General features: G+C 44.1%; 8 protein-coding genes across 15 annotated transcripts; 5 read left to right on the forward strand and 3 right to left on the reverse strand.

The window, feature by feature from the left end:
- The first annotated feature begins 5,563 nt into the window (after positions 1-5,563).
- Positions 5,564-9,828, forward strand: LOC115402816 (Golgi reassembly-stacking protein 2-like). Its single transcript, XM_030111383.1, has 10 exons — positions 5,564-5,710; positions 7,166-7,246; positions 7,325-7,528; positions 7,613-7,699; positions 7,805-7,935; positions 8,027-8,159; positions 8,233-8,362; positions 8,432-8,497; positions 8,598-8,711; positions 9,241-9,828. The coding sequence occupies exons 1-10, from the start codon at positions 5,648-5,650 to the stop codon at positions 9,453-9,455; spliced, it is 1,224 nt and encodes a 407-aa protein (XP_029967243.1). The 5' UTR covers positions 5,564-5,647; the 3' UTR covers positions 9,456-9,828.
- Positions 9,829-9,969: 141 nt separating this feature from the next.
- On the reverse strand, positions 9,970-22,595 carry tlk1a (tousled-like kinase 1a). 4 transcript variants are annotated; one of them, XM_030111380.1, is made up of 22 exons: positions 22,474-22,595; positions 18,058-18,179; positions 17,854-17,925; positions 17,202-17,240; positions 16,790-16,865; positions 16,648-16,691; positions 16,223-16,318; positions 16,039-16,125; positions 15,823-15,915; positions 15,530-15,640; positions 15,314-15,450; positions 14,222-14,410; positions 13,444-13,510; positions 12,882-12,979; positions 12,587-12,668; positions 12,411-12,502; positions 12,141-12,230; positions 11,865-12,034; positions 11,645-11,780; positions 11,432-11,543; positions 11,250-11,357; positions 9,970-11,082 (listed from the first exon to the last, which is right to left on the reverse strand). In XM_030111380.1, the coding sequence occupies exons 2-22, from the start codon at positions 18,172-18,174 to the stop codon at positions 10,912-10,914; spliced, it is 2,187 nt and encodes a 728-aa protein (XP_029967240.1). In that variant the 5' UTR covers positions 18,175-18,179; positions 22,474-22,595; the 3' UTR covers positions 9,970-10,911. The 4 variants fall into 4 exon arrangements, with proteins under 4 accessions (XP_029967240.1, XP_029967238.1, XP_029967239.1 ...); XM_030111378.1 differs by having other exon boundaries at positions 22,464-22,594; XM_030111379.1 differs by lacking the exon at positions 22,474-22,595 and adding an exon at positions 22,193-22,452.
- Positions 22,596-25,068: 2,473 nt separating this feature from the next.
- mettl8 (methyltransferase 8, methylcytidine) lies at positions 25,069-36,746 on the reverse strand. The gene is made up of 10 exons (XM_030112679.1): positions 36,652-36,746; positions 28,705-28,861; positions 28,470-28,561; positions 28,054-28,379; positions 27,888-27,937; positions 27,067-27,127; positions 26,176-26,315; positions 25,768-25,874; positions 25,623-25,688; positions 25,069-25,337 (listed from the first exon to the last, which is right to left on the reverse strand). The coding sequence occupies exons 2-10, from the start codon at positions 28,854-28,856 to the stop codon at positions 25,189-25,191; spliced, it is 1,143 nt and encodes a 380-aa protein (XP_029968539.1). The 5' UTR covers positions 28,857-28,861; positions 36,652-36,746; the 3' UTR covers positions 25,069-25,188.
- Positions 36,354-41,432, forward strand: dcaf17 (ddb1 and cul4 associated factor 17). The gene is made up of 14 exons (XM_030112678.1): positions 36,354-36,858; positions 36,945-37,048; positions 37,307-37,397; positions 37,534-37,670; positions 37,778-37,856; positions 38,006-38,095; positions 38,175-38,282; positions 38,410-38,512; positions 38,609-38,751; positions 39,166-39,275; positions 39,386-39,470; positions 40,025-40,108; positions 40,958-41,113; positions 41,197-41,432. Exons 1-14 carry the CDS (start codon positions 36,685-36,687, stop codon positions 41,302-41,304), a joined length of 1,572 nt encoding a protein of 523 aa, XP_029968538.1. The 5' UTR covers positions 36,354-36,684; the 3' UTR covers positions 41,305-41,432.
- Positions 41,433-42,592: 1,160 nt separating this feature from the next.
- Positions 42,593-44,736, forward strand: cybrd1 (cytochrome b reductase 1). The gene is made up of 4 exons (XM_030111355.1): positions 42,593-42,882; positions 43,423-43,631; positions 43,865-44,019; positions 44,112-44,736. Exons 1-4 carry the CDS (start codon positions 42,690-42,692, stop codon positions 44,389-44,391), a joined length of 837 nt encoding a protein of 278 aa, XP_029967215.1. The 5' UTR covers positions 42,593-42,689; the 3' UTR covers positions 44,392-44,736.
- Positions 44,737-45,021: 285 nt separating this feature from the next.
- On the forward strand, positions 45,022-62,491 carry dync1i2a (dynein, cytoplasmic 1, intermediate chain 2a). Of its 5 annotated transcripts, none has more exons than XM_030111350.1 (17): positions 45,022-45,101; positions 46,560-46,674; positions 47,915-48,029; positions 49,205-49,292; positions 50,431-50,520; positions 50,785-50,900; positions 55,337-55,423; positions 55,641-55,803; positions 55,912-56,011; positions 56,730-56,855; positions 58,202-58,348; positions 58,434-58,547; positions 59,055-59,188; positions 60,108-60,252; positions 61,110-61,250; positions 61,385-61,510; positions 61,606-62,491. In XM_030111350.1, exons 2-17 carry the CDS (start codon positions 46,570-46,572, stop codon positions 61,720-61,722), a joined length of 1,914 nt encoding a protein of 637 aa, XP_029967210.1. In that variant the 5' UTR covers positions 45,022-45,101; positions 46,560-46,569; the 3' UTR covers positions 61,723-62,491. The 5 variants fall into 5 exon arrangements, with proteins under 5 accessions (XP_029967210.1, XP_029967212.1, XP_029967211.1 ...); XM_030111352.1 differs by having other exon boundaries at positions 50,431-50,490; XM_030111351.1 differs by having other exon boundaries at positions 47,915-48,028; positions 49,195-49,292; positions 50,431-50,490.
- On the reverse strand, positions 62,457-84,526 carry LOC115402794 (calcium-binding mitochondrial carrier protein Aralar1-like). Its single transcript, XM_030111349.1, is given in 19 exon segments — positions 62,457-63,031; positions 63,120-63,210; positions 63,537-63,669; positions 63,671-63,696; positions 63,927-64,065; positions 65,101-65,241; positions 67,290-67,370; positions 67,594-67,646; positions 68,659-68,817; positions 70,187-70,262; positions 71,565-71,649; positions 72,593-72,686; positions 73,590-73,728; positions 77,465-77,611; positions 79,241-79,380; positions 80,149-80,264; positions 81,711-81,853; positions 83,744-83,797; positions 84,304-84,526. Coding segments are annotated over 19 exon segments (2,037 nt in total). The 5' UTR covers positions 84,316-84,526; the 3' UTR covers positions 62,457-62,823.
- Positions 84,527-88,390: 3,864 nt separating this feature from the next.
- hat1 (histone acetyltransferase 1) lies at positions 88,391-102,764 on the forward strand. Its single transcript, XM_030112642.1, has 11 exons — positions 88,391-88,459; positions 89,840-89,911; positions 90,017-90,092; positions 93,825-93,945; positions 97,831-98,007; positions 98,091-98,212; positions 98,839-98,943; positions 99,323-99,429; positions 99,900-100,051; positions 100,445-100,561; positions 102,132-102,764. Exons 1-11 carry the CDS (start codon positions 88,453-88,455, stop codon positions 102,300-102,302), a joined length of 1,227 nt encoding a protein of 408 aa, XP_029968502.1. The 5' UTR covers positions 88,391-88,452; the 3' UTR covers positions 102,303-102,764.
- The last annotated feature ends 20,986 nt before the right edge of the window (positions 102,765-123,750 follow it).

Genomic DNA, 123,750 nt, shown 5'->3' on the forward strand with positions numbered 1-123,750 from the left:
TACTGCATCCATTCACAATGCTTTATAAAACAGGTTATTAATTAAAAAAACATGAGTCAGTTGCTCCCTTATACACCACCACGAATAACCGCTTCTTATTCTGAAGACTTAGCAACATTACTGGGATTTGAAACTGACAAGGTCAAGACTCAACCTGATGCGCCACCAGAATCCAGGTTCTAACGTTCATATAACAACCTAGAAAATGGATCATAAAAGATCATTGATGATTGATGTAACGTGTTATACATTTATTGCAAACTGACAACAGCTTTATGGAGGAATTGTATATTATGTTAGAGCAATGTTTGAGGCAAATCGTGCAAATTATGCTACAAGCATGAAATTTGGCATGATGGTTCTTAAGAGGTTACTGATCAAATCTGTCCGATTGGCCATTTCAAAATCCAATATGGCAGCTGTTTTTCAAGATGGCTGCCGAATTGGCCTAACGAACTGATTTATTCATTGTAACGTATGTATGTGATCGAGTTCAATGAAATAGGCATGTATTTCAAGTCTGCTGAACCGGATTTTGCTATATGTGTGATATTTTGGTTAGTTTCCTGGTATTGATGTTTAGAAGAACTCTAACCCTAGCATTTGTACTGCCAACTACAAGTCCTTGGTCTTGAGAATATGTGGATTATCTTTGGACAGGAACCAATGTACGATGGATTCCAGTGCATGAGCTAGTTTTAGCTATAGGGCCTCAGAAAACCAGTGGAATACCATTTTTCCCTGCATTCACAGGGGGCGACATTGTATCTGTCTTTTGAGGAAAAAGGAAGAAGACAGCCTGACAGAGTTGGGCTATGTATGATGAAAAGTATTGGTCAAAAGTAACTAATAAGTGCAACTCTCGCCACTAAATTTAAAAAAAAAAAATGTGTTAATGAATTAATTACTACTGTGGTCTTTAAGTTGGAAGACTGTTTTTTTTACATGTAATCACCAATAATGATAATGACTGGTAAGCAGGAAGAGTCAAATGGATAAAAAAAAAATGAATGAGACATCAAGATAACACTACTTCCAAACCGCAACACCCCAAAAAATGATGCTTTAAAATGTCTCTCATAACTCATTGAATTTATTGTTTTCTGCTCCATAAATCACATCATTTGCACCACAGTAGATCATTTGTGAAATGTGAAGAAGATAATTAAAGCAATCTCACTTTTAAAACATTGAACTTATTTTTTAAGAATTTAAGCCTTCTCAGTCTGTTGACTGCAGTCGGATTCCTTCACCTTGCACATGTCGGTGTAGGTCTTGAAAACTTCTCTGAGAGATCATTTGAACCTGAGCCTTTGTGCTTTCCACTGGCACCAGTTTGTGTTGGGATTAAACTCGATCCAGTTTCCTGTGCGATGAACTTTTTAAATGAAGAAATAGGACAAGCACTGAAAGATGTAATCCACTCTAAAGTGCAAGGGGGAAATTAAATGGATCGGTCTGGTAGTACGTAGACTCGACCCAGTGACTTTCAGAACATTTGTACACTGTGTCCATTGCCTTTTTTCCAGAGGTAAAGAAAATGACCTTGCAGCTAAATTTAGATTGTGCTTTCAGTGGTGGAAGTTGTATATATTTGTTGGTCTGTGTTTGACTCGAAAGTTTTTTTTAGCTGCTACTTGTTGAAGTGCCTGCAGCACTGTGAATATTATTTTGCTTAAGGCATCACATAAATTGAAATGTTAGACAACGATAATAACCAAAGTAAATTCAAAATACAGGTTTTAAACAATGATTTAATGTTTTTAAGGAAAAAAGGCTATCCAAACCTACTTGACCCCTATGTGTAAAAGTAATTGCCCCTTAAATCATGAGTTAACTGTGGCTAATTGCTGCAACAAAATGATGCAATCCAATAAAATCCAGGAATTGATTAGAAATAAAGTAATGAACATCAGTGTGGAAAGGTTCCAAAGCCATTTGTGAGGCTTTAGGAGTCCAGACAACCACTGTGAGAGCCATTCTCCACAAATGGAGAAAACATGGAACAGAGGTGAACATTCCCAGGAGAGATCAGAGCATTTAATTTACTTCAGCGGTGACAGTGTTGGCCTTTCAACAATGTAAAAGCGTAGAGTCCCATTTTTTTTTTTTCATGAAGTTTCACTGGACTCGGGTATAATACAGCAGTCTGCAATCTATGCCTAGAGAAATAAATATCTCTTCCGTTCGTTACTGGATGCTGGATGCCAATAATCCTGCAGCGTGTTCATACCACATCATCGTCCACCACATGTCAGTGCCTGCTCAGGTGCTGCTTAATGGAACAGTAGAAAATGACTTTGCAATTACTTATTATTGGGCTTGCGTCTGTATTTAATCATGGCATAGCCATCCTTTTTTTTTCACAACAAATGGATTAAATGTAGTGTGAAACACCAGTGTTGACCATTTAAATCAATAAATAGTGCTCCAGACTTTTTTTTGACATTGATAAAAAGAAAAATAATAAAAAAAATTGAATACCAAATATATTTAAATCTAACCAAAATTGCCACAAGTCACGATTCCCTACAAAATATATGGAAATTTGGATTTAAAGTAATGTAATTTCCATAACAGATTGGCCACACATAGTTCAATATCAGTTATCCATAATATACAATATTAATAATACTAATAATACATAATATATTATTTATTATTCTGGCAATAAGTAACAATAAACATGACTTTCCAGTAGCATTTAGACTGTGTATGAACTTTCCAAGCAAGTACTCTTGTTTTTCCTTTATATTTTTCAGCAGGAAGGTTTCCCTCAGCTGCATTGGTTTGGAGAAAGTCGTGTTTCACAATACAGACAAAACACAGCAGCTGACTCTTACCTCAGTGTTTAACACAATAATTTCATCATGTTTTTTATGGTTTTCGTGATACAATTATTGATTTTTTAAATTCTACAAATTTGGTGCAGTTTAAGGTTCTTATACTGTGATTGCTGGTTCAATTCATGACTTTATGGAACTCATTTCTAGAGCACAGTTATATCTAAAGAGGGTAATTTCACTTCCTGCTACAGAAAACTAATATTTTTCTATGAAATAAAGATGATAGGATAAACTGAACATTGATTGAATTCTGCTGGATTTTAAAAACTGCTGCTATCCCTTCAGGATAAAAACTCAATTAGATTGAATGTCAGATAATTGTAGCTCACAGCAGCGAAAATCATTTATACTTATTTTCACTTCCATTGAATACATGCAAACAAGTGCACAAGGGCATTTATTTGTGGGGGAAAAATTTATTTTCCTGTTAAATGCCATTTCCATAATTCTTGCAGCATTGATGTTCACAAAACAAGGAAGTTGTCCTGTGCCTTATCTGTGACCTTTTTCATAACTATCTCACTGCTTTACCACAACACAGGAAACACTAAGATCTCTGCAGAGGAAGCAACCATGTCTACAAATACAACTTTGAAAGTGAACAGTCAGGAGGTGATCCAGAGACATTTTACTGCAAGACAAAGTCATTATATCTCCAACTAAAGAGAGCCATCAGAATCATACATAAAAACAGGTTATAGAGAGCACACAGACCATATTTCTTAACTCTAAACCTTCGAAATGTAATGAACTTGTTGAATTGCAGACACTAGTGGTTAAGTTCAAGGCCAGAAGTAACAAATCTACAAAAACTGTTTACCTTTGTAGAAACTGAAGGAAGAAGAAAAGAGCACATCAGGTGTCAAATTGCAAGAACAACATTAAACTAATGTGTACTTCAGTAGTGGGAGTAAAACTCTGGAATAGGGATGGAAATTGTTAAGAATTAAGCAATTCTGATTCCATTATCTATACTGCTTATCGATGTGATTCCTTATCAATTCTCTTATCGATTCTCATTGAGTGAGAAATGAAACAATACAAATTGGGTGATTGCATCAACTTTTTAATATCGTCATCCTGAACAGAAGAAACAAAATATCCAGGTCATGAAAACTTTGCAAGCTGCAAGTAGCCCCAGTTTAATCTTTTGGTGTGAAATACAGCGGAACTCTGGAGCTTGTTCCTGACGCCAGGTTGGAAAGCTCAAAACCAAATTACACCGGCCTCACACCGGATGCCCTTGCGTGTCTGGTCCAATATATCCACCATCAACATATCTGCAGCGTGGACATGGCCCTTTGATTACATGTTCCCATCAATTCTTCTTCGGTTTAGCAGAAAGCAGGGTGCGTGTCAGGACAGCCACAGAGAAACAGACAGTTTATCAGACTCATGTTCCCACAGCAGACAGTTTAGAGTCAACTGACCTCAGTTTTTGGACTTTGGGAGTATAAAATGAAGGAAAACATCTAGACATAACTTGTAAACGCCATGCCTGCACATCCAACCAACAAGTGTACTAATCATTATGAAACATGAGTTACATTCTTTCTCTTCTAGGGCATCAGCCAACAGTCAGGCTGAAATAAAATAGTACTTTTTCTCAATATCTCAGTACTTATTGGCAGTGACGGCTTCCTCCACAGGCTCATCTCCTATACGCAGACGGACAACTGACAGACATATCAGCAATGACACCGGGAGAGACATCTTCCTCTCCTTAACCACTGTCAAACTTCCCAAAAGCTGCAGTTTCTTGATGAGAGATTGGCTGAAGACAGCTGGAGTGTCCACAAGAAGGGAGAGACAATAAAGGTAGTTAAAAAAAAAAATAATATAGATTAACAGATGCAAATTTAAGTAAGAGGGAATAAAGCAAATTCTTATAATATTGTTTCATTGTGCTGTAAAACATTATAACACATTATACATATCTACCACCAATAATTGTTCATGAACCTCTGTGAGTGATCAGATGTAATTATAACAGTTCAAATCCAAAATTAACAGAACATGTCCAACAGGAAATGGCAGAAACTGGGAGTTCGGTCTGACTCTCCCAGGTTGGAACTGAATGCTGCTCAGAATCGTACGGGTCTTGGTTCTGACATGCACCGCCTTCAGATCATCGTTGTTATTTTCATTAGATGTTAATATTGATCAGGTTAATAAGGCTACATTTCCTTGTGTCACCATTGATCAAACAACATGCACACAGACAAAATATCTTACATACATATCATATCTAAGATCAAAAAAGTGTATTTATACAAGCACTCCACTTCTGCCTCACACAGTTCTGTACTGAGCCACTGGAGGAGGCTACCACCACAGGTAACACTGTGAGAGAGGAGCTCTCAAAAGGAAATTAAAAGCTTGTTAATGAGGAAATCACATTGCTTTTAATGTAAGGCGAAAGGGTGTCTTGGTGTTTTAGACACCTAAATAAACCTGTTTTGTGAAGCAAAGAGTTTCAGTTGATTCTGTTGTGAATGTCTCACGGTTATATTATTATTATTATTATTATTATTATTATTATTATTATTATTATTATTACTATCATTATTTGGCATCTCATCGTCCAGATCGATTTAGTTTAGTTTAGTTTTTTTTTTTTTTTTTATTAAGAAAAGGGAAAGGAAAGAGGCAGATGCGGCTCCCGGAGCGGAGGTGTGCGGTCATCTCCCTCCGATGCGTCTGGATTGCGCCACAGCGGAAGTGCGGAGCAGCAGGAACCAGGCGACATGCTCCGGCTCTGATCGCACTGCGGTCCCACCCGGACTCACATCCAGGGAGACATGGGGGGGTCCCAGAGCGTCCAGATCCCCGGCGGAGGGTCCGAGGGCTACCACGTCCTCAGGGTAAGAGCGCGAGGGCTGCTGGTGGCAGAGATGGAGGAAGAGGAGGAGGAGGAGAAGGAGGAAGAGGAGGAGGAGGAAGAGGAGGAGATGTTTTCTGCGTTTAGATGCAGAGAAGCAGGATCTGGCTCTGCTCTGATCTCCACAAAGGGATCCTGCTGCATTGTTGCTACACACACTGGTGTGTGTTAGAGGAGGATACACACACGCAGCAGATATCAGACAGCTAGACATGGCTGCTAGTTAGCAGCTAACAGTGTGTGTGTGTGTGTGTGTGTGTGTGTGTGTGTGTGTGTGTGTGTGTGTGTGTGTGTGTGTGTGTGTGTGTGTGTGTGTGTGTGTGTGTGTGTGTGTGTGGGGTGTGTGTGTGGGTGTGTTGTATGAATGAGAGCTCATAACACTGATCTGTGAGCCTGCATGCAGTCCGATCGTGTGTGTGTGTCTGAAGTGTGTGTGCAGTCGTGATCGTTCGGTTTTAACCAGCAGGCTGATCAGTGTGTGAAGCTGCACACACACACACCTGCCAGAAAAACCGGTGTGACTGCTGGTGTGTGTGTGAAGGGTGTGGACGGTGTTATTCTGCAGCCTTTTCTGCGTTATTAAACACACTCTTATTTTTCTGATCACCTCATAGAAATGTGTTAAGAGATTTATCGGTTTTGCAGGAAATCAATCAGTCAATCAAATAATAAATCTTAAGGAGATTTGATTGAATCATCGTTAGTTATGATGAAAACTGAAAGTAACTTACCTCTGCTTTAATGTACAGCCGCGAACATCCGAAAAAAGAAGCATAAAATGACAGAAAGGCTCTCGTATAAGAAGGGACAGTTTATTTATCGTGTCATAAATCAATAGGAAAACTTAAAAATCAGTCCTGATTGATCCTGTGATGTCTGCTACAGTCTGCTGTGAGTTGTGCACTTGGTCTTTTGCTACTCGGGTTTAATGTGAATTTATTTAACTTCAAATGATGAATAGAATAAACAACAATGAACAACAGTCATCTTGTCATTTCAAAGTTAACAGTGTGTAGTGCTGTTATTGTACTGATCGTAGTGAGTAATCCAGCCTGTTTAGTCTTGCAGTACAGGTTTCTGCCACTGGGTGGTGTGTTGAGGGTGAATACAGCTGGTTACTACACTGGATATGGACTGAACCAGTCTGGACCACTGTAATTACCAAACTGAAACAGGAGCTGAACTAAAGCGTGATGGCACTGAAGTGGCTCAGCACTGCCTCCTAATGTACAACAAAGGCATGTTTGTTTGTAATTAAAGCAAAAGGCATGAATCTCTCGAACACACTTAATATTTCCATTATGTGACTCTCAGATTTTAATTGATGGATCCATGTTGTGTATTACATACAGTATGTTGGTCTTCTCTCCTTTGTGTGTGTGTTTTCTGTGTGCGCTGGCAGCCCTTTGCCCACCTGATCATCTGATGGTTTCTGCAGGTGCAGGAGAATTCCCCCGGTCACCGCGCGGGTCTGGAGCCATTCTTCGATTTCATCATCTCGGTTTGTGAAACCAGACTGGTGAGCTTCCCTCACACCGGCTCGACAGACCACACACCCTCACGTCACAAATGCGTTAATTTATGCTTTCCTCGACAGAATAAGGACAACGACACCTTGAAGGAGCTGCTGAAGGTGAACGTGGAGCGGCCCGTCCAGATGCTGCTGTACAGCAGCAAGACGCTGGCAGTGAGGGAGACCACGGTGGTCCCCAGCTCGCTGTGGGGCGGGCAGGGCCTTCTGGGAGTCAGCATCCGCTTCTGCAGCTTCGAAGGAGCCAATGAGAATGTCTGGCATGTCCTGGTGAGCCTCCAGGAGGTCCGAGCGAAGCTCTGCATGAAGAAAATGTAGATTTTTTAATGAGATGTTGATCATTTTTGACTGCAGGAAGTTGAGCCAAACTCCCCTGCAGCCCTGGCTGGTCTGAGGCCTCATGCTGACTACATCATAGGAGCAGACACCGTCATGACCGAGGTACCCCCCCCACTCCCGTGGTCTAAACTAGTGGTTTAGAAACATCAGTTACCATCATGTAGATGAAGTTGACCCAGTCTGTGTGTGTTTGTACCCTTTGGACAGAGTGAAGATCTGTTTTCTCTTGTTGAAACCCATGAAGGAAAGGAGCTGAAGCTGTACGTCTACAACACCGACACGGACAACTGCCGCGAGGTGGTCATCACCCCCAACTGCGACTGGGGTGGAGAGGGCAGGTAGAGAATTCTTCTCATTCTCCTCCAGCATGTACATTTGTCATGTCGTCACGTAAACATCCAGTGGAGAGTTCTTCCCTTGTCTCTGCAGTCTGGGCTGTGGGATCGGTTATGGATACCTGCACAGGATTCCCACGCTGCCGTTCACCGAGGGCAAGAAGATGGGCTTCTCCTCACGGCTCTCCAGTGAGCCGACCCCGTCGCCCACTGACGGCTTCACAGAGGTAACGGCAGCGTCTTAAACTCAGGCCTCGCGGCTTCCAGGTTGTCCCTGACGGCAGTAACTCCGGCCTCCAGGTCCACCTCTCCGCCGTGGTTCCAACCCTTCCCGTTGTCGTATCGTCGGGATCGAGCGGTTTAGAGCAGTCGCTGGCCGGTTTGTCGGTCGACACAAACCCGACAGACGTCTTGAGCGACCGACAGACAGGTACACTGAATCTGAGCTAAAAATAAAATCTACAAACAGCTATAAATACAGATTTTGCTTTTATCCCAGAGTCTCCCAGCCATGTGAGCCCGTCCCCGAGCGCTCCGCTGTCCGCCAGTCCTGCTCCAACACAAGGTTGGTAAACTCATTTGCTCGTCTTTGAAATCTCCATTTTCTTGCCGTCAGTCTGCTTCTCCTCACCTCAGCTTGTTGCCCCCCCCCCCACCACCCCCAGGCTTGAGGCCCATGCCTGCAGGTCTCCCACTCTTTCCTAACTTACCCAACCTGAATGTGGCCTTACCAGACGTCAGTCACATATTGCCCCCTGGAGTTGGTTTACAGCATGCAGGTAACGCTTCCTTTTCAGTGTTTGAAGTTAATTACACTCTGTACATCTCAATGAAAATTGATTGTAGGCTGCAGAAATGCTGTTTACCCAAAAACACTGTGCTGCAGAGTGCCACGTTGATCTCTGAAGAAAAAAATCTCTAATATTTATGTAGGAATTGTGGATTCTTTTTGTTTTTCACCCAGCAGAGAGCTTACTGGGAGTTTAAAAATCTATTCTAGAGAGAACACCAGCAGAGACTAATCCATTGAGCACACTGAAATCAAAGATCTCTTGGAAAATGATGGATCTTCCACATGAAAAATAACTTGTTTTACAGTTGAAGTTAAAATGTCAGCAAACACATTTCATAAGTGAACAGTTTTTTTTTAATCTGGACATTGAACAGTACCTTTTGGCAACGATGAGCAGGTGATAAAAGTCAAATGTATTTAAAGTTGTTTATAATGAGACATTAAACATTGCAGTTTTTTGGAACGGATGCTTAATAAAGGTGATGAATGCCACGGCAATGTGTTTAAACCCGCAGGTCTTCCACCTCTCCCTCCTCTCAACGCGCCGGGCGTCGTCCCTGGAGTACCTCTGCCTCCACCCGAGTTCGTTTCCCCTCCCGTCACCACATACACTTCTCCATCTTCCACCATCCAAATGAACAGTTCCCCGACCGACTCCCCCGAGCCCCCGCCAGCCGCCGCCGCCGCCTCTGGATCAGTGAAGATCACCATGTCTGCAGACTTGTCTTAGCAGAGGGCGTCGCTTCAGTAGAACTCCTCCGCTCGGCTGGTACCGAACAGCCTTCTGGTCCTCCACTGGTTTGTCACAATAAAGCAGCAGTTTGAGAAAAGACGTTACAATGACAAGAGTTTTGCTGTAAAAAAAAGTGTGTATGACCTCTTAACTGACCAAAGTTGTATAATGTGTGTGAAAAGAAAGTTATTTTAAACCTGCAAAAGTATTATCTCTGTAGTTTTTATGGGTCAGGTTACTGAGGGTGACGGTAACCCTCTGCTGGGGATTTTCCTGTTAAATGCTTGCTGCACCGTTACAGACCGTATCCAACCGTTCTGGTTTTGTACAAAAAGAAAACAAAAAAAAAAAAAACCCACTTTGATTAAACTGCAGTATTTTCTCTATGTACACCTCTGCTCTTCTCCTTTGTTCCGAGTTCTCCGCCTGCAGTACCAAGCACAGCCAGGAGGTGTCAGTACGATCTGAAAGACTGCTCCCTTGTTATCAGCGGATTCACGGCGACATTCACTGGGAGAAAAATGCTTCCTTGCGTTTATTATTCACTCTTAGCAGAACTGTACAATTTGTACCCGAAGTGGAACATACAGCCCTTGAAAAAGTAAGAGCAACAAAGCAGCGAAATGAAACCACTCCAGGAAACTAGTTTTTAACACTGGGAAATCTTTTTTTTCTTCTTCTTTTTTTTTTTAACTCTTTGTACATATTACTTCCGCAGCACAAAATTTGAAAATTCACCTGTACAGCATATACAGCTTCCAATTAATCTGTTAATTAATATTCCTGCATAGGGTTTTATACATTGTCATTTTTCTACATTTGGTTACTTTGTGCATTAAACATAAGTATGCTGCCCCAAACCTACATGACACTAGATGCCACTTGTATGCTACAAATTACATTCTCATGGCTAAGTAACACAAAGTAAAGCCTAACATTGGTGGAAAAAAAAACAGAAATGAAACATTTATCCAAATTAATAGTGAAATCTCTGTAGTTCTACTTTAACGATGACTCCTCTCCTCACAGTAAGTTTTAACTTCTAGCAGCTGAATCGTTTGCACCCTGGCAGGACCGTGTTATTTCATCTCAGTGGCGGGCTGCCAAGTCTCCCTTCGGCCCCTTTAAGGCTTAATCCATCTGCAATGCCTGAACAGAGTCGTCCAGTCACATTTTCTTCAAGGTACGCAGTCAGTTTCAGTGCTTTTTTTTGTCGGGCCTTCAGAAAGATCCATTTACTTGTGTCCTTTGAAACATCCTTCCATTGTCCTTCCATTGATCAAGCCCTGGTAAACAAGTGGAGGCCTGGCTCAGGTCGGAGGAGGCCGGGTGAGATCTCCTCGCCCGAGTCCCGCTCCTCCCGCCGCCGGCCGCTCCTCCGGTGTCGAGGCCGAGCCTCCGAGGAACTCCGCATCTTCTCATCAGTTCACCTGTCAGCCGAGAGTCAGCACTGTCAGTACGAGATGATGCTGGAGGAGGCGGGGCCGGAGCCGGCGGCGCTCATCTGCAGGTTCCCAGAGGAGCTGGACCGCCGCATGTGGGGGAGCAGGTAGGGGTCGCTGCCCATCTGATGGACGTCGACCCGGTCCTCCTTCCTGTACGCCAGGCACCTCCTGATGAAGGCCTGAGGATGGAGGTACAGCGGTTAAACCTGGCACGCCAGCTTTCACAACTCTATTAACAGTTAAAATTACCAAATCAATTCCTCTCTAAGATCTCTAAGTTACAAGTAGATTATGCAAATATATATATGTTAAAAAAAAAAAAAAAAAAAAAAGTAAGTTGTCACACCTTGGCTTCGTTACTGGAAACGGGCTTCACGGGGAACTGAACGTCGGTGGCTTTGAGTATCGTGTTCTCCTGCAGGATGTCCTGCTGTGACTGGTTGTGGCCAAAAGGCTGCAAAGAAATTTCAGCGTTTTACTATCAAGTACAAACGAATACCAAGCGCAAACGTGTAGTGCCCGCCTTACCTTCCTTCCATACAGACACTGGAAAAAGATGACGCCCACAGACCACACATCCACCTTGTTGGAGATCTTTGGAGGCTCTTTACCAACCACGAAACACTCAGGAGGCAAGTACCTGACATCAGAACAAGAAACGTTTGGCATGTTTAAGAAAAAACAGTATTTGGGATTCAATGATCTGCCTTTCTATGGAAAAACCAGACACTGTCTTCTCACCAGTAGGTCCCAGCACCCTGCGAGGTCAAGTCCATCCCATCTACGCCATAGTTGTCGTCGTCCATGATTTTAGACAAACCGAAGTCGGTGATTTTAATTTCTCCGCAGGCCGTGCCGTCCACCAGCAAGATATTCCCTGAAAACAAAGAGAACATGCAGTCAGCGCTGCACTGACGCCGATATATTGACGGTAATCAGCTGTCCGGGAGGGAAGGCTCACCTGGTTTAAGGTCATAATGGATGATGGGGGGTTTGATTTCATTCAGGTACTTTAGTGCATTCACAATCTGCATGACGATGGAGCGGGCCTCCTTCTCGGACATTAGCTTATGCTGCTTCAAGTAGAAATCCAAGTCGTTGCCCTCGCAGTACTCCATAACGGTGCAAAACCTGGTGAACGGAGAGAAGCCCGGTTAAAAGTTACGACCCGCGTTAAGCACAGGCCCGCTTAAAGGGGCTGCAACAGGAACAGGAAATATCACATCAAGAGACTCACGTGTCTGTGTCCAGTGAGAAGTAGTCATAAAGTTTCACAATCCTGGGATGGTCGAGCTCCTTGTGTATTCTGTATTCCCGACATGCATGCCTGCAGAAAGGACAGCAGACACACACAGACAGACGCACACACACACAAGCAGCCAAAAGAAAGGTGAGCAATGAGCCATGAAAAGAAACCGCATTACACCGAAACATTTTCAAATTAGTCACAGCCAACATGACCGTCTATATCGTTTCAGCCGAGGTCACCGAGTTCAGTCCAACATACTTGTGGTAGTTCTCTTTTTTCTCTTCTCTCCAGTTCTTGTTAAGTTGGTGGATTTTCACAGCAGCATATCGTTGTTCGATCAAGTCAAAAGCCTGGAGAACACATGCAGGGGGAAGTTATCTAAAACCAGCGCAGAAACACCAACAGAGACACAACTCCAGCATTGACAGACTTACCTTGTAAACTTCACTAAAGCCCCCTCGGCCCAGAAGGTGTAGGAGGAGATATCGTTCATTCAGCGTTGGGTGATCTTTGAATCTTGCGAAGAAAAAAAAAAAATAGAAGAAATAAATCAGTGACAAATTCTGCAAAATTAGCTCTGCAGTATCATTACATGAACAATATCAAAAAAGACAAAGGAAAGGCAACCGTGTTAGCTAATATCATGGCCACAGATGACAGCACTGGTCTCGTGTGCATTTTGTTCAAATGTCAATGCAGCATCGGTCAAAGAAATCGATTTGGACTCACTGGGAGCTGTCCTCATTATTTATTCTCTTCAGCTCCCGAATGTGAAGGTTGCGCACTCTCTCCAGACGTTCCAGCTCCGCCTGGATCTCAGCTTCTTCCTATAAATGATTCAGGCGCACAAACATACAAACGCACAGAAGGAGCTTCAGAGTGCCGACTACAAGGAGAGGAGTTCATCAAAACCCACTTGTACACAGATGACTGGTTCTGAATTAAATATTAACGGCTGACTTGGTACAGAGTCTGTCAGGGGGCTCCTGTGATGCTTATTCATCGAGAAAACAATGAATAAATCGACAAACTACAGGCTCACTCCGTCTTTTGGGAGATTCATGCACAGAAGGAACTGTTGTTTCACTGGGGAAACGGAGGAGTCAGACTGAATGTGGTCAATCATTCTCACGCTAAAGACCTGCAGCATTTACTGAGGTGCTGACTCAGATTGAGTTTCTAATTCTGAACTGTGCAAAAGGCTGTTTTTGTTTTGTTGTCGACTATGAATACTTTCCATATAATCGTATAAATGTGTGTGCATTAAGTCTCTGTTCAATATGAGACAAACCTTCTTGAGATGTCCAAGTCGCAGTTTGAAGATCTCTTCCTGTTCGTGATACTCTGCTAGTGTCAGCCTGTGCAGCAGAGAAACGAGAAAAACAAAAAATACTTCAATTAACAGAGCAACTCTTAAGTTTACTATTTTCAGGTGCATCTTATGTTAGTAGAAACAAAATTTTCCATTCTGAAGAATTGTGGCACTCAATATACAGTTAGGTCAAAATATGCTTGGAAATGATTCATTTTGGGCCGAACGGTGACATAATGGCTAAGCCCGAGTCCGATCGGGGGTCTTCCTGTGGAGTTTGGATGTTCTCTCTGAGAGAGCTCTGGTCTGAGTGCAGACTACAGAAACATGTGCTTCAGGTTAATCTGTAACTAAATGGTTGTGAATGTGACTGTATAGATTTAAAATGAAGTGATGCACTTCAACATGCAACTCAGGCGATCTGCGAGACTTACAACAAATCCTACGTGTGCCCTCCATCTTTTAATGGAAGAAGGAAAAACTAATATAATCATAAATCAAGCTGTCACTTTCAATATTTAGCCTTCACAGCCTGGGAGCTGATCGTCCTTCATTTCAGATTCACTGTGATGGACTCTGACAAATGTGTTGAGTTCGTCAAATTTTTATTTGTAAGTGCTTGAAGACAGAACTAGAACTAAGAACTCTGCATTAAAGCTTCTTGGAAGACACGTTTAAATGTTGTAATATGACAATCAAATTAACTAAAAACTGTGTAAACATTTGGATCTCTTTTTAAGCGGGCGGCTGTCCTTACAGCTGAGGTAGGCTGGGTTTTAGAAAGGGATCGCTCTCTGCTCCATTCACTGCCTTGGTTTTGCGTTGCTTTGGCTCAGAGTTGGTGGTTGGTGCTTGGGAGTTGCTGGATGACGGCGGTTTCCTCTTGGCCAGGAGCTTCCTCTGCCTCTCGATGTCCTCCCTCTGTTGGTTTATCCACTCTTGCTGCCTGTTGGCAAACGCAGGATTGTTACATTTGAACCCTGCTGCTGGAGGGTCACGGTGCGCCATGTCGCCTCCATGCTCTCACACACTATTCAGACTTTCTGGAGAAGTTCTGATGACAAGTTACACATAGCAAGAATCCAGGACTTTGGCCATTCAGGAACCAAGACTGAATAACTCCTCTACAGCATCAACAATTATTAACAGTTTCAGCTCAGGTCATCTTGACATACGGCGGTCCTGTGGAGCGTTGTGACAATATGTTGAGCGGATCTTCATGTGAGAATGGCGAGTTACTTAAAATGAAGAGGTGAGAGGAACCGTTTCAGGGGGAAAAGAATTGTAACAACAACTCATGTTTAAAAAAAAACAGAAAAAAAATGGCATGAATACTTTCCACACATTACTGTATACTCTTGAAGTGTATCCAACCCATTTCTAAATAGCTGAAGATATTTTTGTCCCCTTTAAAACCTCCCCTCCAGAGTCAGTCTGTTTTTCAGTGTTTCTGACATGTTAAAGATTACACCTTCACTGTGTCGGGATTCCTTATTGCAATACTTGAACCAGTTTTTGAAAGATGCTTCAGAAGTCATTATATTCACATTACAACATCTATTCGTTTTGCTCTGCAGTCAGTGATAAACAAGCCAACTGTGTTGGTGGGAACAGAAAATGCAGGGCCACTTCCACAACACACAAGGTTGAAATGGATAATTGGCATGTCTCTCTCTCTCTCTCTCTCTCCACATCTGGACTGGCACCCTAAACGAGTAAAAGAGTAGACCCTCCTTTAACCTGGAACACCTCCAATGCCTCACGACCCAGACTTGAATAAGACAGCACTGACCACGGACGGCTGATACCAGTAGCAAATGGAACCCGAATCAAATGCAGAAATTCTTACTTGACAAGGTTTTGGAAGGCATAACCGTCTGTCCATTGCTCTGTGAAGGATGCCCCGTGTCTCACTGTGGTGAAATGTCCTAAACGTAGTCTATCTTGCATGCTCTTCTCCCGACAGGCCTGCTTCTCCTGGTTGCTCTGAAGAAATACGGAGAGTCCGTGTTAGCTTCGGAGGTTTATCAAAACATCCAAACGGTACAGAAAAGAGCATATTTACCTTTTCTATCAGCAACTTCTTGCTCATGGTGATGCATTTATTCAAGCGTTCCTTGTATTTTTCAAGTAATTTTTGTTGTTCGTCAATCTGTCTCCTGAGATCACAGTTTGCCTGCAAAGTGGGAAAAAGACGATTACGCCAGCAGTCATCAATTACCCTTCGCAAAATACTGAGGAAACCGTCACGTTGCGAGGCGACACAAATTAACAGCTCATTTATTTCTAAACAGCGGCGTGGCGAGCGTTATCCACTCCGCTGCAGTGCAGTGATGTTCCAGCCCAGTCAGGCCGTACCCGAAGCAGATCATCTATTCTCCCTTCTTTCTTCTCAAGGTCGAGATTCTTGGTGCTTTCAAGGGCAGCCAGCTTCAACACTGTAAGGTCAGTCTGGAGTGGAAAAAAAAACGACAATATAGGTTGTTGACGCTTCCTCTGGAATTTCAAACATGCTAAAAGGGTGATTACAAGCAGCTTTTGGTATCAGATGATCAAAATGTCCTGCCTCCGCACCTGAACAAATTTGACTGCTAGTTGCTTTGGATGCGTCATGTGGTCCCCGAAAGACAGACTAGTTGGAGAGGAGCTATTTTGTCTAACCTGCAACACAGAAAGAAAAGATTTGAATCGGCAGATGGGCATGAGACGGAAATACGCGGGTGGCTTTCACTGTTTGAGGCGTTTTGGTGGAACTCACAGCAGTGCCCTGAGCCGAGTGGGAATGTGAGTTCTGGGGCGAGCGAATCATTGGTGGGAGACCTCTCACTGGACTAGACCCATTTCCTCCCTGGAACTGCAAGACAGGGAACACAAACATATTCCTGATCTTAGAGCAACCTTTACGTTTCTCTGTGATATCCATTGTAATATATTCAGTCATCATGAATTATGGCTGAGGAAGATGCATTCTGAGTCCCACAAGTTTTCTCTGCATCACACTGAGCTTTTACATCAAACATTCATCAATAGGACCTTCTGTACATGTAAAATGTATAATAAACCGCCCACGCCAGTGGCTTTATACCATTCAAAGTATTACTGTTAAGATGGTAAATGTACCGCGTCTTGAACATTCAGAGCAGGGCAGATTATTTTCCTGTGACGCACAAACATGAAACTTACATCAAAATAATCACTTATTTTGGGTCCTCGCACAATTGATTTTCCTGTAAAAAGAAAAACAGAACAGAGATGTAACTAATTACTGTGTTTAACAGATAAAATGTTAAATAAAAGACTTTTTAAAATAAACTGATCTCCAAACCTTGGCTGCTTTCTGACTGGATTTCCGGTTTCCTTTTTCTGCCTCGGGTTGTTTCAGACTGTTTCTTCTCTGGTGTCTGAAAGAGTAATTTAAACCGTTCAATAAATTATTGCACAAAACTAAGAATACAATGCAGCAGCAGTCTTTGCCAAAGCTATTTAGTGGTTACTTTTTCACACAACTGGGCAGTGCCAATTAATGTAAGAAAAAGATTCAGCCATGCTAATTACCAGTTTAGTATGTTTTTGTAACTATGCTCCTACAGTAAGTCCAAGTATTCATACTGTAAAAAAAAGCAACAGTTTAACCCATGGGAGCAAAGGAAGCAGCAAAGTTGTGCAACATTAGCTAGTTAAGCAGCTACAGTTGCTACTGGATAGTTTCTCATGTTCGGATCTGATCAGATGCTCACCGAATAAGCAGGAGAGCTGCCTCTTTTCACATCTGACCCCTAATAAATGACAAATGAAAATGAATAAAAATATTTTAGACCCCAACAATGAGAGAATGTATCTGGTTCTAACAACCATACTGCTGAATGAAAGGCTGCAGCATACATCACTGCTGCATTATCAATTCAGTCTCAATAGAGAAGAAAAAAAAAAAAAAAAACGGTGTTTCAAGGATGTGCGGGAAATTATCAACGGAATGCAAGTCCGTCATGTCTCATACTTGAGTTTAGAGAGTATTTTATGTCCATCCACATAACGCTGTGCAGTCAAGACATTTACCCAGGAGCACACTTTACTGAACAAAATTGGCAGAAGATCTATCCTTTGGTAAATTTTGAGGGTGAGAGTTACATGTTTAAATCAAACTTGATGTTGCACGGTGTAAATTACACAGAAAAGAGCTAAAAAAAAGGCATAACAATACTGAATTGTGGTTGTTTTAATGCGATGATGCTTGTGTTCAGTGTCAAGCCTTTAACACTCTGGGTTCTTAATAGAGGAAAACTCTAACCTGACAGATGTCATCCATTTTATTCAATTTGGAGAAGATTGATAAAATCAATGCATTATGTAAACAAGCTTTGAGGTAAGACAGCAGATTTGAACCTTTACCTCTGACTCCTTGTCACTCAAAGATCCCAGACTTCCAAAACTGTGATTTGAACATTCATTATTGGTCAATCCCTGAAAGGAAAGAAATGGTTAATATTTCTGGGTTAATATTGCTGTACAAAACTAAAAAAAAAAAAACTAAAAAAAAAAAAAGGCAATACAATTAACTCTGACTAATTGGCATGCTGTTAGACATCGACTCACTTTGGCTCCCTGGCTTGTGCTGCCTGTGCTGCCCCCTGTGTTGCCGCTGACCCCGCCCATGAAACGCGCCTCGAGCAGCTCCTGTCTCCGGGGGTCCAGGCTGTGCAGCTCCTCCATGGTGCCTGCAAGGATTAGCAACAACACACACACACATTGTGTCTCATTGTTCAAATATCAGCCTAATTGAAGCCTTACAATTGGCCACTCAAGAGCAAAATTACACTGTAGCAGCGATCCTAAAGCACTGGGCCGCGATCAATGTGACACAAGCCTTAACAGGTTATGGTATTTTAGTCTCAACCAGAATGTGGGTCAAGACCAAATCTAATCCATGTCCTCAGGCAGACATGGTCACTATACAGCACACAGGTCACATACTGGCCTATGGCGGTACACGACTGGCCTGCCAAGGGGTCAAATGAAAACAAGCGTGTATAATGCAAGAAATGCTGGAGTTTGATTTTTATTCTGAAGACAGCAGCTTTATTTTTATATAATGTCTGTGATCTATGCTTGTGGGCTGCCTTTACACATCCTTGTTGTCCTGGAAGATTATTATTTCAATCACCATTATTAGACGAAACACACAAAAATGACAAGAATTAGAAGGATGTGGACCTGGAATAATAACTTATCAGTAACAGCAACATACTGGTTTAAAAAAAAAAAAGAAATGTAAAAAGCAGAATTCAGTAGAGGTTGAGCTTGACCCTACCCTGTAGTTCAATTTGGTCTCCTCAGGAAAATTACCTGCCCACCATTGTCCTTAGAAAATTCAGAATATACATTTATTGAACAATTAGGACCCAACTCAATATACTGACTCCTTGTATAACCACTGTCATTTATTTCCCAGTTATTGGCTTAATTACAACAACTAATAATAGAGAACTGTGAAAGAATTGGTAGAATTCAACCTTGGCAGTAACAGGCTACTACACCACAGGCATTACCATGAGAGTCCTAGAGCAATGTTTCAACTGCTAGGCAATCCTGAGTCCTGAGCTCCTGCGGGAATGATACAGGAGCTCCATGGGATTCGGCGTTGCAGCACACTCAGACGTGTCTGTCTGCTCGCTAAACCTGCGCTTTAATGAGCCGACCATTTTGAATCTCGAAAAGGCTGTGGAGCTTTGGCACTGTAACCAAACTTACTGTAGGTGGGGGTTTTCATAATCCATTTAACAGCAGGAAAACATCACACTGAGAAGCCCCTCCTAATGTCTGTAAAAATGTGGTAGGTGAGAATAAATCCTGCACGGAGTCGAGGGTAGGAGAAAATGATAAATAAGCCCTGAACTACTCTGGATGGCCGCTTAAAGCCATATATGCATCGGCTCCGACAGCTGCTTGAGTCACTGCAGCCTACCAGCTGCGAGAATAGTAAGAAAGGCAGACAATGAAAAACGCCTCACTTGCTGGAGAATGAATGATATGAAAACCATCCCCAGAAAAATGTGACTCCAGCTAATTGTGAGTCAAGAGAGACATCAGCTGGGCGACAGGAAAGCATCATGTAAATGCTTGCGATGACACAAAGACAGACTTCTCAATTAAACCTGAAGGAAACAGCTGTAGTTAGAGCGAGGATGTCTTTACAACCTATTTATTTAAATAGATGCAACGCCGCGCTTTCACGTTGACAAATGCAAATATGTCAAATGGTTTCACATCCAAAAGCCATCTTCAATAATTTTAGAAGTGAAAGTGGCCTTAAACGGGCACAGCAGATTGCCAATAACATACAAAAAACAGCATTCACACAAAAATCCCAACAAGGTCATTTATAGTATCCTCTGCAAGAAAAAAACAAACATAGTGACTATTAAGTTGTGCCTTGCTGTGCATTTGCATGAATGCAGGGCTCGTTTTAACATGCAACACACAGCCACAGCCCAAATGTGTTGTAGCTGGCAGAGTGAGGCCGAGTTCCCAGAAAATGATGATTTGCAACCATTTTTAGGACACAAAATGTGTGTAAAATAAGTATGTTGTATCATGAAACAAAGCCCCATCCAATAAATCTATGTTGTCCAAAGACAAAGATAATGTTATGGGCAGATGTCAAAGAATGAATTTTTTAGCAATATATGTCTGTAATGTGCGACTTTCTACTGTATTAAGCAATAACCTTAGCAAGCTACATGGGAGGAAGGCGACTGGCAGACAGAAACCAGGCTACGGATGAATATGTCTTTCTGAAACCACATTCAGTAAGCCTGCTTTGATTACCAACATCACTTTTCTATTTAATGCATAATGAAATAGCTAGTCTAGTATTACTTGGGCAAATGACCTAAAACCAGTCAATGACGTCTTTGTAATTATTTTTCACAATGCAAAGTTACCATACGGATCCTATTGATAATCTGGCCAGACAGATTTACTCCATGTGATGCTTGTTTGACCCTGCTGGACAAACAAAAGTCCCATGCAGAGACATCCTAAGAAGCAACATTGTGCCTGTGACTTTCAGCCAAATTTGCAATCTCTCTGCCAGAAATGGTCATATCAGCACATAAATAAGACAATGGCAGATTGCTGTATGTGCCATCAGCAAAAAAAAGTAATTTCCTGTCAGACTATGAAGGATATCTTGTAATGACCATATACAGTAGCACTGTATGTGTCAGGTTGTAAATGGTGAGTCTTCCAGCCTTTTCAAGGAAATTAAACTACAGTAACCTTTCACCTAACCACAGCTTAACCAACAAATGCAACTGTAGTGTGGTTTTCACGTCAACGTGCGCACTGCAAAAATCCAATTTAAACAGATGTTGTAGCTGTTCAACCAAACCTACACAATGTCTGTGGTTGTGCCAATAAAGCATAACTATTAGGGTTTTAAACCCGAAATTGTTCATGCCAAATCTCTGTCAAAAATATAAACGGACTGCTTTTCAAGGATTTCCTTTTGTTGCGAACAAGAAGGCCTCAGTGTATGACCGTTATCTGTGTTCAAGCCCCTGCAGGAGCAAGTGGTTGAACCCTTGCAGCTCTGGCTGTGGATGTCATTTTAACTCCATGCTGCTCAGTGGAGTGACCACCTGTTTATGGCACACACTGGGAAAGTCTTCAACAAATCTCTGACAATAACTGAGTGGACTACTTCCTCCTGAGTTCATCCAGAGCAAACTAAAAAAAGAAACAGCACAGACACCAGCGCCCTCGGTTTCAATAATTACAGAAATACCACACTGACACAGGCAGCCATCACTCAATATTGTCAGTCAGTGAACGTAACACTGACAATACAAAGAGAGGGAGAGGCTTCCTCCAAGGCTTAGCCAAGTCCTCCATCATTACCCTGTGTGTTGAAAACTACTGCCATGCAAGGAAGCGTGATTAACACCAAATGACAACTTTACACGTTCATTTGTTTGCATGCAGCACAGTACGAACAACCTGCATCCCAAGTGTGTCTCTGTAGGTTCAGGAAGCATCTACACACTTCAAACACTCAACCTAAAATGCTAAGGTCAAACAAGGCTATCACACATACACTGCATTAGCCTCTACTAACAATTAAGGGCGTTTTGAAGACTAAAGATGCCCCTAATGTCACAGGTTAATGTCCGTCCTGCTCTGATGATGTGACAAAAAAACAAAACGTCAGTTACATGCAGACACTAACGCTGGCGGAAGGCAAATCCCAAAATCTACAAACAACAAAGGCTCACGATGCAATGCAATCCTATGCATTGCTCGCTGCATCTCCCGTGATACCACGTTAACCCTGACCACATATTGCTTAATTTCCCCTCTTGCATCTACTGATTCACTGTTACATCCATCGCTAATCTGGCTAGTCCCACGTCGGCTGCGTGTTTAAAGGAGGATGCGCCGACCGCAACCGGAGCATTTGTGCTCTCACAAAGGTTTATCGCCATTATTAGTGTTAAGGTTAGTGCACTGGCCTGAGCACAGGGAGACGGTCCTGTGTCTTCGGCTAGTAGCTAGCCAAAAAGGCTCAATGGACTTTGGAGCTGACGCGTTACTGTAACGTTAGCTAGCAAGCAGGTTTCGCCACTAAGATTTGCTCGGTCATTTTAACACGATTCCCCCTCATCGTTCGCAAAATAAGCCAAACGAGCGAGTAGAAAAGACATAGCCGTCTTTAATCGTTTCACGATACCTTACTGGGCCTTCACCCCTGCCGCGGTATGCTGCTGAAAACAGTCCGTGTTGGGGACGTGGAGAGCTGGGACCAAAGATGGCGTCCCCTCCAAACTTCCACTACTTTGGATACTCATCAAGCTACTTTTCGTGTGTAGGTGCTGCGGCGCACACGGCCGGCTCGTTCACACACACCGACGCGTCCGCGTGCCACGGCGGCTCTATCCACGGACACGGCGGCCGGCACGGAGCGAACGCGGCCCGGTAAAGATGCGTTTTAGGGCACAAACCTCTTCACACCTCGGCAGTGCTCCGGACTCCGGGGCCACCTCTCCGTCTTCAAGTGCTCGTCTATGAAACGTCACGCATCGTGTGCAAAATGCTTATCGCGAGGGTGATCCACGTTTCCCCTCGAGCCGCAGACAGCGCGAGCACAGCGCATCACCACAGGTCCCGCAGAGAACAACACCGTCGCAGGTCTGTCAGACCACAAGTGCACTTTAACCTGTCAAATCACATGTCGGAGCAGGAAAAATTCACACCTAATGATAGTGGAACAAAGTGCAACACACCACTTTTATATTACTTTATTTGCAAATGTAACTACTGCTATAATTACTCAAGTAAAAGAACAAAGTATTTGTTACTTTATGAAATCCACATTTGTACATGAGAGTGGTAGTGAAGGTTATTTTAACACTTAGTTCCCCCTTATGTTTGGTTTTCCAAATCAGTTTCAATAAACACAATTCCATGGTGTTTAAAATGTGAAATGTGGTGTATTTATAGTATAAATCAGACAAAAATTCTACATTTAGGCTTAAATATTCTATGAATGTAAATGTTGTCACTGATCCATCCTGCTGTCACAGTGTAAACACTGAAATCTAACTGTCTCAAATAATGATGTTCATTTGCAAAATACTGTATACAAGCACAGGTACTGCACAGGTGGAGAAGTGGTTCGCACTTCCTCCTCACAGGAAGACTGTCATGTGCTCAAATAAATAATAAAATTGAATAGTTATAACCAGGTAAATAAGCACATGGTCTAAAAGAGCAACAAGGCAGATGGATTGAATGAAATCCACCTTTCTTCTTTAGCTCTCTGTTGCAGATCCCTGGAGAAAACCCAACAAACCCCATAATGACCCATGACCCAGCCCAGCTTCAAACCCACAGTACACTTGCTCTGAGGAGAGAGAACTGACCACTACACCACAGTACGTGTTTTAAAACATATGATACAGAATGAAACATACATATTCAAAGATAGTTCACATGTTATAGGAGAGTAGGTTACGAAACATTTGCACGCAAATGCACCCACTCTGACATTGCTCCAGTACTGAATCATGACTGAAACATTCAAGCTGAAGTAGTTAAATTCGTTACTTTTTAACCATGTTCAACCCTTCAGGGCACTCAAATAGACACTTCCTGTGTCTTGGCATTTTATTTAGTTTCTTCCTTTATTCAGTGTTTTTTCAATCAATCTTAATCAAAAAGAAAACAGTTATATGACATATGTATTTACATAAACCTGATGAATTTACTGTTAAACATACCAAAGTCAGACACGTTGTATCAATAATAGCTTTATGTGCTCTGCCATTTGGATCAGTTGTTTTTGGTTCAGTTTTTTCCAGTTAAAGGATTCACCCAAGTGCAACTGAATTTTCAAAGGGACAGAAGGAAATGTGAAATTACCCTATAGTCACTTTCCTGGAAAGGACAGGAATTCATAGTTCATCAAGGACACCAAACTGATTCATATTATTCACATAAAATATCCATGTTCGTAATGATTGAAACCACAGCTAAAAAACAAATAATTACAGTATAAGACTTTAATATACCTACAATTTATTCAAAGAATTTGGATTGTCCATGTATGTCAGATCTATTGTTCATCTATTTTTTTTTAAAAAGTACTTTATCCTGTTCAGGGTCTTGGTATAGGAGAAGGAAGGGCTGCCAGTTCATCACAGGGCAAACAGAGTGATACTCTCTCACACACACTCACATTCATAAGAACATGTATTTAGGATTACCAATTAATCGCCTATGGGAAGAGACAGGATTACCAAGCGAAAATGTGAAAATCCACACCTATCAGAGGCACAGGGAGAACATGCAAACTCCGCAGAAAAGCCTGAGTCAGATTAAAACTCATCATATTTTCAAGATAAAACTAGAAACTAAACACAAAATTATTGGCAGCAATAATCCATAAAAATACATTTTTTTTCCAAAATACTGTTTGATTACAGAATCGTATAATTAGGGCATGGTTTTAAGTTTTAAAATACAAGGGCAAAAAGTAATAGATCACAAATGATAGTTGTATTTTTGTATCCATGTAATTTGTGTCTTCAAGTATAACATTTTCTTATGTTTCTGTAACCTACTGCTCATTGTTGCCTGCACCAACAATTTGAATTAATGTTCAACCCTATAATTTATATTTTGCAGCCTTCTTATCTGCTTCAAATATGCTTTTAACAGTGATTTTTTTTTTTTGCTGTTCAGATAAACCAATTTTGTGCATTTAATATTTTTTCGATGAATTTTTCAGTTTTACTTGCAGTAGAACAAAATGTTAGTATTTTATCATTGGTTACATCAGTCAGCAAAACTTGAGAATTATATGTACTCTTTGCTCCTCAGTCTGTGCGTAATAATACTTAAAAATACAGTATTATAATGTTGGGGTTGTCTCACCATAATGAGTTTTATCAGCACTGATGTTCTCATGAAGCCTCCAGTGATTCTAGGAATCATTATATTCTATTGAAATCACTGAATTTTTCTTAGTGAAGTCAATATTCTCCTCTCTGAACATTCAGTGATGTACATAAACAAAGGAAACAACACAATTTGTTTTTATTTCTTTTCACAGTTCTTTGCACATGTTTATTGCTGTGTCGATGTATACTTTATACCCACCATCAGGATTGTAACAAAATATAAAAAAGACATACAGTTTCATAAACAGAGAAGCAGTGCTAGCTGTCAGGATGGTGGAGATGATTTCCTGTATTTGCTCTGCATCCACACCCGCCGCATCACAACCTTCTTCCTTCGGTTCACTTGTAGCCGTTTGTCTTCCAGATTCTGAACTTCCTCCAGTCCAGCTTTGGAAAATAAATCATGAACCTCTTCTGGGAAATAAATAGATAGAGAATAGACAGTCAGCAGCGAGTTTGATAATGGATTTTTTAAATTATAGGCTGTTGTAGATGCAAGTTAATCTTCTATGTTTTCTTAACCACATTTACTACAAATGTTTCAATTTTTTTTTTTTTTTTTTTTGGATTTGGGGGTGATTGGCCTGATATGGAGATCAACGTGTTTTCTGTGCTCAAATAAAAGCCAAATATATGCATTAAAACGTTTTGAAAACAATTTGATTATTCTTTTGAAGGTAAAAATATTATTATCAGTACCTTTAGAAAAGAAATAAGCACAGGTTCCATCGCCACGCGTGTAGAAATTCTCTGACAAACACTGTCCTGAAAGTAAAAGATCATGTTTAGATTTTTAGAAAGTAAAGAGAGAAGCAGACTATTAAACAGACGATTGGAGACTCACCCTTCTTAAACCTGAGCTGTGAGAGGTCATATCTGCCATAATCACGGAAGAGGAACACCCCGCCATCTTTCAGGTACGCAGACAGTCGGTTTACAACACCTTGTATTCTGTTTAACAAAACAAATATTCAACAACAACCGCAAAATGAACAAAGCATTAAGACATATCTAGAATGGATGATCCTAAAACATTATTTTCCTTGTGTTAAACAAATGGATCACTCATGATTACAGAGCAAAATGTGTGCATTTTGATTTACATTGCTGGTTTTCAATGGCATCCAGACAAAGCCTGGGGACGGTGAAGGTGGGACCGGTGGGTCACAGAGGTGATGAATGAGGGGGAGGGGGCTGGCAGGTGATAAATGACTCTGGGCTCTCCCATCATTGTGCTCCATTCTTCACCTACCGCTCTGGGTGAATAGAGGAGAGCACAAAGACTGCCAGAATAACATCCAGGCTCCGAGGAGGGAAGGGAAAGGAGGCCGCCTCTTCACAAAGGTCATGGACAAAAACATGACACACGGAGTCGTCATAATCCGGATGGTCCTGTAGCAGGAAAGAAATGGTCTTTTAGGCACAGCAGTGTCATTGTCACAAAAGGTGAATTGCCAGATTGACTTCTTGCTTCAGTTCATTTATGGGTTTCAATTAAGTCCACTTGGAACTAAGTTTATATAGAAAATGTTTACAACAATACCCTATGATCCATTATTTCAAAGTAACTGAAGTCATACTCAACCTTGTTCTTAAATAACTACATCTTCATCATGTCTTCACTCAATTCATCCTACAATATGCTCCAAAGCATTCATGTCTGTTTCATGATTTTCCATGCGTGGACAGAGCTTTGAAGGTGTTTTTGGTATTATTGTTTCATGAATGCAGCATGTGTGACTGAACTGTAGCTTCTACTGGATTCAGATTACCACTCTAAAAATATTCAAGATTAATAACGGCAAATTCAAAGCTGATACATAAATGTACCACATGATTACAATAGCAGGCAATGGGAGACATGAAACAGTTTAAATCTGACAACGACCATGGTTGACCATGGTCACTTTCTTTGGGTATTGTACTGTAAGTAATCACAACAGTGTCCTGCACATCCTTTCTCATCCTTTTCTCAACTGTATCTGTCAGTAAGCTGAAGAAAATGGCCTAAAGAACAAGGGTGAGAACCTTTCTGTTTGAAGGGGAATTTCTGGTGAAGTAGGATAAAAAATGAAGTTACCTCATTGTGCATGAACATTTATAAATTGTGGATTGTAGGTGTTTATACCAACCAAAAGCTTACCATAATCAGCTGAATGGCACGTTGAGAAAAATCACAACCGTATAAAAAGGAGTCGGTTCCTCTGTGGAGGAGAGCAAACAATTAAACAAGGCGAACATCCCCACAGAGCAACAGCAAACACTGATGAAGCAGCTTTGTGGCTTAACTCAACTGCCTCTAAGGAGATTGACTGTGCTTATATTCCACAGTTTATTTCCTGTTCTTAGAGCTCATTAGAAATACGCACTGAGGCGGTGAGACAAGTGAAGTGTAACCCCACTTCTAGTTTAATCTAATTTGGGATGATCATAAAAAGCTCACAGAGCATGTCCTCCTCGGTGTATTGGTGTGAATTTGGTTGGAAGAGTTGTGTGGGTTTTTTTTTTTTGACACCCCAAAAATGAAAAAGTATTGAATTACAGCAAACCATACAAGCTGGAGATGTAGTGATAGGGAGCTGTAAAAAGAACTACTGGAAAAAAATTCAACTGAAATCAAAAATCACAATACTACAAATGTGTATTTCTCTTTCTCTTGCTGGATTTAACTGTTTTTTAATGTATTATTTTTCTTTTTTTTGTTCAAATCTCTTGTGAATGTAGTGCCCTGCTGATTCAGGATATGAGTGGTGATTCAAGCGTCTGCTCTTATGTTCATATGCTTCTACCTTCCTTGCATTCTTTTGGGGAAAATATTCCAATAAAAATATATATGAAAAGAAATTACTCACAGAGAAGTTTTCAAAGCACTCTCAGTGCTTTTTCAACAGTATTCACAGCACTAATGACACTTCAAATGTTCCTTAAAACTAATATTCTGTATATTTCAGTGGATTTACTCACTTGATGTTCTTCAGAATGGGAAATACACTGTTACCAACCCCACATCCAACCTGGGAACACATGAGAACACAATACAAAGTTTTAAGTGTAGTCACCCACCACTGTGTACAAGTAGAATGGGATTTTTTTCCCATTAAATTAACAATTAAGAAAAGAAAAAAAAAACCTCCAAGATCCTGAAAGACGCTTGCTGTCCAGGAAAAGTAGCAGCTCCATTTTGTCCTGCTGTTGCGATTTCACAGGATGCGTCTGAATAAATGTCTGTATCTCTGTGATTTTCAGCTGGTTTGCTGCCCTGATGGCGGCCGGCCTCTGGGTCTGAGCTGGATGCTGGTGCTGGATTGTAACAGGTGCTGGTGGTCTGCCTCACTGCACCAGTGGGAAGCAGTTCTGGGAACTCCAGAAACAGCCACCTGCGATCTTTGAAGAATTTATCCTGGTGGGCCTCATAAAACTTGTCCCAGTAATGACAAGCTTCTGTGTCAAATTTACCTGCAAAAAAAGATTTCATTTACCCTTTCAGTTCTAAATAGTGTAATTGAACTTCACAAGTCCAAGCACTTTGTGGAGATGCATCCTTGCCTTGTTCCTTTAAAGAAACTTGTACACGGGAATTTTCTTCTATCATCTGCTTGGCATTTTCTTTGTCTTCTTCTGTCCACTGAACATGGTCCCTGACACACAAAAAACACCAGAACAGCAAATTTTAAATGTTTATACATTGAAGAACTACACACATAAAAATTTTATGAAACATTTTATCAGTGAATTTATTTTTTTTCACACTGGTGCCACTACATAACATTGGATCACTAACCACATGTTGTGCTTGAAGACGTCGTCGGGATCGGTCAGAAGACGTGAACCTAGAGGAGCTGAGGGTCTTTGAGCTGCGCTCTTTGACCTCAAGGTCACTCTGATGACAGTCACAGCCAGTTTTGATACAGTGAAGCGCCGCAGTTTATTCATCGTCTCTGTGAAAATGCAAAAAGAGTTGGTCATTTGCATTTTGGCTTTTAAGTGGATCATCCAGTGAAATGGCGGTTAGCACTTCCCCTCACAGTGAGAACATTTTCAGTTTGAGTCAAAGAGAGAGAGTCCTTCTGTGTGCAGTTTGCATGTTCTCTCTGTGCATGTGGGGGTTTTCTCGTTGGAACTGTGAATGGATGGGATGGAGGGATGGACTGCGATTGCAAATAGGAAATTTGTAAAAATAGTTTTCTGGTTTAATGCATAATAGTAACCCGATGGAAAAAAAAATAGTGGAAAAGAGCAAAGTTTTTTTTCTACTCTTTTCCACTTGCCCCCTTTTTAATAAAAATCTTAATGAACACTCAATAATTATTATGGAATCATAAGCAACCACCATTACTTTGTTGTTACCAAGAGTGAATTCAAATTCCACAGCCTTCGATTCAGATATTTTGCATTACAATAGATGAAAGCAACGTGTTTTATTTTTTGTTTCCTGAAGATATTCTATCAAAAAAAAACATGATATTTTGGCAAATTAATACAAGGATAAAATTCTCGTCATGCTTTCTTTTCAAATGTTACAGGGCTAGAATGTTTTCAAATTGAATTTGTGAAACTTTATTTAGTAGTTACTGGATGTAACTCCAGTTCTACGAGTAAGTGCGTGCCCGCCTACGGGCTTCGCTAGTGGCACACCTCCAATCTCTGTCCAATCCACTGAGACTATACAAAGCTTGACGCACCAATCCCCCGCACGCGATGGCGCAGCGCCACGCCCCACACCGAGGGTACATAACCTCGGATGGTGCTAAGCAAACCCTTCTTCTGACGTAGCAAAAACAAGGGAAGCAGACAGCTGGGCCAGCAGGTAGGCGGGCACGCACTTACTCGTAGAACTGGAGTTACATCCAGTAACTACTAATTCTACTTCGTAAGTGCTTAGCCCGCCTACGGGCTTCGCTAGTGGTACTCACCAAGGCGAAGGCCGTAGGTCGATGAATGTACTCCCAGCTGGCCTGCTGACGGGATTGGTGCGTAAGACGGAAGTAAACAAACCGTACGTCCAGAACGGCCGTAGAACTCCCGAAGGACGAGGCGGGCACCTAGCGACGTAGTGCGGCCCACGACGTACAAAGCATCGCCACAGCGACACACTCACACGCCGGCCGGGAAACCACAGCGGCAGGCGGTGAAGGGGGGGACCCCTGGCCCGCGTTCCACGCACGGGGAGCGGCAGTGAACCCAAAAACGGCAAGCGGCAGAACTCCTGCCCCTGCAACACCGTAAACAACATCCGCAGACCGCGGCAGAGCCGAGCGGCAGGCGGGGAACCCCTGGTCCGCGAGCCCACCCGGGACGCGGCAGCCAGGCCAGAAGGACCGAAACGGTTAGACGACCGAACTCCTGTTCTCGCCGAAAACCGACATGGCCACAGAGTCAGTGCACATATCCAACAGATACGAACGCACGAAGGTGGACGCAGAGGTCCAGGAGGCAGCCTGGCAGATGTCACTCACCGTGACCCCTCTGCACAGGGCCGCAGAGGCAGCCACACGTCGTGTGGAATGAGCACGAATCACTGCTGGTGGCGAGAGATTCTGTGCCTCGTAGGCAGCTGCAATAGCGCCCCCCACCCAGTGGGCGAGACGCTGAGAGGTCAGCGGGGAACCACGCCCCCGGGCTCCAAACCTCACAAACAGCTGGTCCGTGGTGCGAAAGCCAGCTGTGCGCTGGACATAAAGACGCAGAGCCCTGACCGGGCACAGTGACCGCAGGCGTGGGTCGTCCCCAGACGAACCAGGCATGGAGTCAAGCGTCCTGATCCGGATCACTCGCGACCGGAAGTCCGAAGTGATCACCTTGGGATGAAAGGCCGGGTTAGGCCAGAGGTGCACGAGTCCCCCATCCTGGCTGAACACCATGCAGGATGGGTGAACTGACAATGCGCAGAGATCCCCAACTCTCTTGGCGGATGCTAGCGCCAACAAGATGGCGGCCTTAAAGGAGAGAAAGCGGTCCTCCGCCTGCTCCAAAGGCTCGAAAGGAGGTCCCTTAAGGCCCTCCAACACCACATGGAGGTCCCATGGAGAGACCACATGCCTGGGGGGCGGTCGCAACCGACACGCCCCGCGCAGAAACCGCTTCACAAGCGGGTGCTGCGTGCAGAAAAGCGGCTGAAACCGCCGTGGCCCGCTGTGATGGCCGATGCAAACACCGCCAGGGTGGATGCAGCGCGACCGCTGTCCAGCAGGGCCTGGAGGAACTCCAAAAACTCCACCAATGGTGCAGGAGACCGGGTCCAAGCCCCTCTCCGAGCACCACGACGTGAAGAGCTTCCACCAAGACCTGTAGGCCTTGACAGTAGAGGGGGCCCTGGCACTCTGGATGGTGGACACCACCGCTGGGGGGAGGTCTAGTTCCACCAGCCTCACCCGCTCAGCCTCCAAGCCAGGAGCCTCCCGCCCAGGAAGGGGCGGGACCGAAGGGCGCCTCCTGCCTGCTGCAGTGCGTCGGGCCCATCGGGAATCGGCCACGGGTCCCCGACTGCCAACTGAACCAGGTCCGGGAACCACCGCGCACTCGGGGTGTCCGGAGCCACCACGATCACGTGAAGATTGTGCAACCTCACCCTGCGCAGCAGCGGGGTCAAGAGGTGGACTGGAGGGAACGCGTACAGGATGCCCGACGGCCAGCTCCTGTGTGCGAAGGCGTCTACCCCTAGAGGGGGGGCGTCTGACGACCTGAGCGAGAACCAGAGTGGGCACTGTGCGTTCTCTGCACTGGCGAAAAGGTCTGCCACTGGGCATCCGAACCTGCGCCAGAGTCGGGCTGCGACCCACGGGGACAGGCCCCACTCGTCGTGGAGTGGGCCTCCCCGGGACATTCTGTCTGCACCGACGTTGAGGACTCCGGGCACGTGACGCGCTCTGAGAGACGCGAGGTGCCGGTCCGCCCACCGGAGGATCTCCGCCGCTATGCGATGAAGAGGGGGAGACCGGGTCCCCCCCTGCCTGTTCAGGTACGCGACCACCGTAGTGTTGTCCGTCCTGATGAGCACATGGCTGTCCTTCAGCCTGGCTTGGAAATGGAGCAGGACCCTCTGCACCGCCGTCATTTCCAGCACATTGATGTGAGTGGGAGTCAAATCCCAAGCACCGCCCACCGCGTGGTGGTCTAGGGTGCCTCCCCATCCCGCGAGAGACGCATCGGTGAACACTTCGACGTGATGCGACACGCAGCCCAGGGGAACTCCTTGCATTAGGAGAGCAGGATCCATCCAATAAAGGAGATCCTGGCGTGCTTGGGGCGGGATCGGGAACCGTTTGCATCCGTCCCACTTCCCCACGCAGCGGAGGCGTGCAAACCACCGTTGCAGCCTGCGCATGTGTAGAAGGCCCAGCCGGACCACTGGGTGGGCCGCGGCCATTAAACCCAGGACGGTCCTGATCAGACGAACCCCGACCAGGGGTGTGGTCACTGCAGACCTCAGGGTCGAGAGAAGGGAGGTCCGTCTCTCCTCGGAGAGGCGGGCAGTCATAGAGAGCGAGTCCAGCTCCAACCCCAGATAAGCCATGCTCTGAGCTGGGGTGAGCGCGCTCTTGTGTCGGTTCACCATGAACCCCAGGAGCTCGATGTGGTGCAGGACCTGGGTCGTGTGCAGCACAGCCTCCTGATGAGAGGACGCCAGTATGAGCCAGTCGTCGATGTAAGTGAGGATCCTCAGACCACGACGACGGAGGGGCTCCAACGCTGCTTCGACACACTTGGTAAAGGTGCGAGGGGCGAGAGAGTAGCCGAAGGGGAGCCGGTTGTATTGAAAATACCTGGTCCCCACGGCAAAGCGGAGGAAGGCTCTGTGCCTTCTGAGAATGGGGATGTGGAAGTAGGCGTCCGTCAGGTCGATCGAAGTCATCCAGTCCCCAGGTCGAATGCTCTCCAGGAGGTGTTTGACCGTCAGCATGCGGAACCTCCTGGTGGCTATGTGAGTGTTGAGGACCCTCAGGTCCAGAATGGGTCTTACACCCCCGCTTTTCTTGGGGACCAAGAAGTAGGGGGAATAAAAACCCGAGTGCGCCTCTGTCGCGCTCAGCTCCATGACCGCACCCCGGCGGAGGAGTGAGGCTACTTCTGCTTCGAGAGCGGCCGTCCCCGCAGGGCATGCGAGCCGCGTACGAAGGATGCCGTTGAAGAGAGGCGGACGACAGGCGAACTGCAGGGCATAACCGTTTCTCAGTGTCCTGGACAGCCAGGGAGAAAGCGGTGCCAACATAACATGCCACGTGTGAAACCGGAGCGTGAGTGGCTGTACCACGGCCAGCGGGGACGGCCCACCCCTCCTCCCGGCCTCGGGAGACGGGGGCCCCCGGCGAAAGGGCTGTGGAGCAGGCGTCCCTTGAATGAGAGCGGGCGGCCGCCAGGCGGCCGCGGACCGGCGCTTTGCTGGGGACAACCCGAGCAGAGGCAGCGCGATCCCGGAGTTTTCCGGGTCGCTGTCCTCGGTGCTGATGTCGGAGCCTTCCTGATCGCTGGCCGTGATGCTGAAGCCGGAGCCGGGACGCTCAATAGTGGGAGCCCGGGACGGCAGAGCTCCGCTGCTCCGAGGCTCCGCTGTGACAACACACGGGGAAGCCGAGGGAGCGCTGCCGGGAGCAACACCAATAAGGCCGGGATCGGGGCGCTTTACGGCGGACACCCGGGCCGGCGTGAGTCCGCCGCTCGGCGGAGAAACTCCGCTGGGAGCGGCATGAGTGGCGCCGGGGCTGGGGCGCTGCATGTCGGCAGCCCGGGGCGTCACGGCACCGCCGCTCTGACGCCTCGTCATGCTAACACGAGCGGAGGTCCGCGGACATACGCTGCTGAGAACGCTATGGGTGCGGCCGGGGCCGGGACACCCCACGGCGGGGATCCGGGCCGGGCCGGAGCCGTCGCTCTGACGCTTCGAAATGCTCACTCGAGCCGAAGCCGGTGGAGAGTGCAGCCTGGAGCGTTTGCGGGGCGCTGAAAAGACATCAGCAGCGCACCGCTTGCGTGACGCACACAGCGGGAAAGCTAGCGGCTCCAGCGCGCTGCTATGCCCCATGTCCGCAGCCGCATTGCGGCCAGAGCGCGAAGAAAGCGCCGGTGAAGAGGCGGTTCCGTGCGCATTCCGCTCACCATCCTCAGCCGCCTTATCGCGGAGCGGGAGGAGGGAGGGAGAAGGGCCCAGCCGGGTTTTGCACTTTTCGATCATGCTAACACGGGGGAGAGGAGGGACTGCTGCTCTTTGGAAGATGTAACGGGCCTGACGGCCTTTATTTGCATGTTTGCTGGCAGGTGCGGGTCGAGCGGACGGGGCGCTCCGTGTCTCGGGAGCGCGGGACCGTCTGGGCTGATCGGCGCCCCGGGAGGATCGGCGGAAAGACGGTCCGGTCTGTCCAGGTGCCGAGGTGCTCCAAGGAGCGGGACGCCGCTGGTCCGCGGAGCGGCGGCGCTGCGGCGGCGGCTCACGGCGGGGCTGGAGGTGCGGGGCGAGCTGCTGCAAGCCTCGTGCTGCTGCCTCCAGGCGCTCGATGATCACCTGTATATCGGGCCCAAAAAGAGAAGAGGTGGACAGGGGGAGTCCCAGGACGCCCCGCTGGTCCCGCTCAGATAAAGAAGACAGACCAAGCCACAGGTGCCTCATGGCGAGCTGTGCGTTGGCCATGACGCGGCCTCCACTGACGGCGATGGCTCTGCACATGCGCATCAGGACTTCGGCCGTATTTTGGACTTCCACGATGTCTTCGGGGGAAAGCTGGGACTTCTCGTGGCAGATCTTGTCCACAGAGCCCAGGAGGAAGGTCATGTTATTGGCTAGGGCGAACGTCAGGTTGCCGCTAGCGTAGCCACGATCCAGGAAGCTCGCCATGCGCCTGTCCCTCTCCGACGGCAGCACGGGCTTTCCGCCGGGCCAGGCGGAGGATCGGGGGAGGAGGCACAGCCGAACGGAGTCCTCAATGGCAGGCACTCCGGAGACCGGCGGCCAGCCCTCCACACAAGAATACTCTCGGTAGCCCTTCACCGTACCCTTGGCGGCAAGTGGCGTACCCCAGTCCCGCTGCACGTGAGCTTGAAACGACGGCACGGCGGGACATAGGACCGCAGTCCGGGACCGAGCCCGTGACCGGGTTGCCAGCCCGAGTACAAAAACACGCTGCACCGGCTCCGGAGGCTGCAGCGGCAGCGCGAGGCCGGTGCGCTCGGCGGCTGAAGTGAAGAGCCCCGCGAGGTGCTCCACAGGCTCACGGGGGAGACGGGATGCGGTGGAGGCGGAGTCGAACCGAGTCGAACTCCGTGACACAGACACACTGCTGCTGCTGCCGCTGACGCTGCCGCGGATCTCGGCCCAGTCGTAGGCGGCGGCGGCGGCGGTCTCCTCGGCGTCGTCCTCACCGGCAGGAGCCGGGGAGGTTGCGCCCATAAAGGCTGCTCGCCGCTGGCTCTCTTCGAGCAGCAGCGCGAGGCAGGCCGGGCAAGAGGTCCGCTGGCGGTGATGCTGCCAGCCAAGGCAGAGGAAGCAGAGCTCGTGACAGTCCTGCGTGATGAGCGGAATGCCGCAAAAGCGGCAGAAGAACGGCCCGACGCCCGATGGCGACTGGTCCCGGGCGGCGAATCCATCCTAGTCGAATCTTGATCCGGAGAATAGAGGCTTCTAAGTCTCATGGAGATGCTGAGAAAGAAGAAGGGTTTGCTTAGCACCATCCGAGGTTATGTACCCTCGGTGTGGGGCGTGGCGCTGCGCCATCGCGTGCGGGGGATTGGTGCGTCAAGCTTTGTATAGTCTCAGTGGATTGGACAGAGATTGGAGGTGTGCCACTAGCGAAGCCCGTAGGCGGGCTAAGCACTTACGAAGTAGAATGAACTATTACAATCCATCCCTGTATTTATCCTGATATTTTTACCTACAGTTATTTGAATGTAATCTTATCGGTATAGCATAAATGTAAGATAATTGTGATCAAAGGACACACAGCCACAGAAAGCACAAAGGTAAATGCAGATAACTACATTTTAAGAAAGAAAATATAGATGTTACCATTAGGTTAGATTCGGGTAAGATTTAAAGCAATAGAATTGTCATTATTATAATGATCAAGCGGAGATTACTATGCTTTTCGAAAGCTAGTCCATTGGTAATAATTCCATACATCATGCAAGATGATCCACACGCATTGTACAGTGAATATATTATGAGCTCCCCCCTCACTGACACAGAGTAAAATATAAGATCTAGTTGGGTTTTCATCTGATTCAATGAGTTTAAAAGGACAAATGATAAATCCACACTTGCGCTCAATAAAAATTAATAAAGACTATTTTGTTTCAGTCTATCATATATTTTCAAAGTGAGGGTCAGGTGTTACCGTGGCGCTCCATAAATGATGCTGAATTGAAATGAATTAAATGAATCGTAGGGGGGCGCTGCAGTCCCAACCTGACTGCAGCTAATAACTCAGTAGAAGAAGAAGCGGTACAAACAGAGAGGGACACACGTTAGCATTTAGCGGCTAAGTGACCAAAACATTGACATTAATATTGATTTATGCCAACTAAACGCTGCAAGTACTGACTATATTTAACTTTTTATTGCATCTACACAACCTCATAAGACCACACGCCTGGACAGACGTGAATTCCGGTAGAAGTTGACGGAGTGTGGAGGTTGTTTAGCTCGACATCTCTGCGCTCAAACTAGCTGAAAGCTTTGTGATTGAGCTGGAGGAAGACCGATATGAAATCCGCTGAGAAATACTGAAAAATCAGTTCTCACCTGACTCGGGATGTGGTGTCGGGGTCGCTGCCCATGCTCTCGGACGATCCTCTTCCTGTAGCACAGTGTCCCCTGCTGATGGCGTTGTACCGGGGGAAGAGGAGGAGGAACGCCGCCGAGCTGCTGGTCCGGAGGAGCATGGACAGCAGGGAGGCTGGGACTCTGCTCAGACACAACATGAACATCCTCAGAGGAATCCTCCTCCAGGTAAAGGAAAACAAAACACCTTCTAATCTTTCCTCGACCCATTTCCCCATTCGGGCTTAAACGCGTCAGTCTTTGTCTCACTGTAGGACAACAGGAAGTTTGTCAAAGTATGGACCAAGACCTCCAAATCCCCAATAATGTACGAGAATGGTAATATATACTTTGAAAACTACCTGAACTGCTACAGCTGGTGAGCATACTTTCAATAATTTATGTTCCTCGTCATGGAAATTGTACTATATTTAGTCTTTATTGGTATTAGCATTAGAAGATAGAGAAAAAAATGGAGTTAGAGAGAAGTACATGGGTATGTTAGGTGCCTGCAGCTGAAGTGGATCTGTGATGGATTTTGTACCCTTGCTATGGAATACACTGTTTTTGAAATTGGCAATATATAACACAGTGTTTGTACTCAGACACAGAAATAATTGGATTTTCTTTTTTTCAGTCTTCACACAGAGCCACGTAATTTGTACAAACTACCAAAGAGGTCCAAACAGGAGAAAATTGAAGATGTCTTGCTGTGTCAAAGCCCACTTGTGAGTTAAATTATCCATTCTATTTCTGTTCAATTAGCATTTTCAATTAGACATGCACATTTTCTACAGTTGCACCACATGAAACATATTTTGACATCAAAATTGCTGTTAACAGTCATCCTGTCTTTTGTCATAGGAGAAAACCTTATCATCCCCATCTGACCATAAGCCCAGCATCCTGGCTTTGACGGCCAGTAACTGGCTTTATCGCCTTTCAGCCGACACAGGAGAAGAGCTACAGAAAGTTTACCTCTCTCCCAAGTGTAAATTCAAGTATGTTGCAGTGTTTCAGTTTGTTGTTCTTTAGATGGGCATTTTCATTTGATGCCCAGTTTCTGTTTGCTTATATTTAAATGTTCGAGTATGTTGCTATCTTATAGGTATCTTTTCTGGAATGATTCTCAGGAGACATTTTTCATAAAGTCTATTCAGACCAAAGAAACACCTCTAGAAAGACAGGTAAAGCAAATACATTTTATTTACTGGTATACGAATTTATAAAAGTGACGTTAAAATCAATTTTACTTGTTTTATGGATGATCTGAGCTCAGATCATTTGTTCACTGTAGGATCTCGATTTGTGAAGCAATCTGTCTTTTGTTCCACAGGCAGGTATCTCTCACAACTTCATGATGCACCTGGCCATTTTTCATGTCTCCCCCTTGCAACCTGTGGGCATTTTGGAGATCAGTAAAAAGGTTGGCACGTCACCTTTTCTCCATGTATTTGCACCTCTCCATACCGTGTGTCACTCAAACTTCAATCTTTCTCTTTCAGGCATTTGGAAATGGCGTTGTAGATGTTGTTCTGTCTCAAAGTCTCCTCGCAGTTACCTACAGGAACAAGTCAGTGAAGATGTATAGCTGGGAGCACATTCAGCAAATGGTATATATTATTTATTTTAATGCTTGTGGCTCTCTTTTTACATATTCAGTGGGTCATTATCCTCCTGGATCACCTTGTTTTTGTTTTTCCATCTTTTTGTGTGAATGAATGTTGTGCTTGTTTTTAGTATTTGACAGAGAAGTTGTCACTTGGAAAGCCCAGTGCGCTGCTTGGAAACCACACAGTGGGAGACATGCCGTTTGGTATTCCAGTAAATATTCAGATTACAGGTGGGCCAGTTTTTTTTAAGTAGGGACAGAAAATTAATTTGAATAACATAGTTGTTCATCACAAATTTGTGCATTTCTGTTTTTTTGACTGCACAGGTTCCCTTCCGGTCCTGTTTGAGGTGTCGTGTTTTGACAGCGGTGTTCACGTCGGAGGCCACCCGTGGCACTACATCTACACACCTCCACAGAAAACCCACCGAGGGACTCACCACATCCGTTCACTCAGGGACGGCACCATGGTACATTCAGAGAATCCTCGTCGGTTTTACAGGTTCAAGCGAGAGTCTGTCATCCCCAGCAATGCCGATCTTTAAATGTAGCGTCACGTTTCAATAACACATGCTTGACAACAAAAGAGAAGTGCGCATGCTGCTGTGCAGTAAGATTTAACAAGCACCAAATCGGTCAGAGCCTGTTGAAAGCGTCGCGGCAAGAAGGACCACAAATGTTTTTGACAGCCTTTATTCACCTGCTGGGTGAAGCAGAGCAGCACCAAACTGCTTGTCACGATGTAAAATCCTCCAAACTAACATCTTTGTATAATTTGCTTTTTATTTTGTTTGAGAGACTTACTTTTAACTGTGGACAATAATGAAACAATTATGAGATCCAAATTCATAATATGGGATTAATTTTTATTTCTGTCACTTCAGGCCATAAATGGAATCCAGAACATGGACTGCTGCTCTTTGGAGAGCGACAGCATCCTCTTCCATCCCGATGACTCAGGAAGAATCATCCATTTTGGACCGACCACAATAAAGTGAGTCTTCCTGTCTGCAGCTACACAGCATTTAGATTAATACTTGAACAACGACCAAATTGTATTTCCTACAGATGTGACTATATTGTGAGGTTTGTCTTTCATTCAAGTGTCCTCAGAATCCGCGGTGAGCTGGACAGTTCTTCGCCATCAGAGGTAGTGGAGGACTTCTCAATGCAAATCAAGCGCAAAAGTGTAAGTTCGTCTTCTAATTGCGTAAATGTGTATTACTGATTTTGCAGCTGCTCAATGACATCTTTGAATTTATTTATTCTGGTTTTCACAACATGTAACTGAGATTTCCTTAATTGGGCTTTGAATTATTTTAAAAAAGAAAACAAACAAAATCTCATGAAATTCACATTATTTGCTTTGTATAATAATTTCTTCAGCTGAACATTTTTTTCAGCTAAGTAACTAACATTGGAATAACAGTGAACTGAACTACAGTAGCAAGAGTTCAGTCTCATCCCCTCGAATCAAACCTATAGCTGTAGCACTTGAACATTTCCCTTTTTACTGCAACAACAACAACAAAAAAAAAACAAATCTGTAGTGACGTTAACTAGCCTCTGTAGTCTCATTTAGCACCTTTTAATGACGCTCAAAGTGAGTGAAATATCTCTGTAGTCACTTCAAGGTACTTCTTTCTGAATTGGAGGACTCTTTATAAGAGCAGAAACTCAGAGATGCTCCTGTAGTTTCACTATATGAGGAAATTTAAAGTTACTGCTCTCTGTCCACTCCAGCCCACTCCAGACGTCACAGTCACCTCATCAGGCCGGACAGTGAAGAAAAGATTTAATCAGCTGGATGATGACCCATGTCAAGAGGTACACAAACGATTACGTCTAAACATGGACAAGCACGCAACAAAATTTAAAAAAAAATTATATATAGTCGAAACTGTGTCTGCTGTTGAATAAGTGCTTTTATGAGCCAGAATGGAAGGCCAGTCAGGGGTTCATTATTTCAAAGATAAGTCTGAATATATGCTGAAACATTTATTATCTTCACATTTTATTAAATAACTGCACCGTAGCATGATGTCATCTTCACATTTAGTCCATTCAAAGAATGCTGGAGAATATTTTTTATTGGAAGTTTTTAAAAAACTTTACATGTTTCGCCCAGAAATAAATATGACAATGATGACATACACTTCCTCTACATAAACTCTGAATAGAATAAGAACTTCTGCAGCTTTCCAGTTTTCCTCTGAATATGCATGGAGATAATACATGTTTACATAGTTTTCCTCTTGTTTTTTTTCCCCAACACAAATTCCTCAGTTACTCCCTTCTTAGCAATGAAAAACACTCTGATACAGACTCAAAATGAATGAAGGTGATACAAAATGATACCTCATCTTAAGTTACACTTCAGGGGGTTGAACTTTTTTCTTCCTGGTGACGGATTTGAGAAATCTCTTCTGCGCCTGTAACTTTTTCATTCATGCATAAGTAGAGACATTCTAAGTAGATGGTATCGGGAAAAGTATAAATACTGCAACTTTATGGAAATAAAGTTGAACTTCATGAGAAAGCCTTCAAGTACTGGAATAAAATCGGATAAATTGTTTTTTGTTTTGTTTTCCAACTTCCCCAGATTCGTATATGGGGATTTCTTTACAGTGTTTACGATTGATGAAGAAAAAAATGTCCGAACGTTTGACTTTGCAGACGTTCCGAATGGTGGTGTACGAGAACGAGATTGACCTCCTGGCGGTTGTGATCACCAACGGCGTGGACGGAGAGGGCAGAGCTCAGGTTCAGCTCCGTGACAACCACAGCGGGCAGATATGGCGGGCCGTCGATCTGGAGGAGCTGTGGGACGAGGTGAGCGATCCAGCCGGCCGACAACCAGCGTCACACCCAGCGGCTTCTGGACTCACCGGCGCTGTTCTCCTTGTCTGTTGCAGACTTTTCAACACGAGTTATTCTTCGACAGAGACACCATCGTTCACGTGGAACAGAAGAACGCGAACTTCTGCTGCCATGTGTACAAACTCGTCACCATTAAAAAATAGCTGCAGATGTTGAGTCTATTACTTTTGATTGTTGCAATTTTATTCATATCTTTTACATTGTAATTACACTTCTGTGGCATTTTTTTGTACTTGAATTTCTTAGAATAAAATGTTACTTTTTTCAAGTTTCTCCCTTTTTTGTCTTATTGTATCTGTTCTTCATTCATGTACATGAAGTTGAGTTTTGTTTCTGTCGAGCCAATCGCAGTACGATTATCGAAAGGCACATTACAATTCAGTGAAATGTAGAAAATTTGAACACGTTCCACATAGCTTTGGAGTAAAACTTTTTAAGTGTTGCATTTATGGATGTGAAACTGTTCTGTTAATTTCCTGCATTCCAAACTGTTTCCCCACAGTCCCAGATTCAGTCATGCTACCTGTTTATCACCTGAAGAGAAAGACTTTTGCTTCTTGGTATCCTTGGCCCTGAAATTCAGTTTCCCAGATGACTTCTTACGTGACAGGCATGTGTAGACATAATATTGTGCCAAGGATTTTTTTTTATTTTTATCCTAAAATATGAGTCTGTTCTGTTTTCTCAAAGCTGTGCTCAGAGATCAGCTGCCAAAAGGCAGTTCAGACTTTTTTTTTGTTTTGTTTTTTGGAGAGTTGTGATTGTTTTTTATTAAAATCAGATCTGATCAACAACTCCTAAATGATTTTCAATTGTGTTGCACCATAAAGTGTTTTTCATGAGTCTGTGAGACAGATGGCCAGATGATCCAGTTTGTCGTGGCTTCTTTGACATCATATAGCAGTGAACCGCAGGGGGGGATCATGGGCTTTGGCTGCACTGAGATCATCAAAACTGTCAGACATGTAAAGAAAGCCTGGAGAGCTGGTGACGTCTGTTTTGAAGTCTGCTTTTCTATGTTTGAGAGTAGTATCCTAATCCAGACTTAATTTTTCATCACACTCCAAATCAAGAACAAACAAATTAAAATTGCACCACAGTGGTGGAGATGATGGAACCATAGAAAACCAAACCATCCGCACATCTTTTGTGTTTGTTTCTTTTCTCTCAATATATTCTTGTGAAGACATTTTTTTTCTAATTTCCGCAAAGTTTAACCTCTAATTCTTTAATATGGGATTTATTCATGACTTTCAGTTTGCAGGAACTGAAGAACAAAAGTATGTTACGTCTTAAACAGGAACCAGGAGATGGCACGACCCAAAAATAACAAAAAACTTTTCCTTTCCCCCCCCCCCCCCCTCCTTTAACTCGACTCTTCCATAACCAAAAGTTGCAAAACGCCTTTTCCTCCCAGTGTGTGTCTGGCAGCAGCCGGAGGTCATGTGACCGAGGAGCGTCCTCTCCAGCCTTCACAAGGAGTTTGTTTGGAACGACAGCTGCTGCTGCTCCAGTCCGCACGCGCTTAATGATGGAGGCTCGGCGCGCGCTCTTCCTCGTCGTGCTGGCCGCCGCCGCCGCCGCGGGACTCGTGGCCGTGGTCTTCGTGCTGAAATGGGTGCTCCACTTTCGGGAAGGCCTGGCCTGGGATGGGGGACCCGGGGAGTTCAACTGGCATCCGGTGCTAATGGTGATCGGGTTTGTCGTCCTGCAGGGGACCGGTGAGAGCTGGAGTCGTGTTGTGTTTTGGGGGAGAGTAGCAGCAATGTGCGCAGTTTGGGACGTTTTTGTAGATGAGTGTAAACACAGGGAGGGAAACACGCACTTGAGGTTACACAAGAGAGGCTTCAGCTGGCAGGAAAACTTTTCCTGGTTGTGTAAAAATCTCTCACTCGTAAGGGGAATTAAGTTTTTGCTGGAAAGAAAGCAGATTATTGCACTATAGAAACTTTTAACTCTTTACTGGGGACTTGCTGGGATATTTTTGGTAGTTTGGAAGTATTTCAGAACTTTCGATTTCGAAACAGTCTCTAATTGAGATGCATATCTCACAGGATGTCTTCATGCTTTCTCATCTCTAAAGTGCATGATAGCCTGCAAAATGTGTTATTTTCAGATTTTTTTCCAGTTATAAAGAAAAGATATTTTACAGATAATGATCAGCAGCCTAAAAAAAATTTTTTTTGCCAAACACTGTGAGGTCTAATCATGTGCATGCATTAGGACTTGGTTGACTAACTTTGCATAACCCTGTCTTGCAGCCATAATTGTCTACAGGCTCCCATGGACGTGGCATAGCAGCAAACAGTTGATGAAGTTCATCCATGCAGGCTTGAATTTACTGGCCTTCTCTCTTGCCGTCATATCAGTGGTGGCAGTGTTTGATTTCCACAACTATGCCAAGATTCCTAACATGTACAGTCTGCACAGCTGGGTGGGCCTGGCTGTGGTTGTCCTGTATGCTCTGCAGGTAAATCCACCGCGTGTTTCTGTCTGTTGATGACAATGCAAAAGTGTGTTTAATGCAAGGACATGTTTGCGTGCAGCTCAAGCCCTTTAAATGTTTCTTTTTTACAGTAACATCTTCTTTAACATCCCCTTTCTTAGTTCTAAAAAAATGCAAGGTCATCACACACAATGTTTTTAATTACTACACAAAGGTCAGTGTTAATTTTCTACCCTCTTTTTTTCTTGAATGAGCAGCTTGTGCTGGGAGTCTTCATGTACTTGATCCCAGTTACACCTGTGTCCTTGAGAGCCGCGTTCATGCCTCTCCATGTCTACACTGGCCTTTTACTCTTTACCAGTGTCATAGGCGTGGCACTAATGGGCATTACAGAGAAGCTCATTTTTGGCCTGTAAGTACTAAAGAGTGTTTTGTTGTAAAAAAAAAAGAACATACAAAATAAATGCCATGCATTGAATCTAAACACTTTTCTGCATGATGAAGGAAGGACCCGAAGTACAAGGACTCTCCACCGGAGGCGGTTTTTGTCAATGTTTTGGGAGTCCTCCTGGTGGTTTTTGGAGGTCTAATCCTTTGGATTGCCACTCGAACATCTTGGAAACGACCCAGTGACCAGATCTTGCATAACCTGCATACCAACGTGGGAGGGGAGGACAGCACCAAAGTTGGACCAGCCTTATCTCAGCTCTCTGAAGGAAATGACGCCGAATCCAGCTCAGATGTCAGGAAAAGGAGCAGTAAGATGGATTATGAGGCTAACTAATATTCAGGACGCCTTTGTCATCATCTTCAACACTGACATATTTGCAACAATTAGTCCTCGCTGGATTTAGAAAGCTAAAGTGATTACAAGATCATTTATCTTACATTAATGACTTCCTCTCTTGCACTATTCAGCATTTCATTTGAAGCTTATTTTCTTCATGTATTGCTATAAGCATATGTACATAATGGTAAGGTACTTTATAACAAGTTTCAGATGGTTATTGTGGAAATGATGGAGGAATGCTTTACAAATTTGTATAGTAATTTCTTTGTCTTGAAATACATTTTGTATGGGGAAAGATCAGTGTCAAGTGTCATAATAAACTTTTCCTACATCTTTCCATCACTGGAAGTGAGGTCAGTCATTATGTTGTCTGTGGTGGAGGAAGGTCATGCACTACAACCGCAGTGGCGGTGTGAGTTTTGTTTCTCTGATTGTCTCATGTTGCTCAGCTCCAGATAACAGACTGACACTGACATCCACACAATATGACTCACTGACTTTAAGATGAGACTAGTTCCCAAAACACTGGCCTCTGCATAGTCAGTGCAGCCTGTGAAGTTTAATCCAAACGGCATGCTTGGCCTCATATGACCACAAGGCCGCCACGTCAAAGCGAGGTTGTTGGTTTGGCTCCTGTCGGCTCCCGTACTCGGCTTGATTGTTTTGGCAGTGTTCGCTAAAGACAGCTGGTGGGAAAACCCGTTGTAAGTTTTCTTGTTAATAAATTGTGAGCATACGTGTGGGACTGACATACATATGTGATGCTTTATCTGTATTTGTACGCTGAATTATGTATTTATCTATTTGTTCCGAACCAAAAAAAAAATCAGATGACAGCTGCAAACCGGGGTCCGAGTAGCCGCTAATGCTAACTATTAGCCTGCTTAAGGTCTGCATCTACTATGTATGTGGAATATTTTGAATTATTGTGGTTTCCTATAACTTCATATGCTTATATTGTACCAGAAATCTTACATCAAATCAGCACCCGTCCTCTTGGCGTTAGTTAAACGCTGTAAAAAGAGGATGCGGAAATTAGCCGTGTAGCTATGGCGCTAACGTTAGCATCAGGCCGGTAGGATGCTAGTGGTTTACATCAGACAGGTGGTGTGAAAGGTGTATTAAAAGAAAGTGTTTCACGACTCCAGGACGTGAGCTCAGTGGGTTAGTTGAAACTGCAAACGACCGTCTACAATGGGTGAAGTGATCACGATGGAAGGCTAACCGGGGTGGAAGCAGCGCACCGGCTGCAGGGTGGGGCTCTGTTAGCTCAGTGAATGAGGAGGATACCTGGCGGTCAGCTGGACGGATCGAGATCCCGTCTGTCACCCAGCATCTGGCGTTTTTACTTTAACCAGAGAAACACAGCAACACGCCGGGGCTGCTGACTGTCAGGACATGTTTAGCGTCGTGAGTCGCTGATCTGACCACAGACAGTTTTGATACAAAAGAAGGAGGCAAGGACAGTCATGTTTTACTCGAGACTCTGACGAGACGAGATGCTTGTTTTACATATAGTAAATAACAAAAGAATGTTATGATCAACCTGGACTAACTGTGGCATGTTTCTGTATACAGACAAATGTTAAATATATGCATATAAGAACAAGGAAAAGTTGGGGAGTTTCTAGTTTGGAGAATGGAAATGTTTTATTGACTCTACTTCAGTAAAGACCCCTTTTTCCTAAAAGTTACCAAGTATTTAATCTTGATCTTATCAGGCATGATTGTGCACTTGTATTCACCAGACTTTTAAGTTTTTTTTCTACCACCACTTCTAGATTGACATTATTTTTCTTTCCAGAAAGAATAAGTGTTATGTGTCGGTTGCCAGTGACTTATAATTTCTATGCTGCTAAAGATGAACCAAAATATTCTGTGTCATCAAATGCAGAATAAACTTAAACTAGATATACTCCCCAAATGTCTCCAGGGTAAATCAGCAGACCTTTGAAAAATTAAATACAACATTTGACAAAACCATCATTGTAATCTAAGTCATTAAATTGGGTATTTCCATAATTTAATTTTTTAAGTTATATTGTTTGCCATACTCCTGGTATTAGCTGTTTCCTAGCATGCTTAAGTCATTACTTAGTTTTACCATAAATGAACAAAAACATTTTTCTGAAATCTGAAACCAGATTGTTGTTTGTGTTCAGGTGTGGCATCATGTCGGACAAAAGCGAGCTGAAGGCTGAGCTGGAAAGGAAGAAGCAACGTTTGGCACAAATCAGAGAGGAGAAAAGAAGAAAGGAGGAGGAGCGCAAGAAAACAGTATGTTCAGGTTTTCTATCTGTCTGAGATGTTTTTTTTTTTTTGACACAAACTCATTAAAACCCGAGTCTCATTGTGCATGTTTCAGATGAGGCATATTGTGTTTTATTTTCGAGTTCTGATACGCTCATAGTTTCCAGTTAGGGTGGATGACTGCTAAGACCAAGATATAAACGAAATGTTTCTACCTGAGTCAATGAACATCGGGTGTCTTGTGTAGAGGAGCTAACTGGAAGAAGTTGAATCAAAACTTATTTCTGTACCAAAGGAGACAGCAGTGATACGGTGCTCAAAAAAACATACTTTAAAACAGAGAATAACAGTAAAACTACATGCACGTTTCACATATTTTTATTTTAATGATGTCTTTGTTTCAAACTATCTCACAACTCTACAGCTGCCTTTGAAGTTTTCATTGATGATTCAGAAGAATTTTACATTTTTCTCTTGCTAAATGTGTGAAAGAAGTATCAGTAAGCTGGTCGGTGGCGTTTATATCAGCCTCCATACAAGATAACTTTTACTTTGACCTGACTTCATTTGCATAGAAATGCCTCCTACCTGAAATTATATTATGCTTTTTACTTGAATATTTCACTTTCTACGGTAAAAGAAACCACTCATTTGCTCCATTTTTGTAAAGGTTGCCACAACAATTCATCGCAACTTGAACTTTAAGCATCACAAATTTTTGCACTGGCTGGCTTTTTGGGATTTGAACACCGACCCCTCAAAACTGAGGTCAGAGTTTAACCCAAGGTGCCGCTAGGGGGACGAGAGTGTTTCATTTTCCGTGGTCAGGGTGTCATTGCTTAATGTGAACTTCCTGAGACAATAATGATGGGCTAAATGTTTTTAAGCTTTCCACAACTTTTTCTTGTTTTGAAATATTTTCGTGTGTTGTGGCTTTTCCAAACCTTCCTCCAGAAGTTCTAATCACCTGCATTTGATGATTTAATCTTCCCATTAGATATGTTTTGCCCTATTCCCACAGTCTGTTATCCTCGATGGAAGGGAAATGTTTTGATCAAGGCACCATGTTTGTTTATGTGAGGCGTGTAAAACAGGACTTATTGTGTGAAAGACTCCCATGTTCGACTGCAGCTTCACAGCACAAGAGTGTGGTATATTAATGCTCGGAGCCAGGAACCAGACATGTTTGACTCCCTTCTCTGAGCTCAAATCAAAGCAGAACTGTTGAAACACTGAATGAATTTGTGATGCATCGCCGTGTTTCCAGGCAGACCAGCAGAAAGATGCCGTGGTTCACCAGGAGGACTCCGACCTGGAGAAAAAACGGCGTGAGACTGAGGCTTTCCTACAGAGTGTGGGTTTAGCCACAGATGCTCCTGTTGGTATGTCTCGGCTTGAAGATACTGTGACAGCTGCTTCTATATTGCATTCATACTGAAAAACATACAAATCCATAGTAAGCACCTCAAATTTGACTTTCTGTCTCCTGTATATTTGAATCACACCATAAAAAAACAGATTTTCCTTTGCTCCGACTGTATTCACGTGCATACAGGTGTTAAAATCCATCCATCCTTCATGCATTTGTGTTTTTGCTGTTGGGATCTAAAGATGTTAACAATATCAAAGATGTATATTAGCTATTTAAATTAAAGTAACGCACTGACTGCTACATTTGCTTAGTAAACCGTCTTGAAGACATTGTTAAATTGAAAAATCTGAGATCTTTCATAGAAAACTCTCAGCGGTTCCACAACATGATCCAACTCCTTCAGTGACAGACTGCTGCAGCCTCCATCCAGCACCACACCTTTTATCCTATGTAAATATTCTGAATATGTGGTTTTTCCCGGATGAGAGGTCAACAGATAATTTATTTATTATGATGTATTTACTGATGTGTGTATTTTTTTAATTGCAAATTCTGATTGTCTCCGTTTTGTAATGCCATTATTTATATTTTAATACTGAGTCCTATTATTTTATCATTGTGCAGTCGAGAGAGCTGCTGTGATGACTGAATTCCTCCACCTGGGATCAACAGGAGATGGCTTTTTGGAAGGATTTACATAATTCCTTATTAATGTCAAATCCCACCCAAGATAATATATTCCCCAAAAGGGTCAAAGATAAAGTTTGACTTCAGTTGATTTTCAGAGCACTTTTGCACTCCGACCAGCAGGTGGCAGAAGAGATCCATGTTAGAATCTGTGAAAGACCTCCAGCACAAATAAAAAATGAATTTCATTGCAGTTTATCCTAATTTTTAACACATGATGATTATCAGTATTGCATAAATTCCACTATGTGATTATGAGAGCAACATTGACATAGTTTTGTAGACTTGTGTGTATTTTGCTTTTTGTATTTTAAGTTTAGTGCAGGTTACAATATGCACTGTAATATTGTGGCCTCCAGGAAATCTACTTCCAAAATCTTCCTGGTTTTTTTTCTTCCAATATTTATCAGAGGAAAGCAGAGTGTTTTTATTCTGTAGTGTTTTGCACAGCCCGGTGTCTTTACTTACAGGTGAATATTGTCCGTCTCTCTGTTGTAGTCCCTCCTCCCACGTCTCCCACTGCCAAATCGGCGGGTACGCCAAGTGAGGCAGGGAGCCAGGACTCTGATGGAGCCGTGGGACCCAGGTATACACGCACACACACACACAGACACACACACACCACAAATGTTTGAATCTCAGCCATTTTTAAATGGTGAAAAGTAAACATGCAGTCCCTATTAAGTAGGAATGGAAGCTTTACTCCGTTTAAATGTTTGATGCTTCATTGTTTAAACTGTGTCTTTGAGGAAAATTCTTTCTGCGCTTTTTGTTTCGCACTTGTGCCACCGTGCCGCACATCCAGGGTTTCTGCTGCAGCTGTGCTGCACTGCAAATTCAATGTGATTCATTCTGAAACATGACTTCAAGAATCATGGCTGTTTATGCTTTAGTCTGCTTTGCATTATTTCCAAACAGTTGCCAAAGGTTATGAACACCTATAAAGCTCGGCTGCATTAAGACTCAGCTTTTTTTTTTTCTTCTTCTTCCTCCTTTTACAGAGTCTCATATTGTTACAGTGAATGATGACGAATTTGTGCCAACTGAGGGCATGTTTATTTCATTTACGTGCCGTTGAATTAGAACGGCCCTAAATTAACAATAAAACAGCGGGTTGCTGTGACGCCTGGGGGACTTCTTAACCCCTAATTAGAGCCCCTTCCCTGGGCTGAAATTCAAGCTCCCCCAGTGTCCCATCAGGCCCAGTGAGCTGTTCCACCTACGTGTTGACTCATTTCCCTCACCAGCATGGCCATTTCCTACACACATGGAGGTCATGTTTTCTCCCTGAGGGTTCTCTCTCTCTCTCTCTCTCTCTCTCGCTCGCCCGCTCCTTTCTTTCTACCCATCTCTCAGAGCCTCTGGTGCCCCTGTGCCCAGTCAGAGTGTGTGTGTGTGTTCACATCCACAGCGTTCTCTGAGTTTTGCGTAGACAGATTGAAGCTCCGTTTGAAATGGGAAAGAATCAATGTTTTGAGTGCGCTTCTTTTATAACATGCAAATGCAATTGATTTGTGACTTACAAACCAGTCAGCATGGTGTGTGCCACATTGCTAACTGTATTTCCTCTCCTCATTTGTCTCTCTCTCTCTGTCTCTCTCTCTCTCTCTCTGTCTCTCTCTCTCTTCTCTCTCTCTCTCTCTCTCTCTCTCTCTCTCTCTCTCTCTCTCTCTCTCTCTCTCTCTCTCGCACTAATGCCGCCTTGTTGCTGTGACACTAATCAGGACTCTGCACTGGGACTCTGACCCATCCACTCTTCAGCTTCACTCTGATTCTGAGCTGGGGTACTGGACAATCTCTTCTCTCCTTTCCTGGTCATTTTCCCTTCTCTCAATCTACAGCATGAATTGCTTTATCTTTCAGAGTCATTAATCCTTTAATAAAGTCAAGAGAACAGTGGACTCATGCATGCCAGAATGGTCAGATGAAACCTTGTAATTATTTCATTTTGATAGTTAAATCCTGTGAAAGACTAATTTACTGACTTTGGTCAGCTTGTGTGAGTGGATTCAGTATTAGATGGTTCATTTTGTTCAGGATGGTCACTGCGCAGAGTTTGAGTTCTTCTTTCCTTTTAGGCGTGGAACTCCAAAACTGGGAATGGCCAAAATCACGCAAGTGGACTTCCCACCCCGTGAAACGGTGTCCTACACCAAAGAGACCCAGACGCCGGTCATGACTCAGACGAAAGAAGGTGATTGCGAGCGTTGTGCAGGCGACCCCGGGTTAGCTGCGTGTGCATGATCCAGACTGGGCTTCAGTATGAGTGAAAAGAGAAAGCTCATCACTAAAGTTCTTTACTGGGCGACTGGGACCTGACTCAGTGAAGGTTCTTGATAAGGGTTTTGCTCCAGGAGCTCAAAATGAACAACAAGTAGATGAGGTTGGATTTTTCAGATGAAACTCGGAGGGGTTAAAATGAGGCCCAGGAAACATCAGACGTCAGGGCAGAGATTAAACTCCGACAAGCCCTGCTCCTCTGAACTCTGCTTCGGTGTAATTAATGAACAGGATGAGAAATCCAGTGACGGGAAGGAGAAACGAGATGGAGGCCGGAGATATGAAGGCCGCGCTGACGACCGCTGACGGCCTCTGAAGCATGTCGATATGTATGAAATTGCTGCACCCGAAGCTTTTCATGTGGCGGGACGGAGAGAACGTCGGGTTTAGACCGAAATACACATGTTGAACACGTGTCAAGAAATATGCAATATTTCTGGTGGTGCTGCTGGTTGTTGGTTGATTTTTCTAATGACGGAGGGTGAATAATACGCTCTGCTGAAGTCCTGATTAGGATTTCTGTCTTGTAGCTTCTGGATGACTCCATCTTTTGCTGCTTTCTCGTTTTATTCGCACCAGCCGACACGTGTATTTTTTTTTTTTTCTATTTTTTTTTAGCATCCTTGAAAGCCTGGTTAGGATTTTAAACAGAGTCCTGATTGTCGGTTGCTGTCCGATCAGGTGACGTGTCGAAAATTCCGAGGTGGCACGCCAAGCGAGGAAGATCAAATTGTGTGATTTTGTGGAAAAACTCCAAGCAGAACTAGTGAAGGATGAAGAGCATCCCTCCGTTCCCCGCCGCTCTTTACTCCGGACTCTACTGGGCATTGTGAAACTGTGTTAAACACCGATGGTTTCTGCCAGCTGTTCAACACGGGGCCCCCTTCCCCTCTCTGCCACTATGTAATCATTTCATCAACTCCCTCGCTTCCCTGTCTTCTCCCTTCACCGAACAGGCACATAACAAAACACACTCAGTGACATTGTGCATTTTCACACCATCACTTCTGGCACTCGATGAGACGGCATCCCCCTTCCCGGCTCTGCTCCCCTCGGCGCATTTTTGATGTGCGGGGTGGCGTCGGGCCTACTTTCTGATTGAGCGATTTATCATGTTGTCAAAAGGAGGCGACGTCGCAGCACTCTCAAGGTCAGCAGGCGGTGGCATTAGAGGGAGCGGCTGCCGTGCCCCGGCTGCTCGCAGACTGAGGGTTCCCACAGTGTTGGCAAGACACCTCTGAAAACTAGTAAAAGATTCGAACATCACCCGCCTGCCCTGCTGACACCAGGAGAATTTCCCGGACACTCGAGGAGAACATTTCAGTTTTACCTGCTTTGTCAGTAGGGACAGTATTGTGTCATCTGCGGGATGAAATGATGGTATCTTAATGTAGCTCCTCATGCAGCTGAGATTAAAACTAGTTCTGGATACAGAGGCTGTATCAGCAACACACTTCTGATTGATTGTCAGTGATCATCTGGAGCACCAGGTGCAGCCTCCAGCATTCCAAACTGTATAGAAGAATATGGCACTGCAGTGAGATATCCCCTTCCACTGGTACCCAGAACATACTATTGGCAAAATACATTCAAAATATGGACACATCTATGTGTTGAAGCTGCTTAAAAATAAAAAAAAAAAAAAGATTGATTTGGAAAGAGTTATGATTTGATGAATAAACCCCACAATGGCATCATTTGAGTCTAGTTAAAAACAGTGTCTCGGTCTCAGTTTTCTGTTCGTCGCACTTCCAGAAACAATAAGTCGATTTTACACCGTCGGTTTGGGGAGAATGCCGCCACTGCAGTATCCCCCGACTGCACTAGTAGGTAATGTGCAGCATCAGTATGCACTCCTCAACAAGAGGCTGTAATTTTGGAGTAAGATATTGTTGGAAGTTGGGGGGCTGGAGGGAGGTGGGCGGCTGGACTGGCTGGTCTAGTGCGGCGTTTCAGAAAGGCTCGTCAGGAAATACGAGCGCGGAGAGCCGTTTAGTAAATCCGATATTTAATTGAATGTGATTGTTTTAATCACTCTGAATTCAAAGGCAGGTCAAAACTTTTAATCACAAAAGCCCTTAATGGCCTTCTTGTTTGAAGTGCCACTTGTAATCCTGGTCAGCTTTTATGCACTTGATGGTTAGCACTGTTAAAATATCTGTTGTGTCCTTCAGTCATACAGTAGCTAATCATTTCTCAACCGAATATGTGGATTGTTCTCCTTCCCCTCGAGGCATTGCTTCTGCATTTTGCACCTCTGTGATCTGCTTTTTTCTGCCCTGAATGTCATGGAGCAGGATCTGCACCCTGATGTGAGTTTTGCTACACAGCTTTTGGAATTTTTTTTTTTTTTTTTTTTTTTTTTTTTGGAAGTGGGTGCATTCTATTTCAGGAAACAAGAAATGGTGGCGCACACGTGCTGGTACTATGTGCGGTTTTATTATTGGCCTTTGCACGGCTGAACAGACCCTTTCTGCGCGTGCTGCAGTCAGAGCCTTGTTCTCTCTGGACATATAGAAAACCCAAAGACACCTGCAGCACACAGCAAAAACCAGGCAGTTCTGTAGTTGTTCATCACTGGCCCCATGCCATGTTTGCATTAATATATTGTCTATTGACTAAGACTTGTGATTATCTCCCCCCCCCCCCCCCCCCCCCCCCCCCCCCCTTTCCCTGTCCAGCTTCTCCCCCCCCACACACACACACACCAAAAGCTTTTATTTCTTAAGTGGTACAAAAGCCATAATTGGGCCTGCTTTGAGAGGAGGTGTCAGTGTATGGGACATCGGTGATCCGGGTGAATTCAGTTAAATGCAACCCACCCACCCTTACCACTGCCCCCCCCCATGCATCCCCAGCGGGGTCACCAGGATCACTAGCTTTTCTCCAAATGGCCATTTTGGCTGGCAGGTGCATTATACCCTTTATTTTCAGATTGTCTATCCGCTCCTAATGCCTGGCAGGTTGATTGCTCTGGCTGCCTCGCCAGGGAAAGGGCTGACGAGCACGGCCGGGACTCGCTGAAAGACAGTGATTACTGTTTTCCTTTAAGCCTGATTGAGGCCCTTGAAAGGAAAGATTTTAACCTTCTCCCGTTGGTTGCAGAGTATGGCCGCACATTGAAATGGCGTGTGTCATCAACGCGGCCCCGTAAACTCATCAGCGCGCCCAAATAACCTTCGTCCCCCAAACCGCCGTCCGAGGAAGGGGATAAATCATTTTATGGACAAAGTGACAGATGACATTATCATTTAGATTATCTCAGTAGGAAGGAAATTCTGGCAGTGCCGTGCTGTCATCTAAGATTAACTATAACTGGAGGATCCGGGCGAGTATTTCCCCGTTCTGTATGAATCTGTTTTGTCCTACTTTCACTGTTTTTTTTTTTTTTTGTTTTTTTTTTATACATTGAAAGCATAGGCTGTATATTGTCTCTGGGAGATGTGTTTTGAAAAAAGCGTGTTCATCTTCTTTGAGGTAGAGCCGGTGTGCAGTTTGCCAGCTGGTGTGGCCTGTATTTTGTTGTACATTCTCTGAGGGTTGAATAGGAGTTGCAGGACCTCCTGCTAAGACGGTAATTGCACAGGGCTTGCCGTTCAGCGAGGAGCTTGTCTCGAGGCAGCCAGGCGTAAAGCCTCTGTGCCATCCCCATGCCACCTCTGAAGAGCACGAGACAATCCCAGCATCGCCATCTGCTTTTTTTTTTTTTTTTTTTTTTTCTCCCCGCACCGCGCCGCCGTCATCTGGCCGGTCCAATGGGGACGGGGCCCGGGCAGCTGCTCCACACCCGTCTGCCCCGCTGCCCCGTGGCCGGGAAGGGGGCACAGGAGGAAACGGCTACACTGACAGCTCCACTTCCCACTGAATGGCGAGGGGTCTCATTAACAGTTGGGGGGAAAGACAGGGGTCCCTATGACAACAAGACTCCCGCTGCGCTGTGTCCCTTTAATACAAACGACAAACGTCCCCGCTTTAGAGAGGAAGGCTCTTTTTGAAAGGCAACATTGTGCTGACAGACCAAGCACATGCAAGACATACAAAATCATTGTATTGCCGCGCCTGTAATCGCGGGGTGGAGCTTTTTTTGCTGAAAGAAGAAAGTAATGCAGGTGGAAAATGTAGTGACATAAAGGTGCAAAGTGCCTGCATGGAAGTATAATCATTCCTCTGGTCAAAGTTGTTCCACTTCATTTGATTATTATTTCCTGTTTGCATTTAGGATTCAGCCCAAAGTGTTGTTGCAAACGAGATTCTTTTAGTTTGTGTTTCCTAAGAACGTCTAAGTTTTTACGGCCTCCCAAAGGGCTTTTTCCAATGTTTAACGGAGTTCGCCGTGCCTTTCATCTGCAGAGGAAGAAGAGGAGGAAGAAACTGCTCCACCTCAAGAAATCACCCAGGCTCAAACGGAGAAGCCGGACCAGAAGGAGGAGGAGGAAGGTACTTCAATCAAAGTGATGATAATTGAGATGCTTTACTGAAATTGAGCCGTTTAGGTTCTTTTAAGAAATTCACAACTACGTATACTGTAAAAAAAATAATTGCTTGGAAGGGGTTTCTGTTCCTGTAAAGCAGGACATTTAGATGCCATGTCGTAATGGCCGAGAGCGGCGGGGATCTTCACTGCCATGCATTGTGTTTGTGTTCCTCTGTAAAGTACCCCCCCACGAATTGACCGAGGAGGAGAAGCTGCAGATCCTGCACTCGGAGGAGTTTGCGAATTTCTTCGACCACAGCACCCGCATTATCGAGCGGGCGCTCTCCGAGCACGTGGACCTCTTCTTTGACTACAGCGGCCGTGACCTGGAGGAGAAGGAAGGGTAGTAATTGGGGAAAAGTCACGTCTTTAAAATGTGTGATTGGTTTTTTTGAAGAAGAGCTTCATATTGATTGAAGATGCATTTCTTTTTTTTTTCCCCCTTTTCCAGTGAAATTCAGGCTGGAGCGAAGCTTTCGCTCAACAGGCAGTTTGTGGACGAGCGCTGGTCCAAACATCGGGTCGTCACCTGCCTCGACTGGTCTCCCCAGGTGCTTTTTCGCCCCCTCATCCAACAAACACTTTACCATATCTTTAAGAACTGATTTATCTTTTTTTTCCTGCCAGTTATTGTGCAAAATTGCATATTTTTTTGCTAATTGGCTGTACAAACAAGTTAGAATTGCCGAACCATAATGCTTCATGATTACTTTGCTTGAGTTTGACAGCGTTTACGTTGAGCCGCAGCTCCCTCAGGAAAAGTCAGTTGTGTCCCACACAAATTGTCACTTAGTCGGAGGCCGTAATGATTTGTTTCCTCTGGTGTCTAAGGTCATTTAATGCGTGATTCTGCAATGGCTTGTGACAGTGATTGAACAGCGGCTCTTTGTTCACTGTAGTTTCTTGCTCAGAGCAGCAGAGGAAGTCTCGGCTAAATGTCCAATGCAGCTTGTTTTCTTGATGTTGCGGCGGCGTTAATGTTTGTGTTTTGAAATATCCTCCCTCTGCCGTTATGCTCCTCTGAGTAGCTGCCGAAATGGAACATTTCGTTAGAATTACAGGAGCACAATTCACTGAAGTTGTTTCGGGGTTACAGCGACTTAAACAAGCCATTAATCTTCCCGGAAAGGGTTACTCATTCTCGGAGGTGTTCGGCGGCGCTGCCACAGAGGGCAGCCAAGGCTTTCCCACGTAGAGCTCAGCCTGGGGGCTTCGCCTGCCTCCCCCCACCAACAGTCATTCCTTTTTTTTTTCCTCTTCTCTCACCAGTATCCTGAACTCCTGGTTGCTTCATACAACAACAACGAGGAAGCTCCTCACGAGCCAGACGGCGTGGCCCTGGTGTGGAACATGAAGTACAAGAAGGCCACGCCAGAATACGTCTTCCACTGTCAGGTACCCAGAGCTCTTAACCCCAACAAATCTTCCTCTTCTACCTTTCCAATAAGTGGCGTCTTCCACGATAAAGGAGGCAGACCTCTGTTTGCTCGCCCTCCACGCTGTGAGTTAACGGTGCTGGCATCGGCCTCCACCACATCTGTCCAGAAACACATGTTGCCGAGGCGCCGGAGAAGACCTGTGGCGCAGGAGCCGGCTGGAATCTGGGCGCTGATGCAGGATTAAGCGTGTGGGGCAGGGCTGGTTATCATGTGCATCTAAACAAGGGCCCTGTGTTCAGACGGGCGAGCTCCTCCGCTCTGCCCAGCCTTATTATAATGCGTAGCCCCCGAGGCTCCTCCACCAACAAGACGAGTTGAGTAGAACCACATGTCGCAGCTTCCAGAGCGGATGTCGACGCAGGCGTGTTGCTCAGATGAATAAAACCGAACAGAAGTGTGAATGCAGTTTCCCCGCACCTCCCAGCCGGCGCAGAACAAGATGCATATCGTCCATGTGCTGCAACGTTCCTTCATAGAGACCTTCAAAAGAATGTATGTGAATTGGCGAGCACAATCCAACATAAGCACACAGTTGCTGTTTTTGATTTTGAATACTCATTACTTGCAGTCTAAAAAAACCAGGAGCTGTCGTTAATGTATTTTGGGCGTCTTTGTACGTTGCCATGGAAACTGTTGTCAATCAATGCTGTAGAGGTGAAAAGTCAAACAGATTAAACATGGCAAAGCTGGACAGCCTGCATTGTTCCTATGGAAACAACAGTCATTACACATCCGCTACAAATGGATGTTTCCAGACAAAAACATTTAAAGCCTAGTCACTAACTGTTACCATGGAAACAACACAAATCTTACCGTTACCATGAAGACGCGATCTGTGTTAATGATTCTGTCTGTGTCGGCATAGAAACACACTGGCCAGGGCCACTAATTGCTGCCATGGAAACAGCAGGTGTCAGATCAGCTAAAGCAGGGACTGTTGCCGTGGAAACCCCTCAGCTCAGTTAGCGTATTGCAGCACGGCTGTTTAAACTCAAGACTTGTTACTCACTATCGATCAGTCTGAATTGTATTTGAGAAAATGACACTTGAGTTCTGACTCGTTTGATCAAAACGTGCTTACCGGGAGGCGATCAGCCACAACATTATGACCACTTTCAGAGGAGGTGAACCATTTATCTCTTCATCGGGACAGTTTTTAGAAGGCAGGATTTTTTTTTTTTAAGCAGCTGGGAAATGTTTTGTCGTCAGTATTGATGTGTCCGAATCAGACAATCCCTCACAGATTGTTGTGGACAAGGCTGCTCACATGCTCTCCTTATACGTTTGTCTTCTCTCTCGCAGTCTGCAGTCATGTCGGCCGCGTTTGCCAAGTTCCACCCGAACGTGGTGGTGGGGGGGACGTACTCGGGCCAGATCGTCCTGTGGGACAACAGAAGCAACAAGAGGACCCCTGTTCAGAGGACACCACTGTCAGCAGCAGCACACACGGTACGGTTACACACGATCTGATGATCTGCCACTGTGAACCCAGCTTCAGAGTGGCGTCTCACCTCTGTTGTCGTTGGCGCCGCAGCACCCGGTGTACTGCGTGAATGTGGTGGGCACCCAGAACGCGCACAACCTGATCAGCATATCCACGGATGGAAAGATCTGCTCGTGGAGTCTGGACATGCTCTCCCAGCCGCAGGTACATTTATAGGAATATGTCAGCGTTTTCCCGTTGGATCGTTCTTTGAAATGTTTCCCAACGGGAGCAAACTTGCCACGTCGATGCAATGTTAATGTATTTTTTTTCATGTAAGTTTGTAAATAGCCCTTCCTGTCTATTCCCCTCTGTGCTGCTCTTGCTTCCTGTCGCTCGGCTCATGCTAAATGTCAGGCCTTTCGGTTAGATCACTCTGGCATTTGCCTCGTCTTAACTGTTATTTTTTTTTCTGCAGCTCATTTTTCACTTGGAAGGAAATTATTTTTGCCAGCGGTGTCATTTCATCCACACTGCCAAGACCTCAATGTCAAAGTTTTTTCTTTAAATATATAATGTGCGAGTTGAATTTAGGTTAAGCATTAATAAACTGTGGAGTGATTTTTTTTTTAGTTTTTTTTTTACAGGTTGTGCTTGGCAGCATGTGTGTTAGCATAAAGCCTGAGCAAAGAGCTCATTGTGGACGTTGTTCCGTGTCGGTTTCATCCGCAGGACAGCATGGAGCTGGTGTTCAAGCAGTCCAAGGCTGTGGCCGTCACCTCCATGTCCTTCCCTCTGGGGGACGTCAACAACTTTGTGGTGGGCAGCGAGGACGGCTCGGTCTACATGTCGTGTCGTCATGGAAGGTGCGTCCAGAAGCAAACCGCGCTCCCCGCCCCTCCATGAAACATCAGCAGGAAACTGAGGCCGCTTGTTCGGCCCACCTCGGACCGAGTGTCAAATAAATATAACCCACTCACTTCCCAGTGCAGCGCAAATCCAACACTTGATCTCCTCTGCTGTTTGAGGTTTCACTCCTGCCCAGCCATCCTGTTTTTCTTTTCCGCTTGTCAGTTGTGTTTGTAAAGGTCGTTCAATATAAACAGTCCACACATGCAGGGGAAACAAATCATTTTTTCCCCCTCCCGTTCCCTCTCTTTCTTTGGGTGAGAGAGTTTGTTTACAGTCGGTATCGGCCCGGCGAGGATTGAACCTGCAGCTCGTCCCACAATGTTCTCATTTGAAGGGACTGGGGTCCCTCTCTCGTGGCAGATCGTCCCCCGGCGGAGAAATGTGGCTTGAATCAGAGCTGCCAGCGCGCGGCAGCTCGGGGCCCCACGCTAACCGTCCTGCAGTATGCCCCGAGAACCGCAGAGAGGGATAGCTGCTAGGATTTGCGCGGCAGAATCACCTCTGTAATTGGGGAATAATTTTCTACCTCATTTGCGATGGTATGATACTCTCATCGCAGTTAATAATGCATAAGCATCACTCATGCTGAGTATGTACCTCTCCCGCGTTAATTATGGGAGCCTCGGTTGGGTACAGCTCTGCAACATGTGGCTGAAGGGGATGCAGGAGCTTTGCCACCCTGCTGGTAATTACATGATAAGTAAATGATTACTGTCAATATGTCCGGCAGAGGTCCGTCTGCTGCCTCTGCTTTTTCTTAAACCTCAATGTAAAGCCATAAATGGATGTTTACCTGGGCTGCTTTTACACACATTTTCAGACATTTCGCACACACTCGTCTTCACGCCTCTCTTCCTCCTTGGCCTTCCACAGCAAAGCAGGCATCAGCGAGATGTTCGAGGGCCACCACGGCCCCATCACGGGGATCCACTGCCACACAGCTGCAGGGCCGCTGGATTTCTCCCACCTGTTCGTCACGTCTTCCTTTGACTGGACCGTCAAGCTGTGGAGCACAAAGGTGCGTGTGAATGAAGTCTTGAATGCAGGGAAAATCCTCAGGATTCATTTGTTTAGTTCAAAAGGCCCATCGGAGCCGAGGACCGAGGTTCCCCGCTATGTGAACATTGTGAGTCTCTGCAGCCTCATAAGAGTCGCCACAATGTCCGTATTATATTGATTTTGCGCAATGAAACCAGATATCATTGCACAAGTGTTTTCTTCACCGGTTGGAAAAGCTGTACACAATGAAGCCACGTAATTATCTGAAACGTACCCGATTGAGCTGTTGCATTATGCTCCCACAAAATCATCAACATCTCATCATTCCTCTAAGATCCAGCCTGATCCTGGTGTTGTTTGGTTTCCAGGCCACAATAAAAATCAGAGGAATAAGTTATCTGCTTGTGTTAGCAGAGTTTGAAGACTCGGCTTTCATTGTTTGATTGATTCTCCAGCAGCCACGAGATCACTTACATTATGATGTTGTCCAAACTCCATAACTTTGCTTTAATTTTTAACGCCGGTGGTGGGAATAAACGTGTACCTTCAGGACAGGACTGCGCTGAAATAAAGTCTCCAGGACCTGTAGACGCTCCAGAGTTAGACACAGACGTGACATTTAGGGAAAATGCTGTGTATAGGAGGCTGTCTAGCGTTCCCACTGCGTACAGCTACACCTGCTGCTCTTTGATTACCAGCATGCGGAGACGCCAGGTCTCACCTTCTGCATCAGCACCACCGTCTTTGTTAGCAAAACCCAAACCGCAGACGAAGTGGGTGCTGGAAACTCCGGTTTGTTGGATTTTGAACAGAACAGTTTGACTGACCGCTTCATGAAAAATACTAATGAGCCCTGTCCTTGATTCCACTGCGCAGAACAACAAGCCGCTGTACTCGTTTGAAGATAACTCGGACTATGTGTACGACGTCATGTGGTCGCCCACTCACCCCGCTCTGTTCGCCTGTGTGGACGGCGTCGGTCACCTGGACCTGTGGAACCTGAACAACGACACCGAGGTACGTTTTCTGTGGTGAATTACAGCTCACTGGACATCGTCAACCCACTGAGGAGCCAGTGTGTGTTTCCACATGTCGGCTTCATGTCTGATTTCAGCCCTCTTGAGTTTTTTCCTCCTGCGTTCTGGTTCCAGGTTCCCACCGCCAGTGTCACCGTCGACGGTAACCCGGCTCTGAACAGGGTCAGATGGGCCAACTCGGGCAGAGAAATCGCCGTGGGAGACTCTGATGGACAAGTTCGTGTTTATGAAGTCGGAGAGGTGAGCGAGCGTGACCTCAGGTTTTTTTCTTCTCCTCTTTCTCCATGTGCGACTTTCAGATAGGACTCATGCCTTCCTTGTCCTCCCTCAAACAGCAAATTGCAGTTTCCGGACGAAACGACGAGTGGAACCGGTTTTGCCGCACGTTGGCGGAGATCAATGAGAACAGGGACGACGCGGAGGAGCTGGCAGCTCAGCGCCTGGCTGCCTGAGCCTTTCCACCGCGCACGCGACGTTTAAGGGACCAGTGGCGCGCTTCTCGATATCAACCCTGTTCTGAAAGAAGGAAAAAATGGCAAGACGCTGGAAGAGAAGAGCAGAGGATTGTTTGATTTTTCTATACCTTCTAAAGTTAGAAAGCTGGCCTTTTTCTCAGTTAGCTGGACTGCCAGCAGTCTTCCTAGGATAACTCAAGCAGCAGGGCTCATCGACCCCAGACACTAACAGCCATAGTCACAGTCATCCTGTCTTCTACCAGATGCCTTAAAGTTTATTTTTAATTTTGACTGTACCCATCTTTATTCACGGCATGATGACGAGGGCCTTAATTTTTCAGTTTTCCCAAGCCAAATACGAGCTCTTATCCGCATGAAAATCAGAGCTATTCTCCATTTTCACCAAAGTCGTAGTGAAGCAATCACATCTCTGCACGCCCAGGAATGTAAACATCTCACAGCTGTAGCAAAATGTTCTCATCTCGCTTCTTCAGACTCCGATCACGCAAACATCTGTTTGTAAAGGAGAGGAACGTTCGGTGTCTCTGGTTCGATATTGTTTTCTACTGTACCGGTCTTCACTCAATCACCCGAGAGAGCTGGAAATACCCACAATACCTAAGAATGATCTTGTATGCTGTAAGTGCTCAGTGATTCCATGTGTGTCACGTTCATCAGGGGATCTGAATCGTGGTGTCAAAACTGGGAATGTACTTTCACAAGTAGAAACCAACAGTTTGAATGATTTATTTCAATAAAATACAATAAATACATTTAAATTATTTCCCAAGTCCCCTGGTAATGATTTCAAAATAAATACTTTGAAATATCTGTAATCCTTGTGTCTTTTAAAGGCATTCGACACATGCACGCCAAAGCTATCGCACACCAGAGAAAAACCGCAGTAAACAATCGTTTTGTAATGTCCATAATGTCCCTCTGTAGAGAAGTACAAATGTACAAGAATATTGTGCCAAGCAATGCAAAGTAAATGCAGTAAAGCCGTATTCATGCAGCATTTTGAGTAAGACAATCGCTGGGATGCACTGAATGGACGGTTTTGGTGAAAAAAAAAACCAGCCTCACAGTCGCGGCCGTTTACGAGGCCTGAGGCTCCGTTTTGGACTCGGCCGCTGTGATCGTCACCCCTCCAGAAGGCTTGAACTTGGGCAGGTGCAGGCCGAACTTCCTCTCCACGCCGGCGAACGTGGCGGCAGCCAGACGGTAGCCGCCGACGTGGTCTGCGGTCACGGAAGGCAAGTCCTCGGCCTTCGGCTTATGAGTGGGCTCTGACCCAGCAGGACGACTGAGGAGAGAGAGTCCAGTCGCAATGAGATGCACGTTTTGATGTGAATGAGGAATCATGACTACGACAACATGTTTAAAGCACTTACTGTCCTCCGAAGTCGATGTAGAACCACCTCTGCAGGAGCTCGTAGGTCACCAGGGTCACGCCGAACTGTGGCGACGACCTGAAGACACGAGCTGACGGAAGAGTTTGATGTTTAGTAATAGTGACAGAACACTGTCCTCCACCTGGTCCTCAGGTTCTAGTATCATTTTAAAGCTGCTACTCTAAATAACAGCAAGATGTTGTGGAAAAAAAACAGCAGTGACTCATTTTGGAGGAAATGTTTTGTTTTGCGACGTCACCGACCAGAATGAATCCTCTGGTGGGCTGGTTTTGGCCCACCGGTCACATATTTGACACCCCTGCTCTCGACTTTCACAGCTGCCAGCAACTTTCATTCCAGTAGTGAAGCATTTGATGACAATGAGGCAGTGTGTGTGTGTGTGTGTGTGTGTTTTACCTCCTGCGCCTTTCCAAAAAGCTCTGAAGCCTTCCTCGTTGAGGATCTTCCTGAAGCAGTCGATGACTCCGCTGTACGTCGTCTGGCCTGCGCGGGCCGCCACCTGGAGCCTGGTCTTGATGACATCGGCAGGGGGTCACCAGCGACGCCGCCGGTAGGCCTTGTTTGTGCACAAAAACACATAATGAGGAGCCGTCGCCAATGCACAGATAGGTTCACTTTCTGATATCCCCACCGCTGCGCCGCGCGGGAAGAAAACGGTTATACCTTCGGGGTGCGATATGATTGATCATATATAAAAGGGACACACAAACAGACACAGGCACGCCGCTTCGTGAGGCGCGGCGTGGTTCTGCTCTGGATGTCCGAGCTTTTCCAGATGTGCGTTACCTGCGATGGCTCCAGCTGTGAGCAGCTGCAGCGGCCCCAGCCTCCCGTCCTCATCTGCCAGCTTCGTCTTGGTGTGGGCATACACCGGGAAGTAGATGGCGGAGAAGGGGATGTCGCGCAGGAAGCAAGCCTTGGCTCCCTGAGAGGAGAACAAAGGTCGCTTTAAAAACCAGGAGCCGCTGTGTGTTTTCTGCTTACACAAGTAGGAAGTCAATTTTTTTTTTTTTTAATAAGCCACACACCGTCTGTCCCTCATTAAAATATGGAGAATGAACACATGAATAAAGCTGTGAGTAAAGCCGCAAGGATCTGGAAAAGGAGCGGTAGCACAGTATAATCCCTCGCTAATTTGCTGTAGCTTGTTGGCCGCAGCTCCGTCCGACTGCTTAACACTGTTTTGGAAAATTGCAAACAGTCATCAAAGCAATGTTTGATCTTCAAATTTCTGTTTCTGATCTCCATTATGTCTATGTACACATCCGACCGTCTGCCTGAATACAGTAGGGTTTCATCTGTGCATCGTTACAGGGATTAAATAAACTCATGTTAAAATGAAGGACTGGAATTAATAACAAAGGACATCTTTTGTTTTTTTACAAATTTCTACTATATTTAAAAATATTTATAAGGTAAATTCATTTTTTTCTTATTTAGGTACACTGAATGTGAGAAAGTGACATAACCTGTGTAGAAAACTAAAGCAGTGATGGCCTGAAAGCTGGACCTGATCGCCAGTTTATGAGGGTCTCCTGGACTCTGATATGAAGCACAGATTTTCTAGATCACAAGCAAAGCTGACTAATGTTTGCACCCACATGTGCTGCTGGGCTTTTAATAATACTATATGAGCGTTTACTGGGCATGTTATTAACAGAAAGCTTCACTTATATATTGATTTTTTTAATTTCTTTTTCCCAAACTCTAACCCTTTTTTAACCATCACCTTATGAAATCCCAGAGATCAAACCACTGAGTGTGCACCGGCAGGTTATCAAACTAGTGAGAACAACTTTGCTGCAGCTAAAACTTCCAAGTGCAGCCGCTGAAGCGAACTATAAATAAAAGCCTCGTGCTGCTGGTGTTGTTTCTCGGCGGCGCCTTTCACTGCCCTTGTATGACAGCGAACAGAGGTTGCTGCTGCAGACGTCATGGTGCTGCGGAGGTGCTGACCTACCTTGTAGAGGCCAAAGAAGCCCAGGTCCCGCACAACATTGAGGGCACTGACCCTGGGGCCTGTAGTGATCTCTCCGGCCACCTGCAGACGGATCTTAACGATCTCCAGAGGATTGGTGAAAATCACCTGGGAGCCTCCAGCCTGCAGGATGCAACAGGAAAAACAAAAAAACACAGCTAAAGAATCTTTATATACAGTTAAATACAGAGAAGGTTTTCTGAGATGAGGTGGCACAGCTGAGAGGTGAACTCTGGGTGAAAATGCTAATGATGTGTAAGCATTTTTTTAATTGTCTCAGTAAACATCAGCACAAAAGACACTTTTTCTTTATAATTGTCCTCCTTCGGCTCCGAGCCTGTCAGAGAGTGGCCTTGACATGAGGAGGAAAAAGCCGGCATTGATGGAAGAACGACCGGGGTCAGGGCAGAGCAGGAGAAGTCCCGGCTCATGGTTGGGAGGCGGTGACCCTGGCACCGGCCCTCTGCCCCCTCGTCTCCCCCCGGGGCGCCTCCTGTGGCAGGGTGAGCGGCCCGGCCTGGCCTCGCCCCGCACACTTCCCCAATTCACCCCCGTTCCCAGGGGAGGGAGCCGGATCGCCCGGGCGGCTCGGGGTCCGCGATGGAGACGCCCCCGGGGCGCGGCACCCTCTGACTCGGGCGCATTTATCACCCTCCAAAAATCTAATCAGGCCCCAGGATGGCTGCCGGTGACACTCAGGGCGGGGGGCTTATCTGTAAACATCCGAGGAAAGGGGCTAAAAAAAGATCCGGCGCATTTAGTGGTTTCAGGATGGGGAATATCCGCTGCTCTGAAGATTGATGCTCTCATTCCCCCTTTTATCTTCTGCAGTCAGTGGACGCCGTCATCTCGCAGCTCACCAAATCAAACTGGATTTCAGCTTTCATTAAACAATACGAGCAGCGGCTGCTCATCACACATGAAGAAAACCCTCTAAGGAGCACAAAGTGAAAACATCCTGGTTGTCTGGAGCGCGGACCCGTGCGCCGACCACGCCTCAGGTATGAACCGCCATGTCAAACTCAATCACACCGAACGGCGCCCGGCTCCATCCAGGACCCTCCAGGGCCTCTTCCTCCAATTACACCCTGACAGAGGTCACGACCCCGCGGACCCCGCTCCTCGGCCCGCCTGTTTCATTTCAACACAGCCGGCCAAGACGTCCAGTGACGGAACCGTGTCTTTGTAATCCCACTCAAAACACGTGATAATGCAGCAAACAGGTTAAACAAAAAGGAAATGCACACAGCAGCGAGCAAGTCTTCTGGATCTGGAACCTAAGGGTTTGTATTTTCGGTAAATCGTAATGAGCTGACACGAGGAGACGGATAATAACAATCGCACGCGTGTACTTAATAAATGAGTCATTATTACACATGAAAATATTGTGACAAATAAAGCGTGTGAAAATTCAAATGACATAAAAATTTTTGGATGAATGACTACAATGTTACCGAGACGGTATAATTTCCCGTAATTACACAATCAAAAGTGAAAGATCCACAAACACGCAAATGTCAAAGAAATGCTTGATTCACCTGCTTGAAACTTATTGGAATAATCTACAAACACTCGATGTTTGTGTGTCTTTTGTTTACACGGCACAACAACACGGAAATAAAGAGCACTTGCACTTTGCTCAGGCTGTTTACACATCTCTATATTCCAGATGGGAGTTTTCTACTTTAACCATTTAAACGGCAAGGGACAATATCTATTTTCAAACATTCAGTTAACTTGGCATGTTTTTGTATAAATTATGCAATGTAATCTCAGATAGCAGAGCTTGATTTCATTTTCCTCACATTTTAGTGTTTCTTACGTTTGATGCCGTCTCTTAAATGAGGCATTTGAAAGCACTGACATCTGGATGATTGGAGGGTCACAGTAGTGGTTAGCAGTTTGCATGTTCTCCCTTTTCCCCAGGTACTCCCGTCTCCTCCCACACTCCAAAAACCATGCATGTGAGGTAAACTAGTGACCTTAAACTGCCTGTAGACGTGTGTCTGACTGACTGTCTGATTCATTATAACAAAAGACTGAAGACTGTAACAAACTGAGCGAACACGCTGTGTATTTCTGGTCATGTTAATCTCTCAGGTGTTCCTCCCCATGGTTTTCACTTCCCTCTTTTGCACTGAGTTTTAAAAGATGACTAAAGTAACACTTACACATCCACCAGCAAGAATCTCTGCAGCGAGAGGGATGCTGCCGTCTTCTGTGGTGAACTTGTCTCTGACAAAATCATTCATCTGCAAAAAAAAAAAAGAAGAAGAAGAAGAAGACATGAGAAAGAAACCCAGATGAGACACAATCCCAGCCCTGATAGCGGGGCATTATTGTTAACTTGCGCGTCACATTCACATCTTGATTGCGACGAGTGTCTTTCTTCCTCTATGCATGTTTCTCATTCACACTGAGTCATTCATGGCAACTTTTTTGAACACTCGGAGCCACGCGGGGGGAATGACTTGCCGTGAGTTTGATAGCTTTCTCCGGAGCAACGCCAATGAGCTGCGGGAGGAGACCTGCAAAATATTATTCATAGATACCATTAGAATACCTGACATAGACAGACGAAAATCTGTCTTTATATGAATGCACATTTTTATCGCCGCAGACGGAATACATCCCCTGACAGCTAGAACAATATAAGCGGTGGGGTTCTCGTGTGCGTAAAACAAACCCATAAATATTTACAGATGGTGGCCGATACATCTGATGCGCCACAACACAAAGGTCCCATTGAAATTGAACAAAAGTCCCCAAAAAATATGACACTGCCGCCGCGTATCGGCTCGGCTGAGGTTTGATCCCACTGATGGCGGGGAACAGAGAGAGCTGTGTGGCCACGGACAAGATCGAAGTCGGGGGGGGGACTGGGTGCTACAGTGGCGATAACTGCCATACTGTTTCACCGTCTGTCCTTCATCAGGCCAGATAAACTTCTGAAGGAGCTGCTGAGTGACTGCTGCTGGTATGCAGCCAGAAAACAGCCGAGCGTGTCTGTCTCGGAGTCAATCACCCTCTTATCATGTGCAAGAGAAGAGGAGGGGAGGGGGGTGGCCGAGGGGGGGGGCCGGATCAGAGCGTCGGAGCGCTGCAGTGGCGGAGGCAGCAGTAGATGGCAGTCTTGACTTCCTTCATATGAAAAGCCTGAGGGGAGAGTGTTGTATATCACAAGCCTTCAGCACCATTATCAGCACTCAGACGGAGGCAGATCAGACACCGCTGCTACATGAATACCGCTGGTCATTTTCCTTGGGGGGGGGGGGGGGGGGGGGGGGGGAGACGACTCTCTCCCAGGTATTGAGATACTGAAACGTGACCCCTGGGTGTTGCTTTATTCACTCCTGAACTGGGAGGGCAAAGGTTTCTGGTATCAATTAGCGCTCCATGTTCCTGATATTAACTCTCTCACAAATCCTGACGCTGTTCCCATCAGATGCTTTGTTTTACAAGAGACCCACATGTTGGCCGGTGCTTTTTTTTTTTTTTTTTTTTTTATTTAACATGCTAGGAAAATGTGCGGAGGATTACCTCTGTAGAATCCAAAGAAGCCTTCATAACGGAGCACCTTCTTTGCACAGTCAAAGCTGTTCTTGTACATCAGCTCTCCCACGAAGGAGCCTGTGGAGCGCTGGTTCTGCATGCGCGTCTTCACCAGGTCGATGGGGTAGACGGCCGTGGCACCGGTGGCTGCAAAACACACACACACACACACACACACTCGTCATTGAGGGGAAATGTTACAAGAAAGGAAATACATGCAGTTGTTTTCTTACACAATATATTCAAATTTATGAGAAGTAAGGCCACACAGGGTGTCCATTAGATTCAGTAGCAGTGGTTACAACACAAATGAAGAAATATCGTTCATGCAAGTTCCTCCTGATCAGTACAACAGACAATGAATGGAGGAGGCCTGCAATAAGGCCAATAATGTTTAATAGTACTGTCAGTGTTTGGTTAATTGAATACTGTTTAAAAGTCAGAAATCTTTCGTGAAATTCACCACAAGCCATTTTGTGTGACAGTGTTTTTACCTTAAGATTTCATTGCAGTTGTAATTCGATGAAAACATTTGTTGATTGACGCTACTATGTGGCGAGGTTTTGAAGCAGTTTAAGGTTTTGTACACATAAACCACTGCAAATGTCTCTACTTCAATTCCACGCATTGTGGTTTAATGATTTTAGCAACTGTGCAGCTTTACTTGTTTTTCAATTAAAACAAAGTTTAAAACTACACCTTGAGATGTATTTAAACAGTGGAGAAATCTAAGCAATGGGCAAAATCAATGTCCATTTGCATCAATTCCCATTATTTCTAACGATCCGTCTTATAAATGGCTTTAAAAAATATTCTGCACTGTCCTGTGTCCTGCCTGCAGCCATGTTTGGGTGGTGTCTGTTTCCCCCCTGTTGGATCTGGAGGAGTTAAACTGTTAAACTGTTGACCGGGAAAAAGCACTGCTGAACAAAGTTGCACCTAATCCCCCGCTGTAAACTCGTCAAATCTTGTCTTGACATCAAAAGCTGCTGAGACGACTTGTTCCAACATGCAAGCAGCTGCGGTTCAGCAGAGAGGGTGAGAAACCGCTCATTACCCCGACAAAGACACGGAGGTTTCACCACCACGTCTCAGGATATACATCGCTCTCTGACCCTGCCTGATTGGCCGGCGCTGAATGACGAGCGATAAGCCTCGGCCTTGTTTGCGGAGAGCGGTGCACACACGCGGAGCCGGAGCGGGCCCGCTATCAGTGGGGCAGTTATGTCAGAGGTTCCTTGTATCAGTTCCCTTTAGTGTAATTAGGGGGGGAGTGGGGTGGGGGGGGGGATTCCAGAGAGTGCGGTTTTCCGGAAGATTTGTGTCATTCCAGAGCTCCGGCTCCAACGACAGCCTGGAGCCACCGGTGGCACGGCAGCACAATGCCGGAGCCTCACATCACGGCCCCTCTCCCCCCCGCGGCACAATGGCCGGCCCCGGGGCCTCAGCGCGCCAGCCGGCCGGCTAAGGTTACCCTCGGGCGGGCCGGGGGCTCGGCGGCAGACATGTCACTCACCTCCAGCGATTGAGCCCAGGGTAAACCTGTAGGCAGACTCCGCAGCCTGGAGCCAGACGGACCGAGACGTTTCGTGCTGTATAGGAGGAAAAAGACACCGGCGGTCAAATGAATCTGGAGAAAGACGGAGGGGGCGGCGGCGGCGGCGGAGGTGGGGGGGAAGGATCAGAACGCAAACCATGAATCGGCCGGCTATTAAACTATAGCGAACCAGATACATTGTGGAAAGGAAAATGCTATGAAGCACTCAGCGATGGAGGAAGGCGCTGGAATGTGGACATGTCATATAACATCTGATTCATCAGCGCGCAGTATTAAATGTCACAGACAGGCCGGCTCAGGAGAACCTCAATGTCTGCATGAACCCGCGGCCGGGGTTTCTACATATGCTAGATGTGGGAGGCTAAAAGCTAAAGGTCTACTTTTATTTTTACAGCAAAGTGTAATTTCTCTCTTATCCACTTGATCTCTGGATTGGTGTTTGATGTTGAAAGCAGAGCTCTTTTGTTTTCACTGCGGCGCAAAGGGAACAGATTAGCCCCACAACCCTTTTCCATGTCCAGATAAGAATCTACATGAATATTACACAGACGGAGTGAGACTCTGGTTAAGTCAGTGTGTGTGTGTGTGTGTGTGTGTGTGTGTGTGTGTGTGTGTGTGTGTGTGTGTGTGTGTGCAGGTTGTGAGTAACTTCTCCCAGGGACCAGATGAGGCGGGAGCGGTGCAGATTCCCAGATGCTCCGACCGAGGGTTGCATGCTAACAAGATCGAGGTCTTGATCAAAGGGTTTAAACAATTAGCCTACTTCCACTAAAGGGCAGGCCTGAGAATTGAACCCCCAACCCCCCCTTAAAAAGGAATCAGATTCCAGAACTCTGAGCACGACGTCCCGGGAGCACGAGTGGCCTAAAAGCTCTGACCACAGCCGTGTCATCCGGTGGAGGCAGGAACTATTTTGTTCTCCCATATCCACCTTGACTCCCACACCCCTGCTGCCATTAGCGGAGTTAGCTAAAGGCTCCTAAAACTCCTTGAGCGCCACACTGATAAAAGCCTCTTATTAGCGTCTCAGATGTGTGATTGCGGCTGATGTGTATGTGCGGCTATACCGAATAAAATAGGGAGAGCCTTTCATGGAGAGGTGCAACGCAACAATCTATTCCTCCCTCTATGACTATAATTGGTGTACTTTTATGTGGGAGTTTAAGAAATGCACTTCACAAGGGAAGAAAAACACGGGCACTCCGCTAATTCACTGGCTGAACATTCTCCTTTTTCTCCCTCCTTTTTTTTTTTGAGAGGAAGAAGGAGAAGAGGAACGGGGCTTTGATGAAAGGCAGGAGGATGTGAGGCGTATTAAAGGAGTCACTCAGGCTACCTGTCTGTGGGTCTCTGCGAGGTGGTATGGCATGTCTCCTTCCTCCAGCGGCGCTATCCTCTCAATGTCTGCGTGGTTCAGCCGCCTTTCGCAACACAAAACACCAGAGGAGGGAGGAGAGGGGGGGGGGGGATTAGGGGGGGAAAAAGCCCTTGCATCGAACTCCGAGAGGCGAGTCAGTGATGTAAGATTTTCCACCAACGTTTTTACTGCCGTGTAACTTCGAGTTACAGCAACTTTAATTTAGGCTTTTATAAACAACAGACAAACAAAGCTGGATGAACGCCTGTGGCCCGGCGAGTATATGAAAGTGCTCTGTGGCGAAACGTTTGAGGCCGGCGATGTTCCCCGCTGGCCCGGCGAATCATAAAGTCTGCATCCATGTTTTATGTTTGTCTTGTAAAGCAGCCAGTGGAGCCACCGCTGTTTAAACCGACTGAGCAATAACGGCATCTTTACAGCCAGTAAACAGAGCCGTAACATATTTACTCCAGCGGCGCTGGAATGGATGAAAATATAACACGGGATTGTATAAATGTTGTGGAAAAGTCTTTATGGATGTGAGGAGCTGTCTGAGGGAGAAAGTTCATGCGTTTGGTTTTCAGCTTGATTTTGATTCACTTTCCATCTTTATTTCTATTCACCACATTCAACACAAATATGACTATAAATCTGGTTTCGGTTAATAAAATGCAGCCAGGAACTCTAACCGTAAAAAAAGAAAATCTAATCAGGCGTAATTACATGTTTGTTACACAACAAGTTTTAAGAATATAGTTCCACCTATTAAACAAACAAAAAGGGCGCAGATACTCATGAATAAAGTAGGAAATGATAAGAAGACCACAAGATTTTGGATATTTTTTCCAATGGTGGAAAATGAATCATTCAGACTGATTGAAACCTACACCATCAACAACTTTTCTGAGCTTTCCTCATAAAAAAAAAAACCCACCATTATTCTCATTGTTTCTGAATTAAATATGTTGAATAGACAGTCTTCATGGTGGAGTAACTCAGGATCTTACCCGGAGTGGGAGTGGAGCCCGACGAGCTGGTAGAGGATGTCGACCTCCATGGGGGTGATTTGACCAAACTTATTTGCGGCGCGAACAAACTCCTCTGCAAATCACGGAGAAGAAAGACGCAATCAGATCGCACTAATGGAGAGACTCTGAAATCAAACGCGGGGCTGAGACGCTCAACGCATCAGGCCTGCACTACATTAGACTTGTATTATATAGTATTTGCAAATATTTGTTGTGGAGTTGTTGCTTCAGTGGGGATGTCTGCCGCTTCCACAGTATATTTAGAAAAGATTACAGAAAAAGAACCATTTAACCAGCTCTGCATGAGCTTTAGCTCCCTTTCTCGGAGCACTGCAAACTGAGCATGCTTTCTCCCAGCAGCGCCCTGCACCACTCTTTTATATGTGCTTTATATTCAGTTCTTTACTGCTGCCCGCTGAGAAGCTCCATTGCCATCAGGTGGTCTTTCTAAAAGGAAACCTAATGGTAGATGTTGAAGAAGGGGGAAAGAGTAAGTTATTCACTTCCCCAACAAAGAACCTTCCTGTCAGAGTCGAGGCTTGTTGGAGTTGCAGGCCGCAGCGATATACTTGACTGCCAAGCTGCCGTCTGAGTGTTTGCTTTAAATTCAATGATATCTGATAAATAACATCAGTTATTTGCAAATACTATTTGCCAAAAAAATACCCCAAAAAAAATCTATTCTACAAGGAAGGGAATCATGGAGACAAAACAGGAGTCTAAAGTTTGCATGTCAATGGGAAACACAATTAGGAGCAGATGTGTCTGACAGTACTACTCATTTACTGAGGGACACACAGAGGGGGAGGCGATCTGATTACCGCATTGAAAATGTTCATTTACCTGAGTAATTTAGTGCTACAGTAAATGTTCCCTGTGTGCTCACTCACAGCACTCTGTCAAAAAAGTTCAAACGTGATCCAGCAGCCGCATGACAGGTCACACAGGAAGTGCGTGGCATGGTTTCAGGAAGTACCTTTGGTGACGAGGGTGTCCTTGTAGGTGCCGGCCAGGGTGCTGTAGATCTTGCGAATCAGCTCCATGTTGTTGAGGAGGGCGTTGAAGGCGCTGAAGTAGGAGAAGCTCACCATGTGGGATGTGCTGCCTCCTGCAGCCTGCAGAAAGACCCAAAAGCTGTCACTCCTCCAGAAGTGTAGGACTTTTAGATTACCCATCATGTCCATTTAAAACCCTTTTCTACCAGCAGGATAATGTCAATGATAACTCTATTTACAGGCGCACCTAAAAGCATTAGAATATTGAAAGGGTAATTGTTATATCAGTTATTTCTACAGTCACAACATCTAAGCTGAACAGTTTGTTATTTTTAAAATGTTAACTGTCATATTAAAAAGAGAAAATAATAATCTGATCTTACAAAATATATTTTGAGATACAGTTTTAATGATTTTTGAATGAATTAATTGATGAGTAAATGGTTATCTTTATTATCATTATGATGAAAATGAATCAGCTCCTACTGAATGGTGCAATACAGGAAGTTAAAATATACATTAGCAGAAAATAGTTAAAATATATTCATCCATACAGTGGGGAAGAAATAAAACATGGTGGAATAGTGTGTGGATCAAGTATCAAATGTAAATTAAAGCCGCAAGCGGCGTTGGACGGGTCCTCGCCCTCTGGCAAGGTGGCCCCACTGAGGCCGTCCTTGTACATTGATGACTGAAGTCCATGTCACTGGGAACCTTGCTCCTCCATAGACTTCCAGCACCCTCTCACCCACTAACATGGAGTTGTTAGCATCTCCTATCCGCTGACATAGAGTTGTTAGCATCTCTCATCCGCTGGCATGTAACTGTTAGCATCTCCCATCCACTCACATGTAGCTGTTAGCATCTCCCATCCGCTAACATGTAGCTGTTAGCATCTCCCATCCACTAACATGTAGCTGTTAGCATCTCCCATCCACTAACATGTAGCTGTTAGCATCTCCCATCCACTAACATGTAGCTGTTAGCATCTGTCATCCGCTAACATGTAGCTGTTAGCACTGAAGTTTAGGTAATCGGGAACCTTGTCAGTACATAAACATTCATTTTCATGACTTGACCTCATTTTCTGTTGTAAATGGGCTTTTAATTTAAAGGAATTTTGGGCTTTTATTTTGTAAAGGTAGTATACACTGTCATAATCACCGGCTAACACATCGTACTCCATCAACATCCATTTCATGACTGTACTTCATTTTCTGTTGTGAACGGGCCTTTCTTTTGCAGGAATTCTTTGCTTTTATTTTGGAAAGGTAGTACATGCAACTCCGGTTTTTTGACACCTGGACATTATTTATAGGTGTGTACATGCTCATTTATTCACTCAGACAAACATCATGCAGCTCAGAGTCCTTCAGAAGTTATTCAGATCCAAGTGATTCAGCGGGGGCCACGGCAATGGAGCTGCAGTGCGGGAAGCTCCATTGCTGTGGCCCCCGCTGAATCAGTTGGATCTGAATAACTTCTGAAGGACTCCGACACGGACTTTTACAAACCGCTGAAACTCTGAAAGAGGATGAATTTGTTGTAAAGAAGCTTGAATACTATGTTTTAGGCCTTCAGAGATATATATGACATGACTGAAAAATAGCATCATATGTACACTTTAATGACAGCTGCTGTCGACTGCACTGCATGCCCATATATGGTCAGTAGTGGGCTTCCTGTTGGATTTAGGTTATTGGTGTGAATGGGTGATTTTTAGATCTCGATGAGATGAACACATGAGCAATTGGTTTTATCTCTCTACGACATTCCTACGGGCTGTAGTGGCCATTTTTTCCAAAAATGTGACTTTTATTTTGAAGGGCTGATAAAATCCACACCGTGTGACTTTTGACAAAGTTTGAAACATCGTTTGTAGAGAAGCTTCTCCTCTATCAGGCCGCATTACTTTGACGTCTCTACGACAAACGGTCTTGGACAAGATAATTTTTAAATGAGGAGTGATTTTTACTTTGAAAGGGAAATAGCGGACTTCCTGTTAGATTTAGGTAATGCATGTCAATGGATGATTTTTAGATCTTCATAAGACAAACATATGAGCAATTGGTTTGATCTCTCTACGACATTCCTATGGGCAGTAGCGACCGCTTTATTAAAAATGTGACTTTTATTTTGAAAGGGAAATAACGGACTTCCTGTTGGATTTTGGTTTTCGGTGTCAATTGGTCATTTATAGATCTCTGTGAGACTAACGCATGACCATTGGTTTTATCTCTCTGCGGCTTTTCTTTGGGCCGTAGCGACCATTGTAGTGTTTGAAGTGGATTTTAAGACTTTAGCTTTAAGGGTTAACAGCATCCACACCATGAGACTTTTGAAAAAGTTTTTAACAATATCGGAAGAGAAACTTGTCCTCTATTATTTCACGCCACTCTGATGTCTCTACGACAAACGGTCTCGGAGCAGATAATTTTTAAATGAGGAGTGATTTTTTACTTTGAAAGGGAAATAGCGGACTTCCTGTTGGATTTAGGTCTTTTTTGTCAATGAGAGATTTGTAGACCTCGACGAGACGAATGTGTGAATAATTGGTTTGATCTCTCTACAACATTCCTATTGGCCATAGCGACCCTTTTTGCAAAAATGTGAGTTTTATTTTGAAGGGCTAATAAAATGTAAACCGTGTGACTATTGAAAAAGTTGTTTACACCTCTTGTAGAGACACTTCTTCTCTATCAGAGCGCACTACTCTGACATCTCTACAATAAATGGTGTTGTAAAACAGCTGCGTGAAGCTTTTACTTTGAAAGGTAATTGGCGGACTTCCTGTTGGATTTAGGCCAAGGGTGTCAATGGATGATTTTTAGATCTTAATGAGTTGAACATGTCAGCAATTGGTTTTATCTCTCTACGACATTCCTACTTGACCGGGGTGCAGAATTTACTGTGTCTCGGTTGTGCTAGTTGAAGGTGCTAGTTTGTAGGTGGCGCTAGAGAGCAGATGGGGTTAATTTTTTTATTTTATAAAATTTTTCGCGAGTCTGGATGTGCCTGCCAAATTTGGGGAGTTTTCGTGCATGTTTAGGGGGTCAAAATTGCGTTGAAAGACGCCAGGAGTATAATAATAATAATAATAAGAAAAAACGAACGAAGAACAATAGAGTCCTTGCCCTCCGGGCAAGGTGGCCTCAGTTGAGGCCACCTCGCCCTCGGGCTCGGACCCTAAATATGTACAACTCTTCACTGAGAGAGTACAAGAGAAGCACATAAACCTATGAATAAAAAATATAAAATATAAAATATCCATAAATACGCTGCAACAGGCACAGTTCTGTATACGCTCTAAATATTAGTGACTTTTAGTTTTTAGTTTTCATGAATTATAAGATTACAGATTACACAGACTAAAATTAACTGCTGCATTATTATGTCAGGAAAAAAAAAAAAAGAATATTTCCATTGTTTTTAGATGAACCTGGACAAGACATTTTTGCTGCAGCACTTTATAGGAAAAGTATCAAAATTCCAAAATCATACAAAACAGAGAATAAAATGTGGGAAAGATCATAAGCTAAAAGCTACATGATGAAAGTCAGTTTAAAGAAGGAACTAAAAGAAGAAACTGACTTTCCCTGCCCGAGCTCTCCGGTTAATAAACGTCTCCATCAGAGAAGCTCAAACCGCAGAGACTCGGTCGCCCGTTGTGACGAGCTGCTGAAAGCTGGACGTTTCTCATGCAGCAAACAAGCTCACAGAGTTAAAAAGTTCACGTAAACAAGCAGAAGCCTGACCGCTTAAGGATTTCATAACAAGCGTTAGATAACGTCAAAGTTAACTTAGTTTAACAACCAGTGTAGAACAACTTCTTTTTTTTTTTTCTCTTCCAACTCACTGAAACCAGATTCTCCTCTACAAATGGAGTCAGCATGTGGTGTCTGATGGTGGCCATAATGTCGCTGAAGTCCAAGGCAGTGATAGCGCCACTTTTGTTCTTGTCTTTTTGTGCAAACGCCTGGCGAGCGTGCTCCAACTGCAGCTCCTGCGGCAACACAGAGAGAAGAGGTCAAGCCGTTAGAGGCGAAAGAGTGTTTTTTCCTGTAACGAGGAGCATCGCATTACCAGTCGACTGCGAGATGGAACTTTGGAGGAAGAAAGCGTAATGATGTCGGCGTCAGACGGATGCGAGAGTCATCAGATGTGACGGTGTCACACGCCGGCTTTTGTAATCATCACCGTCTCTCCAGAGACTAATGGAAACCATGTCCCGGGAGGAGGCTGCTCCCAGGCTGGCGAGATGGCCGGCAGGTGTGTCCGCAACAGGATGATTCGATATGACAACCATGCAATCAGGAGGGGATGCGGGAGAGGGGGGGCGCTGACCCCGGGTCAGTGTCTCCTGTCGAAGCTCATCGAGTAAAACCAGAGGACTGCGGGACGGCATCGCCGCCATATCGAACGCTTCCGATAACCTAATCAGGGGATTGTTGCTGGAGATTAATTCTGAACAATGTTGGCTGATTATTTTTGCTGAAAGCTGGAGACGACACTTTATTGGTCACCTTAGGGACACTGTGCTCTACATTTCAAGTAACGCACATTTCAAGTAATTTAATAGGTCTAACAGAAAAAAAGAAAAGCAAAAGATGAGATATGTAAATAGAAGCCTGCACGTACACACAGGTCTGTGGAGTGGGAAGTTGGAGTCAACCACAAAAAGCTTTGAGGGATCCCTCACTGAAGTGGGGACGGTGCGCATAACTCCGGGACCACCCAGCCTCTGCCCGAGACCACAGCCCTCAACTCCAAAAAAAAAAAAAAAAAACAAAAAAAAAACCTTCTTCACTGCACTTCGGCTCCTCTAACGGCAGAAACGTCTCAGTGAGATACCTGCAGCCACCAATAAAGTACAACAATGTTAAGCGCCATGATAATCACCAGTATGGCGGTAAAGGATGCGTCTCGCCGCTCTCTTCCCCCTCGGTTACTCTAGCAGATCATGTACGACACGCGGCTCGCTTTGCGTCGCATCCATTTCTCCCTCAGCAGGACAGCAAAGCCTCTCCACGGGACGAACGGTTTCACATTTATCGACGCACACGCCTTTCTCAATCTCTGTGCTGCCAATATGTCTCATAGCATGTCATGTGACATTTCTGTGCAAAAAAAATAAAAAACCTCCTGAAGGGTAAATTGTTCAATTTTAAGGCATATGTTTGATTGACAATATTTATCAAGCCTCACTTTTTCCTTTTAGAATGAAATTACCGGTAAATAAACTGACTGTTCTGTAGAGACGTACGCTGCGTAACGTAAACAACATGCTATGTACAAATATTTTGATACTGAGACAACAGAGTGTCATTTGTACACTTTTCACCAGCAAACAAGTGACGTGAGTAAAGGTTACGTAATGTTGCTTTTGTTCTCTGGGTAGCTGTAACTTCCCATCTGTCCTCAGCCCGACTCTCCGCTTTTCTTTAGTTTCCTGCAAATTAGTGAATATCAGGAGCAAAAAGCCAACCGTCGCTACTTATTGTTCCACAAACAAGGGCTGACATTCACTTCCTCGTTTTGTCTTGCCGGACAGCGGGACTGAGGCGACTCGCCATCGAGCCTATGTCGTAGATTCGATCATCTGTGAAACAAAACCTGGGCATTAAGCATGTACCTGCAGGAACTGAGTGAACTCTGCGTAGCTGAGGTTCTTGTTTCTTTCATGGCCGAAGTGTAGCCGGATGAAATCACATTCCCAGTTGAAGGGGATGTGGTGATGAACTGTAGTCTGGCTGAAGATGTCGCGTACGTTCTCTGGAAGAGTGAGACACGAGTGAGCAATGACAAACCACAGAGGAGGTGGGGGGGGGGATAAAGCATGCATGGCGCAGTCGTAATATCCATCTCACGTCTCATTTCATTTGCAGAGAATCTCGTTAAAGCAGAGGAAAAAGTCAATTTGGACGGCGGAGCTGAAGAGGCTGTTTGACAGTCCCACACGCCTTTCACGTTTTGAGGGCTGCGAGTTCTTCCAGGAAATTTTCTGTACAAGAACTACTCTCAATTCCTGTCGCCTTTATGTAGGCCCTTTGCACACAGAAAGTATGGCTGCGGCTTCTCTGAAAGAGTCTTTTGGTTTACGACAGACTGGATTCATTTCTCTGTGAGCTGGATGGAGCTGGATATAATGCGGCGTCTCACACGACTCGCTGCCGTCCTGCCCAGAGACCAGACTGGATCAGGACACACTGCTACCACACGGAGTACTCTATTAATTCAACATATTTAGCCAAATTTAGTTATTCTAACAAGAAAAAAATTAAAAATAACAAAGAAAGTGAACCTTTAAAACAGTGTGATGACATTAAACATCACAGTTTTCTGTACGTTTAATGCTGTCAACCAGCACGATTCAGACGACGTATACCTGCTTCAACATGTTTCAAACGTCATCAAAATCTAGTCCGACGAGGATCCATTCATGCTAAGGGTGTGTTTTGAAGCTGGGAAACATGTAAAAAGACAGATGGCAGACACTCCAGAGGGACAGAGCTGGAGAACACAGAGCAAGCATGTACATACCAAATGAGATGTTCCCTGTGCCGGTCTTGTCAAACAACTGAAAGGCAACTATAAAAAGGGCATCCGGGGCACACAGAACTGACTCAAAGGCCAGAAACTCCTGGAAAGAGATCAATCTGTTTGGACAAGAAAGAAAAAAAAGTGCTTCCTGAATAAAGATCAGATTTATCTCTGACAAAAATCACAAAAACTTCCCTGAGTGGGATCTCAGTTTGGAAATGAACTAATAGAAAGAGGGGGGAAAAAAACTGAAGAGTGACGAGGGCACTGACTGATGCTACAGACAGAAAATGTAGGGATGTAACATGAAACAACTTTTCTTCTAAGCTTTAGATTTCATGCTTGACTGTAGAAACATCAGTGGGGAAAATAATTTCACGTCGATGTACATTTAGTAGTTGATGTGGCGCTTCTGACCCAACCGTCTGCTGTTACACTAAACTTAAAAGCCATATTTTCGGGTTTTTTGCAGAGGATTAAAGGACATTTTTGACATTTATCATTATCGTGAAATCACAACATTAAGCTTTACATCTAATCTTTTAAGCTAGTATCAACAAGAAATCTCTAATACGCTTAAAAAAATAAGAACTACAAAGTTGTAGTTGCAAGTCTTTTGCGTCAATGTGAAAAAATAGAGGCAAGGAATGACATGGCTCAGCTAATACATTTTGACTTATCTTATCACTGGATTACTTATTGGTGTGAAATCGACTGATAAGATGGATATTTACTCAGCAAGCATCAACTACGATCAATCATTAACAGAGTCTTTGGCATGTTGTGCCGTTAAAGTTTCAGTCAAACATTAGAATAAATCCACATGATAAAACATATTTGGCTTTGTCCACAATAGTCAAATAAATCTACTTTTACCTGACTTGAATTAAACTACTTTTTCAATGGTTTTTGTTAAAGTTAGAGCTAATATTGTGCAAAAATCTATCCACATTTCAGGGTTACAACGGGATGAAGCTGATCTATGGAGGAAAAGCAGGGTACACACTGGACTGCGTTCACAGAGCAGAGACACAACCGCACACACTCACACTCACACCTATGGGCAATGTACCTGTCATGCTTGTTTTTTCGACTGCGACATGAAACTGGTTTACCCAGGAAAAAACACAGGCAGGCATTTGAACAAGAACATACAAACTCCACCCCCCCAAAAAAAACAATCCCCAGAAGACTCCGAGACTCCTCCCTGTGAAGTTAACCTCTACACCACTTAATTTAAAGTTCTTTTGCAGTGAAAAGAAAACTGCCAATAGAACAAGTGAAAACTGTCCCTTCATCTTGCTCAAATACACTTTTTAACTGATTTTATCTAAAATTGAATTGAGAAGACACATTTTGACTAAAAGCAAGTCTAAAAAAAACGAGGTAATATTTTGAGTTTATGTGGTATTTTAGACTATTTTGGAATACACAGAATGTTAGAGCTGATAGGAATGGTTTACTCTGACAGTGAGTTGAATGACTGCACAAAAAAAAACAGATTTAGATATTCCTGACAATCAAAACGTCACCGGCAACTTGCCTTGCATTCATTCACTCACCCGTCTTTGGTGGTATCTGCTACTCCAGCTATTAAATCCACAGTTTTGGGATTGTGTAGCGGCTGTGTGTGCAGACCCAGGTAACTCTGCACAAAGTCCTTGGGGGTCATGTAACGCTCTCCATCCTCCACCACGCTGGCATACTGCGGAGATAAGACCACACAGACGTGTAAATGACAAGGCCTTTTAATGTAAAGACATGTAGATTAACAATTCTTGTATACGCATGAAGACATGGCGGTAAGGTGTTTTTGAGCTTCAACCTTCCACTCCTGATGTACGAGACAGCATCAACCTCTTTTAATCTATTTATATCATTTGTTATTTTAAGGCTAGGAGAACATCTCCTGCCGTTCTGTTTGTTCTCTCTGTGCATGCATGAGGATTCTTATTCATCCAGGACAGTACATCTGAGAATCACTGTCCTTAACAGACCACAAGCATTTAGAAAGGCATCTGAAATCTGCTGCATGCTGAGCTCCTCCGGTGACGCCAGTGCAGGTTTAGAGCCTTGATCATGGGCGCTTCAGAAGTGTTGCTGCACAGCGGTGGAGTGGTTAACACCCTCACACCACAGTGAGAGTTAAAATAGTTCATGTTCGGGTTTGAAGTTTCCTTTGAAGTCCTTCTCATGAATGTGTGGGTTTCCTTTGGTTTCTCACTCAGCTTAAAAACACGGATTTCAGGTGATCTGTCCAGGGTGCCTCAACTAGGACCAACTTATTCACCCTATGACCTTACATTGGATGAAGTGTTAAAGAGAATGGATGAACCAATGTTCTAATATATCAGATTTAATTTGAGCTGATACATCCCTTAAACCCCGCAACAAGGAATTAAAAGCATCAACCTTTAAACCTCGTCTTTCTACTGCATGTAACTACTTGCTTTTGAAAAAAAAAAAGAAAAATCACATGAGGCGGCATCGTGCTAAAACCCAATCTCTCAGCTGGCTTTAAGACGGAGGGTCATTTTTAGAGCCCGGTTTGGGTTTCAGGCTTGGAACCGGCATAGCTCTGGAAACACAAGCGCCGCATGAACTGGCAACAGAAAGGGCACACTCATGGGTCTGAGCCAAGTTCAGATAGAGAGCGCGTGAGATGAACAGAGCATGAGTGTGGGAGGAGACCTCCACGCCAAGTGTTTTCAGAGCTACAATTCAATGCACTCTGCTGAATTAATGTTTTAAGTGAAAATATTAATTCCGAGCAATTTATTGCAGCATTTCTCCATCACATGATTGTGTATCTATTCACCCTCACAGTAGGCCTCAAGTAGTTCTTAATCAAATTATGCAGGCAGTCAGAATGAGCTTCCAGTAATTAACTCTTCCACCTGAATATGCATTACGAATTATGGCGCCCTGTTACAGTGGATTGAAGTGATGTTGAGTCGACTTGCACTCTGAACAGAAGAGATTCAAGATCACAGACAAGTTTACACTCCAAACAGCTCCTATTGTGGGTAAACACTAACACACTGCGCTCTGGTAACCCCGGACATGTTCATCACTGAAGGTTAGATAACCTTAATGCGTTTTTTTTTTTTTTTTAACTTTCTAAAGACTTAAATGCAAAAAGTACATGCACATTTCAGAGGAACACGAGGTTTTTGGTTGAATACATCCATCCTCTGTACAAGCTGAACCATGGTAGTCTTGTGGGGGGTCTAGATCTGCTCCCAGGTGGAAAGACCTGTCCCACTGACAAGTCTCCAGTCCATCACAACTCAGCCAATTTACATAATTTTGAAGAGTCCAGAGGAAAAAAAAAACACACACATGGGGATCATGCAAACTCCTAAAGGTTCTAAGGCTGGAATCGAACAGAGGAACCCCTCTCTGTGAGGGGAAAGCGCTCAACACTCATCCACCAGTCCATCCAAAATTAGTCAAAGCATCTGTGACCTTTACCGACTACTTGAGCAGCACAGACATTGCTGGTAGACTGAAACACGTCAGTGAAGCCTGAATAAAGACTTTGTAAGTGTTTCCAGGTGAGCTACAGTTTGTTTTCCACGAGTTTGAGTCTTACCTTCAGAAAAATAGCCTTCAACTCATGGGGGTCGCCTCGTTTTGTTGCTTGCACCTGTAACACACAGGTATGACATTGAAAAAGTTGACAGTCACTTCATGAATGACGGCTCCTATAGCTGAGGCAACTCTGCATCCAAACAGCTGAAGTTCAGTCAGTCTGTTCAGCTTTGATTGTTTAGGGTTTCTTTTTTTTTTTTCTCGCAGTCTGCTCAGAGGATCGATCACAGACAACAACTGCAACACCTCGAGTGTGGAAATCACCGTGCTGTGATCCTTCCACAAAGCCAAAAATAAAATAAATAAATAAATCCACAGCTAATCTCTCAGACAACACAAAAGCAACAGAGGAAAGAAATTGCAGCTGTCTGTGCGAGGCCGGGACAGATGCGCCTATGTAAAGATGCAGAAAGACAATAAAAGCGGCGGGGAGGGGGCCGCCTCGCCTCAGACAGAGGCGCTCGACCCCGGCCGTCCGCGCAGATGTGCTGTCCTCCACCGCAAAGTCCACCACAAAGTGCCCAAATCTGCTTTTCTGATAAGAAATATTGACGGAGTCACCTTGACCGCCATGCTGGATGTGACGTCGGCAGCAGTGAAACGAGCGCACGCGCTGCGCGGCTGTCAGAGGCTTCGCCGGGACGCGCCGCTCCGGGAGACGCGCCGCGCGCGCTAAATTTAGCGGAGTGTCGTCCGAACACAGGCCGACGGAGACGCTCCGGCCAGAGAGAGTCCGTCCACAGGCGGGCCGGGAGCACTTCCTGCCTTGCTGGGGTCAGACGAGGACGCGCCCTGAGAGTGCTCAGCTGTTCCGCTGCAGCCCGCACGCGGAGAGAGGCTCCCAGCAGCTTCACAGTGTGGAATGCAGTCAGTATATCCAGAACTTTCGCCCTAAAGTAATTCAGCAGAACATGTTCAAGACACACATGTCAAGTGGCTATGTGGGACTTTCCAGAAGTTGTCTGGAACAGAGGTGACAAACATGGCCTGTGGACCATAACCGGTCACCAGACGCAAGGTAAATTTACAGTACCGCAACTGCACTAAATATATACAAAAGCGATATAAAACATTTATATTCAACAATATATTCAGAAAAGACATTTTACTTGAGTACGTGTCTTGCATTTTTCAGTCCTTTAGTCCTGTCCTACCTTATTTTGAAAACTTTTTCAGCAGAAGCACTACAAGTTATCCTCAGAATACATAAGCCCGCTTCTAATTTTTTTCAGCATTGACCAAGAATCTGCTGAAATATTCATGTTGGCACCTTCATCTGTCCTTGTCCTTCATCCAGACTTGTTTGGGCTAATTCTCATTTGTAGACTTACTGCTTTTTTATTTGAATCAGTATGAGTTTTTCCATTGTAAGAGTTAATAGTTATAAATAACTAGTTAATGAAGGTGATTTTTTTTTTTTTTTTTGCCAAATTTCTGGTGCCCACCTGTGGCTTCTGCCTATATAGCCTAATGGACTAGCTGAATCTGGTGCTGCTGGCATTTTTAAAAAAGACATTAACAACCGTCAAATGAAAGCATCATTGTTTTAGCATTTTCGTTTCCAAAATCTCTTATATTCAGACGATTAAACAACTGTCATAAACAGAAATACCATAAATCCCCCAAAAAAACTATTGTTTGCATTTCAGACAAACAAACTTTTTTTCATAAAAAAGATTTTTGAATCTGTTTTTTGTTTGCTTTAAATCTTGAAGTCTAACAAAACTTTTAAATCATCACAGTGAGATTGAAATTATCAGGAATTTTTAATTTCAAAGTCAGAAACACATTTCGAATCAGGTTTGCACATTTGTATGGAACACTATGTTCTATCAGGGTTTCTAAGAAAATTCTATGTCATAAAAGAAAAAAAATCAGTCTGTTTTTCAATTTTGTGTATGGCAAGAGAGGGAAATGAATGACCTCAAGGGGCCTCAATAAAACTATAGTGGAACATCAAGAACATCCCTTCTTCAAATTTATGAGAAGAAATTATAATGGAAATCACATACAATATTGATGGGCAACTTAATGACCAAACCCTATCTGAAATGCAAGTAGAACACTTCCTCTGAGATTGATGGTTGACAAGAAGTAGCCTACTCACAATTTCCAAATGGTCACTGGGCATTCAGCTCTCCTTTCTTTAAAAAAAAGAAAAAGAAAAGAAAGAAAGAAAAAAGTCCCCATTTTCATTTGGAAAGACTCTTGTTATTTCTGTTTTTAAACTTTGTAGTACAAGTGCTGCTGTGAGAATGACATGAGAAGGAAAAGTTGCAATACAATAAGAGTTATTTTTCGGGGTGGCTCAGACCAAACTGAAACTAATCATTACAACGCTGTTATGAATTTAAACTTCTGTGTGACTTTCTTTAATGTCTTCCCTCTCTTTGTCTCATATTTCAGCCACCTTTGTCCACCTTTGGTATTTTCTTGTTTTCTGTGCTTCCTCTGCATTTTTTTTTTTTTTGCTGGTATTTCAGACTTTCCAACCGCAAGTTCCTGATCTGTTGTTCATAGCTGCATTGTGGTGATTTTTAGTGCTTAAGTTTTTTCTTTCTTTCTTTCTTTTTTTAATTTAAGCCAGTCAAAGCAAATGGCCACCATCTCTGAGTCTGCTGGTGGTTTCTTGGGATTTTATCACTATACTTCCGTGTGTTCGTAAGTCCAGCTTTGGATTGTTTTTCTACAATTCATTATAAAATCAAAATGCAACTTCAACAGAACTGCAGTTGACATTTGTATTTAAAATGAAACTTAGTATTCTTGAATCATGCTTTTTAACTTTCTGGGTTTAAATGGTTGTTGTCATACGTTTTATAATTTCACTATAGTATAAATACATTTCTTTAAAATTTTCTGTAATATGATCATCTTCAACCTAAGTTAGATTAACAGTGTTGGATTTTTTATGTTTAAAAGAATTAAGACTGCATCAAGATTGCAATATACTCCTTATTGTGTTTTTGTGTCTCTAAAAAAGTTTAAGCAACAGCAGTTTATGGTTCAAAGGTCAAGTGACATGTACACCATGCACATGTCTTTTCAGAGGGAAAAATATGGGATTTCTGAGGAAAGGGATAATCTAGTGATGATCGTGCAGCTGAGGTAAAATTGCAGTAGTTTAAGCATGACTGGATTGGTAATTCATTGGTCCACCTCGAGGACAGAGTAGCTGCTGGTATTAAAGTGAAGGAAGGTTACACCCTGGACAGGTCTCCCATCCATCACAGACTATCATCCACTTACACCTGGGGTCACTTTAGAGTCATGAATTAACCTCACATTCATGTTTTTGGATTGTGGGATTAGAGAAAATTCGGGTTTTTTATTGCAACAACACAACATCAGCAGTGTAAAGCTAACCTGTCACATGACAATCTAAGTCCAGCTCAAATTCCTATTGGAGGGCAAACAATCCACTGCCCAGTGAATTCTGCTTTGCAATGAGGGATGAAAAAGTGACGATGTGATGAAAGCTTGGCCACCACAAACCTGTGGTAAATTTTCTGATGCCTTCTGCTTGACGGATTATGTGGAGACTGTGCGCTCCACATGCCAGAATGGGTTTTCTCCAGGTAGCCAGCCCCCCCCCCCCCCCCCCCCCCCCCCACACACACACACACACACACACACACACACACACACACACACTGTTGAAAACATGTTTTAGATTAATTGGTGACAGCCTCACAGGTGTGAAGGGGCATGTCTGTGTTTTTCTATCTCTGTATTTGCCTTAGCTGGTTTGATGACTTGTCCAATGTGCATGCTGGATTCCCCATTGTTAACATAGGATTATCTCCTGACCCTGAATGGCGTGGACACCAGTCAGTATTTTATAAATATAATTAATTCCCAGTGTAATAATTGAATAAGGAGACAGCATGTGGACTGAGATCTGCTTCTAAGCAATAGATCAGCAGATAACACTGGGCTACTTTGTGGAGTTATGTCTGTGCTAATACACAGATGTTATTCATTTTTGCTGTATTTACAAAATTTTACTAACCTTGTTGCAAAATGTTGATTGATTAATGCTACTCCATCAATGCATGAATCCACTTTCCAGGCACTTCAATAAACACATCTGTGCAGTCTAATATGATCCAGAGTAACAGGATAGTCAGTCAGGATATTGACAGGATAACAGGATATTAACTTCAGAGATTCAATTAAGGTGCGGCAAGGCAAATTCATTTGTATAGCACCACAAGGCAATTCGCTGCTTTACAAAGAAACAAAAAACATGCATTGCAGCAAGGCAATTGAGAATCTTAATTTGAAGCAGTAAGGATTAAGAAGTGGATTAAAATACAGTGATTAAGAAAGGCGTAAAAAATGAGAATCAAGTTCATCTTCATCATTGTTCGTCACTCGTCAGTGGTCCTCAGGTGTTCAGAAAGTTTGTTTCACAGGTGAGGAGTTGTTTCACTTTGCTTCAGAACATAGAGCTTATTTCTTTAACATTAGCTCGAAGTTTTTCATATTGTACCCTTTTCATATTAATATAATTTCTTCTCAAGTAAATGATTGATTCATTTCTACAAAAAAATGTGTTTTCAACGTCGTCGTTATGGAAAACTCGGGAAATAAAAACTACAAAAAAATTACTTCCTGTTTTAACGGAAATACGTAACCCGGAAGCGCTCCCGATTCCGCGGGTCTTTTGGGACAACACGGCTCCTCGCGACAACACACTGTGCAGAAATGGCGGGTAAGGGACTCGACGCTCAAACGCTTTAATTCTGCTGCCTTTGTTTAATGCGTATCCATCAGCGCCTGTCTCTTCGCGGTGCTCTGGGGACCAGAGAGCTCTGAGCTGCTCCTCCGCGTCTCAACACTGCGAGTTTAACAAGCTAACCATGTTGTGGGCCTGTCTGCTAGCTGGTTAGCAGCGTGCTATCAGGCTGTCACGAACAATAAATGTTTCCCCTTTAATTTTAACACTCAGAATAAAGTCCTCATATGTGCATTGAGGTGCATGCGTCCCTGTCCTCTGTATCATTCGGGGGTCTAAGATCTGTTTTCATGTGTCGTGTCTTGGTGTGTAAACAGCTGCCCCAATGTTTTCTTTCTGCACTAAAGGCGTTTTGCTCAGGCTGCGAGGCGCGTCTGTTTTAAAGGAACACACACTGGTGACAGCAGCTCACATGGTCTCCGCTGCATTCTGCTTGTTTTGAATTCTACTGCAGATAGATCTTTCTGAGCTAAGTTGGCTCTAAGGGGCAGGGCGGCTTTTAATCAGAGTTCCGTAGAAAAGAAGATGAATATATGTGCTCTCCCGCTGTGAGTTAGATCAGACCTTCAGGACAGATCTGCAGAGCTGATTAAAATGACTTGAAATCTCGACGATGAAGAGTGTTGTTGTATATCTGTGTGTGTTTATGTATGTTGACAAAGTTAAGCTTTTGTCTGAAATGGTCACTACTTTGCAATGTGTATTCCACATGCAAATCGATACAGTAACAACAGTTTAACTCCACCCATACAAAGAGTAAAGTTTAACCTCTTAAAAGAGTCACTCAAACTCCTGTTTGTTTTAAAGTAACTGAGTGTGAGTGGACAGAAAACTCCTGTATGTTTGTGATAACTCCCTAAGGTGATACCATGTAGTGGACATGTCTTTTTCCTTTCCAGCTAAACCAATCCCCGTGCAATGAGAATCTTGCATTAATCTGCAATGTTGTGGCAATGTTATTTCTGCACAAGAGCTCTTTCTGCCTTAAACTGCCAGCTTCCAGGTCTGGTTTAATTCACTTTAAAAGCAAATCAGTGCACCCAGCAGCCGGTAAATTGAGCTCATCAACAGAGATGCAAGTACTGTTGTCATTATTGATTAATCAGTTGTTGATTTTTATGCATTTACAGTGAACCCATTGATATACTCAAAAGTCAAAAGGTTCACGTTTTTATAGACAAAAGCGCATGGCACTCACATTCGAGAATTTGAATACTCTTAGATGTTAAGCAGATGCTGAAAAAATATTTTTTTCTTTTGAAAAGTGTGCACTGTTCATTACAGCAATTTATAATTAAAAGCTTAAAGTATGCCAAAAACAACCTAAAAAGATGTTTTTGCTGTGTTTATTGTCAGGACCAAATGCCATGGAGAAAAAACTTGCTGAGTACAAGTGTGACACCAATCTAGCAATAACTCTGAAGCTGGGTGAGTTTCCCTTTGCCTTGTGGATCTTAGTAATTAATATTAATACATACATATATTTGTTTTGATGGTGCACTGAATATTTAACCCTTTTTTTTTATCCCAAAGTTCGCTTCCCAGAGGATATTGAAGATGATAGCACCTCTTTTCACCCTGAGTACAGCCACCAAACATTCGGAGATGAGTGAGTACAAACAATGCAACACTTATCACGAACTATAACACATTCTTTCTCCTCCAGAGACTGAGATTTGGGCACCTCTGCTACACGTTGATCAGCAATCATTTTACAGCCATACAAATCTTAATTGGCTCATAGTAGGAACAGCCCGGCTCATTATTGAGCTGTTATGTAACCACACTGCAGCAATTGGATAATATGCTTTGCCCCAGGGCTTCTTAATGATCGCTATTAATTCTATTTAAATCTGACTGACACGTGTCTTAGATTAGGATATGATGTCAGTTGGCACTTCAATTTAATACATGACACAAAGTTCACCGCTTGATACCTGATGCAGGAATAGATTAGTGTCTAATGTATTCCTGCATCCTTCACTGGGTCTCAACAGCGAGGCAGTGCATGCTGGTAGAGTTTGATCAATGTGCTGTTGGCTTGTTGGTGCATGCTGTCTGTTTATCCCGGTGAGATCAGTTCATATAACCTGGAATCCATCAAAGAGTCTCAGTGATAAAAGATGATCTAATACATTAAATCTATTATCTTATTTTTAGAAATTAAAAAAAAATGTTGCACTTGAATTAATAATGGGTTCTGACTGATGTCTACGTCATAATTAGGGATGCACCGATCCACGTCTTCACTTCCGATCCAGATATCTGCTGATACTGCGGCTATTCTGATACCAGAGCTGTGTTGTCTTTCATATTATCATTCTTGTTGATTTTATGAGGCTGTTATAAGCTCCTCTCTACAGGCAAGTGTGAAATGTACAAATGTATTTCCCAAAAACACAGCTAGAGGTAAGTATAAGGTCAGAAAAAAATCCCTTACTGAAGACAGATATGCAACTGTAAGGGTTTCAGAAAGGGTTTCAAATTGACTGTCAACATGAATCAAATGAAAGACAGATACACACAAAGGGTAAACTTCTCTAACACTGCTCCTCTACAAGTAAAATACAAAGGGTTGCTTCATTCCTGCTGACTCCTTCCGCCTTTTTTTTCCTGTGACTAAAAATCCTGGTGGGGCTTTTTCAAATGTTTGAGGCTCGTTGTATTAAAAAGGTCGGTTCGGCGCTTTCGCCTCTTTCTACATTGGTTCTGCAAACATTATATGCTGCTGCCTTGCTTTGTCGTGTTTGAAGCATAAAAACTTCCCATCGCTTCCAAACAGCTGACGTGTTGTCATGAGGAGTTAACTAGCCACAGCGCTGCTGGCTGCAGAAAAGGAAAGCCGTCCCTGTTTGTCAGCCAGCTAGCAGAGGGAAACACTTGTGGAGTCATTTCAGCAGACATTAAAGCACAGACATGGCTCATGGATCGGAAATCTCCACCGGCGGGATCAGAAATTTCTGATCTGCGAATTACGTTGGTGTCAGAACCCAATACTGGATCAGATCGGCCCCGTCCCTAGTTACAATTCTACAACAGTGCCAGATATCAATGCATTCACCATCAGGGTCTGGGGTCCAAGGTCTGTCTGACAAAAACTGTAAAATGAAGTTTGGTGTGATAAAGCTTGTTTTCAGTGTAAGAACTAAACCTTGTACCTTCTTGCTGCACGGTAACATTGTTACGACGGCCTCCTCATTTATCACATAAAGCAGCCTTTCATTTTCCTCATTCATGAAAATCTGTCGATGCTTCCCAGAATTCCCTGAAGCCGGGGAAAAGGGGGGCAGGGAGGATTTCCAGTCGACTGCAGGAAGAGTTGTTGAATTATTTTGTACAAGTTTATTATGTTCTGTGTGTTGAACAAATGTTGTTCAAACTGTCTCTCCTAATGACGGGTTTGGTTGCGTGTGTGGACAACAAGCATTGTTGTTGTCAGTTTGAGTTAACGGTTAAAAAAAGTGATGTGTCACTCTCTCTCCGTCCTCTCCGCTCCGGAGCCACCAGCCTCTTTTACACGGCTTCTGCGGCTGCACTGGAGTAAAACCTCTTTCCCGTTTCATTTTCTCCTTCTTTCTGTTTCATGTAGAAATTAGTGCAGGAGAGGTGTCGTTTTAAACCATATTAAATCCAAGATATCTCCTTACATGGACAGCGGTTGGCTTTGTTACTCCAGTGTTGCTGGTTCACGGACACTTCTGCCCTTCTGTACAGTTTGTTTAGAAAAACCTAGTAGAAATAAAGTGTATAAGATTTTTTTTCGTGTGTCAAGCAAATGCATTCATAAATGTCTGCTGATATTTTATCAGTGAGGAATGCTGCGTCAGATATATTAGTGCCCATAATTGAGATGACTCACAAGCGTGTGTTTCCAGTGAAGTAAGTCTAGACGTTAAATCAGCCTATAAGGTTTCATGTGAGGTTCTGGTTGGATTGGTTAGTGCATGCAAACAATGGAAACCGTGGTTGGTTGGTTGGTGTTCTACTTATTTATGCTGTTTGCAGCTAATCTTTGGTTTATCTAAATAAAAGTATGATTTTCAGTAAAGATGTAAACACAACTTTGGATTATTTCTGCATTTTTTTAGATTTCTTGTAGAGCTTTTAGAGTCTGATAAATGCTGTGAATGTCTGAGAATCTTCAGAGCTCCTCTAAAGTTATCAAATATGGCGTATTTACCAGTAAGGTGGAGCAAATTTTGCGCTCTCCACCTTCAAAGTAATGTACAGCGAGGACGGCAACACGAACCTCCTGAAGCTCTCCAGAGCAAACATTATTTTTACACGAATCATTTCAAACGCTTGTCTCTGAGTCTGACTGAGGGTAAACACTGAGCTAATCCCAGCTGACTCTGGCGGGCAGACGGACGGGGGGCACCTGAGACAGGTCGCCAGTCAATCATGAGACTGACACACACACACACACACACACACACACACACACACACACACACACACACACGTAATACTCTCACCTCATGAGCAGGGTTGTTTTACCAGTTAACCAAACTTGTGGGAGGAAACTGGAGCGCCCAGATGAAATCTCTTAAAATCCGTTGAACCTGGCACTTCTAAAATAACTGGTCTCGCATAAAAAAACTATAAAGACCCTTCAGCATAATAGTTGCTGTGTTTTGTCACGGGAAGCAATGTGTGAAGCGTGTTTGGTTCTACAGAAAACTGCCATTCTTCTAAAATCACCCTTCTTATAATCTCACCCTTTACTGAGATGTTTCTGCTTCTTTTTTTCCCCTGATTTGTCAATACAAACCCAACGCACAGATGTCAGTGTGTATTATTGTATCCACACAAAACCCTGATAAGAGTTGCATGATTCCCGCGATGTGATGCACCAAAGAGGCGCTGATCCCGAACCCGTCCACAGTGTTGCCTCTGACACCTGTTTCTGTGTGTGGATTTCACGGCGGCTCGTCGTCACGCTCCAAATTGCATTTCTAAATTACTCAAAACTAGGGATTGGTTATTTTTGCACTTGCTGCAATCAGCTCAAAGGGAACTCTGTAATTGGGGCATTAATTATTTCAGCAAGCTTAATTGCTAGTAAACCTTAATCACGCAGTTGCATAATGATGAATCTATTTTGTCATAAACTGCTAGTGATATAATGACGGAAAGAAACAATGCAGCACAGTGGAATAAGTGACCTACGGTAAACAATTATTATCTGCTCCAGGTGTATATTTAACAAATTTCCATGGAATAGAATTAATGAAATGTTTGTTATTGTCCGTCTGATATGAATTTGACCTGGTGTGCACGCTGCTGATGTTAGTTTTCCCGTGCGGGTTAAAAATGTTTTATTGTTTCCGTTTTTCTGCAGTGAGGTCGCATTTGGCTACAAAGGCCTGAATATTCAGCTCTACTACACGGCGGGGAACCTCAGCACCCTGTTCAGGGTCAGATACTCCTCAAAGGTCACCGAGCTGTTTGACTGTGTGGAGGTAAGACCTTTACTGATGAAGAGTTTCAACTGTTTTTGTTCAACTTGGCACTGATTTGTATCTTGAGCAATTGCAATTTGAAGTTATTATGATATATATGTAGTTATTTGCAATTATGTAGATCTCACGTGAGACGTTTTTGCAAATCATGCAATTCGCATTTTTTTTTTGCACTATTTGAGGTCCTCCTTCATGCAACCAGAGTAGTTGGCGGTTGGGTTCACAGTGGGATTTGAACCAGCAAATAAATGTCCGGCTGCAGACTAGGTTCCCAAACATTTGGGCCACTCGATCCGGCTCAATAACAAATGTGGACGTTTGTTCTTAAAAGTGTTTTACTCTCCATGTGACACTTGTTATTAAAGCTCGCCGCAAGAGTCTGGAAATTTGTATTTGGTTTAGAAAGAAAAAGGGTAACAAATGCTTGTTGGCAAATATTACTGGAAAGTCTGATTGCCTCTGTTGGATGGTGCCATACTGTGGGGATCATCAAGCATGCGTGGGATTTCTGAATTTTTGTGTTTTAAGTGTTGCAAGTGAAAGTTTAAGAGCATCCCGTTAAAAAAAAAAAAAGGACTCCATTATGATGGTGAAGTTTATCAACTCAAAGTGTGATGTTTACACAACAACAGGAGAAGTTTCACTGAGCTGTCGGCTCCATAATCGTGCGACCGGCTGCTCTTTAAAAGGGGGTAAATGGACACACGGGACCAGTCCTTTCTGGACTGACCCCTCTCAGGGGTGGCTTTATTCCGGCGAGAGATCTCCTGTTTTGTCAGCCTGAATCTGATCCCGCCACGGTTCCCTGTGGCAGCGCACTAATCCCACCCCTCCCCGGCGGAAGAGGAGGCTTTTAAATGCTCCTGTATGTGGGGTCTAACACGAGGCATTGATTTTTCGGGGTTTATGTGATTGAATCAGCAGGGGGAGTAATGTGACCCGGTTTGATATGCCGTGTGTCTCCCGGAGCGAATTATTTCTGGAGTTATTGACATTGAAGATCTTTGAGGCTGAATATGTCTCAACGGAAACGATAGAATCATGTTGTCACAGCGAAGTTAGGGAGGTTATTACCCAACTATTGACTTGTGCAAGCAGCACGGTTTGGTTCACAGAAGTTGTTTTTTTTGGCTTAATGTTAGATTATATTTCCATATGAACATGGAACATATCAACACAGGGCCCCAAAGTGACGTCGGATGATTGAACGCTGGGACATCTGTCCTGTCAGGAGCAGCAGGGGAGGGGGGGGAGGGGCTTCGCCGCTGGACAATGCGGCCTTTAAACAGTGGCGTTATCAGACATGGTCTAACTTTTAAACTCCCCTGAACTGGAAAAAGAAAAAAACACACACAAACTATCCAAGACGACCAAATGAGCAGTTTTAAAAGGTAAAAGGAGCCATTAGGTGTTTTGGAAACACGCTTCAGAGCCTGATATTCAGACTGAAGCGTGGCGGCGTGCGCGGCGAGCGCTGACCCCTGAGTGTTCACCTTGTTAAGGGGCTTGAGTGCAGCTGGTGTGGAGGCAGAGAGCGCGGGGAGCGGCAGAGTTCAGGCTGCGTCTGAAGAGCGTTTGTCTCTGAGTGCGTGCGGACGGCCGGGGGAGCGGTGCAGCTGGCGAGAGAGAGCCGGCGAAGGGGAGGCCGCGATGGAGTTGATGCAGCTGCCACATTGATACGCGGCCGATCGAAAACTCACCTTTTGAATGGGCCAAAAAACACCACACTGCTGAAATTATCCGAGAGGGCCAGAGTTTTTGGCGTGCGTGGCCTGGAGACTGGAGGAGCATCCTCCCCTTTGGGGTTTCCTTCCTTAAAATATTTACTTGGAGTCATTACCACTGTGTGATGTTAAAAAGTTCAAACCGTCGCAGTAAAGCGAAGAACTGCAACCGTGCAGATTGCCAAGGAAACGCGGTCTTCGGTGTGAATTAAAGAGACAAATTAATACCAATACAACAAATTAGATAGTTTGTGCTGCCTTTGTGCTTATTGTTAGAAATCAAAGACATTAACAAACCGCTATAAAGGAACATTGTTACGTTATATTCACGACGAACTGAGGCATCCATTTGAGAAGGCTGTGCAATTTAGCGTCTAGTATGTAGGAGAGTGGCCGGCACAAAGGGACTTGTTTGTCCATGGCCTTTTAAGTGTGGTCCTTGTTCCCCAGAAATGTGGTTGAACAATTACAATGGTTAAGAGGCATTCAGCTGCAGGTGCATTACTTCCAGTTAGATATTAGCTGATGTCTGAAAGGGAGGAATTAGCAGTATGTTGTATTAGCCTTTTGTAGTGCATTTTGCTCAGACCTTCTTCATTTCCCGGTTTTCAATGCCGAGCAGCGAGGGTCTCTGTGCAGAAATAATGCCCATCACACATGTAAATGGTGTGAAAGGGCTGCTTAGCAAAGTGTTCTCATGTCAATCCTCGTGGAAATGGATACAATGCAAACATTACAGCTGAACTAACCACACGGTCGCACTGAGTAAAAAATCCAAGGGTAGGGCCCCTTTGTCTCCGAGGCTCTTTGAAAAGACGCAGGGGCAAATTCATTTGATTGGGTTCACTTGGCAGGATTAGAGGAGAGGCTTCTATTATGGATGCCCAAAGGTTTGTTAAGTTGAGATCAATTCATAAGACTTTATTTCCCAGTGAGAAGCAGAAATGCGTTTTATTGTGGCAACTTCATCACATATTCATGGTTTAACGTAAGTAGTAAATGTAGTGATTTAAGTGGCCTTTTCAGCGAGGAGGGGGGCCGGAGGGGGGGTGGTGCAGGGTGCTGCTGTGGTCTCTGCTCAGCTGACAGTTTTAATTGCCTAATGGTTTTCTTTTCAGTGGCACAAAACATGTATGCTTCCAGTTTTAATTCGCTGGCGATAGAGAACCTTTTTGCAGTCTGGATTCAGCGAAGAACAAGAAAATCTGCCTCAAAAGATTTTTTTTTTTTTTTTTGTTTTAGAAAGTTTGACAGTGTTTCTTTGGCAGAGGTTGTTGGAAATCTTTCAAACTTACAGGTGCAAAATTTGAATATCCTCATAAAGTCATCAATTAAAAGCAAGAAAAAGAAACTGCACGTTTCTAAGACTTGGCCTGAACTCACAAGTTTTTCTTTATTTTCTTGTTACCACAGTTCAAGGACACTTTATAAAAGTCCTGAATGGATTAGAAAAAGCACCAATGTGGGAAAAAAAAAGTTTGGTTTGAAAGACTGTTTGATTTTAATGCACGTTTTCATAGTTTTGAAAAAAAATGAGAATTTGGCGTAATATCATAACCATCTCAGTTTCAGGTTAATTAATTTCAATTGTTAAAATAGGTACAGATGGCACAAACTGCTGTACATAGTCATAAAAACATAAAGTGCACGATAAAATAAGATTAGAATGCAAATGCAATAAAAGACACTGATAAAGCGACTCATTCCACAACTTCTGCTCCACAACAGAAGAAAGCAGCTCAGCGAGGTAAGGCGAGAGTTTCAGAAACAGATAAATGAGTCTTAGAATGAAGTCTGAGATGCACGGGCAGCCAGTGGAGGGAGAACAGGGTGGAAGTGACGTGTTTCCTCTTGCGTGCTCCAGTTAGTAACCTTCCAGCAGCGTTTTGGACCAACTGGAGACGTGAGGGACGACTGGCTGACTCCAGAATAAAGTACATTACAGTGATCCAGATGAGGAGTGATAAAAACATGGATTACTGTCTGGCTTTCAAAAGTTAGGCTGGGATGATGGGATGTTAGGATGATTTTTTTTTTTTTTTTTTGTACCCACTGCAGCACTCTCAGGTTCCTCTAGGGGTGCTGCTACTATTACTTCAGACATCGTCCATTTAAACTGTTGATGTGTTTACTGAACAAACTGTTTGTCGTGTTTTTACAGCCTGACGACGTCGAGTCGAAGATCCGGGAAATCATTCCCCCTGGATTCACCGCCAACACAGACGACTTCATCTCCCTGCTGGAGAAGGAGGCGAAGTTCGAGCCCTTCGGCCCCCTGCTGCACTCGTACACGGTCCCAAACGAGGAGGCGGGCGTGCTCACGTACCAGATCCACAAGGTGTCAACAGTCCCACGTCTCTTAGTCCTCAGAGTCGGGTTCTGATACCGATGGCGGGTTCTGAATCCTCCCTGTTTCTCCAGGCGGACATCACCTGTCCGGGATTCCAGGAGTACCACGGGCGCCTGCAGACCTTCCTCATGTGGTTCATAGAGACGGCCAGCTTCATCGACACAGACGACGATCGTTGGGACTTCTTTCTCGTGTGAGTGCCCTCCTTAATTGACATCAACCCCTCCTCAGCCTCTCCCTAAAGCCTTTTTCTTTTTTCTTTTTTTTCTCCTGTGTGTGTCATTGAAAAACAAAACCTCCTTTGAGGCGCTTGTGACCAATTACCAGGCCAGTTTGATTATATTTCCCCCCGTAGGAGAATTGTTGATCAGGCAAGAGCTTCCTTTGTGCCCAAAGACCCTTTTCAGATTTTTCAGGGGCAAGAGCTGAATTGAATACTGTTGTCTTTTGAAACACTGAACAATGTCTTAACAGTAAAAAGAGCCTCTGCCAGTGTTTTCTTTACCCTGGCACCTATTAATAGTGACAATGGGGAAAATGGACTGAAGTGATTTGGAGGAGCTCAGTCCCTCCTCCAGCCCCTTCTCTGCCTCTAAGTTGCAGTACTCCAATTAAGTGCATAATGTATTCAGGTTGTAGCAGGTGTACCAATCGGGCCCTGGCTGTTCTAACATGCTGATATTGGTGGGGGGGGGGGGGGGGGGGGGGGGGGGGGGGGGGGGGGGCTGAGGAGTGGGCACGAGAACATGGGGGCTAAAACGGACACTGCATGGGAGTGTGCCTGTAATTGACCTGTTTGCCTTTGTGTTTTATCTGCAGATTTGAAAAGTACAATAAAGATGGGGAGACTCTCTACGCAACTGTTGGCTACATGACAGTTTATAATTACTACGTGTACCCAGACAAAACCCGACCACGTGTAAGGTAATTGCCGGGGCAGCACGTGCCTTCCCATTCTTTTGTGTGAAAAAAGGAGGGGAAAATTATACATTTCTTTATCCTCTTCCCAAAGAGCCCAAATTACTGGCTTATATAGCCAACCATTCAACCAGATTTTGTCTCAGTACCAAACCAGGGTGATTTGTGTCTGAAAACAACTTTATAGATAAGCCTTTGATGTGATTTGATTTGTTGCATTGATGGATCAGTCCCCAAAAAAGAAAAAAACTATTATTTCCTCCTTTCAATCAAAGACTTGGTTTTCCTACTGAGAAAAATGACTCAATATCTTTTTTTTTTTTGGAAACCCATTTTGCTCATTGGTTTTTATGTTTGCCTGTTTGTCTGACCTTTAACTAAACAGCCAAATGCTGATCCTGCCTCCGTTCCAAGGAGAAGGCCACGGCGCTCAGCTTCTGGAGGCCGTGCACAGATTCTATTGCGGCTTGCCCAAAGTACAAGACATCACAGGTGAGCACCCAGTACTTTTTTTTTTTTTTATTCCCCCCCCCCCCAAAACGCAATTTACTTTGTTGAAGAAGGTGGGATAAACATTTAATCTGAGCTGCAGACATCACCCACGAGCAGTTTAAATGAGTTTTCTCTGCAGTTGGCGGATCCAGGCGGCGGGTTAATTTGGAGGGCTGGCATGTATACCAGAATGTGCTCTATTGAAGCTAGTTGGATGGAAATGGATGCGTTTGCCTGGAGACGGAGGATGAATGCTAAAGAGGCATCTCAAACCTTCTCCTTTCAAACAGAAATCCTTTTCAAGAAAAAGGAAAGGGAGAAAGAAAGAAAAAAAGAACTTTAAAAGTGGCAACGAATAAGCTGAAGATCGCTGGTTACACTATCTGCTATCTGGACACCAGAAATGTGTTTAAAATGTGACTTATTTCCTCTTCCTGCCTTCTTATACATACCGTTGTGTCTGTTTCCAGCTGAAGACCCCTCTGACAACTACGTGAACTTGAGGGACTACGTCCTGGTGAAGCTCTGCCAAGGCCTCCCTTCCTTCGCCGTGGAGAAGCTGCACCTCGGCTTCTCAGCTGACATGATCAAAGAGGCACAAGACAAGCTGAAGATAAACAAGGTGCTGTTACGAGGCTGCGACTCAGAAAACAGACCATGGGGGAAGAGATTAGTGACTTCAATGTGTTTTATTCAGGGTTTTGATTTATGGTGGACAGTGAGGGACAGAAGCTGAAAAGGGCAACGCTCGATTTCCTAAAACTCAGATTAGAATCTGTGAAAAGAAGCAAACTTTATGAACAGAGGGATTATAAATGTTTTGATTTATTGTTAATGCGTCATTAAGGTTGTTAGTGGCTGTGTCCTGAACTTCCTCACACTGTAACTGTGTGGAACTGTGTTGCTCTTCAAGCTAAAAGTTCTATTTCTTTCTGCCCTTGTGTTAAAAGTTATTGCAGAAAATAGTAGTTTACAAAGAAGATCATTGAAACGACTTTCTTCTTTCCCTCAACAGAAACACGCGAGGCGGGTGTATGAAATCCTGCGCCTGCGAGCAACAGACATGAGCGACGAAGAGAAAGCCAGGGAGTACCGCTTGGAGGTGAAGAAGAGGCTGTTTGGACCGTACCGGGTGAGCCTTTTAATCGAGCGGGCCACTTTAAATGTCACCGCAGACGATCCCCCCCCCCCCCCCCCCCCCCCCCCCCATGTGTTCACAGAAATCCGAATGTCAGCTTGTCTCTGTTGCCATCAAACAAGAATCCAGTGTGAAGTCTCCCAACCTTTTGTCGAGCATAGCATTACAGCCGCTCCGTGTAGGAAGACAAATGGCCCGCGCGCGACACACACTTGATCGGCTTACAGCCCGGCATTGTCACTGTTTATTATGTTACCTTTTTAAAACAGCAGAAAAATTGATCCTCAGTCTTGTGAAAATTGATAGATTACCAGCGCCGCATTGTTAGAGCCACAAAAGGGCGCACCAGGCGGCTGTGGTTCTGCTGCTGCGGGAGCTTTTTCCTATTCAGGCACATGTCATTAGCTGAGATTTGCATTTCTTTGGGAGAAATAATTTTCATCAGTGTGTTTTAAAGCACTTTGTCAAAAAAAAAGAAAAAAAAAAGCAGCTACTATTCAGTGATTTCTGAAAAGCAGTGCATTTTATCAGATGTTTTTTTTTTTGAGGTTTTCACATCTTTTTCTTTTCCTTTTTTTTTTTTTTCTTCTTCTAAGTTTCTTTTGAGTTTAGTGTAACAGACTTAAGTCTGGTGAACAGACGAGCGCGTCCCCCCGAATCAGCGCCTCAGTGGGAAACACACCGGGCAGATCTTTGCCCCAGAATAAACTCCCCTCACATCCTGTTTGGTCGTGACATTTTATGTTTTTAGCCGCTCACAGAGACTCTACATACCGTCCATTAGAGAGCTCGCTGTCAGCGGAGTAACCGCACGCCCCGAGAAAAAAAAAAAAAAAGGAGTCAGAATCTGACATGGAAAAGACCTATGTGGTAGAGCGGGAAGGAGGAATTCCTTGGGAGAGTGGCAGTGAGAGATCTGGTGGCCAGATGCAGAGCGAATTTTCCTTCCCTGAGGAGGTTCAGCATGTCGTTAGCAGACTGCCGCTCTGTGAATGTTACAGGCGGATTATGCTTTCCTCCCGAATCCCCAGTGACCACGGCGGCGTGCAGGGCTTTCACACGACGGATCACATCGGAGTTTGAATCTGTACACTGCTCAAGAAGGTTATACAATATACCGTGGAGGTCTTATAAACACAGTGAAACTACTGATCACTCAGCCATAGACTGATTAGAAATACTAAGCGGAGCGTTAATCTGACCTTGTTTGACGTTTGTTATTCATTTAATAAAGTTCAGTGTTCATTTTCTAGTTTCAAATGTTGAGCTGAGCAGCGTCTCATTGATGTCTCCAACATGTTGCCAACTCCATTAGTTACTATTGTGTGCAGTTTTTTTCCATCCTGCCTGTTATCACCATTCATTTTTTTTGCTTGAGGATCAGACTTCTGTCAATGAAAATGCTGTTTACAACAAAAACACGATTCCTTTTATCTCGTTTCAAATCCCAGATGTTCTCCTGACTAAAGTTTTGGAGTCACTACCAGTTAGCTGCTTATTATAAAGCTTAATATAAAGTTTACAATGATAGTGACGTTAATTAATCCTCCATTCCTCGCCACAGAAGAATCAGCGGGAGCTGGCGAAGATGAGGAAGTGCCTGCGGCCGGAGGAGCTGGTGTCCCACATGGGTCAGATGGACACCCGGACGCAGCACGAGGAGCTGGAGAAGAGCTACCAGCTGCTGGTGGACGACTACCGGCGGGTCATCGAGAGGCTGGCGGCGCACGCCTGACGGGACTGAGACGTGCACACGGCGGGCGCCCGCCTGTACGAAAAAAAAAAAAGAAAAAAAAAACCCACATCACTTCAGACGTTCGCAGGAAGATGCTCTGCTGAAGCTCGGAAAAAAAAAAAAAAATCTGTGTTTTACCGGCGGAGTGTCACAGGTGTACAGTAGCTGCGGTTTGAAAAGCCCTGCGGGTTTTTTTCCCAGCTGATGTTGATACAGTTAGAGGAGGTGAATAGCGCAGCTGGACGGCGAGACTTTTGTTTGTTTCATGTGTTTAATCACAACGTGTGAGATGAATTGATACGTAATAATTCGCAGGTGATCAGAGGTCTACTATCCCGCGGAGAAACCTCTCCATCATAGACGTTTTCTAAAGATCTTTTTGTCAAAACAGTTCCCAGTGTGTGTTTTGAAACACTTCATACTGAAAATAAAAAAAAAAAAGAAAAAAAAAACTGTTTTGTATGTTGCTCAAATTGTTCCAATTCTTACTGATAGGAAGAAAATAAAACTGAGCTTTTGAGTAACATTTTTTCCCCTACATTGTGTTGGTTTACTATGTATCTAATCGTAACTTCTTTTTCTTTAACAAGGTGAAGGAAGTTTCAGAAATAAATGGAACCGAACACACACACACACACGACAGATACAAACTCGGTATCAAATGTGGAAAGAATTCAGGAAAATATCATTTTTCTTTCAAAAGCTACTGTGAAACCCAGAATATGGAATTCAGTCGAGGATAAAGAGGACTCAGTGATCACTTCCATCTGCCTGACGCCTTCAGTTTTGACGTACCGCTGATCAATTGTTCGGTGTTGTCTCGGTCTCACGGTGTCAAAACACCAACAGCATGAAGACGACTTAAATGCCGATTGTAATTGATCTGTGAATCCAATAAGATTCCTGGATCAAGCACCTGTTGTGAACATTGCTGTTGAGCTCCTCTGGAGAGCAGCAAGTTGTGAACGGAGTACTGAAGCAGTGAACAGATGGACGTGTGTTCAGAAATGTATCGGTCCCATTGACTTCACCTGTACAGATTATAGTTAATCCTAGATTCACCATATAATTTCACATTAAAGCTGAATGGTGTATATAGAAGGGAAATAATCACCTTGCAGTGTTGGTTTATTTTGCTTTCTTTTCCCTTTTTTCTTTTAAACAGTGCATTGGACGTGTTTGTGTCCTCAGGTTTTGTTTTTTGTTTTTTTAGTATTCAGGTAATACTTTTAAAAGAGCATTAATTTCGCTTTACTTTTGAATTTTTTTTTTTTTTGTTTTGATTCAGACAAAATTACACATGCTTGCAAATGAATGGAAAACTTGACTTAAGTGGTGCATTTTCACTACTTTTTTGCACTTTTCACGCAGCCTTCACTGGGAACAGTTTCTGTTGTCTTGGATGATGTGAGGGATCACATTTTTAATCACACCATTTCAATTCTGTTGTTTAGCATGTCGAAGCACGTATCACTCCATAGTCAGTTCAACAGTTTAAAGTAATTGTTCAAGTTTCAGTGTGGTGACTTCCTGTAGCGACTGATTTCTTACCAGAGCGTCTTGATTGGGAATCAAACACGGAGCAAGAATTTCTTTTTTGCCTTTGTTGGATTTTCTTTCAAAATAAAGTGCCACTTAGAGCAACTTAATACAATGTCTGTTAAAAAATACAGTTTTCAAACTGGAAAAAAAGCCATAAGCCTAATTATATGATCAATCACGATTTAAAAAATTAATCTTTAATCATCCCTGCATTATTAAGTCATGATTAATGAAGTTAACTGTGTCAGCTGTAATCTACAGATAAACTGCACAAACTCAGTCACGTGATCCATCCAACCCATTTTTTGTCCCGACTTCAGGTAGTCCTGGGCCTGAAGCAGAAGACAGAGAGCATTTCCCAACTCAGTAATGGTAAGATCGTTTTTCGACTTAAAAGATTTTTTTTAACCTAAATACTTGGTTGTTGTTGTTGTTGTTTGTGAATGAGAGGAGTAATGCACCACAGTGTGTTTGCTGCAGTTGTCTTGTTGCCCTGAATGAATTCACTCATTTGGGAAACTCCAGTTGTAACGTTCCAGAATGCCGGGGGCTTGGACATGTCCAGGAAAGCTGTTCTTAGCGCTCCGTCTCCGTCCGTCTTCTGTACCGCTTTATCCAGTCGCGGGTCACAGGGCGGTGGAGCCGATCCCAGCTGACTGTGGGAAGTCTTGGATCGCCCAGGTCAACAAATCCTCGCAGGACAGAACGCAGACAACCACATACATTCACTTCCAAAGATAATTTACAGTCACAACTTTCCTCATGCGTGCCTGTTTTTGGACATAATCCCACGGAGAGAGGTCACATACAGCGGACACAGAAAGGACTGGAAACTAAAACCTGGAGAGCAGAATGTGTGTTTATAAGATCTGTTTATTAATGATTGTGTTTAAATGTAGAATCAAGTGAATTACACAAACATTTGAGCACATTCAAAGCATCTCTTTCTTTAGTCAGTACCGTACTTACTGGGAAGAAACATAAATGTGTGCAGTTGAACAAAAATGACTTCCAAAACTTTTGATTTCTGCCTTTTATACTTAAAGAGACTTCACTGAGTCAGCTCGACTGAGTTTGCCCCTTTTTTCACCAGTAGAGCAATCAGTGCTTCAGATGCAGAGCATTTTGTCTCCTCTGCACGGTGGAGTGAAGTGTGGTTGATTCAGACGCTCCTTTAGGGTTTCCACAGTGGATCGTAAGATTTGCATGTTAGTTTTTCCTTTTTCTCACTCATAAAACAAGGAGAGGAACTGCTGTTCGCCACTGAAATTTTATCAGAACGTGACTTCATAGGCAATATGTTGATATTACAATAAAATCCAAAAGTTTTTGCGTGTAATACCCCCTCGTAGGCCGTAACTGAACTGATTAATTCATTTCCCATTATGTGCTGGTGATATTTTTTTCCATGTAAGGGGTGTAATTTTGTCCAGGCAGCCTCTCGCAGCTAATGCAAGTTCTGATTGGTGCTGATGTTGAGTGTTGAGACTAATGAGTATTATGGTTTTCAATTGAAAACCTCTGTGCCACTGTATTGCCCCCGCTTGTGCCGATCACCGTGATGAATACCCATCGTACTTTATAATACTTTAGCACATTCTCGCTAAATGAAGGCTGCCAGGTCAATTTTCAATTTTTGCCCCTCTCCACTTGTAACAAGACAAAACCTTGGAACCCTTCACATCTCTAATTCGGACTGATTGAATCCACTCATGGCCACAAGGGGCCTCATCTCACTGTAGTTTTTCGCTGCTTTTTTTTTTTTTTTTTTTTTTTTTTTTTTTCTGCTGTGAGTGCACATTTTGCATGGCGCTGCAGGAGCCGAGCTGTCCGACCTGCCGGAGCGGCGTCATTGTTTGGCGAGCTCATCGTTTTTCTCTGATGTTTCATTAACTTCTCGATCTCCGGAGCGTGATGGTGGATGTGACGGGTTTGGAGTCTCTGCAGACGCGTGTCGTCTCACAGAAAGCCCCTCGGCCTCCTCAGACCACACAGCTGAGTTTACAGAAGCCTAATTACCCCCCCCCCCCACACACACACACACACACACTCATACATTGGGCCTGTCCTGAGTCCAGTTGCACCTGTCTGCGTTGTTATTTTTAAAAGACGACTTTGACTCTTGGAGAAATCTGTTTTCTTGCTCTAGGTTTACATTAGTTTCCATACTCTCAGTAGAGACTCCACCAGGAAGTATTAGAGCTTATTAGTATTACAGATTTTTAAAAGATGTGGGGTTTTTTTTGTGTCTAATCCCAGCTGCAGAGGGGATTATCGGATGATCGAAGAATCAGAATTATAAGGATGATATTTATACAACTTTAGCGACATTGACAGTAATCTGGATGTCGAGTTTTAGAGGGTCGTCCTCCAGTTAGCACTGCTGCTTCACAATTGTTAGACTGGATTAAACGAACTCCTGTAAATGTTTCAGTTTTTGTCATTATCTTGGTAAATATAGGCTATCGACTTTCTGCATGTTTAAAGAAAGACAAGAACTTTATTTTGGTCTCGATCCATCAAGCAGACGTTGACCTTCCAGGCTTAATGAAAGAGAAAGTTCTGTCGAGGCTGAAAAGTGCCTTATAGAACATTTCCCTTATTTCATCTGCTCGCTCTGCAGTATGCAGTCCGACGGCCGCTCGGATGCAGTGGATTGAAATCTGTGGCCGGCAGCGTGCTTTCTGCCAAAAACAGGGCTATTACAGTGGATCCAGCGGTGGGCCCTCAGCCTGGGAGTATCAGAGGGGAGATGTGGGAGGTTGATTTATGGCTCAAATCCACCTTTCTCTTATATTTCATAATTCAAAAGATTTTTCTTTTTTTTTTTTCATTGCTGGATTTTTCCCACTCCTCTTGATCAGGATGGATCTTGCATCAGGATGAGCAGAAAGGCTAAACTCCAGTGACAACAACAGTCTCAAACTGAACTTGAATATTCGGTTTCAGCTGTTGGCATCGCTGCTACTGTTACCTTATGGCGCCTCCGTCTCTCTGCAGCGGGGCAGACGGGGGGGGGGGGGGGGGGGGGGGGGGGCTTTGGACCGGAGCCCAGCAGGACTGAAGAACCTGCTGAACATGATACCTGTGTGGAGGAGCTCCAGCGTCTTGGCTCCCAGGTTCCCAGGAGAGAGAGAGAGAGCGGGCCGACCTCCACCACCTCCACTCTCCTTATCGTGTATCCATTTCTTTTGTCCTCCTCGGTTACCCACATACCCCCGGGCTTCTCAGCCCCCCCTCGTCACCCTCGCCGAACCTGGACTGTCCCCTTTTCTCTGCTAAATGAGTCCTCTTTAAGATAATGTTTGATGCGTTGACAGCCAGAACCAAAACAGCGCAAAAGGAAACCGAGTTTGACATCTTTTAATTGTGCGTCAGAAAGCGCAGACTGCGGTTTGGCGTGGGGAGGGGGGGGAGACTTGCTTTCAGATCACACTGCTGATATGGTAATTTGCTCAAGTGAAGGATGTGATGAAAGTGCTGCTGCTGATGGTTTGGTAGCAGAAGTCCCAGGAGCCCAGTCCGCTGGTTCCACTCTCCTTTAACATGACATGATTCAGCAGATTTAAATCAAACTGTTCTGCAAGATGTAAAATGAACAGTGGGGAAACATAGTGGCTCAGAACAAATGGCAGATATACATCAAATGGATGAGTCCTGGGCGTTGACTTGACGGTATTATTTTTTTTTTTCCCCTCTGTACTCCTGGTAATTGATTTCCATCAGTCTCCAAGCAGAGCTGGTGGTTGTGATTACATCTGATGGCTAAATGAATTGGGATCATGGCGTCTTTCAAACTGAGCCCGTTTTAAGCAGCATTTCTATTCAGGCGAACACATAAATAGATCAGTCAGCGTACATACGGCAACAGGATTTTGTTGTTGTGATTGACAGTAAATGAACAGCCGCACGACAAGAGTTGTTATTTTTGAGGCTGGTGAGCCATATTTACAGAATAATCCCTTCCTGCTTTAACAGCTCCGTAAAGCTGATGCAGCTCACTGAAAGGCCTAATTTATGACATTGTTTTTGTCCTTTTATCTCTCCGGTGCACAGCTTTAATCGACTTGCACGAATGCAAATGACCCTTTGCCTTTTTTTTTTATTCATCGTGTTACATATAATGAAGCTGACTGGAGCCTGCTGAGGCGTTTGGTTTTCATTCCCTCGGTGAGCAGAGCTGAAACGTGACATAACAACATGCGCCAGGAAGTTGGGCTGTTTGCTGAGAATCTGTGAAGGAATGATTTTCAGTGTGTGTTTTGAATAAAGATCACTTGTCTGTAATTATTAGATGGAAGAAGGAAAACATTCATGTATCAATGCTGGGCTCAGCATGAAGGGAATAATTGTTAGTTATTTCTGTAAAAAAAAAAAGAAAAATCGACATTAACAGTGGGCTTTATGTTTTGATCAGCACATGAATGGTGTCCTACACTGAGCTGTTTTAATTTATTTTTTTAGTCTGCCTTTTTTTTTTTTAACTGCAGGGCCCGGCTGCTTATTAATCTCTTAAATGAGCCGTGCTGCAGAGCTGGATGAACATGTGCTTCGCTAGATGTAGTTTTCTCATTTAAACTGTCCCATTAGACTGTAATTGTTGCTATCTGAGGTTGGGACCGAGCCGTATGGGAGGGGAGCGAGAAGTCAGACCGAGATGGTATCGGGGGCCGAGGAGACAGGAAGCCTCTGTGTAATCACGTCAGGTTGGAGATCGGGGCCGAGATGAAATCCGCCCGCGCTGAACTCCCCTCGTCTTTCTGCCGCGCTTCGGCGTCGCAGTGAGCCTGGATTCAACCTGGCTGCTTGCAGCAATTCCAACTTTCTGTTATGGATTTGATTAATGTACACAACAAGTACCAGAGGGGCTCAGTGGTGGGTTTATGTGAAACTGGTAATGGTGGCTTTGAAGAGTAACACCAGTGGAAACTGAACATGTGAGGGGAGGTTGTTTCTCTCCTTGAGGTTATGGGAACACAAGTCCGGTTCGATTATGTGACTTTCTTCACGTGCGACGGCCTCCGTTTCCTCTCTTTGCCAGCATCATTATCAGCGTTTAAATGATGATTTGGCTTGAGGCAAACAGCCAGGGAACCTTATACTGTACGCTTCAGTCAAAGGGCCTAACTGACGTGGACAAGAGTGGTTCGAACGCTTTTAAGAAAAGCAGATTTTGTTCTTGAATCCAGTAAAAACAAAATCTAAATCAGTAGAATTAAACAAACCCATGTGAACAATATTTTTTTTTTACTACACAAACGCATTAATGGACACAGAATGCTCAGAAAGCCTGAGCAATGCAAAAACAAGATCACTCTTATATTACACGTACTGCTTGTCAGTCACAATACGAGACCAAAACACTCCCAGGACCCCGAGTCTGAGACGCCGCAAAGCTCTGCCTGTGTTTGTTCCAGCCGAACCCCGGCTTACTAAGTAAATAGGAATGCTGCACACACACAGACGCTGACATTTGCCAGATGCCCGCTGCTAATTAGGGCCAAGTATTCCCCCTCGGATGGAGTGTGTGAGAAACCGTGAGTGTGCTGCTGGCCGACCTGCAGGACCTGCCCGGGGTGGAGCTGTGTGTTTGGACTCTGAGCGCTCCAACATAACAAACTTGGGATTGTTATTCGAGGCAGGAAATTGTGAGTTGAGTTTGGAGAAATGCATGAATCCTGCTTTTTTTTTTTTTTTTTCCTTTGACCCAGTGACAAATTGCGACTGTGATCTTTTTTTAAGGAGCGAGGAACTCTACATAAACCATCTGCAACACACATTTATTTACAAACATGACTTTTTAAATCCCTTTAAGCTCTGAATCTTTCAGCAACTCCACTGAGATCCATGTCATGTCATATGGTGTGTGTGTGTGTGTGTGTGTGTGTGGATGTTTGCTTTTCAGAGGAAAAAAAAAAACAGGTGCTGAAAAGACAGAATGAGTTTCCCTTTCTTCCAGTTAACAAATCATACTTTTCACATCTAACATTCATCAGTCGACTTTAATCCATCTGCATCCACAGAAGTCTTTCGTCCTCCTTCCTTCCTGCTCACCACACTCCCTCCTCACCCTCAGATGATGATGATGATGATGATGATGATGATGACGGTGGTTCCTGTTGCCACCCTCAGCCCACCCTGCGCCCCTCCTCTCCCCACCCCGGCTCCCATCCAGGCCCCGGCGCTGTGACGGGGTGGGGTCACGGCTTGCGCCTGACCCCGGGTCCTGCATGTTGGATGTTGTTATTATTAGAGCTCCGTGCCCCCCGGGCTCGCCGTCCCCAAAGCTGGAGGAACTGCCCGGCTCTGGAGAGGCTCTGGACCTGGAGAACAGCTGTGCAGGTTAGAGGCTGCTGGGGGGCCCCCCGGGGGGGGGGTGATGGAGGGGCGGTGGAGGTGGTTCCTGCACCGACCTGCAGACAGCATGAATTTGTTCTTACATGTTCCATTTAAACAACATAATTAGGAAGAGGATGAAAAAAAAAATCAACGTTATTTAATATTTCAGCTTTAAAGAAAAAAAAGCAGAATGATAGTTTTATAATGTGTTTTGTTGTTGCTGTCTGCAATAAATGTAACTTATTATTGCAGCTATCTGCCACAATCTGAATTATATTTGTAACATCAAGCTTGTTTTTTTACCCCTAATTTTAGTGACATGACTTCTCTTTTTTTCTCTTCCACAAAGCACTTAGTACTGTATGTGAGCGCCAACCCTGCATGGACACACTCAGAGCATGCTGCTGCAAAAACCTGCAGTTCACACTAAATAACACCAAAACACAATAGAGCTCATCAGCAAATGGTTTTCCTTTTTTTTTTTTTTCAAGCTTAGATGCTTTGAAAACAACAACAAAAATATGTTTAAAGAAGCATTTTATAAGCGTTTTCCACTTATTTGCACTTTCACTTTTCCAGCATGTTGATTATTACATTATTACTGCATCCACCATCAATGGTAATTTCCTTTAGATTTGTGGTGTGTGTTAGTTGTCCTGTTGATGTTTTTATTGATGGAGTGGCCTGTGTGAGCAGTGTAATAACCTCAATAGTTAATCAGTGGCTCACAAATTGTTTTGTTTTAAAGACTTTAGCAGGCCGGAAAAGGTGAAAGCTTTTATTCCTTCAAAGAAAGCAACGAAATGACAAAAGTGTCGAGAAAGAAATGCAAAGCAGAGTATTATTTTTTATGTTAACACCTTGAAACCCATTTGAGGAGCAGGCCAAGAGAAATACCAAAGCACAATGGTCAACACGGAAAAGAAGATTTCTAGAAGACCTGAAATCTTTTTTATAAAATAAATAATCATATCAACACTGGAAGATGTTTATCATTGCTGTAATGCATTACTGAATATTAGCATTTAACAGGTGCTCCTTGTGCTTGCACCATATTTACTGTACTGGCAAAAGATTTTTAATATTGTAAGCCAGCAAAGGCTTTGTGAATGGATTACAGCCATAAGAGACCAAAAGGTTTTTAAAAGACTACCTTCGCTCTCTCTGCCATCTTAATTCTGCCTATTCTTGGCAGGTCTGGAGGGGGGCCTTCGAACTGTGTAAATAGCTCTGGAAATTGCGTGTGGCCTTTGACTGTCTCTGTAATTGCGAGCCTCTTGCAGTATTTTGTTTGGCAGTCTGAGAGGTTAACCCCTGAGGGCTGGAGGCCTGGAGCTCTCCGTCTGACTGGCAGAGGGCTCCTCAAAGCCCCACTTGTTCACCTCCCAGTCTGGGCAGCTCCGAGCCACCGCTGAGCCTCTTCTGGGGTGAGAGGGAGAGTGGGAGGCTGCCGCCGCCGCCGCCGCCGCCACTGCTCCTGCATTCAGCCGTGGCTGAGGCTCTGCAGCTTGAAGCCCGGAGCGATGCGGGCGAGCCTGCAACCCGCCGCCCCGCCCCCCTCCACCCCGACCCGGGCCTGCCCGGCTGCACCTGGTTGCAGCGTGGAGCTTTGTCACCTCTGATAGAGAGCGCCACTAAACTCTGGGTTTCAGCCGTAATCAGATTATATGGATGCTAAGTGCTTGATCAGTTGGCCCAACAATCTTTCCTCCATATTTCCATGAAATTGTAAATGTGGGCTGTAGCTGCAGTTAATAGTGTGCAGATGGATACACTCGGTTCAGTTGTATTGAATGAGCGCTCGATGCAGTTGAGCTATTATGTTTCAGTTGATCTATTAATACATTTTATCTCGCTTGAACGGGATAAGGGGTGTGAGGAAAATCAGAGGGATGTAAAACTGATCCACAGTGTGTAAAGACACACATTGTAGGAATGAATGTAATTTAAATGTAAAGGACACACATTAAAATTACAAAATAAAGCTGTAGAGAAAATCCATGAGTGTCACAGGTTTAACAGATGAGGGGTTTTATGAAAGGATGCGTCTGACATTTCACAGTAAAAGCCTCAACAAGTCTTCCATTGATCTCAATAGTTTAATAAGATTTCATTTCAAATATGGTAAAATAATAAAGCTTTGTTTTCTTATTGCCATTGCATTAGAGATGGATCATCATGAGCCCAGTGATTTGCGAGCATCTTCTCCTCAGGAACATCCAGGGTCAAGTTGAGCGGGATTGGTGTTAAAGGTGACAGTCTAACCCGTCTGCTGTGATTAATGATGCTGCCGTACGAAATGGTCTGTGAAGATGCTGCTGCTGCCTCTTTCTGGAGTCACGGCAGAGACTGTGGAGAAAAGACAACATGTGCCGTGCGCCTCCTCGGATTCCCACATTGTTCTCTGCAGCTCTGCTCCCCCTGGGCCTGGAAAACGACTCGCTGCACCCCAGACAAAAGTACACAGGCAGAAAAGAAACATAAAAGCACAAAGGCTCTTTATGTAATGCTGTCAAGTTGCATTGATTTTTTCTCTGTATATCTGACAGACAACATAAAATCGTTGCTTCATGTCATGTCAAGCTGGGCTTCGGAGATTGCATTGGCTCCACCAATATCTCACAACTCCTTGGTTGAAATATTTTTTCGAACCGCACTGTGAGAGACGTCGACTGCTAGTGATTTATTTCTGTGTGAAAGCCCAACGTGTTTGTTGCTTTTACATAGCGGCACATATACAAACTGTACCACACAAAGTCAAACCTGGATCCAAACTTTGTTCGCTGAACCGTGAGCGAGTGCGCTGCTCAGCATTTCTTTCTTTGTTCTATCGGCGGATGGATGGATTCAAGGACCGCTGCTGGTTTGTCTCCGCGTTTTCATGGAGGATAAGCAGCTGTGTAATCAGACCCGAGTCTGACCCTACCTGTCCGGACGTTCCTCCACGCCCTCCATCATGTCCGAGTGTCACGCACACCCTGATGAACTGCTGGTCGCGTGCAACCTCTGAGCCGGCTTGACCTCCAGCCTGATTTAGTGAGGATAAGCCAGCACAGCGCGAGCTCTGTGGGGACTGACAGGGAATACAGTGCTGCATTATTTCCTCCTCATATTCATCAAGGCTTTATTTAAACTCTCGGTGATTTATTGCAGACCCGCGGTCAATGAAGACACAGATCACAGAAACGTCAATAACAAACACTTTCAGTACAGTTCGGAGTGTAATTTTAATTTACAAGGAAAGATTGTACATCATATTCAACCAGATGACACAAGTCAAAACAAATTTGTAGTTGCATCTTGAATTTAAGCATTTATTCCTCAGTCCGGGGTGCCTCCGGCCTTTGCTCATCATGAGCTGGAACTGGGCTGAGCTGATGAAGGCATATGAGACGAGTAGATGGATGGATAGTAATTCAATCAATAATCCAGTTACACTATAAGTACCGTGTACTGCTGTACAAAAAAAACGGTAACACTTTACTTGAAGCCCCCCTGCATAACACATAAGTACATTCATAAAGCATTATAATGCCATTATGACATGTGTAGCTATAGTTATAAACATTCATAGATGATCACAATGCCAGGACCAAACCCTAACCCTAACCCTAACCCTAACCCTAACCTTAATCCTATGCTGTATACTGCTGTATAGTGAGTTATAAAGCATTGTGATCATGTATTAGTGTTTATAACTACTTATAATGTGTTATAAAGAGGGGCTTCAAGTAAAGTGTTACCCAAAAAACAATGACAGTGAAGTTTTCAGACTCTCTGAAAAGCCACATAATAAAAAAAGTTTGTTTTTTTTACCATAAAATAATATCCATATATGTCTATGTAATATCCAGCCAGCTGTGAGCAAAGTCAGAGTACGCTCCATCGTGATAAATTACAGGAAAACATTTATTACCCATCAAACAGGTTTCTGCATATTAGTGATAGTTTTCTTTTTTGTTTTCATGTTCATGTCCTCTTCAAGATTATGATAGTTTCTTTATTAATTTTCTAATGCAGTTCCATCAGATTTCAATATCAATTTCAGTCACATTAATCTTCTAACCACCTACAGTTTCACACTAGTTTTTTGAAAACATGTTTTTTTTCATTTCTTTTTAGCTTTTATTCTCATTTGACTGACAACATAAGCTATTCTAAAAGCAACAGTAGTTTCTTCTATGTTATATCTCAAGCAGTTTACACATTGATTTCTACTATAGCTTTAACCCATTTCCAGTGATATGATTCAGTCAGATAACTATATTCTTATATGACACATTTTTTATGCGCTATGAATGATTTTCCCCGTAATAGTAGTATTTTTTACGTCGCAGTATCACTACTTTAACTCCGCAAAAGCGTCGGAGCTCTTCCTCCAGCCGCGCTCTTGAAAGCCCACAGTGTCTGGTGACGACGCTTATCTGATAACTGGATGTGACACAACAGACGAGGCAGTCGGCGTCGGACATGTGGATGCTCTGCGGTCCCTGTTGAGAACACTAAGCTCTGTATTTGCCCTCCTCTTGCTGAGTATAACAGCCTCTCCAGCCCAGGTTAGGAGTGGGGCTCCCTGCAGCTGCTGTCTCTGAGGCTGATTAGTGCAGTGATGAGCGAATGAGGGCCAGGGGAGCCACACACGCACACACACACACACACACACTATGAAAGGGTTAAGCAGCCGGTTAGGGAGGAGACCTGCTCTGTGTCCAGGATGTTGAGTGCTGCAGCGCGGTGGTGTGCTGTTACACTGCATGAGGCCGCAGCTCCACTTGGGTTCTGATTGGGCCTGTAAGATCACAGCTACCCCCCCACATCCCAACCCTGCAAGCCCCCCCCCCCCCCCCCCCCCCCCCCCCCCATCCTCCCCGAGGGTTTCTCTCTCCACATCCTCCCTGTTGATTATCACCACTGCCAGAGCTGACTCTTGCACTCCAGCTGCTGTCCACACTCTGGCTCTAGGGCTAATTTATCCAGGCTGCACGGAGGGAAGCGAGTTTCTCACACAGCACAGAAGAAGCCCAGTCGCTGAAACACCAGAATCCTCAGCTTGTTGCCCTCTGTAGAAACCAATCACTGCTGTCGCCGCTTGCCTTCCTGTCAGTGCTTTTTTTTTCTTTTTTTTTTTCGCCCGTGGTAAAGTTTTCAACAATGTCCAGAGCCGCAAAAATGTTCAGAACAAGGTCAAAGTCCTCTCTGCTTAGAAATAGTTGATCAGTGGAAAACAGACAGCGGAGGTCTCCCTGCGGACCGACATGTGCTGCTCTCCGCAGGTGTTTCCTCTGAGCAAAGCCAGGGCAGAGAGCTGCCTTCACTGTCCAGAGGGTGACTTTCAACAGTCGTCTTCAATGTGAAACTCAAACCTTAAGCTCTTAATATAAAACACACATACGATATCTCGGCAGCTACCGTATGTATGAAAGCATTGTGAGCTTCCCTCACGATACAAGCATGAATAACAGAGAGGAATAATGTTTTAGGTCTGAAGATTGACGCCTTGATGATTTCTTTTTTTTTTTCGAAGAAAGAAAAATGGGATGAAAAGTGAGTTGGATATTCTCCCTGAATCCTCAAATTGCTATTTCTGCATTAGGGTATTTCAAGGTATTGTTATTTGATAAAAGCAAAGGCTGAATAATTCACACAAACATCGTCATAAGACAGAGCTGTGAAAACATCTATTTGACTTTGTGAGGCAGTGAGGGAGAAAAACACAGTAATTGACCAGTCAAACAAGTGACTTTGGAGCGGGACAAAGGAGGTGGATCTCAGAGAAGACAGGAATCAGAATAAAGCTGTGCCTTCAGGTGCTTTGACAAAAATTTGAAGTTGAAATGTAGCTGGCAGAAACATTAACTCCGTTTTTTTTTTCTTCTTTTTTAAAGTGGCTTGTCAAATCCATAATTAATTTCTCTGAGACAGATTCTGATTTTAAAGCAGTTTGCTCCCCATCGTGGAAAATAATACAGTTTACATTTGTGTTTATTTCTGTGTGACAATCAACAATTCAAGCAAATGTGCCCCACATGAACGTGAGGATCTTCCCTCTGCTTTGGCATATATCCATAAGGGACTTGGACGCGTGCCCAGCAGATCTCCCAGCGCAGACTTGTATTACTTGTGAGTCTTTGCCAAAGCAGCATTATATGTGTGTTGATGGGGAGAGTCCTCTGCCAGACCGGGGTCGCACAATTGGACAGAGAGGGGCAAGATCCAGCTCCTCCGCCACTCCCCCCACCATGTTAAAAAGAGAGCATTGTGACTGCAGACCTGCTCTCGTCTTCATGTACAGTTTCTTTCTCCCCCCTCCTTCTCTCAGTACATAATGATCCCAGACGATGTGATGACAGGCATTGTTTCCCGCCACAGAGAAATTAAAGATGAGGATCTGATTCGGAGTTTGCAGGTTCTCCTTCTGTCGCGGGGAAGTTTTGAGCTGCGTGCGTGTTTGTGCATGAACGTTTCCTTGCTCTGGGTGTTTATGTTTATTCCCACACATTTTACCTGCTAATCTCGTGTGTGGCCCCCTTATGTCATTGTAAACCCTGAGGCAGGTGGTAACAATTGATTAAATCAAATTTCTACCCAGAGGAAGAATTCAATTACAGCATTAGACCAGTAATCTGATGCATCGCTGCCTTCACATGTAAACTATTTAAAGTGACATTATGATACATATCCCTGATATTAACCCCTATAATTTAACCAATTTGTGTCATTTTTGACGTGTCGGGAATATGGTGCAAATTTCACCACAGAGTGTGTTCTAACATCAGACGTGCACAAGTGCAGAGTTTGAATCAGAGTGTGTGTTTTCTGAGCAGGTGCCCGTTCACACTCCTCACACACACACACATGCATGGAATCCACGGCAGCAGTGACGGAGAGAGAGAGAGAGAGAGAGAGAGAGAGAGAGAGAGAGAAAGAGAGAGAGAAAGAGAGAGAGAGAAGATTAAAATGGCTCAGAGAAGGAAATCACGCTCCTTTTCTCTCCCCCCGCCATAGAAATGTTCCTGCAATCATCTTTACACTGAACAATGTGGTCACACTACACCTGACAGGTATTTAATGTCTTGCGGCCAGTTCATCGAGGAATCCCCCCCTCGCTTTCAATAATGAAGAGCAATTTAGAAATCAAACCCAGCAGCAACTGTCCACTGGCGGAGGAGTTATGAAGGATCCCTCTTTCCTCCGTTTAACAGACCAAACACACAGCCTTTTGTGCACCAACAAGATCAGCTCTGAAACATTTCGGGATCTTTTCTTCAAGTATTTATTCCTCATCCTGTGATAAATAAGTCTCCGATCAGATTATGTTATTGTAAGCTGTTCTTGAAGTCACGGCCTCATAATGGCTGAATAGTGGCCGTTCTTCTGCTCCACTTTTCAAGTGCTTGAGTATAAATTCAGATTTGGTAGCCAATTCTTAGTGAGCCTGAAAAGTCAAGTTAACTGCAGAGCTAGCGTCTTGGGTCTTGAAAGCCAATTAAAAAGAAATTAGTTCAAATTGTGTCTAATTCTGTGTTGTGAGCTGTTTATTTTGAACCAGGTTTCTTGGAAACTCCCAGTTTTTAATGGCACCAGATGCTTATTTTACTTTTTGGAAGTCTGTTTTCCCCCTGCCCTGCAAAAAAAAAAAGGTAGATGCTATCAACAGCGATGCCAGTGTGGATTGTTTCTGCCTTATAATCGCTCATACACACTGAACTGGTGCGAGTATAAATAATTTGTGCAGGTCAAGCTTTGATGGTGCGATACAGCCAGTGGTGGCAGGAAAACCAGTAGATTGGAAATGAGGAATGCATCAAGGGGTGTGCTGTTTACTTGTAGCTCGGGCAGCTGGTTAGCCACCCCTCTCTGCCGTTTTACACCCCCCTCCCTCGCTTTTCAATTCCAGCCAGACCCCAGGCCCGGCTACTAACTGAGGGCTGGAATATTGTGCACTGGGGATCAATGCAGCCCTGAGTGAAATGTCAACTGTGGCCCTGCGATGTGTCAGGCTGTGAGGGAGTTGTAATGGCTATTGATCCACTGTGCGCTTAATGCAGAGCTGCCCCGCCACGACGCGAGCCAGCTGCAGCAGAAAGATATGTATGAGATGAGCTAAAACTGAGAAAATAGAAAAGAAAGAGCCCACAGTTTTGTCCCCCTCCTTCCATCCCTCCCTCCCTGGCTGCAGATTGATCTTCCTCTTCCTGCTGATTCTAACTGGGGTCTGTCATTATCTTACTCTGTCATTAGGGGCTCCATTGACAGCCTTGGCCTGTCTGTGTCACTCTATTGAGACAGCAACACTTTTCCCATGCAGTGTTCCCTACATTTATTAAAGTCTCTGACAGCCTTGTCTTAGCTTTCTCCATAGATGGCTGAGCTTCAGGCTGCGGTGCAGCAGTGTAATTGGAAGACGAGGCTCTCTGTCCCTGGCTAGTAATATCTGCGAGGTACAGCTGCAGGTCAGACTGGTTTATATCAGACTGCTGGTTATGAAGTACAAAATCAGACCACCTCTGTCTGAGGGTCAGTGTCTATGCTACCAGGGGCAACAGTATAGACCCTACATTTACGCCTTCATCTGTGACTCATGGGTATGATTTCAGTTTTCTAAGCTGCCACTCTTGCAGGGAAAAAAATGCCCCCAAAAATGGAAGGGTGAGGGACGGTCTGAAAATTAAAAGCCGAGAGGGAGCACACATGGGAAAAGGTGTTGTTTTTTTCCTCTTTGTTCTGAAAGTGTCTTCAACTTAATCTCTTCTCTAAGTTAGATTTCATAATGTTATTATTTTGACTTTGTTTGAACCACGTTTCGCACTTTTTGTGCCTGATGAGAAAAAAAAACACATTTATTTCTCTATATTCCAGAGAATTTCTCATTGAAATCACCTAAAAACGAACATTTTACATAAGAAAGCTTGGAAAAAGCGGTTTTGTTATGAATCTTGGGATCAGTGACTGAATGTTACTGAACCCGCCTCCAGTTCACACAATATCAAACACAAAACAGAAAGTTCAACTCTTGTCACGAAGCTTGTGATTTAAAAGTACAAAATTTTACAATATTCATGGAAAGATGCACCATGAATATTGTAAAATGTAATCCATAACTATTTATTTTTACATTTAGAAAGTTACAATTTTCTTCTGTGCTGTCTGATTCTCTAACATTAAATGGAAATGTATGATGCATAGGTTCTTCTGTTTTTGCTGTTTAAGCACTGAAAATAATGACTGAGAATGAATTTTAGTGGGAAAAAACAAAAGGTTTAATCAAACTCCATCACTGCAATAATTAAACAGGCCCTGATAAAAAGAACAATTTGATTCTCTTTTACTGACCGTTAAGAATTTGGGGTTTGCCTCGAGTTTTAAAGGTTTATATCAGGTCAAAGGCATAAATTTTAGACATTTTGGAGAAAAGTCTGATTAATGCTTAAAATAAAATTGCACTTTGTCACAGAGGGCTGCTGCATTAGTCCACCTGACAGCGTCGGGAGGCCTTTCAAAAGCGTGAAACATGAAACACAAGCGTGCACATAAAGCCTGATCCCTGTTGGAGTTCCGAGGCTTTAACAGGCACATAATGACACACTAATTTAATGTTGTGTTTTAAATTGTGCACAGCAACACATCAAGCGATTAGAGACTGTAAGGAAATCACTGGAGAGAAAAATTGAGATGGAGCCTGCATCTTAAGCTGATCCTTTCCCCGGTGTTATTCTCAGATTCCTCAAACAATTCTTTTTGATTTGCCATCAGTAATGTTGCACATACATTACTGAAAATTTACACATTATAAAATAATTGGACCACACAGCTACAATAAGTCACACCTATTCAGTGTTGCAGACAGAATGAGACAATAAGTTAGAAAGTTAAAAGACCATCTGCAAAAAAAAAAAAAAAAAAAAAAAAAACATCTTCCCTCGCTGCATCATTTTTGCTCCTCTAATAATTTTCTGATGGTCCCTTGCGCCTGTCAAGCTAAATAAACCTTTTCGTACACATGCATTTGTTCTCGAATATCATAACAGCTGCTGCTCGGCACAAAGAGCAGCGAAGAGATTTGAAAAGCCCATTTGGTTGTGCACTGGGGTGACCCAACAGTTTAAACATTACTCCAGCTTTTCATGTAAAACAAAAGTGAAAACAACAAACGAAAGAGCCCGTCTGATGTAACCCAAACAGCATCTTACATGCATAGCCTAAATTTCTGATCATATGATTATTGTTTTGTTGTATTCTCTGCTCCAGAACTATTACTGCGAGGGTTTGACAACCTGAAAACATTTCTGTAGGCTGTCAGGAAGTTCACAGTGGGGTGCACCGAATTGAGATTGCTGGTTGTGTGTGTGTTTGAGTGTGAGTGTGAGTGTGAGTGTGTCTGTGTGTGTGGGTTACACAAAAAAAAGCAATGCTGAGCAGAGGCTGGTGGTGGGCCCAAGCTGCTCCTCCATGTTACAGGAGGCACAATCAGGCAGGACCGGGGGGTCCGGGGCTGCTCTGGCCTCCGTAACACACGAGGCTGCTCAATGGGACGGAAGTTATTGGGGGGTTGGGGTGAAGCTGATGACATGGTGTGTGACAGAGACTCATCATTTGAGCGCGATACAAGTATTTGAGCTGCAAGGGTGTAATGCTGCTCGGCTTGTCCGCAAAGATTTATTCCAGATTGCAGGTCCCGAGGGTTCAGCAGCCTCGCGTGGGAGGTTTATCTGGAGAGAAAATGTGCTTTTCATATACGGATATGAGAGTCACTTCATTCCCAAACACAGAAACACAACATTAGAAGCTTCTTAGCACCACTTAGTGAAGGATTAATGCGGATCTACATATGTTGGACACTTCCTGGTATGAAATGAGTTCCAGTCTCAACAGAAGTTGGATTTACAGCCTTATTCCTTCCTGACAGAGAGATGCTTTTATTTTTTTTTTCCAGCAGGGAGGGAGAAATGTTTAATCCAACACCCACTGTGAAAGGAAAAAAGTAATGCATATCTCACTATCTCGTCTGTCTCCCAGAGAGATGAAATTGAAATTTTAATGCATTTCTGGGGGGTTTTTTTCCCTCTGGGAACAGAGACGCTGATAGACACAGGGATGTCATATTTACAGTAGGAACACTCACGGTTTAATGCACTCCACAATACTGCCATCTCCAAGTTCTTGGGAACAAAACATGCTCTTGAACATAAAGGAAAGCCAAAGAACAAAATTATTCCTCAAGCTTTCTATCAAGCTTCTGCATTCATGGCAAAGTCTAAAGGGCATGTCAGTCCTCCTGCCTCTGAGAGAGGTAATTATCCTTTTCCTGTCAGAGAACAACAAATGATAGCCAACTATGGGGGTGCATTTTCAGGAGCTGAAATTTGTCAATAGGAAGGAGAGGGAGGTTTAATTTTCTGGCAGCTGCATATCTACTTTTATCTTTTTTTTTTCCAGTGGTCATTTGTTGCCTTTTTTCTGTTCACATGAGCTTGCACAGTGTAGTGCTGTTTGTTTATGTCTGCCAGCTCCTGAGGGTGTATTTATGTGCCCTGCATTAACATACCTATTTATAGTCCTACACTTTCTTACAGTCATCTTTTTTTTTTCTGTTGTGACCATTTCACAGATTATATATTGTCCAAGTAATTTCCCTTTCAGCATCTGTGTTTTTTACCTTTCAGAGAAAGCAGTGAATGGAGGGAAAATTATCACAATTACTCATATAATTGAGCCGTCTTTGTAGCAAGTGCAGCTTCAGTAGCCCCTTTTTTCCATCAGCCAAAATGGTTTCATTATATGGGTTTTTCATATTCCCTGACACAGGGCTCTGCTGAGGGCCTGGCGCGTGGATGAGATGCAGGATGAACAGAGCGAATCATTAAGGTCACAGTAGGAATAATTATCCCAGCTATGGAAAGAGCATCTACAGCCTTTTTTCTCCCCCCGGCACAAATGCAATGTCCATGGCTTTTAGTCACAAAGAACTTTGTTACAAATGGAGCTTCCACCTTCTACTTATACAAAGAAGAGAGGGGGAGAGCAAGACTTGTATCAACATGACAATTTTCCATCATTAAGACTAATGACAGGCACAGACTGTGGGGATCAAGGGGAGCACAAAAAAAGAGAGGCGCATTCAGGTGTTGGCTGAGTGCTGACCTCCTTCCTGTCTTTGTTGGAGACTTAACTCTTAACAAAAACTAAAAAGGGTTTCAGACTAAAGGCGCAGTGGCAGCTGAACGTCAAGCAGCCTGGCTCTCCATGGGCAAATGACTTAATTGGCAAATTTGCATGTTTCCCATTTGCTGGGAAATTAATTCAATAAGGCCTACATGTAAAGATGTTTAATCAATCGTTGTTTTAATATTGGTGAAATAATACAGCGGCTTATGTTATACTGATTTCCAGTCCTGCAATCACGCTCTCCCTCTCTCTCCCTCTCTCCCATCACTGCACTGACTAAAGCTTTATTAATTTTTCACCTCACACTCTCATTAGTTCACAGGCTGAAGTGCAGGCATAGGTTCACTTAACAGGTGTGATGCTGCAGCGTGAAGCGAGCATGCCAGATATCAGAGTGACACTAGTTTCTTTTACAGTTTAGCTGAATTAAGTAAAAGCCATATTTTTCCAAGTCTTTTCTCTCCAGCCTTCACTCAGGTAATTGGTCATTTTGCAGCCAATTTTGGGCAGGTTGGATGCTTGCTGCCATGGTCTGACCCCTGCTGCTGCTGTAATGGGGGACAGCATTTCTACCAGTTCACTGGGGGCTTTTCCACACTGTGACCCCTGCTTTCTGAGGAGAGGGGCTTCTCTGAGCACCGAAATGGAAAAAGGGGAGCTGAAATGTGACTTTTTTGCAGCTCTGCTATTAGCCAGCCTCAAGTCTATCAGCCAGAATTATTTGATTAATGGTTATTTTCGCTCACAGGAGATGTTTTTACATCCAGAGGTATCATGCTGAAAGGAAAAGATTTTCTGGCTGAATTTTTTAAGTCCATTTGAAACAAAAAAAAAGTGTAACACTAAATAAGATTTTCAATTTAATTTATTGTTATGTGCTTCATTTTTTTTTTTTAAGATTAGCATTCAGACAGGATGTTTAGATCAGCAAGCTCATCTTAGAGTTCCAGAAACCTTTTTGGTCAGCAAATCATGATGAAAACAGGAGCTGGTGGAGTCATCAGTGCCTGAAAAGCAATAAGAACAATCATATTACTTAATTTAAAAAAAACACCCAAACAATAGCAGTTTCTGTGGTTTTTCAATTCCCTCACATTTACAAATTTTGGCTGTTGAAACAAAGAAATAGATTATCTTATTTTCTTTCACATGATTATACACAGTCAGATCTGAAAAAATAGCAGACAACAAAATATTTCAATTAAGGAGGGAAATCAAACAGATCAATAACACCTGGCTGAGTCCATAAAAGTGATGTGATCACATCTAATTTAATTCCTGAAAGCAAAAAAATGTGACCTCCTGATTGCAAATTCAAATATTGAGCTAAATCCAGATTATTCAACCTTTTTAAATTGTCATGGGTTGAGACAACAAGAAGTGAATTTTTAGTTGATTGCAA

Source organism: Salarias fasciatus, chromosome 16 (genome assembly GCF_902148845.1).
Source record: "Salarias fasciatus chromosome 16, fSalaFa1.1, whole genome shotgun sequence".
NCBI lineage: Eukaryota > Metazoa > Chordata > Actinopteri > Blenniiformes > Blenniidae > Salarias > Salarias fasciatus.

Coding starts and splice junctions, on each gene's coding strand:
- cybrd1 (XM_030111355.1), top strand. CDS start 42,690: ATGATGGAGGCTCGGCGCGCGCTCTTCCTCGTCGTGCTGGCCGCCGCC. Junction 43,632..43,864: donor TTGTCCTGTATGCTCTGCAG/GTAAATCCACCG, acceptor TTGAATGAGCAG/CTTGTGCTGGGAGTCTTCAT. Junction 44,020..44,111: donor GAGAAGCTCATTTTTGGCCT/GTAAGTACTAAA, acceptor TGCATGATGAAG/GAAGGACCCGAAGTACAAGG.
- tlk1a (XM_030111380.1), bottom strand. CDS start 18,174: ATGGAGGAGCTGCACAGCCTGGACCCCCGGAGACAGGAGCTGCTCGAG. Junction 16,126..16,222: donor ACTCGGCTCAGGGCACTGCT/GTGAGTTCCACC, acceptor TCTGTGTTGCAG/GTTAGACAAAATAGCTCCTC. Junction 12,669..12,881: donor AATAATGAGGACAGCTCCCA/GTGAGTCCAAAT, acceptor TTTCTTCGCAAG/ATTCAAAGATCACCCAACGC.
- dcaf17 (XM_030112678.1), top strand. CDS start 36,685: ATGCTCTCGGACGATCCTCTTCCTGTAGCACAGTGTCCCCTGCTGATG. Junction 37,671..37,777: donor TCTCCCAAGTGTAAATTCAA/GTATGTTGCAGT, acceptor GCTATCTTATAG/GTATCTTTTCTGGAATGATT. Junction 37,857..38,005: donor AAACACCTCTAGAAAGACAG/GTAAAGCAAATA, acceptor TTTGTTCCACAG/GCAGGTATCTCTCACAACTT.
- mettl8 (XM_030112679.1), bottom strand. CDS start 28,856: ATGAATAAACTGCGGCGCTTCACTGTATCAAAACTGGCTGTGACTGTC. Junction 28,562..28,704: donor GTCTTCAAGCACAACATGTG/GTTAGTGATCCA, acceptor TTTGTGTGTCAG/GGACCATGTTCAGTGGACAG. Junction 27,128..27,887: donor CCCATTCTGAAGAACATCAA/GTGAGTAAATCC, acceptor TCTCCTCCACAG/AGGAACCGACTCCTTTTTAT.
- dync1i2a (XM_030111350.1), top strand. CDS start 46,570: ATGTCGGACAAAAGCGAGCTGAAGGCTGAGCTGGAAAGGAAGAAGCAA. Junction 55,424..55,640: donor CCAGAAGGAGGAGGAGGAAG/GTACTTCAATCA, acceptor TCCTCTGTAAAG/TACCCCCCCACGAATTGACC. Junction 60,253..61,109: donor TCAAGCTGTGGAGCACAAAG/GTGCGTGTGAAT, acceptor TCCACTGCGCAG/AACAACAAGCCGCTGTACTC.
- LOC115402816 (XM_030111383.1), top strand. CDS start 5,648: ATGGGGGGGTCCCAGAGCGTCCAGATCCCCGGCGGAGGGTCCGAGGGC. Junction 5,711..7,165: donor AGGGCTACCACGTCCTCAGG/GTAAGAGCGCGA, acceptor TGGTTTCTGCAG/GTGCAGGAGAATTCCCCCGG. Junction 8,160..8,232: donor CCACTGACGGCTTCACAGAG/GTAACGGCAGCG, acceptor TCCGGCCTCCAG/GTCCACCTCTCCGCCGTGGT.
- hat1 (XM_030112642.1), top strand. Junction 90,093..93,824: donor CACCAAACATTCGGAGATGA/GTGAGTACAAAC, acceptor GTTTTTCTGCAG/TGAGGTCGCATTTGGCTACA. Junction 98,944..99,322: donor AAAACCCGACCACGTGTAAG/GTAATTGCCGGG, acceptor TTAACTAAACAG/CCAAATGCTGATCCTGCCTC.